The sequence below is a fragment of the Centroberyx gerrardi genome, chromosome 20 (assembly GCF_048128805.1).
Source record: "Centroberyx gerrardi isolate f3 chromosome 20, fCenGer3.hap1.cur.20231027, whole genome shotgun sequence".
Classification (NCBI taxonomy): domain Eukaryota; kingdom Metazoa; phylum Chordata; class Actinopteri; order Beryciformes; family Berycidae; genus Centroberyx; species Centroberyx gerrardi.
This window is the reverse complement of record NC_136016.1, coordinates 16274489-16396384: the sequence shown is the minus strand read 5'-3', so window position 1 is coordinate 16396384 and position 121896 is coordinate 16274489. Positions and strand designations below refer to the sequence as shown.

The following is a 121896-nucleotide window of genomic DNA, read 5'->3' as shown; positions in this document are numbered from 1 at the left end:
GGTCTATTTAGATCCAAGACCAAGTATTGACCTCAATGTACAACCTCTTGGGTATGTTGTTAGGATTTATGAACTCATTTATGACACAAAGTAAGTAGGATATGAATTCTTCATAGTCATGCAGAAAATCTTGAGAGCATGCGATGAAATGTCTCCCATCCAGAGTCTCCAGTAGATCTTGCCAGTGACAGTACAGTGGGACCGGCACACTTTATTCTTGCAGTGTGGATCCTGGCAGCTCATTGGTCAGTGTGTGCCAGCGCTCCACCTTCTTGCCCTTGTTCTTCAGACAGTCTATCCAGTGTTGGAGAGTCTCTCCCTGTGAGTGGCACCCTAAGGACACGCCCCCTGGAAGAAATCGAGGGTTTAGAGCAAAAGGGGCGCAAGTGACATTTTCCTAATTTTGTAGCAGAGCAAAGACGAAACATAACATAGGAACTATTCATACTTTTACAGAGATTAAGATTCAGAAAATGCATATTCTATAAAAACATATTAGGGGCAGTTACGCCCTTTTTGCACCAAAATTAATCAAGGTTTTTCACTTGAGTCTTTTGGATTTTCCCCTTTATTATAATTTTGTTTATGATTACAAATGTGCTCTTCTGACCATCACATAGAGCTCAACAAGAGCTTTCCATTGATATATATAATACTCATTTTCTCAGCCAAAATGTCACTGAGGCCCATTTTGCACAAAATGCTTGAAATTACACACAATATTGTTGCTTTTGGATGACAGCAGATAAAATCTTCATTTTGCTTAAAATATCTTTCACAAAATTTCTGGTAGTTCTGGTTATGATGGGTTCCCAAGTACTGGGTGCGATGTTAATGGGCGGCCATTACATTAACCAACCAGTTAAACAGTGATTCCTCAACTGTCTCTGAGAGAAGTACGAGGCCATGACGGGTCACAAGCTAGGAATAATTAGCTGTCAGTGTTTGCGGCGTCAGCTCACCTATGAAGTCGTTGGACTTGCCCAGGTCGTAGTCCCACACTGTGACCTCCAAGGTCTTGGTGGATAACTCTGAGAAGGAAATCTCATAGAAGAACTCCTGGGTGAAAAAATTAAAAAAAGGGGAAGGGGGAGGGGCAGTAGGAGGGGGCAAAGGTCAGCAGCTCACACCTGATATATTGGTTATTCTTCTATACTCCAAAAGCCTTCGTCTAAATGTCTAAAACACTGACTAATGAGGAAGCAGATAACAATATTGTGCAAATTATAATTGGCTGTCTTAGAGGAGCGCTGCTGAAACGACGTATACAGTATAACGTCTCTGCGGACTGCCTATAGCTCTAAATGAGCTGTCTCTTTACATACCACCGTAGCAAATGGTTCTAACTCCCATAGGCCTTTGCACACACAAAAACACACACAAACATGGATGTCTACCTCATTAAACTCCGGGTTGAGAGTCTTTTTTATGACCGCTGTTTTGTGCTTGGATTTCTTCTGCAGGTCTGGCTTCAGGTACCTGTGACAGAGGAATGTGATACTGTCATGTATGAGTCACAGCAGAAAAGTCTGTTCATTATCATTCCCGAGGCATGGTGCTGCTGAAAGGAGTATTTTTTGCTCCAAAGGTAACTGCAAATACCAGTGATGTCTATGTGAAGTTCACAGTAAGTGTATATGCGTATAGGAAATCGTTATTTGCACTTTGGAATTAATGAACATGGTGGATAAATGTGTTGGACATTTTTCTTTGTCATGTTAAATTCTCACGCTGTATTACACGGCCATATCACTGTCTAATAGAGCAGATTAGATGGGCTTGTGTCAGACATGATGCAAGACTAATCCTACGCTAATTGCCAAGTCACCGAGGAAAAAAAATCCAGGTTTAATCTATTGTTTGTGAAACTGACCTTTTGTCAATGCGGAGATTGATCGCTGCTTTCCTCAGCAACGCAGCAGAGACTGAAAAAAAAAAAGCCTAGCATCCCTCCCTTCCTGAGCTGTCGTTAAATTCTCCAGATATTTTTAATGCAGCCGGGGAGAGCATAGCGAATCTCTTTTCACATTTGCTTTCCACCCACCACCCACAGCTTGGAGAGCGTATGTTCCCACACGCTCTCAGACACAACACAGTGTTTGGGAAGAAGCTACCGCCAAAGGGCAAAGATAGAAGCTCGCATGTAAAATGAAACAAGGTGCATGATATATTGTGGTGGATGTGTCTGAGGGAGAATGATAGGGAGAGATGTAGGCAGAGTGACTATAAAGAAATAAGGGGGGGGGGGGAGTTGAATCGGGGAGAGACGAGCATGGTGGCACGCCGATCTGTATGCCGCGCTTGTTCCCTAACCTTAGGGTGATATTGTTGCTGCTTTGGCATATTTTATCCGAGGATGTGTCGCACGTGTGTGTGTGTGGGGGGATGGGGTGGAGACAGTGAGATGTTGGAGGCCACAGTGTTTTACTCATTCCAGGAACGACCTCAAGGTCGCCACCAGCATCCGCTACAGCACAAGAGGAGGGGAGGAGGGGGGCGATTTTCTCCTCATTTGTCCAATTTCTGTCAGTGTGCATCATTCAACCTATAGGAGCCTTTGCTGCCCTCCCTGGCACACTGCAAGAAAAATTTCCGTCTTAACAAATCGTATTTTTCTTAAAACAAGAGAAAAATTCTGCCAACGGGGTGAGATAACTCCACTTGTTTCCAATGCAAATCAACTTGTTTCAAGAATTTTGTAGAAACAAGTGTCATTTTCTTGATAATATTTAATATATTCTGACTTGTTTTAAGATACTGACACTCATTTCTAGAAAATTCCTGAAACAAGTGAAACTGCATTGGAAACAAGTGGAGTTATCTCACCCCATTGGCAGAATTTTTCTCTTGTTTTAAGAAAAATACGATTTGAGGGCAGAATATGAGACTAAACGACTCGTTAAGATGGATGTTTGTTGCAGTACACAGACATAAATGACACCGACACACACACACACACACACAGACACTACAGTGAGTTATGAAACTCCAGCAGACCTCTACAACACTAACGATAGCACTTGACACACTTGTGGTATCCACTGTTTTTCTTCATCCTGCGTCTTTACACCTCTCTGCCTCCACGGCGAGCGATAACATTACATCATGTCACTAAGATGCCTTTCAATCTATTAGGCTTTGAAGGCTGTCAATACAGACAGACCGTTGTAATTATCTTGACGAATGAGTAACACATTTCACACCGGCTTACAACCACTTGTGTGCGCCGCCCTCGTTTATCACCATTACACTGTGCAGGGTTAACTCAAACCATCCATCACTCATAACCCTGGCGACAGTAGGTGATGCATGGGGTCAATATGAGCCAACGGCTAGCTAACACCACACATGGTATTAAGGTAGAGAGGGAGATTGGGGTTGGATAGGTCATGTTGAATTGGTTTTGAAATGAATGGGGGTCTTGAAATATCACTCCATCAGTCAGTAACATACAGTACAGTCCTATATTTTTGAGCAAAATTCATATGAAGTAAAAGTGTCTGAAAATGTATTTTTATCAGCTAGACCTTTGCATACAAATTCCACAGCTTCTATTCAATGATTTGTTGTCGTTCCTCACGTTTTGACGTAGGGGTCGGAGTAGCCGTTGACATCCATGGCTGCCAGGTGGGCGCAGCGCTTGACGCCGACACACAGCCCGCCGCCGGCCCTCTCCTTGGCCTCGCCCTTCACGTCGCCTTCACTGGCCGGGGGGAGGTACTGCAGGCAGAGCAACAAGCGACCCCTCTCCTCCAGACTCCTCTGCTGCTCGGTCTCCCACTGAGGAGAGAGGGTGTTCAACAAAGACAGAGAGCAAAGTTTAGAAAGCAGGAGAGAAAAGAAAAAGGTGGGTGTGCTGCTTTTGCAACTGTTACGTAAGTGATTTTAGGTCCAGGGTTAGAGGGATATTTCATATATTGAAGTTGCATTCAATCATTTCGGAGTGCTGCGTCTGCCGCTGCTGACCTGCCGATGGAACAGGTTGCACAACTGTTCAAGTGCAGTTGTTTTGTAAAGCCGCGGTGAAAACACAGCCTGTAATGAGAGCACTGATTGATCGCCGCTTCCTCAAGCAGCACAGCAGAGGCTAAAATGCACTGAGTGTCCCTCGCTGCGCTGTCGCTCAGCTCTCAACTTATTTACAAGCAGACACAGAGAGCGCAGTGATTCTCATCTCACATGTGCTCTTCACCCACCAGCCACAGCTCAGAGACAGTATGTTCCCAAACCCAATTATCACTTCAGCATCTGAAGCAATTGATATACAGGACTGTGTGTGTCCTATGGCATAGACCTGTCAGAGGCGCACACTAAAATTTCAGGCTTTAAGGCATATTAATACGCTACGTCGCTCCTGGCCTGCATATTTTGGCATGGACAACATCAAACTGTGATCAAAGCATTTGACAACAAGCGTAGCAACAAAGTAGATTAAAAGTGACAGATGAAAGAAAGCGAGGAAGAAGCAACAGTGGGTAAGGAGGGGAAGATGATGTTCTCACAGGACGATGACTCACTCTCATGGCCAACAGCATACATGTATGATATTTATAGGAAGGACGCACTTCTGCTATTCCAAGATTTTCGTCACTGCAGGTGCACACTTCTCCAAGAATGTCTGCAGTTATCTTTGCAGTTTGAGGATGGAAAAGCAGTGGCACAAATGGAACATCTTGTGGGCACAAATTATCCGTTAAATATATTATAACGCCTTCCACCTGGGTCTGATTGCTGCCACTTTCATGCATAAAGGATACCGTGCCTTCCCTCTTCTATTTTCACTAAATGTCTCTCATCTCCTTTATATCTCTCCATCTCTCATTAAGTCTTATCTTCAGGCAAGTGGCGGACAAAGGCAAGGCGATCAATATGCCACACGCCCCACACCTCTCCATCCTCCTCCCTCCTGTCTCTAATTGTCTCAGCAGCTTGCCCCCTTCCGATTCCAGCTCTCCCTTCTCTCTCTCTCTCTCTCTCTCTCGTTCCCCCCCCCCTCTCTCTCTCTCTCTTTGGAAGCCTTCATTAATGCCAACAGCCAGTATACCATCTGCTGTGAATGAGTATGCGACTTTAAAACTCAGACAAAAGCAATTAGGGGGGATCATTTGCACCAGGTATTTGGTAATAAAACAGCTAAGACCTCCATAAATCGATAGAAAGCAGCTCATTATGTGGCTTGTAGATAAACAGGCATTAATGGGCAGCCAGCAACAACCCGCTGACAAACAGGCAGACGAACAGAAAAGACAGGCAGCAGCAAGGCAATCCATCGACACATCAAACAACCTGAAAAATGGTGAGGCACATAGAGGCAGATGTTTTTCTCCAATTATCTTAATGGAGTTAAAGGACTGAAGGGAATTTGGCCAATTGGTCATCTTACCCAATATGTGAGAGAGGACCGGCGCTGAAATCATCTCTGTGAGTCTGCTAGATTACGCCGTGTGGTGTGCATGCTAATGCTTTAGCATACAGTGTGTTCAGTAAATGTAGGCGACTAGCGTTATCTTAAAAGTGAGAAAATGAGAACTTGTAGCTGCTCTAAGGCTGGATGGTTAGTTAATTTTAATGCTTGTTTAGGGGATTGGTAAAATAGACACACAATTTGCCAAAAAAAAAGCACTTTTTGGAACTACTTTCAATGGCAGACGATCTCTCTTTGAGTGTAACTTGTTTTGTTCACACAGGAAGAGAGCAAAGTTAGCCAGACAGCTAAAGTTTTTGCGCTGTTGATTTCCTAATGGACTACACTAATGATGAAGATTGAGATTTTGTTTTCAGAAAATATTAATCTACAGACCATAGCATGAAAACCAATGCCAACTTTGGATAACTACAAGGTCTATCTTGATACTTTTAGGATAATGCATGCACACCAGACAGAGCTATCTGCCGGAGACAGAGAGATGATTTTGGTGCCAATCCTCTCATCACATATTGGGTAAGCAAACTCCCAAAAGGTCTGTGTAGTCCTTGAAAATGGGCTGAAAGGTGGATTGTTTGGCAGACATAAAGGAGACAGACAGGTGGATGGTTGTCACCTCTCTCAGGTAGCAGGAGATCCCTCTCAGCGCTGCACTCATCGCTGAGGGTGAAGGCAGCTAGAGAGATGGAAAGAAGAAAGAAGAAGAGAAAGATATACAGTAAGTAAGAAATCGAGATTGAGGGAAAAGAGAGGGCAAGTAGGTTAGAGGAGCAAAGCATGAAGACAAAGGGAGAAATGGAGATTCCACTTGGAAAATTACAGGCCCGGCGCAGCGTCTGGGCTGCCGGATGACAAAGGGGGTTTAGCGTTTGATCGCCAAGTGGCCGCTCATCTCAGAAGGCCAATCCAATACCAGCAGCCCTTTCCCCACTCTTGCTTATAAAGAACAAAAACCCAGCACGCTCCCCCCCCCCCCGGCTCTCTACCACTTTTATTTTTTAATCCATTTGTTTCTCATCTCTCTGACTTGCTCCCTCTCTATTGACGTTCCCCTTTCTTCCCCCCCTTTCCCCCCCCTTCCTTCTATTCTCACAATCTCTATGTAGCCTTTTCCCTCATGTGACCTGACACTGACATTTAGACTGCACAATAACAGCTATTTGTGTCCTATATGAATAGATATTAGACCGTCTGCTGTCCTCTGTTTACCTAATAATCGCGTTTGTGAGCCCCGAATAAATCTCAATTAAAGAGGGATCTTGGGTGAGCTGAGGTATGTTGGGAATTTCTGTCCGGATGGCTTTAGTAAGCATTTGTTCAGTAAATCCTCTTTTATTTGCGATGCCGAGGAAGAGAAGAGGCGGCGCACACATTGGTGTTTTTATTATGAGATCAGCTTGCATGGTTGTCATAGGACTGGGTTGGTGTGTTTTATAAATATTGACACCTTCCTAACTTTTTTCAATCTCTACCTTTCTTCCTCGCCTCACTCCTTCACTCTATCTCCTTAGCTCCCCTCCCTCTCTCTTCCACGGCGCTTTTTCATTTTTTCCCCACATCCCTTTTTCATTTTTACTACTAATTTTGTCATTTCTGCTTCATTAGACAGCATATAAATGAGGGCAAAAGGGATAATGGGGGAGACAAGATGAGGTTGAGCCAGCCTTGAACCCATAACATATTGAACTTGTTTTACCATCCAGTGAATCCAGACATCCTCAAAGCATCCTCATTTCTTTCTCTCTCTCACACACACACACACACACACACACACACACACTCTCCTTCCTTCATTGTTTTTGCCCAACTTTCAAATTCTTCCTTTATTACCCCAATTATGTCTCAGTCTGGCTTTCCTTGGTTCATTTTGTTTACCCCCCTCCTCCTGGTTGTCTACACGCTCCATCTCCCCAACTCTCTCTCCAACTTTTCTTCACATCTCTCTCTCTCTCTCTCTCTCTCTCTCTCTCTCTCTCTCTCCCTCTCTCTCACAGGAGGTGGGTGCTCCAGACAGATGTTAAAGTGTTTGGTCTGGTCAGGCTTCACGCGGCGCAGGGCCACCCGCGACTCCCCGATGAACTCATTATGCGTCAACTTGTCCTCGTCACACACAGACACCCTGGGAGGGAGACAGAAGGGAGAGATGAGAGAGAGACAGAGACAGAGAGAGAGAGAGACGGGGAGAGAGGGAAACATGAATAAAAATGAGAGTTGGAGAGTTAGACAGAGAGATAGATCAGTTGTAGCAACAGAGGAAGATCAATTAAGAAGTGAAGACAGTAAGAAAATTATACGCAGAGGGATATAGATGTTTATGTGTGTTTGTGTGTATGTGTGTGGAGGGCGCAATTAGTCAACCTACACTGCATTTCATGACTGACTTAATCATTAATGTTGATGCAACATTGTAATCAAGGAAGTGTGAAATTGTTGATACAAACATGACCTGAATTAAAGAGCACACAGCATATTCCAGCCAGTAATTCTTCTATATATGCAACATCCACACACATAGTGCGCACATAATTACCATTTTGGAACCTCTGGGGGTTTAGACAGTGTGAAAGTGCATCATGCAAGGCTAAGTTGATCCATATTTATGGGCCTGGCAAACTTTTTCACCTGCCGTAGCGTTGCCATAAATGCGTGAGTGAGTGGGAGACGGAGAAAGGATTGAGGGACATGGAGAGAAGCTGTGTATGTGAAGTAAAAAAGCGAGCGTATGTGAAGCGAGGCATGGAAAGACGAGGGTCAGAGGGAGAGCACGGGTGTGAGAGGGATAATAACTGAAGGATTTATTTAAATCTGTATGAGTGTGTGTGTGTGTGTGTTTGTGTGTGAAGGTTCGTTTATGCCTGTGAATATGCATGTGTACGCGATAACTCAGAAGAAGCAGTATGCAATATAGGCTGACTGCAATTCAACAGAGCGATTGCGCTTTTCTCTGCTTTATCTAAATGTGAGCGGAAGACATTAAGGGGAGTGAGAAGAAGAAAATTAAGAAAGCAATCTAACGGGAGGAATCGAGACAGAACGTGCTGTCTCTCGCTCCACTCTTTTATTTCACTCTATAACTTTAATGCATAGCTTAGGGAAGGAAACGTTCCGGCTGCCTGATGTCTTAAGCTTGCTGTAATGAAAACTCAGTATTGTAGACGTGTGGAAGCTGCCTGGGGAAACCAGATAGCTGTTGACATCCCCAGAGGTAATTTCCAGTCTGTTGGCTTATTAGGCAAAAGAAGCCGTGACGCCATTCTTGCTCTTGTTGAGATTGAACAGCGGAGAAAAGAAAGAAGACGGAAAGAAAGAAAACAGAGAGGCAGAAAGGAAGGATGGGGCAGGAAGCGCAAAAGAACAAGATCGGAGGATATGAGAAGAGAAATAGAAGAGATGGGAGAGAGAAGAAGAAGTCAATCGGCCTTGGAGCCAAGAGGGAAAAGGATGTAGGATGGATGGTTGTGTGTAAAGGACGGTTGTAATCAAAAGGGCTTGAGAGTGAAGTGGCGAGTGCAATAGGCCAAAGAGTCAAGTGTGAAGGAAGAAGCATATGGAGCCATAAGCGGAGCGACCGCGGGGGCAGGGGGGGCGACCGCCCCAGGGCCCACGCTCAGTAGGGGCCCCCCTCATACCTCTATGCCACTGATTCTCAACCTTTTTCATATCAAGGACCCTAATTTAGTCCACATTAGAGCCACGGACCCCATTTGTTGAGATTTTGTCTCTCGGACCCAAATCTGAGAATATTTTTATTGTTTATTTTATTTTGTCCAGAATCCCATGACTATCTGTATTGTAGGTAGAGAAATAACAGAGAAACTATGATCAAAACAGTCATATTTCTACATTCTACATCAGTTTACTGTGGACCCCCTGGAACCCCCTCAAGGACCCCTGGTGGTCCCCGGACCCCACGTTGAGAACCACTGCTCTATGCGACCTCATTCCTAAATGACATCGATTCTGCCATGTTCATTAGGGACACCCGTTGCATAAAATCAAGCGCTCCTAACAAGTGGCAACACTGCGTCCCACCACGTGACGAAATGCGCACATGCAGAGCGGCAGAAACCGGCAGGAAGGAAAACAACAGTTGTTCAAAGCTTGTGTTCTAAATAAGAGAAGAGAGATATAAGTTGATTGTTTTTATGATAAGTGTTGGATTCATCAAGCATTTGAATTAAGCTATTTTGTCTGTTAAAAAAAAAGCGCATATCTTTGACAGGCCGACAGCGCGTGTTTTGAACTCAGTTCAATGCATTGTCGGTTATCAATTAAACTGCCTAATTCCACTACTTAAATACCACAAGGTAATGATGCTACCTACCGTTAACGTTTGTAGGGCAGCAGATTACTAGTTATCTACTATTAGTGATGCGCGGGTCAGGTTTTTTTCAACCCGCGACCGCCCGATCTGACACACGTATCCGCCCGAGCCATTTTCATACACATAAAACAACCCAAAACCGATCCGCAACCCGAAAAAAAGATTCAGGAAGCCAGGTCAATTTCCAAAGACTCGTAATTAAGGCTATACTTAATGCTGCACTGTGCAGTCAGTGTGCGCAGAATGTAATGTATGGATGGCAGGATAAACCAGCTGGAGATTGGAGAAGTTTAATACCGTTAATTCAATTTAAATTTCATTGGAATTGAATCTATACGTTGTGTGTGTACTCTGTGTGAAGCCCATTTGACCCGCAAAGTTGATGTGACAGTCCCTTTACAGTCAATATCATATTTTTTGTTGTTTCTGTCTGTATCAGGCAAAAAGAGTGCAGTAAAAATGTGTAATAAAAATGGTTTTGCTTAAGAATCGTGAGAGACAATCGTGATCTCAATTCTAAGCAAGAAAATCAAGATTGTCATTTTATCCAGAATCGTGCAGCCCTAGTATAGTGTTGTAGACCGCTGTCTCTATTTTATGTTTATGTTATTCCCGTGTAAGAAGGACATGGTACTGAGACACCTGGCCTGTCGGCGTTCAGCACCACCGCCGATAGAATTTTAAAATGACTTTATCAGAAGGGCCCCTCGAGAATGCTCCGCCCCCTCTGTGCTGAGAGTCTAGCTCCGCCCCTGTATGGAGCCATTATAATACGAGCAGCAGGGAATACATACGATCGTTTCCCCATTACTGTGACAGCTGACGTTTCCCACAACGCATCTCACAGTGTCACTAAAGCCGTGCGATGAATTTAATCCATGTGCTGGGCGAGTGTCACACGCTGAAATGTCCAATCAGTGAAATACACCCCATCAGTCAAGGAGACACGTAAATAAAAGTGTGTGTGCTGATATTGTATGCGGGTCACGGATCCATACCAAGGCCTTTCTATTACTGCGGGGTGCGCTGATGAACCCACTTAACAGGAAGCGTCAGAGCGGTGGGTATTAGTAAAGAAATCTGTGCAGTAATTGTCTGTAATGAATAATAATTTCTATTATAGCTTCTGGTCCTTCTTGTACACAATCTGCTTAGCCAAGTACTCAGCTACAGGCAGCTGCCTAGCGGTAAATGAAAATGTGGGTAACCATGCCTTCCATGACAATTACTCACTCAAAAACGCAATATGTCTTGTGGCTGCATTGCATCGTGGTCTATCGAGGCTTCTGTCGGTGGAGAAATTGCTCTCTCTGCCTCTTCTATGATTAATTTCTCCCTGTATGATTGTTGAAAGTCAGTGCAAAATGTAGTCCAGAAAGAAAGTCTTTGATTCTGAGAGGCTGAGATCAAAACCTGATGCTTATCATTGATGTTTTAGATAGCTGGAAAATGTTATCAAACTGCACTGTAGCTGCGTAATCTTCGTGTGACGTCAAATCGTCTACGTTTCTAACAGTGTTAAAGTTTAGGGTGGATTCCTCCTTTAATTTGTGTTTTTCCCCTTAAAAGACCCCCATCATATAACTTAACATCACTTTGATAGGCCTACTACTTACTTTTATATCATAAAGATTAATGTCAGCCTAAAAAGGTTGAGTAAACAAATCTGGGTTTATGTGGCCTCCATTACTTCCCTGGTTAGGGTTACTTGGACGGAGATGAGAAGACGTTTCCTTTTAGATGCCGGTGCATTTATTGCAGCGCCTCAGCAAAGATGACACTTTTTCTCTCTCCTTTCTGATCACAAAGCATCTCCGTTGAATTAACGCAGTCTCGCAGGCCGGCGGTAGGCCAGTTTCCCTAATTTCCCCCGAGAGATCGACGGTCCGTCCTATTTAAATCCCGCTCTCCCACGCGTTCCACGGCAAAGTTTTAGTCACAGGCAACGACAATTCACAGCTTTCTTCACCTCTGGAGGGGGTCAAAGAAATTAAACACCCCCCGGTGCTTACTCTGACCTCAATCTGTCACTGCAGCTTGGAGAGAGAGGCACAGACTGAGACAGAGAGAAAGAAAGTGAGAGAGAGAGAGAGAGAAAGAAAGAAAGGAAGGAAGGAAGGGATGGCGCTGAAGGAGCGGGAGAGCAAAAAAACCCAAAAAGATCTGGAAAGGAGTGGGACGGGGACGAGCGAGATCAGAGATGAAGGCGTGAGAGAGGACAGGAGAGATGTGAGGACAGGGAGGAGTGAAGGTGAGGTGACAGAGGGGCGATCAAAGGATCAATGGAGACGGAGGGAGAGAGGGGGAACGCATTGAAACAGGGGGAGGCAGCGGGTAAGACTGATAGATGAAGACAGAGGGTTGAGGAGGAGAGGAAGATAGGGATTGAGTGGATAAAGGCTGATAAACAAAAGGCAGAGAGCGAGAGAGAGAGAGACCCAGTGATTGAGATAGAGGATAAGCAATCCTTTGTAAGCAAAAGCTCCATCCGTGATGAGCAAGACAAAAACACACACACAGAGAGCCAGGAGGACAGAAATAGCGAGACAGCCTGTACAGCAAACATTTACCGGAGTGTTTTGCGGTACATGTCTTCCTCGGTGATGCCGCAGTAGGTGAGCGTCTCGTTCCACACAGGGTTTAGGGTGTTACGGACAATCTTGGTCTTCAGTTTGTTGGCCTGTGCATCACAGCAGAGAGAGCGGATTAAAAAAAAAAAGACAATAAGGCATCTCAAAGATTCTCCTCTAAACTGTTAACAGTAGGCAACCTCTTCATAAAAATAGCCTAAGTAATTCCTGCCTTCTTTTTGTCATTACAGTTATGTGTGTGTGTGTGTGTGTGTGTGTATGTGTTGCACCAGTGTAGTTGTCTTTTCATAAGGCAACAGTAAAATTAGAGTAAGGATTAACTGTGAGGTCTGAACTCCTGGTCACCAGCCAGCCGCAGGCGTTCTGTGATAGTAGGAAAACACAGTGACAAAGCCATGTTCTAATAATAAAATCAGACCTTGCAGGCTCCTGGGAGCAGGTGCAGCTTGACATAAGGATCGGCCAAGCCGTTGAAATCCATCGGCTTCAGACCCTTAGAGAGAGAGAGAGAGAGAGAGAGAGAGAGAGACAGAAGGTATAGAGGAGGAGAGGGATCGTATAGAGAATATTGTGTAATCTGCCAACACCGGTAATGAATTGTTAAAGGATTATGCAGGTCAGCAAGTGAGAGGTTTGTTTTAGAATTGAATCAAAAGAGCAGAGGTGGAGGGAGGTGTGAAGCCTGGAGAGCCTTAATTTGACAGGTTGCTATATGAAACCACTAGTGAGCCACATAGAGCAGGAGCCTGGCTACCTGCTTTGAAACAATGGCTGGTAATGAGGATGAAAACTTAAACTTGTACTACAGAACACTAAGAGGAAGATGGAGTATTAACCAGAAAGGACTGAATCCTTGTTTACAACAGAACTCTAATATGTAGCATGAGAAAGAGAGGAACTCTGTCAGCGGAAGTGAAATTTAGGCTTGATGGGGACTTCCATTGCTCTAAAGCACATAAACTGCCTGCGGCGGATCTGGCAGAGTTTTTAGAAGACAGTATTTACCTTGGCTCTCAGGACTGTGCAGTGCAAGGAGCTGGTCGCTCTCTCATACAGCAGGTCAAACTCTAACGTCCCCAGGGAGGCTGGAAGGCAGTTAATAAAATGTCAAACACATATTTGTGCCATCTCAGTAACTTCTGTTTTTCACAGTCTTCCCCGGTGGTGTGGTGGTATCTGAACAGCAGTGTTTTAATGGCACCCCTGCCCTGACACACACACACACACACACACACACCACCCTCCCACATAAGCACACCCCAACACAAACACAATCACAGCATTCAACACAAATACTATGAAACATTATTTTTCTTTTGCAATACAAATAATACAAATAGAAAAAAAAACCTTCTATCTCTCCTTAGGTCTTATTGCATTTCTTCTCCTAGCACTTACATGATGGTTATATGGCCACAAGAGTATTGTAAAGGCATTAAGGCTCTGACCTTTGCACTACTTAAGCTTATTCTACTATTACATTCATTACACTCATTGTAAGTCCCTCTGGGTAAGAGTATCAGCTAAACACCTAAAATGAAATTTACGAAATTAAATGTGAAACCTGGCCCTAACAATGATTATTGCCTGCAGTAGAGATGGAAAATGATGGCGGAAAGAAATCCTTGGTGAGCTATTAGGAGAAAAAAAGTCTCTTGAAAAAACTTTTGGCCATTGTTACTGGGAATAGACTATTACCCATAAAACGATGTATTGTGTGTAATAGCCAGTCTGTATTAGGCCCTTGGCTGGGTGGCTACTTGACAGGGCTGCTGCATGATGTAGAGCAGTGGTTCTTCAAAGTGGGGTCCGGGGACCACCAGGAGTCCATGAGGGGGTTCCAGGGGGTCCCCAGCAAATTGATGAATTGTTAAACTTCACCATTTACAAGAAGTTAACACAGTTAGAGACTGTAGAAGAATGGCTATTCTGATCATAGTTTCACTGTTATCTCTCTACCTAGAATACAGATAGTCATGGAATTCTGGGCAAGAGAGACAAAATCTCATCAAATGGGGGTCCGTGGCCCTAAAGTGTATTACATTTGGGGACCTTGAATCACTGATGTAGAGGGTCAAATGCTGATTGCAGGGAGGGAGAGGCTGAACACAATGTGCTTAGCGTCGAAATCCATCCATGCTGCTGTGTTTTGATCATAAACCCCAGCAGATGTATATATTAGCTGTCACTGGTCATTTTTAGGTGGGTATATGCAAGATTCCTAGAGACACAGGTGGGTTTACACAGCCTACCGGCATCTTCGCTCTTCCCTAACCCTCTAACCTGTCCCTCACCTCAGTTTATTCATCTCATTACCGCAGCGGTTTTGGTTTGATTTGACCCTTCTCTCCCTACATCCATCTCAGAGTAGAGCTCCTCTCCTCCTCAGCACCAGGGCTTTAGTGAAACCAGGCCATTACTTGCGTCAGCTCCCGCGTCTTTCCCCCTGACTCACTGTTATCATCGCTGTCACAGCTGTCGATCTCAATGGAGGTGTCCATGCTGCTCATGGCCGACAGCGTGCCCCCTCCGCCCGCCGCCCCTGGTAGCAGCGGCGATAACAGGCCGCCGCCCCCCCCTCCTCCTCCTCCTCCTCCGCCTGCAGCCCCTCCTGGTTGGCTCGCGCTGCCGGGGCTGAGCAAAGTGGGAACCCCCGCCAGATTGGGCGAGAGCGGCTCAGAGATGGAGGAAGTGGGCGAGAGGCGAGGGAAGTAGGCGGAGATTTGACGGATGGGGCGGATGGGGCCAGGACAGACGTCGATGGCCATGTGCTCCTGGATGGAGATGCCCAGGCGCTTTCCCTTTCGCACAGTCATAGGGCTGGAGAGAGGAGGAGGGAAAGAGAGAGAGAGAGAGTGAGAGAGCAGACATTTGGAAGTTGTCTGCACAAAGCCATTACTTTCTCTTAATATCATAACTGTTAAGGTACAGTGGATTTTGGATTATGTTTAGCCTACAGCAAGTAAGAAGGTATTGATCCAGGGATATGAGTTGTTCTTCTCAATTTCTACTTTGCAATAACAAAGTGAGTCAAGCGAAACAAGGTGAGCAAGGTGGTCCGTGAGAAATAGGAACTTTCCCCCTGGCTGGCCGGCTCGCAGATCTCATCATGCCTAATGGAAGTTAAAGTCAAGAAAATGGACTTGTGATGGTGCTTTAATCGTAAGCTGCACTCACGCAAAAAAAAATCCTTCCACATAATTAAATCGCTTTAAAAACAGAAATTACTCAGAGAAGAAAAAAAATACAGCACAGGATGTTCAAAAATTAGCATTTCAATGGAATACATTTGAATAAAGTCATGGCTATCAGAGAAGCTAATTACTTACTCTGGACAATGGGGGTCTCCCCCGAATCCTAATCATCCTCGATTAAATTGCTGTGTGCGTGAGCCGCTGAGGCATACATGTTATCTTAATGCTTTTGACAATCCACCGTGGACAGACAGGTAATTATGGGATAGAGTCTTTATAGGGGTGGACAGTGCTTAACTGTACTACTGATGGAGAGAACAGTCTAGATGATTATGCTAGCTGTGGTAGCAGCGAGTGCAGTTGACCACAGGGTTGATGTGTCTACTCTTCCCAAAATAAAAAGAGGGGGGTGGATCAAAAACATCTCTCAGCTTTGTTTTCTAAAGACAGCGGGCCTTGAGGGGGCGTGCTGTCCTCGATACTGAGCAAACCCTAAGCTTCCCAAAAAACGCAGCCAGAGTGCCAACAGCTCTCCCTGCATTGATCTAGTGAAACTGAGAAGTTCAATCTTGGGCTAATGTTTGCACAGTAAATACCTCTGTTTTGTTCTTAAATGACAAAACAGATACAATAAGATTGAAGATCTGTAAAGTTCAGAAACATAATATCGAAATGAAAAGAATCTCTGGACACTGATAGGGATGTTTAATATGGATGCATTTTTTTTTAGGTCATCCTCTGTCCTAACTAATGACTGTATATGGGTTGTCAAAAATGAAACTTTTTCCCCGATTTGCCACTTTTGGGAAACTAAGTGTGTTTGCGGGGTCGAGGAACTAAACAGATTAATTTCAGACACTTCAAACAGTCACCAGGACAGTCAGTGTGATTCATGATGTCCTGGCCGAAAGCGGCTCTGAAGTTGTTGCCTCTGACCGTTGACTTTCAACAGACTTATAAGCCACGAGGGTCATTTGTCATGTAGGGTCCAATCTCTCTGCTGCGAGCGGAGCAGTGGGCGACGGACTGCACAGTTCATCCAGCTTTTCCTTGGCTAGAGATTAAACAAACTTCTCAAACACACAGCAGCCAGGCTAGCTCCTCCACTCAATTGACTGAAACGACGTTGACGGACTATTGGCTCTGGATCAAAAAAAACATGATGATCACCTTGGCTCCAACAACAAACAGCGGCCATTTTGGGGCCACTCAGCCACTCAGAACAAACAGCAGAGTTAATGACTGTCTTTTGAAGCCCTGAACAAGTGGCCAGAGTTCATCAGCGCTCAATTAAGAAGCCCGGCAAATTGGGAGATAAGTCTTGGATTCCTGCACCTGAGGACAAGAGGCTGCGATTCTCCCAGAGCAACACGGTCCATGCTAATGCAAGGGGACTGGATGTAGTGATAGACCGAGCCAGCTCTAATCACAGTCACATCATATGAGCTCAGCACAACAACAAACCACCTTGCTGGAACAGATTGAGGCCAACCACTGAAGCGATGAAAGAATCCAAGTCTAGGAGGGATTATTATGAGACAGTGAAAACAAGCCAAGTTAATGAAACCAGCAAAGATAATGATTATGATGAAAGCAGATAACATGGATGAGTGATAATGATGATTATCCCTATGAGTAATATAGTAAATACCTTGCAGCATGTCAAATAGAGTTGCTGAACATAAGCATTATAGGGGCATGAACACACATACATACACTGTCAAATGCATGCACACACACACACACATACACACACCTACACACTCCCACCGCCACACACAAGCAAACATACATGCTAGAACATTTTGCACACTTGCATTAATTAATTCAATTACACATGACTGTGTAAACACACACACACACACACACGCACACACACTGTGCAGCTGTTGCAGGCCTGGGAGATGGTGGCTGTTGATATAATTTGCGTAGTCAGTCGTCCTCCAGTCCTGGCAGATCTGGCCGTAAGCTGGAGCAGCCTGGGCAGCCTGAGCAGCAGCCGCACCGCCGGCAGGCCGCGCGGCTTACAGCTCCGGGAAACCAGAAGCCGCGGGGACTTTCTGATTGACGGCTCTCATGCTGCCAGCTGGAATCTCGCTTCATCTCGGCTTTTCATCATTATCTTATTGCTGCGACGTGTTGTAATGCACACTCGTGAAAAAAGCCTTTGGCGTTCAGAAGTATAGACACGTTTGATCCCCCCCCCCCCCCCCCCCTCAGAGACAACAGGTTTTTGACGTGTAAAACCTCTGCTACATTATGTCCCTGTGACTCCCAGCCTTGGAGGAATAAACACATGGCTAAACATACTTTACATAATTCCTGCAAGCCCAAGAAAATGTCACAATTTGTACACAGCTAGATCGCCCGGCGGCTATTAGTTATGCAACCTCATATGTCATGCATTGAACCCTTCATGTGGTTACATAGGTTCCCGGCTGCGGAGAGGAGGAACAAAGCTTGACAGAACCTGGCTGTCAGGAATATCTTTGAGAAGTGTGCAACATGCGTCCTCCCTTCCTCCTCTTTTAGCTCCTTCACTTTAAATTAGAGTCATATCGTAGGCACGGTCTCTCCCTCACTACCCCCCCCCCCCCCCCCCCCCCCCCCCCCCCCCCCCACACACACACACACACACACACACCCCTCCCCCTATACCTTCTCATCCTCATCCCTACCTCCGCTGTCTATCCTTTATAATGCCAGCTCTTCTCCTCTTCCCTCTTTATCTCTCTCATTATCTTTCCGTCAGTCTTTCTCGCACACTTTTGTTCCACCTGTAGGTACGTGAGGAATTCTCTCTCTCTCTCTCTCTCTCTGCCTGTCTGTCCCCCCCCCCATCTCTCTCTCTCTCCCTGCTGATTTATTTTCTCTTCTTCTTCTATTGTGTGTCCTACATACAACGGGCCCCTGCGGCGGTCTCCGTTCACCTTTAAATAACAAGCTGCTGGTTGACAGACAGATGGTATAGTACAGTGCGGCACACTGTAGCTACTCATTAGAGGCTGATAGTCGGCACATCAGTTCAAACCAACCACTGTGACAGGGAGCACTTGTCAATTAGAGTCAAGTTATTTTCAGGCAGCTACGGATGAGTAAACTTCACTGTGTGTGTGTGTGTGTGTGTGTGAAGGAAGTATGTGAGGCAGGTAAAAAGAAAAAACTCGGACTGACACAAGTTGCACCTGTCTGTCTCTCTCTCTCTCTCTCTCTGTGTGTGTGTGTGTGTGTGTGCAAGACACAGATCAAATGTGTTATTCTCTCTCTCAATTTGTCTCTGCATGTTTCACTTCAATTCAGCGCCCCATTGCGTTACTTTTTATTTTATAATGCAGTGCCAAGTGAAAGATACATGAACTGAACAGACTCGAGCTCTGCCAGCTAACTGTGTCTTGCACCTACAGATAGTGATGGAGCGAGAGAGAAAAATAAAAAAAAGAGGTGTGAAACATAAAGATGGAGTGCATGCAGACAGATGATGTCTTTAGATTTGAGAAAAAAATAAAAAATTAAACATAGATGACTAATAAACACGTCCGATCCTGACATCAAGCCCCTCCACATTCCAGCATTCATGAATATAAAAAAAAAATATTGACTTACCTCAATGTTAGCGCGAGTGTGAAACTCCTCATAAAAAAAAGGGGGATTCCGGTGCGGAGAGAAAAAGGAGACTAACAGGTGGTGAGGAGAGGAGAGGGAGCGAGGCAGCGGGAGAGAGAGAGAGAGAGAGAGAGAGAGAGAGAGAGAGAGAGAAACAAGCAAGAGCTACAGAAACAGGCAGAGAGAGAGAGAGAGAGAGAGAGAGCAGGAATGAGCGAGCTCTTGTGGTACATGTATGATTAAAAATTAAATGCATGAATAGTTCAAGTTGAGATGAAAATGAGGAGAGGGGAAAGAGGAGAGAGCGGCATGCTGGAGAAGGAGGAGGGGGATGGAGTGAGAGAGAGAGAGAGAGAGAGACAGCAGGGAGTTATTCCTTGACAGTCTGTTGTGTGTGTGACTGTGTCTTGCCTCGCTCCCTCCTGCCATCATTCCCTCCCATCCCACCATCCCCCCCCCTCCCCTCATCCCTTGTTCAATGCAGAGTAACAATTTTCCAGGATTTCTAGGAACAAAAATCTGTTTCTCTCTTTTTGTTTATGTCTCTGTCTCTCTGTCGGGCTTACTGCCAAAGGAATAAGTCTCTCTCTCTGTTTCTCTCTCTCTCTCTCTCAGTCTCCTCAGTCTCAGTCTCTCCATATAATTAAGCTAATGGCTCTTGAGGCAGTGATAGACAAGGGGAAACATGCTATTTCCCCCTCTCGTCTACTATTGAAGGGACAAAATTGGTGTTCTCTCTGTCTCTCTCTATTTGTCTTTATCTCTGTCTTCTCTCTCTCTCTCTCTCTCTCTCTCCCTCTTTTTGTTTTTGGTCCATCTCTGAAACTCTCAGTCTATCAAAGAGAAGAGCCAAGAAGCTGTCACAGAGGACAGTGTGTTGGAGAGACTTGCCAGTGCTTTTTCATTATCTTCAAAAAATTGCTTGATGTCTTTGTTCAGGGGGGTTCTTCATGTCTGTCTCTCTTTCTTATCTCATGCCCCCACTCCAATTCTCTCTCCCTCTCTCTCTCTCTGTCACATACAGACAGACACACACACAGACACACACACACACACACACACACACACACACACACACACACACGCACGGACACACACACATACAGATTCAGGTTCTGGTTCTATCAATTTTATGCCAAGGCAACGACATGCATAAATGCATAAACACAGAAATATGCAAACGCATGAACTGTACAGGAACACACACACACACACACGCATCCAGAGAAGGACGCCTCCCGCTCCCTCACACAATGGCTCATCATGCCACACATACACATACACACACACGCACGCACACTAAAATTCATACCTCTCTCTCTGCCAACTCTGTCAAAAGAACGTTCAATCATTGCATCACCTTTTTTTGTTCTAATCCACTTCTCTCCCCATTCCCCGCTCCTCATCCTATCTCCCTAAGCCTGTCCTCTCTCCCTTTACATCCTCCAATGTTTATGAAAAGTGAAAAAATCCCCTCATTATAAATGCATGGAGGCAACTATTGTCGTGAAAAGTAATTACCTCCCCTCTCCACACCAATTATGTCAAGGGACGGATGCTAGTGCCTCGTAGAAAACGGCTGACCACAACAGAAACCTCAATGGACCCCCTAAGAACAAATCATTACCACACAAGCAAGCCAGTTGGCATTGTTACACACACACAGACCAATTGACAAGAAATGTCGTGTTAGAAACTGACAAGAGCGGCGCCTGTAACCAGCACATATTTTCAAACCACGACAATTGCAGTTCCACCAATGGCGAAACACTGCCGAACAAAAGCAAGCAGAATAAAAGAAAAAAGAAAAAATAATGGATTCTGAGGACTTGAAGGTCCTCGTTCCTGTGAATGCGAGGTCATGGTGTACCGTCTGGAAAGAGAAGGGTTAGTGCTTCTCACACAGCACTCTGCTACACTGCATCCTGGGTATTATCGTCCAGTTGTGATGAGCTACCCTGATGCACCGTGTGATTCACTGGCCCATAAACTTGTGAAATGGAAATGCTAGCACCATAAATGTGTCTGTTAGTTACAGATGAGAAAGAGCCGGATATCAACATTGAAATAAGAAACACCACAGCTGCTGTGACAGCAGGAGTGCAATGGAGCGAGTGTTACAGATAAGAGAGGAAACAGGGAAAAAAAATAACATTGATGAAAGTTGTAGGAGGATATGAAGGGAAAGAAAGAGAAGAGAAGACATCCTGCTGTTCGCTCGTTCAGTGGACAATGCTGAGAAATACTTCGTACGACACTGCTGCACCGTCCACTACTGCAGAAGTCAATAACATGCTTCAGAAAAGGTGACTGCCCACTTTCCCCTTAAAAAGAAGGGCAAATTTTGAGAGAATGTCAGCAGCAGATTATTCTGTTCAACTGACTTCACTAAGGTGAAATTACCACTCAACCAAATAATTCACACAATTTTCATGGCTTAAGACAGTCCAATCAACAATCAATATTTGTAAAGATGATCTCTACCAAAAGAACTGCTGCATTTACAATGAAATCCTCACAGCTTAGGGAACTGTCTTCATTGCAGAGTAAGTTTGTTCCTATAATCCAACAATACGTAACAACCATAAAGATCCAGAGAAAGCACACGCTTGAGGCAGACGTATCTGTGATTTTATTATTTCATAAGGCCAGTGTGAAATAATAAATGGAGAAAACAAAGGCGAAACATAGTTTTTGCATCAAGCAAGTGCTTTCTCTAAACTTTAACATGCCAAATGAGCTTCATGTTACGGCACTGCGTATAGTATGTGTACCTACTGACTGGAAATCATCCTGTGTACTGTCCCAGTTACCTTTCCCATTTCTCCAGCTCATCCCCTATGGAGGTTTACATCACAGAATAAATACTGGACAAACATTTGCCTGTTGGCTCTGACTGTAGGAGACAGTGTTGGACGTCCACTAGTTCAGATGAAAATTGTGGAATAAAGGTAACATCTTTCAAGGCAAAATTCAGTGCTGCTCTATTGAAAGCTGTTTTTAAAGGAGATTTTCAGAAAGGAAATGAGTCTTGCAGTGATCAACAGACTGAAGAGACGTTCGACAATGCTGCCATTCACACAGTGGCCTTGGTTGCCATATGGAGACGAGTCGCTGGAACAGTCACTGAGGGCAGAACAAGTTTATGTGAGTACACTGCAGCCTCTGTCATGTGCAGATGAGTGTGCAGCAGCGTATGATCCAGGCAGCCTAATATGTGGCTCCATGCAAGAGGCATGTTTGTGTGTGTGTGTGTGTGTGTGTGTGTGTGTGTGTGTGTGTGTGTGTGTGTCAGCAGCCTCCTCCAGTTTATATGCTCATGCAGCTATAACTCTGTGTGGAATAGAGCAAAAACATTATACAATGATGTGTATAGTGTGTGTGTGTGTGAGTGTAAAGAAAGTGAACCATTAGTTAAGTATTTTGTTGCCTTTCTCATGCAGGCCCCCCTCTTTTTAGTAGATAAAGCGCCATCCTGCAAAACATTATTTTCCTGCAGACCTGTAATATACACAAGCCCTTCGGCTAAAACAGATGAAACATAAACTTTGGGGAAAGTGGGAGGGAGGGAGGGGGGAAAAAGAATAAAAGCAGGGAATGAAAATAACTTCACAGGTTGTTTCTCCTGGCTAATTTTCTTATGGAACTAAATGGGGAAATCAGTGAGGAGAAACAACCATTAAAGGATAGTGCTGGTGTTATTACCCGTCTACTGTGGCCAGCAATTTCTTCTCATCTACCTCAAATGACTGAAGTTCTAACCATTACCTAGTCAGACTTAAATTTAAATGATCTGTTATTATGACAAGGATGTGTTCTTGTATCAAATACTCCTTAGATATCGTCTTAGCAATCAGATTTTGGATGCGCCACCAAAAATACTGATATGAGGTCAGTTTTTAGTTTTATTTCTGTTAAGCAGATGCCAGTAGATGCTGATCCTAAGTCAGATTTAACCACAGGATTCCTCCCCATCCTCATGTGAATCAATTCTTCTGTAAATTGAGTTTTGTATTTATGCCATACCAACACAGACAAAAACAGCCGACACTTGACTGTGTTTTAAATGCATTTTTGAAGGCTGCCAGGCGACCCAATTCACTGACAAATACATCGTCTGAAATGGTTAAAAGCAAATATTCATGCAACACTTCTCGTGAACCTGATGAGAGAAGTAAAAAATAACGACGGCAGCGTGCTCTCACAATATCATTATCCCCAGCACTTTACCATGACTGCATACATTTTTATCATGTGTGGCCCCAAGCTGCATTCCCTGGTAGCGCCAGTGTCACGGTCTGTTCAAATCGAATTTAATCATGGTGGCTATAGCAAAAGCGTTATAAAATGATCATTTATTTTGCATATAAATTCTCACCCACATTCTCACTGGCCACAAATGTGATGACAGCATTACACATGCATGCACTTTCAAAATACTAGCTGTTATGGAGCTGTTATCTCAGTCATGTCGAAATATGTGTCAAAAATAATTTAAAGTGTAATGTTCCCCTCGCTCAAAAATGGGAACATAGGGCTTGTTTGATGTTTGTTCTCTTCCTTCCCTTATCCCTTATTCCCTAAACTCTTATTCCCTTTCCTCTCCTTCACTCCTCGTCCTTGTCTGCCTGACATTCTTGCCCCGGCCATGTTTTCAATCGATCTGATCCTATGGTTGGTGACAAATTAAATGCAGGCTCAAACGAGGGTCGATCAATAGACTAGTATGTTGCCGGTGAATTTCAATTATGTTTTTTGCGGGTTGAAACATGATACAGAAAAACTCCATACTTAGCCGCTCATATGTCTGCTGCAGGTGGCATGATGATTCAAAGTTGGTTTGATAACTCAGACCTTTGTGTACTGATCATTTATCCATCAGCCCCCCCCCCGCCAATCCTCCCTCCACCCCCCCCTCCCACCCCCCCTCTCCACCCCTCCCCTCCCACCCCCAGGTGATGTGCAGCCAAGCACATTCAAAAACTGAATTCTATTACAGATACATTGATATGCAAAGAGGCTTGAAAGGGCATTTGAAAAAAAGATATTGAGTCTAGTGATGTTGGGTTTGCAGTCTTCATGAAGTCACTGTATATTAAGAGTGTTTGGCTACACATAAAATATCAACATTTTATTCAATATCATATTTTGTTCTGCTGTGGCTGAAAATCCTCTCAGACTGAGGCAGTCTGTACTTCAAGCTCACAATCGTTGCACCATTTCACATCAAAAGTAATGTGAGAAAGGGGAGAAAAAACATCAAACAATGCGTTGCAGGCCAAATACCTATGGAGATTATTAGAGCTCTTGAGAAGAAGTTGTAGAGGTTTTATGAAATTTTCAAGGTAGTGGAAAATACATCATGGTTGACCTCATGGGGGCTAATTACAAAGCAGCACTTCATGTTAACTTTCACATGCCAGGTTGGAAGGCTCTGGTTCAAAGTGGATGACAGATACAAGGGTTTAAGGAAAACAAATCATAGTTCCTCCATAAACCAACAGTGGCTGTTATTTGACCACGCAATAGTAAAAAAAATACCAATTTATCGCTGAATTTATGCGTAAGAACAATTGTACTGTGTGAGAGCTGATGAAGTGAATTTGATAAGAAAACGTCAGCTGGGTGCTAATCTTAGACATGGGAGGGAATGGGACGCTGTATAACACGCGTGAAATGAGGCCCTAATTGTGTAAAACTTGATTAATAAACATCCATGAAGTGTTATCCTGACATCACCCTTCCTACGTCTCTCCCTTAATTGATTGCTTCATCGCATTACGCAGGCTTGGAGCTGAAATCAACAAGTCTGTGGAAGTGTTTGAAAGTGCGGCGTTGATGAATTATGAATGTGAGAGAGAGGGAGACAGAAACAGAGAGAGAGAGAATGGAAAGAGAGATAAACAGATAAACTTTCCTGGAACCGAGAATTATCATTATCATTTTTATGGAATTTAAATTGCCTTTGTTTTTGTTTTTACCTGAAATCTCTGAAAGGCTGATGAAAAATAAGTATGCACAAGAGGCCCTCACCAGAAAACAGAATAAGTCAAATAATCAAATCAACTATAAAACACATCACTGGGGAGATTGAGGTTATTCCAGCTCTGTTGAGCTATTGATTTTACATATCAGGGCCACTCCGAACTCAGAGACTCCATTTTCTCTGTTACATTGGCCTCTGGTTTGAAAATTCATTGGGGATTAGGATTTGGGGGAAAACCAATCACAGAGTGCCGTGCCTTTATGGAAGACAGCCTAGTAGTTTAATGTGTTAGGTAGTTTACTGTCAGGCAGTATGAAGATAATAACACAAAGTATAATACCACAAGAGAACATAAATATACTGAATTTCTATCGCAAAAAATGTATCTCTTCCAAACAACACCGGCCAGCCCTCCTGTTCCCAAATTACCTGTCAAACACAATCAGGATTCCTTTCTATTTACACCTCACCTCATATATTATTAACCAGCCTTTAAATGTTAAACAGCAAATAAGCGTCTAATTTTAGGGTAAGTAAGGAAGACAAAAACGAGAGGAGAAAAGGAAAAAAAAAACATGTTGTCTAGTCCAGACAGGGTTTCCATCCTGGATTTCCAGTCCAAAACAAGCAAATTTAGTCTGTCAGATGATAACCCATAACTGATGCCTATAACATTAACTTCAGGGGTGACCTTTCATTATTCTGCAGTGCTGCACTTCATGGCAAAGTGCGCAGGAGAAATCTCTGTACCGGAGTGTACTAGAGAGGGCAGTAATCCAATAAATTACAATTTATGTCAGAGCTACAAGACAGTTGAAGTTTGTCACAGGACCTCACTGTAGAAGTCCGGAAGCGAGTGTAACTTCCTCGGCGGCTATAGGTGCAACACATAAAACCTCTGGGATCCTTCATTAATTTGACCACAAAAAAAGGTCACTGATTTGCCAGGAAACTAAAGCTCCACAACCGTGAAATCAACTCCCAGAAGTCGTGAAATTCAGTCCCAAGATATGTATGTAGTTTGATTCATACGGCTGGTATTGGGTAATCCATTTTGCTATAATCACTGCTGTGAGGCCAAGTCTCTTGCGCTGAGTTCATATTGCTTGGAAGCTACTGTGAAACCAGGGCAGTGGTGACACATCCACACTTACATCATCAATCTTAAAGGATGCAGGTATGCACACACACACACACACACACACAAAAACACTCATTATTCACTCACTCAGACACTCACTCAGACACTCACTGTTCCCTCTTTCTCTCTCTCTCACATACACACACACGCACGTACACACATGCTGACACCCCCATAAACAGTGTTAATTCTCCACCATATACAGCCCCAATTGTAATTCGCCAGCCAGTTGCTAGGCAACGGTTGGAACTTGTAATACCATTCGGGTATCATGACTGCAGAGGCCCGCCTGGGGTGGGGTGGGTTGGGGGTTTTTGCGGCGGGTCGGGTGAGGAGGCTGGTGGGGGTTTTTGGAGAGGGAGAAGGATGATGACCGGTCCAACTGATGTTCTGATCCGGTCTGTGCAGGAGAGGGAGGGAGACGCACGGACCGATTAGCTCCTGCCCCCACCCAGCCGGCTGTCCCCCCCCCCTTCTCTTTAACCGTCATGGGTCAACCCTGATGCCACTTCTGACAGGGGGAGGTCTAAAGACTCAGAGGTTATGTCTTCAGGGGGCACACATGGTACAGCAGCGGGGGGAGAGACTTCCCTCCTTCCCTTTCCAATAGAACCGTCAACAGCAGCCTCAGATCTAAAGAGTATTATGCTGGAATATGAAATTAGCAACAAAACTTGTCTTTGAAGAGTCTGCAGCGTCTCTGGGAAGTGGAGACGCGGCAGAAAGTGACAGTGTTATTGAAACTTTGTGTGTGTCTGTGTGTGTGAGGGGGTTTGGGGGTGGGTGGGGGAGGGCGGGGGGGGGGAGATAGAATGAAGACAGAAAGTAACAAACTGGCAAAGGAAGGCAAGAAGAAAGAAGGAAAGAAAGAGAGTCAGACAGTCTGTCAGAGCATCCAACAGGAAGAACCCTATACAACAGGGAGTTGGAGTTTGTCACAGAGCTACAGCCCACATCCTCCTTTCAGGCAGTCAAGGCTGCCAGCGCACTCCCCATGTGACACCCACCCTCCACCCCCCCCTCACCCATCATCCCTCGGAGGCAGCCTGGGAGCAAGTTTGTCAAGCTTAGTCAAGCTGATCTTCGCTTTATCGCCAAGCAGAACTAAACTAACCATCGACTGGAGCTCAACCGTGCCAAAGGGGGCAATTTAAAAAAAAACATTATAATCACATGAGGAAAAATGTCTTTGGCTTGATAATTAGTATGGGGATATCTTTGATGCTGTTTGGCTGCTGTGCAACAGCATAGTGGGCTGCTGATGGTGGCTGCATCTTCACTGTCCTATTTGCATCTGTCTCAAACCCAGTTTTCAGAGTAGGAAAACAATTCATATACAACAGTTTCAGGGTGATGGGTCTTTCTTGAGGAGAGTCGGGCAGTTAACTGTTTTCTGTCAATACAAAATGATCCATAACCACTGTAACATTTTCAGCCACAGCAAAATGAAACCAGTGTGTGATGTGTGTGATTGAATGGCAAGATGAAATCTAAGTGTTGTGTACAGCTAATCAATGGCCCTGTATTGGAACCTGGATTGAGAGATTTCTCTGCCTCGGTGTATAGACATTATTGACACCTCTCTCTTTCCATCTTTCTCTCTCTCTCTCTCTCTCTCTCTCTCTCTCTCTCACACACACACACACACACACACAGCCTAATGCAGCAGGGTCCCTCAGCTACAACAATGGCGATTGAGTGACGGTGTGTGAAACTGTAGGCACCACCACCCAGGCATTTCTACGCACGCACCATTTACTCTTATTTCATCATCATCATCCTTTATGGCTCCTGACAACTCATGTGACAAATAGCCTCGGGGCCGTCTCTCTCCGGATACCTCAGCTCCCTCCACAATCTCCACGTTCCCTTTGATGATAATCGTCTGGTAGTGAAGACCGGCCGTGCGCATCGTGTGGATCACAGTAAGCCTGGCATCGGGATTCACCGGCATCACGCATCAATCATCAAGTCTGTTTCCATTTCAAAGCCACTGTTGGGTGTGGTACAGCGAAACCATGCCACCATGTGGAGGGAGAAGCTTCAGAGCGCATCAGATTGATGAGCAGATAATAGGTTTTGCAAGTGGAGAGAAATCTAAACCACCAGTCTATGTGTAGAGCTGGATTCGTACAGGGACTGAAAACTTGATTTTAATGTAATGCAATATGACACCTTATTGATCCCTGTAGGAAACCTCTCTTTTCACTTGCCTGCCTCCACAGCAGATACACAGCAGATTCATAGCAGCGCCTCTGGAGCGTCTTGCTCAAGGACATTTCAGCAGGATGGATGCTTGCTGACACAGGAGCTTGAAGCCGAGTCCTCCGGGTGAAGGATGATGGCCTTCCTGCCCAGTTCTCCACCCTACTGACCAAACTCAACATGATCCAGACCGTGTTTGACCGTGTTTCCATGTTAACCCTGCAAAGAAAAGATCAGATCTGGATCACATGGGAATAAGAATCAGACTGATCTCTTCCTGTGTAAATCTGTTTGCAGAAACGTTTGCACATCTGTTATTGATGCATCTGTTGCTATTATTCAACCTAGCTGCACTTTGCACTCTGACCAGCTGCACCACTCACTCCCCCCCCTCATTATTGTTACCAACTATGACAATGCTGCCACACTGAAGCAACTATTTGGCTTTGAATGTATACTTGTAGTGTGTTTATGTTTAATCTATGTCAAACAGTACATCTAGTCTGCACTATATGCGAGGTCAGTAGCGGTAAATAAAAAGGAGGGTAAACTATGACCTTCAGTCAGTGATTCCAAGGCAACAACATAAACAAAAACGATTATATTTTCAGAAAAGCCCCATCTTTATGTAACTTACATCATTTTGATAAGACTAACTATAATGTACTCTACAAATGTATCTCATAAAGATTAATGTCAACCTAAAAAGCTGGGTCAACTCTGTTTACTCGGTTTACCTCTGTGAGGTCCTGCAATGTTTTGTGCTACACTTAGTCTTTCAGTCCTTTATTGTTTAGCTGTCATGTAATGAGTCAGCACCAATTAACCAGGTCAAATTCCCTCTGCACCCTCTGCACTTCTGATTCTGACCCAATCTACATTAGAGCAATGTCTGGGATGATAGGGGCAAGACCCACCTTTTATGCCTGTATCATTTAGGGCTGGACGACAATTCAATATTATCGTTTATCGTCTTTCAGTGGGATTATATTGTAATGATATGGTGATTTTGGGATATTGAGATGCAGAATTCTGCTGTCTAAACTGATGAGAACAAGCAAATTTTATTTAGAAACTCAGACAAAATGAAGTATGGTAGGAATATTATGTGAAAATTTCAGTTTAGTTTGACATCACACCAAACATTACCATTCGGTTCAATATGATGAACATTAATTTGATTATTTAACGTGATTTCGCTTATGTGAGCCATATCGTCATATATATCGATATCGGAAAAAAATCCTTATGATTATCGTGATATTGATTTCAACCATATCGTCCAGCCCTAGTATCATTCATTGGTAATTAATAATTAAATAATTAATTAAATAATAAAGATGTTATAAACAAACTATCACACAATAGTAGTCTGGCAGGAGAGGCACTACACTGGAATATTTACATGTTATCCATTCTCCTCTGTACAATAGAAGCACACAGAAAAGCAGAGTAAAACAGATGGAAATGTGTGGTGCAGCTGTGTGAAACAAAAGGCAGAGTGGCTGAAAAGCGTCAATGATTATCCTGGACTGGAGGACAGATTTACCATTTGGTTGGTAATGTGTCCATCTTGGCAGCTGAAGTGCAGGTTTCTAAATTTGGTTTGCTGCTGCTGCGCCTATTTTGGCTCGCGCATTTCCGAAGCGCCCAGCCTGTCTGCCTGGGTTCATGCAGCAGCCTAACTTAGTGAATGAACGGTGTTTCTCGGCCTGTCTGAGCCGGACTGAGCTAGCACTTACGTCGATTATCCAGCAGTAAGAGTAAGCGGCGGCTTTGCACCGCTTCAGTTTGCAGCCCCGGTGTCAACTTGCTCGTGTGACCGCCTGCGGAAGCCTGACTTCGGGGAGAGACGCGTTGCAATGAACCGGTGAGGCTGCATCTGGGTTAACAACACATGCAAGATCGCATATATTCCTTACTGACAGTTAACCCTACTGGGCGAAACCATGCTTAGATAGTGGTGGAGAGATAGTGGAGAGTGGTTTTATGTTTGAAAAATTTACTTTCACGTCTGATCGATGTTTGAATTCACATGAATAATCTCCCTAATGCAAAAATGTATTTCACATATAGTTATGTTTTGAGGTTTGAGATGTTTTAAAATCTGCCCAAAAGGCCAAAAACAGGCTGCTTGCACATGTAGATGAAATTCATCCGGAATATAGGCTGCAGCCTGTTTCAAAAGTAGATATAGATTTTCATATACATTATTAATACACACTGTATTATTAAATATTTTCCTGTGTCCAGGTATAGCCTACTTTACCCAGTATTTTGAGTGGACAAAATGTACTTTTGATGTATTTGCAGTGCAGATGTTATCAGAAGCACTCATACATTGTCCAAGCAAATGTCATCTTCATTTACAAATGCATTTTGGTTCATTTTAGAATATTTTGAAACATATCTAAATATATTCTGAAGTGAAATATATTTTTTGCAGCATAGGTCAATAGGCCATGCATTTGCAATAATAACAAAAGATCTATCCATCTTGCTTCATTGCAAAACACACCAGACTGATATGGGATGAATGTTTAACTGAGTACCAGGAGCCTTTATGTCTTTTCTCCCAGCAGCTTTGCTACAGTAGAAGACTATAAGGCAGCCATGTTGCTGAGTGGGGTGGGCGACGCTCTGGGCTACAGGAACCAGCTGTGGGAGTACAACGAGTCGGGACCGGTCATTCACCAGGTCAGAGAAGGAACACCTGCTACTACTGCTACAAGGGTTGACTAGTCCAGTGGTGTTCCAAAGTGGGGTCCGGGGGCCTCCAGGAGTCCTTCAGTGGGTTTCAGGGGGCCCAGCAAAATGAGTAATAGTTTAACTTCACTATTATTGCATTCAAGGATTTATAAGGATGACTGTTTTGATCATAGATTTCATTGCAAACTTTATGCAATTCTACACTAAATCATAACTGACTTCTTCTGTATGGTTCCTCAGGACCAAATCTCAGGACCAAATCTTATCAAACATTGTCTAATGCGTATCTATGGACATGAAAAGTTTTGGGAGCCTCAGACATAACCTCTCTGAACAAGTGTTTATTACAAGTCAAGTTGGTGGGTTTGTGGTTCATGTACATTATTATTAAAAGCTGAATCTATAGCAGTGTGACTCATCGGCCTTTCCATTACGGCAGGAGCTGAAGGAGCTCGGCGGGCTGAAGAACATCAAGGCCCAGCTCCCCGACTGGCCGGTGAGCGATGACACAGTTCTGCATCTGGCAACGGCCGAGGGACTGGCAACTGGTGAGGTCGAAATCACATTGTACCAATTTGTTCTCTCCATTCTGTTTTAATTGACATCGATCCGGCGGTTGATTGGATTGATTTGATACTCGATGCCGTTGTGATGAGGCCTCATCGTGACACAAACCCAGCCCTCCCTCCTCAAGAGCCCAAAGTAAAGGTTAAGTACAATTTCCACTGTCTTGCCTTTATCTACTGATTTATTTCAGACTTGAATGCGAGGTATAAGGGTAAAGGAAGATGGTAGAAATTCAACTTGACCTTTACTGTGACAGGGCAAAACAACCGCTCTTGTTAACAGGTCTGTTAGGTGTTTAAAAGTGTTAGGGGTCTACAGCAGGAACAAGCTGACTTTGCGTCTTCTTCCTCATAGGGAAGACAGGGGAGGAGCTGCTGCATGAGGTGGCTGCTCGCTACGTTGAGGGGATGAAAGACATGGAAGGGAGGAAACCGGGGCCTTCAAGCATGCTGGGTGAGAGAGAGAGAGAGAGAGAGAGAGAGAGAGAGAGAGAGAGACAACATTCACTATTGATGCTTTCAATCTTAATTCCTTCCTTCTTCACTCATATCGCCTGCATGAGTGGAGAAGCGGAGGCCCTACATGCTCTGCCTCGTCCCGTCAGGAGTGTCCCAGCTGAGGCCGGGGCAGGAGGGGGGGTACAGAGTGCCCTATAACCCCGAGGGGACGGGCTGCGGAGCGGCCATGAGGTCCATGTGCATTGGCCTGAGGTAAAACAAACACACTGTAACTCAGCCTAATCCTTATGTAGTCTTTTTTTTGATATTCTATATTTTGTCTGAGCGCTCCATGGGTCAAATTATTAATTCCTAATAACACCGACCTTGCAATATGGCTTCCATAAGCAAATACAAGGCATCTATTTATCCTCTCCTTTGAGTAATCATTTAGTTGTACTTAAGCCTCTGGGTAGTTTTTAGTATAATTGTATACAAGCAATAACTGAAGCTTTGGGATTAATAGAGTGAAGTAATTAAGTTGCACAATGATTTCTGCCAATTGAGGCAGGGAAAATATATTCAAATAACAAATTGTTTTTTAAATAATCCAAGAGGCCAAAGCATTTCCCTAAAATATTAGGACCTGTTCTCATACATGGCCGGAAATCTTGGGGCTGAGGTAGTATCAGATAATTGCATTTTTTATTTTTGTTTGGTTTGTGACATTCCTGAAGTTTGCAGTAATCTTATAAAGAGTGACTCCGGGGCAGGCGGAATAAAATGCAATTTTGAGATGCAAAAAAAAATGAATTTTGTGTGTGCGTCTGACAGTGAAGTAGAATTATGATGTAATTAGGTGGGTTCATAAGGGGCCAAAAAGTGCAGAGTAAGTTGGTTCGGGGACCCAGTGCTGCACAGAAGACACAGAACATTTTATATTTAGATTTATGATTTAGGTTCTTAACTGATGCTCTTATCCAAAATGACTTATAATAAGTGCAACTCTGGAATAAGCATAAATTCTCTGATCACCAAGCAGACAATAATAAAGGGTTCAAGGGTTAAAACAACAAGCAGTACAATAAAACATATTATGTGGAGTCTATAAAGTAATGAAAAGAAGTATTGTGCACACAGTTGCCCAGTTTCAAACAGAATATTACTCTATACTTGAAGACATTTCTCATCTTATGTGATAGAACTCATTAAGTTTTCTATGGAGGGAACTTCAACAAAAATATCCTCCATTTACCTGGGGCAATATAGCAGATTGTGACTTTCATATCTTGGCTCCAACAGGTATCCAAAGCCTGACCAGCTGCTGTCGTTGGTGGCGGTTGCCGTGGAGACAGGCAGGATGACCCACCCTCACCCCACTGGTTTCCTAGGAGCCGTAGCATCGGCTCTTTTCACCGCGTATGCCGTCCAGCGCCGGCCAATCACCACCTGGGGTTTGGGCCTGATCAACGAGGCCTGTCCAATCGCCAAGAACTTTGTCGAGGGTCGAGGCTTCGCCATCGAGGAGACGGACAGAGACTGGGGTTACTTCAGTGACAAGTGGCAGTGGTATGAGCAGCAGGAATCATGACATGACCATAGGCAGGGTCAGCTTCGTAGGTCAGGCTGTCGTGTTGTATTCAAATCCAAGGCTCCAACAACACTAATCTATTAGCTTACGTCAATTCTAAGGTCAACAGATAATGGCATGAAATTTGTACTAAAATGTCATTGTTCAAATTCAGTTCAATAACGTGACCTTATAAAGCACGCACCTCATTTTGATTCCAAACCATTGCTCATGAAGACGTAGGATTGACACACGAATCGATTACACACTTGGGTTTGACTACTTAAAGTCATGAGGTAACAGCATGTTGATGGCGTCGCTTCTGTAATTTCCGATTCATTTCCGGTTGCAAAAGGATTTTAGGGCGGGACATAATTCCTTCTCCCTGTGTTTCAAGGTACCTGAATCTGAGGGGCATCTCTAACGGGGTGGGGCCTGCGGTTTGGCCCGCCTCCTACGGGCCGGCGGAGAGAGACGAGGCCTATAAGAGCTTCAGCCTGTCCGGCTGGGCGGGACGAAGCGGCCACGATGCTCCAATGATCGCCCTCGACGCCTTGCTGGGGGCGGGGTCAGACTGGGAGGAGCTTATGAGCAGGGCGGGCTTCCATGGAGGTCAGAGTTCAGAGTAGAAAATATATTTTTTCATTTGTGGCTTAAACTTAACGCCTCCCTCTTCTAGTCAGGTGTAGGGATTTGCAAAAGTCCATTTTTTTCAAGCTCAGCTAGTCAGTGGGTTGTCAGAACTATTAGAGAGTCGTTAGTCGACTAGTCGGTCTCAAGAGAGGCCTATTTTTAAATTAGGCTGCACTGTGGATAGGCTTAAGAATAAGTTTCTTAGCTATATTAATAATGACAAAGCATGAACTGTGTGTTTGATGCTGAAGGCTTATCAGTTTCTTAATTAAGAAAAAGGGCAAAGAGAAATGTAAAACATCTTTCTGGTCTATTTCTTCCTTTGTGTTGAACACGGACCTGCAGCCTTGGTCTAGTTTACGATATCTAAGTGACAATGGACATATTTAGATGTATGATGACATTTTAATGGGGCATATTTAAGACAGCTTTCCACATCCTTTATAAAATTGGTGTGATTAGGCAACTTTGACACCATCACAAAAAAAAGATTGGCTATAGCAACTATTCTGGCCCATCCCTAGTCAGGAGTTTTACTTTTTCCTGAAGACTCAGAACACTTTGCCCTCTGACATTTAGCTATATGGAATGTTATTCTGAACTAAAACTGGTCTCCATCTGCCATCATCTTGGCGACCGAAGCAGCCTCGCACAGGCTGCACAGATGACGTGTATAGAAAACTTTTCTTTCATACAGCTACTATTCAGCAAACAGTCTGAGGCTGAGGTAAATCTGAAAAAGAAAATCTGCTCAATAACCTTGGGAATTCAATCATCCCGTTAGCATTGTGAATTTGAGTCCGTTTTTATAGAGCTAAGATGAGCCATTCAGTGCGACCGTGTCCAAGCCTCACAGCTGTCCGTGACTTTTCAAGCTATAATGACAGAACTATGAATCTGTCCGGTTCAGCGGTCACACTGCGGAGGCGGCAGAGTGGACCGGTGGTTAGTGAACAACCTACAACCTACAACTGGTGATTCTATTTAATGTGTCCATTAACAGCCTTACATCCTGCTGAAGTGTCCTTGAGCAAGACACTGAACCCCTACCTGCTCACTCATTATCAGTCATCCTACATAAGAGCAGCAGCTTCATGACTTAAGAAACATTCTAGCTTCTTGGGAGACATCTGGATTCCTCTCAATAAAAATTTAGCAGAGTCTAGAGCTGAACAATTAATCGTAAAAACCCCCCTCAAAATCGCAATATGAACTTCTGCAATTTCCAAATCGCAGAGTGCTGCAATTAATTGCTTAAGAGAGAGGGGCGTCCAAAATGGATTTCTGAACAAGGTGTTTTAGAGCTGCAGGTAATCTTTGGTTCATGAATTAAGTACAATATTGGTGAAAACCTTTTATCATACTCAAACTTGGACATCTATTTTTCACTTTTCTTTAAACAATTTATGACAAAAAAATTCTGTCAAATAATCGCAATTAGATTTTTTGTCAACATCTTTCAGCCCTAGTTTAGACTAGGCTTGACTTGGTACAGTAATGATGGTTAAAAGGTATGTTAACAGTAATGGTGCGACATGTGAATTCACTGACTCAAAAGATGGCTGCAAAATATCCAATTCGATTAAAACCATGACGTTGAGAAAATCTGCTTCACCGCAGGACTCCCACACCTCCCGTTCATGCTTTTCTCTCCCTGGCTGTGCCTCCCTCTCCCCAGGCGACAGCGACAGCACAGCCGTGATCGCCTGCTGCTGCTGGGGTCTCCTCTACGGCACCCGGGGCGTCCCAGAGGGCAACTACGCCAACCTGGAGTACCGGGAGCGACTGGAGCGCAGCGCCGAGCAGCTCTACGCCCTGTCACACTGAAGAGAGGCGTCACAGTCTGCTGCGTCGCCAGAGTGTCCCAACGTGTCGCATGACGCCGTCGTACTGAGCGGGAAACTAGGCCACACACTCTGACACATTGACATAAAAGTAGTTGGTGCATTCAGTAGTACATTGATCTAGAGTGCTGTCATGGAGTCACAGAGAAAGTGTGGTGTCATCCAAGCCTGAGGGGGACCAGAGTGTCCCACTAACCTAGAGAACAGTCATTTCCACTGCCACAACAAGGACTGTGTGCCTCATGATTTTGGGAGTAAGCTGGTGTGATAAGAGGGGTCCCCCTAGTGACCATTCTGCCTTGTACTACTGAGCAGAATGAATCCTAGCTAATGAGAATGTAAAGCAGGTACAAAAAGCACCCTAGGGTATAATTATTCAATTTTTGTCAGCCTGATTTATTAGCAAATGTTTAGTGAGCTTCAAATGAAATGCAGCAGATGAAACAGAAATGTTTTCGTCTCATTAATGTTGTTTACCGTTATTATTTCACACAGTGCAGAGGAAAAATGTAACTATTCTGGAAAAAAAGCGGAATTAATGATATAATAAATCAAACAAGCAAAGCTCTGTAGTTAAGTTGAAAACTTTATTTTTTGGTCATTGTTGTTTTTAATAATTTTTTTGTGTTTTCCATTTTTTATTATTTATATTTCCCTACAGGAGAGAAGAAGGGCAAAGGGGTGGTTTTTAACTACCGGGTCAAGTTTAAAAAAAAAAAAAAAAATAGATATATATATTTTACTAAAAATTCCCTCTCCACTTCAATTCCCTCCTTTCATGCTGTATATTCTGTATTCCTTGGGGACACATGCTCTGAATTCGCGAGAATCCCGCGACAGTTTGTATTTCCCATTTGTTTCACGGTACTTAAAAAAAACCCCACAAGGCTAGAAACACAATGTTGGAAGTGTGTTTGCTCCTTTTATTCATCCACGTATTTTCCTCTCCGAATGGTCCGCCCAGCATGATGCCTTATGTCTCTAAAAAGGGAGGGAGTTGGAGCAGAGAGCAGGATGGCAGCCAGGATTGGACGCTGCTGCTGCTGCTGTCTGCCGCCTTCATCATAAACACCGTGAGTCTCGCGGTCTTCCTCGTTTGGGGCTGAAACCGAGGTTGAACTGATGAAGAGGTTTACAGCAGAAGAATAAGGTGCCGTGTGACTTGTTGTCCTCTTCTCTCCCCTGTACTATCCTGTCAGTCTTTGTTTGTGTGAGTCATGTCCAGTCTGGGCCTCACGTCCAGCAGGCTGTGGGGATGTTGGGGCTCATTCGCAGGGGCGGGTTGAGGTGGGTGGGGGCCAGGTGGCTTCAGTTTCCAGGAGGATGGAAGGGAGAAGGGTGTGTTTGTACCTGCATCGCTGTGGGAGGTAAACAGGGGAAAAAAACAAAAAAACAATATAAATTCAACTGAGAAACCATTTACTGCGATCCAACTTAGCTGTCGAAAGACCAAATACTGTTCTTATTTGAGGATATACAGGCAGTAGGGTGGCCTAGTGGTTAACAAGACTGTTCTGCAACTGAAAGGTCACAGGTCTAATAAGTACAACAGCCTGCGAGTGATGACCATCTACCATGTGTCCTGCTGGAAATGTTTTTGAGTAAGAAACCCCTACCTGCTCACTCTGGATAAGACAGTGAGCTAAATGACTAAAATATCAATGTAAAAAGAACTTCAGAATCATCTTTATCGGCCAAATACGTACGATATGCGGCCTGTTCTCCAACATTTAAGGCCCCGTACCTTGTGGATGTCCTATGTAGAAGTGTGCTCCTTGCTGGGGTCCGTGCTGCGGGTGCTGGGGCACGGAGCCGGGACCCTGCTGGGGAGGAGGCTGCAACATCACTAACTGGGGCTGACCGTGGCTCCCCGAGTGGTGGGGACCCGACATCGCCCCCTGCACATGGGCCTGAGCAGCCGGGAGACGGACAGACCACATCAAGATCAGAAAAATGGTTCCAATTAAAGCAACGCTGATCAAAAAAATATACAGTTTTTGCACTAGGGATGCACTGATGAGGTTTTCTGGGACCAATTTTTGTAACAATGTGATTGGCTGATCACCGATTGCCAATTGAAATGGATCGGTGACGTTTTACCCAGACTTCCTAACAACAGCGCATCAAGTAAAAGTGCACAGCAAGCATAAACAGTAACATTTCATTGTTCTTATGGCTGCATGACATTTCTGGCCTAACCACATGTAAATAAACCATAGTTTTTATCCAAAAAGTTACTGCGTGTACTGTGTGTGCTTGGTGACTCACCTCTTGACAAAGTTTTAAAATTTTCATTAAGGCAGCACTTATAGCAGCATCTACATTTAACTGTTTCTAATCATACAAGCTATGATATTCATAACACCACATCAGAAATGAGTAGTCGGTGCTTATTAAGAGTTGGAAATAGCAAATTAACAAAATAATCAAACACTTTAAAAGTGCTCTGCTCAGAAAGGAACAAAATTAAATGATAAAATCTCTCTCTGTGCTATGCTTCTGGCAATTCTGTAAAAACAGCAAGGTCACTTAAGAGAACAGATGGGCCCGTTCTCTATTAAAAAACAAAAACACACCAAAAAAGAATCCTGCATTCAATTATTGTCAAATGGCTCATGAGCTTAAATAACGAAGGTAGGCCTATAATGTGATTGTGCAGTCGAAACGGTGATGACAGCCAATCACAGATTACACATTTAGAATGTGTATCAGCCAACTATGATCGGTGCATCCCTATTTAGCACAATTACAGAACCTTCTGTCATACTAAATAACATTTTTATACAACATTTTGTGTGTTTTAGGCCTACAAATCCTATCAGAAGTCATTTTTTCTGTGATGCACGAGAAGGAACAGCGACCAAACAGCATCACTAGTAACCTCTATACGAAAGAGAGGAAGCATGCTGGATCCGTACCTGCGCTAACTGTCCCAGGGGGTATGTGTGTGGGATGCCCTGGTGGCTGTGGATGCTGTAGCCCTGAATGGGGTAGGAGCCCTGTGGAGACGTGTGGCCCGGCGGCATGTTGGGAGGGGTGGGCGCCGACAGGGGACCTGAGTGGTACAGGGACTGAGGCTGGGGGCCCGACTGGGCATTCTGAGGAGGAGACATCACGCCGTCAGATGGACTGGATTAGAAAACAGTATCCTGGTATCATTTGGGAGATCCAAGGGGTCTTACCTGTCCGGGGCTAGGGGCGGCGTGCTGAGGTGGGGGCTGGTTGCCTGTGGGGGTGCTGGAGGGCTGCGGCTGATGCACTGCACCCGAGTGGTGGGTGAACGACTGGGGAGCTTCAGAGAGCAAAGATAAACAGTGTCATTATGACTTTTTTAGTAGGCCACATTCAATTAAGTCTCCTGACAGCTATATGTATGAATATTTTACTGTCAGTATATCATGAGACCATTTTTGATCATGCAATTTCTAAAATGCCTCTTGACTAAATGACTGGAATCAAAGGTATTGATATGCAAAACAGAACTAAAAAGTCTTTCATCCCCCTAATCATATCCTTCATATCCTAAACCCCTAATCATATCCTTCATATCCTAAACTTACTTAATAACCCACTCCGGCTGGTCTGGAATATCGCTCTGGCTGAATGCCACTTCCATATACCATATCATACTTGCATATTATACAGTGTATTGCATGTTCACGATGTCCATTGTCTGTCATTGTACAGTTGGCTAAAACAACGCTGTCAGCATCATGTGAACTAGTCATTACAAGTGTCTTCTCATTCATTGCCCTGTGTGTTTGGTGTTACCCACCGTAGATGCCCTGCTGTGGGCCCTGAGGTCCGTCTCCCTGTGCAGGGAACTGGGGGCCTCCTGGGGGTCCCAGGGCCTGAGGGTGGGGACCCCCGCCTTGACCTATCATCCTGGCTCCACCCTGCAGCATGGAGTACATAGGCTGGAGAGGGAGAGAGAGAGCAAAAAATCAAGTAATTTTCAATATCACATTATTTTCCTAAATGCGGGGGCGAGATACAGGAGCTTCATTACCTCAAGGGGCTCTTATTAGCCTCCTCTCTTCTTCACTTTGGCACTCGGTTGAATAATGAGCTCTCAAAGTTAAAGACTCACCCCTTCTCTCTCTATTTACACCATCATTATAATCCCTCCATTCTGACCTTTAGTTTTGACCTTACATGATTCCCTCCCTGTGGAAATAACGGGGCTCACTTTCCTGTGCAGAGATTGTTGCACAGTTAATGTATTGGAGTGAAATCCAGCCAGTGAATTAGAAGGTTAGAATTTGACTCGCATTTAAACAAGCTTCCAGAGCAAATGCTGGTATACATGCGTTTTAGAATTCAGGAATATGTGGGTTTAAAGCAACCCATTTTCAACCTGGGTGTTATTTTCCTAGTTTTTTGCCATCATGAAAATTGATTGTGTCCCCACAGTCCTACCGGTCCAGGGTAGGGCGCCATGGCCTGGATGACCTGCTGCTGGCCGTACTGCTGCGGGTTGTACTGCAGGTAGGACTGAGGGTAGGGTGAGGCCACCAGCGGGGCCCCAGCCGCTGACGCCGCAGCTTGCAGCATGGGGGGTGCCGAGGTACCGTGGTCAGAGCGCTGTGCCACTACTGGGCCTGGGGAGGGACAGAAATATGAAGACAACAGAACCCCACAGGCCAAAACAACATCTGATTGCATCGTAAACTTTTCCAAAACATTACAGATACAGTGTGAAGCAGTTTTTCAGACATCACTGCGCTGTTGTGTTGCCAGTTATTGTAACCTTGTACAGTCTGATATGCTGGCTGGCATTTATGGAACCTTTAAGAATAGGATCACTGATGTAGGAATTCCCCCAGTCATCTCAGTAATAATGACATGAAAGTCATAACCTGCTCCAGACTCAGCACTATGCCTGAAAACCTTAATAAAGCCTCTGTGAGCTTCTATGAGAAGTGTGTTTGAGGGTACTTTCAAGGCCACCTATCCATTTTCAAAAACCTTTAAGGCCTTATTTTATTTTTCTCAAGTCCACAAACTTTCAAAGATTTTCAAGGCCCGGGGGAACTCTTCACACAGCACTGGAGAGAGGGACAGCACCCTTACCTTTGCCCCTGTATTTTCCCTGGTTGACTGTAGACATGGCGTACTGGTACATTGGGGGCTGGTGAGACACAGTGAACAGGAAGAAGTCAACACAAAAAACAGCAGCATGGAACAAATTCAGCAAAACTGGATGCTTTCTCATGGGGGCTTGAAATTAAAATTTGATGTCTATTAATTCTAGCCACTAGCCACTTGTGTTCAGTCAGATTTTGCAATTCTTAAAACTACTTTGGTAGCAAAGAAAACAAATTAGCTGTTGAAACCATGAAAACAGTCACAGCTGCAGAGCTAGGGTTTGTTGTACTTCCAAACATTTCCTATACCAAAAGCGCTTAAATGAGTATTTGAAACAGAAACAGAGCTGCCTATGTAAAAGGTATTTTGTACGTGTACCTGCACAGGGTGGATCTGTGAGACATAGGAGAGGTAGGGGGTATTGTAGAGTGGTCCCTGCCCCCCTGGGTGCTGAAGGACGACTGGGCTTGGAGGAGTGGGCCGCGGTGGGGTGGGCGCAGTGTTGGGCTTCGACTGTGGGACAAAACAACCAGAGCTAAATACATCTGCATCTCACTGAACTAACAGGGTTTCTACACATTTTCCATTTATATTTTCTTGACTGCATTTGAAGATTTTGGCCTGCTTTTAACATGATGTATGCTGATAATGGCTGGGCAATATGACTGTCAACTAGGCCAGATGACTTTATAACCGAAGACTATTCTTCACAACAACAAAAAAGTCAAATGACAGTTGGTCTACATCTACAAAATATGTGTAGTAATGACTATTGGGACCGGACATCAATATTTTCAATACTTTTCCACGCTTTTGTGAAACTTTTCATGATCTTGAAACGACCAAATTCCATCTTTATAAATTTCCAGGCCTGACAGACATACCGCATACGTCAACTGTCCTCTAAATACTACACTGCCTTTAACCAAGATAATGAAGTTTGAGCAACTTTTTTTACATTGCAAGGTTTTGACAGGAATCTGTTGGCTTACCATTGGTTGAGGTTTGACAGGGTTGAACTCTTTAGCGTTGGGGTTTAGCGTTGACTTCTTCACTTGGCTAGGAGAAAAGAAAAAAATTGTGCTCAAACTAAAATATTGATATCACATCAGAATGCCGGAAGTAATTTAGCTATCTAATCTGTTTACTATGACAAATCTCTAGTCCCCTATTCATGACTTACTCAGCCACACCCTCTGTCCTCTCTGTTGTGTCTGACCTGCCCTCCTCGCTTCCTGGTGTCCTGGCTGGCTGTGGGACGGCTGGCGACTGCCTGTCTGAAATGGGTCCCGTGGTGGCGGTTGTTGTGGCGCTAGGTGCAGCGGCGGCGTCCTTGGTTGGGTCCTCAGCAGGTGCCGGTGAGGGCTGAGGCTGGGGCTGCGAAGGGCTGGGAGCTGGGGGCTGGGGTTTAGCTTCTGAGGCTGGGTGAGCATCTGATGGGGAGGGTTTGGCTGGGCCGGGCTGAGCTATCTCACTCGAGGCAGGAGGGGTCGCTGCTGCTGGGGAGCTGGGAGAACTAGAGTTGCCGCCACTAGACTGGAGCTGGGGGAGCAAGAGGGATGGGGGGACAGAGAAAAGGGGAGGGATGGAGGTTAAGCGAGTGGATAAATATACTTCCAGGGCAGCAGACTAACATTTTCCACTGGTGACACACAAGTCAAGGTCTGAATCTGGCCTTTTTCTGCTTTGGATTTGTAGGCCAATACATCAGTTAACTGCAATTTTAACTCTAGTTGCCAAATACTAACTTCAATGCCTGATAGGGATGCACTGATACACAGATATAAGGGCAGACTATCGGCCAATATCAGCTTTAAAAAGCAATATCTGCATTGGTCCGAGATTTTTACTGCCGATGTTTGGCTGATTGTGGAATTGGCATTTTTGTGACCATTTTTACTAGGTATCACTTAATACACGTCTGTAAAGCTTAACCTGTTTTGCACCTGCATTTGTACTAAGATTCTTACATAAATGCATATCTGTATCGACAGACATGGGTGGGAAAATATTGGATATCGGTCTAAAAAAAAAAAAGAAAAAAAAAAACCCAAAATGTATCCGTGCATCCCTAATGTGTGATTTGTCCAACTTACATTCATCACAGTTTACATAGAACGTTATCATCTACTGAGAGAGACCAATTAGATTTAGGTGAGAGCAAAGTGAAAGCAGTTCTGAATAAGGATAGCCTATGTTCTTCAATAGCTTTAGAAAACACAAAATATTACTCAAGTAATTTTTTGGCTAAGTAACATTATGAGTCAACATTTCAGAGACTTGGCTGGGTTTTGGATTTGTATTCTGCATACCATTTAGCTATGCTGTACTCTAACTTGCGGGACTTGCAGAAAGAGTGAGAATATTTTCAATAGCATATTTTCAATAGCATACTGTCCTAGCTGACGAATGAGTAAGTCAACCGAATATATACCAAAAAAAAAAAAAATCACTTCAGTGTTCATATGAAGAAACATGTGGCAGTGTAACACCAGTGGTTTCTGAGGACACTGCCCTTTGGATTGGTTACAGATTTCCTTTTTCACGCTTCATGGAGAGGCTGGTGAACTCTTACCCTGAATTCCTTGCCAAATTTACGCAGCTCCTCAATCTGCGACCTTTGCTGAACCGAGGGAGCTGGAGGAAGGGAGAGGAACCGAAGGTGAAAATACCAAACAAATGTGAAAAGATTAAAATAAAACCACCAACAGCAGTGAAATGCATTTTTGGGCCTTGATATAGTTTGAGAGCAGAAGTACTCTAAAGTTTTATAATCTTAATTACTACAACACAGAGACAACTACTGTCAGTGCATGCACAAACAAACACGCAAGGCATGCAACTTTTCAGTCATCTGGGCGCCGTGGCTAGTGGATTTCACCAGCCAACTAAATCATCAAAAAGCCAAAGTGGCTTATGTGTCTAGTTCAGTTGAAAGTCAACTGAAAGTCACAGCAAAAATTTTCCAGCAATTGACTGGTACCAATTTCAAATCCTGCACACACACACCTTTACTACTCTTGCCGTCCTCTGTGCTGCTGGGGCTCTCGGCTGAGCGCTCTTTTGCAGCTGTGCTAAGGATCTCGTTCACTGTGAAGAAGAGACAGACAAACAGAAGTAATTAGTTTCTCTGTAAATGCAGAGAATGCTTCATTGGATTCCAACTTCAACACCTGTCACTTTCTCCTATGAGATGACCCTCTCATTACGGCAGACGGAGCTCACTTCATTACAGATTAAAAATGGTTTTGACTTTGATTTGACTGGAGGTCTAACTAAAACAGGAACAGGAGGCGAAGGTTGGGACATTACCATCTACAGGGAAGAGAGGGGCGGGGCCAGACGTCTTCTGGGCGGGCATGGAGACAGACGATGTGTCCAAATAAGGCGTGTCCTGGGAGGGGCCTGATTTAGGAGAGCGAGTGGCTGGAAGAGGATGAGGGAAAAACAGAGGTTAGGTTTTAAGCGAAGTTCATTAATAATAAAAAGGTGTGCATTTTAGAAAAGTAATTGGCAAGATGTGACAGCAGACTGTGTACCTGTTGACTGAGTGTGTGAGTTTGGAGTGCGGACTGTTCTACTCGACTGTGGAGGTCTTTGGGCTTTGGGAGATGTTCTGGCTGACACTGAAAGGGACAAAAAGAAGTTGTCTTATCCTCTTTCCAATACATGTTTCACGAGCAACATGCCAATATGTTGGTAAAACACATCTTTGAGACAAGTTCACACATTCCACTCACCTCCATTGACAGGCCTGCCAGCATCTGACAGCGAGTGTGGGAGTGAGTGGGAGTGGGGGACAGTGTGTCCGTGTGGGGCGGGGGGGCTGGCTGGGGACGGGGCAGCTGAAGCCGAGGCTGCGGTGGCCGGTCCCCCAGAGGAGGCAGGGGTGTAGGGGCTTGCAGGGCCGGAGCCGGGGCCTGGGCTGGGGCTTCCCTGGGGGTGGTGGGGAGCGTAGGCCCCGCCTCGGCCAGACAGGGGGCTGTTTCGCTCCGCGGGGGAGACACCAGGTTGGGGGCCGGCAGCAGAGGGCAAGGGGGGTCTGGGGGAGGAAGAAGAGGATGGAGGGGTGGAGCGGTAACCTCCACTTAGGCGGTTGTGAGGTGGAGGCCCACCGGGGCCTCTCTCGGCTCGCTCTCGTTCCCGGTTCATCTCTCTCTGACGCTGGGGTAACGGAATGTACTTGCCATCCCTGACAAAGAAAGAAGGATAATATATCACATACTGGGGGCAAAACATAGGCCATGGACCAGAAATTGTCCCGCCAAATTTGACTGTAGTATACAAATCTGATGGAATAATAAGGATTGCGGTCACAAGAATCCGAGAAATTTTCTGTGCCGCTCACCTTCTTAATGACTTTTTCTAGACTGTTCCTTGATGGCATCTACCTGCCCAACAAACCCCCTAAGCACCACCCCTCTCACCTGCTGCTGGCTCCAGGACTGTCTCGGCCTCTCTCACGCTCCCTGTCGCGGGGGCTCTCGCGGCCCCTCTCACGATCACCACCGTCCCGCACCACGGCACTGTACTTTTCCTCCTCGCTCTTGCCCTCCTCATTTTCCAGGCTGACACGGTGGCGATACTGGGGGCTGGACTCAATCTCACTGGCCAGGCGAGCGGCGCGTGCCTCCCTCTGCCGGTAGCCCTCTGAGCTCCCCCTCTCCAGCGGCACACTGGGGGGAGAGAGAGAGAGAAAATGGGGGTGGGGGTAGAATAAGGAGAAGATGCAAAAAAATTATATAAAATCTAATATGGATATCTCTGAAGTTGTGCTAAGTAGTGAAATCAGCTGGAGTATTTGGTTGGGGTGAAAACCTGCATACTCTTGGCCCTCAATGGCACATGACTGGACATCACTGCCATCTAGGGTGCATAAAATGCACACAAGAGTTGATTCTCACTTGTAATTTCCCCCATAGTAAATGGAGAAATAACCAGAGGGAATTTTAGCCTAAAATGTAACATATTTATCTTGATGCAAGGTGGCAGTGAAGTTAGGATTTTAAGCCAATATACTCCCTTCAAGTCTTATTAGTCGCATTACTTTTTGACACCGTGACATTGCCTGTTTGATTACCTTGGACACCAAACAAATAAGAGAAGCACCAGCTTCTATTTTTCTCTCAGACTTGAGTTGTTTTTTTGACTTGATAAACAAGTAGAATCCACAATAAGATGTGACAAAAATGCAGAAAATGAAACAGGGGGGAATACTTTTTGATGTTACTCTAGGTCATTACTTGTGTCATTTCCTTTCCAGCACGGCCTTTTTGGCACATCTTTATAATAACTGAATAATAATTCCGCAGGTCACTGAATCCATATGAGAACTTACGTGTACATGGAGAGGCTGGCGTCGTATGTTGACGTGACTCCGTATTTCACTTCATTGTAACGGAACATCTCGTTGGCATCCCAGCCATTGGACTAAGGAGAAAAGAAAAAAAAATAGACCACAGTTTTGAGTTTCACTGGATGCATTCATCAAGGTTCAGGGCATGATAATAATCAGTAATTTGAAATAACGCTCAAATAGTGGATCATATCTACGGAAGCTGTGATTTCCTATGTCATTTATCTCAATTTGACAGTCCACTTGTTTCAAAAGACTGAGGCTAAGATAAATGAGGGAGTGCATGTGTTTGCGATTATTTCTGAATGAGGGTGTAAATGAATATACCATTTCTGAGGCCAAGAGGTATTTTACATAATTTGTCTGTTGGTTGGTGTTTGTATGTGTGTAAGAGAGATGGAGAGACTCACTGCATCATTCTCCAGGTCATAACTCTCTCCATTACTGTCTCCTCCCTCCCATCTCTGCAACACCTTCTCCTTGTGTTCTCCATTGACGCGGGTGGAGCTGATGGCTGTGTCCGTGAAGGTGTCTAGACACAACAGAGACACAATATCAGTCAGAACCTGACGCTTCCTGTGGCAAGACTTGTCTGCAGGGTGCATTTAGTTCTGATTGAAAGCGTTAAATTACGTAATGCTATGCTCTCGTTTGCTCTTTTTACAATCTTGGAGAAATGCAAAATTTGAGCTTTTGGCTTTTATAAAATGATTTTCCTCCATGAGATCAGGAGGAAAATTCAAGCCCGTTAATCAGGGAGAGACACTTAACTCCTCTTTAACTGTGCACTATCAAAATGTATCATGTGTTACAGGAAATAGAAAACCATTTTCTACAAATCAAGTCTGTTCTTTATTGAGCAGTGTTCAATTAATAAAAAGAAGTACACGTTTATTGTAAACATTTAATTTTACGATGAATCTTCCCACCTTTTTTTTTTTTTTTGAGAATTGTCACATAACTCCCAGAATCCTATTCTCCTATTCAATAACAACTACATGTTATCACCACAAATGCATCGTGGGACTGTGCAGAATCAGTACTTGTTAATTTTTTATTCTCCCTCAACCTCAGTATGTGTGTGGGTGCGTACCTCTGGTGGCGTAGTTGAGGTCAACGTCTTTACAGATCATGGTGACCAGATCTGAGGGGCTGAAGATCATGGTGTCTGTGATCTCCTCCCTCCGGGGCGGGACTGACGTCGAGCCCTCCTCCTCGCTGCGCTTGTGGACCGCGTCCACCGCCAACTCACACTGAAGACAAAACACCAGCAGCGAGGATTGTGTGAACTTGAAGAGCAGGCATTACAGCAAGAATGGATGACTACTCGTTTTTAAATAACCAATGAAGAGGCCATATGTTTCTTTGACTGGAGTTTACCATCACAGTGACAGGATGACTACCAGTGCTTTGTAAAATGATAGAGGGGTGCGTGTGCCTGTGTGGTCAAGATGTGTTTCTTACCCGAGAGCTGAGAGTCTTGAATATGCCCTCATACACACTGCCATTCTTCACTTTAATGTCACAGGTGGAACCCTACGAGACAGATGAAGACTTTCTTTAAAAACCTTGTCAAACAAGGAACCAGGAACCAGGAAAACACATTCTTACTTACAGTAATATACATGTAAAAGTATCTGTGGATTGCCCTGGACAACCACAGTCTTTTAGTGACAGTGAGTGCCTCAATAGGACAACTGGAGATTAGGTGCCCTGCTCAAAAGCACATGGCCAGCACAGGAGTAGCTAAGGCAGGAGATGTACTCTTTCCCTCTCCATGAACAACACCAACACTTCCCTTGCCAGATTTTCCCAGTCAGTCAACCCGGCAACCTTCAGATCACAAGCCAGTTGCTGTAACCCTCAGGCTATCACTGCCTGGGACAGACAGGACGGATCATGATGGAAAACGGACGTTTTAGAATGAATTTGTATCTTGGTGGTGGTGGTGCTTGTCTAAGAGCAGGGCAGGGTGACGTTGTGATCCATTAAGTCTCTGGCGTAATGAGCGCTAAATCATCATGCTGTGAGAAAGACAACGATAACAAACCACATGACTCACCACGACAGCTGTGAGGAAATGGAGCATTCTGGCATTGTTGTAAACGCCCTCAAACACCTACAGATGGGAAAAAGTGACACCAATCAGATAAAATAGGCATAAAGCAACCACCAAGATGGAGTACGTCACAAGACATCATGTGAAACCATCTCATAGCTTTTGATACTGAAATAAGCAACATTGTTGACGGGGCTAAACACTGTCATAATATGCCGTTAACCATTTAATGACATTAGAAAATCCACTCCAAGTGCCAGGGCAAACTAAGTTGAGGATATAATGGTTTCAAATAATGCATACAGTATGTTGTGTGCTGGTTTGCTCTCTAACTTTTCTAGATCATAATACTCACAGGAGATGACTGGAATGGTGGCTTCACAGAAGTTCGATTCCTGAATAACAAGACAGACAGCACAGTTAGAACAAGTTTGCCTGCTTAGAAACAAAATCAAGTACAACTTGTTCACAATGCACGTTAAGACAGCACTGGTCACAGTCCATATTTCTGATGTGCCTATACTACATGTGGCTAGTTAGCAAGATAGCTTGCTCATTGAGGCCTGACTGGCTGGTTAATCAATATTCCTACTGCAATTAAAGTTTCCCTCAAGGACCCCACCTGCCATATAGGCTACACCTTTACCATTATATAGCTGCTGATAAACAGTTGATAAACTGATCCCAGAAGAATGTCTACTGATAACTTTTTGAAAAGGCATATTTTAAACACAAATAAATAAAATAAATACATGAAAAAATATATATCAACGGACAAAGAATGTTTCAATTACAGGCAAAAGATTTTAGAGTGTACAACATGGCGATATTTTAGATGGAAATGGGGTAACGTGGTAACTTTACATTTGAATGCTCCATCATCATAGCTTCATTGTAAGGACAGAGTGCAATCTAGGTAAAGCATGCCCTCCAAGAACAGCTGATGCAAAACACACATGGAGTGGCATCACTGCTACTCACAAACACTGGGGCAAAACAAAGACTGGGAAACAGAGCTGAGTCCCACAGTAACACACAGTCGTCTCGGAGCTAAAGACCACATTTGACCTTGTGCTTGCCATAAAATCTCAACGATATTTTAAATATTATGATTAATGTGTAGCTAGGTTTTGTTCGCTGAAAAAAAGTGCTGTGTAAAATTAATTATTCTGTCAGTAATAAATACGTTTTAGCTGACTGGTCAGATAAACTTTCTATCTCCTACATTCTGGCATTTGATTTGCTCCTTGGCGCTTTCACAAAACCTGCGTGCCCGCCTTTTCAATGTCACCCATTTGTCATAAAATCTCGTCAGTTTTGATTTGACCACTTTGATTGGTTTGGAAGCACTGTCAATCTCACGTGAACTAATTTCATAGGACCAGAAGAAGAATCCCTATTTCTGAGACACGCCTACTGGAACACAACGCTTTAACCGGTAGGCCTCGAAGTCACAGGAAAATCCCCGGACTGTCCTGAGAGGGAACCCCCAGCCTGCTCACCTCCCCGCCGGTGTTCTGTTGCTGCTGTTGATCCCGCTGGCCGTGGAAGACATACTGGCGGGGCCCGAGGTTCCGTTAGACGTTTTCCGCCCGCCTGAGCCGGGCTGTTGTTGTTGTTTCAACATTACCAAGCACAAGGCTTTCACAATATCAAGTGTAGCTAACTTATAAACACCGATACCTCCCGATGTAAAGTTGCTTAGACGGAAGCTAACTTTAGCACTGAAACACACAAGTCCACTGTCCTAATGAGCGCAGAGCCGGTGTAACCTCAATAAGACCGGCTATCGTAGCTAATCTTGCTAGGCGAATACCCGTCGCTTGTGGCCTTGCTTGCAAACTAGAAGCAGACGAAATGCAATGACAAGACACCGCACTGTTCAAATCAAATGTAGCTAATATCCAATTTTCCCGACTGTCTACTTTGCAAGCACAGCGATTGTGTCAAAGCAAATGGCTATTAAAATGACACGAAACCGCTTAGCAAAGGCTGGCTAGCGTTAGCTTTGATCCTCAAGCTCACTTCAGGCGCTTTCCCTCCGGATTACTTTCTTCTTTCCTTCGCCTGGAGTTATCTCCGGTACCGCTGACCCTTCGAATAAAAGTTAAGGTCTTCGCGTAATTGTCAGTTGCTACTGAAAGGTATATTCTTTAGTTTTCTAATTGAAAACCTGCGGTCGGTCACCACCTCTTGGTAGGTTCACTCGATCCGCGCGCGACTGACTGGAAACCGGCTGGAAAGGGGGGGGGGGGGGCGTTGACGTGCGCGTGCGCTATTGACCTACTAGTGAGCGCGCGCACGTGGAATTTTTATGTCCACATTGGTAAATATTGATCCCAGTTTATCTATGAAATAAACAGGGGGGCAAGCTTTGTACTGTACACGTGGCAGTCACCACACAAAACAGCACGCGATGGTATTTTGTTTCCAAAACATCAGTGACTCCAGAGCACCTTGAGTTATTAAATTCCACCTTCCAGGTTCATATGTTACATTAGTTTATTGCGTAAACTTGTGATTTTTTTTTTCATTCAACAAATTCAGTGTCAAAAAAAGTGTCAGGATGACTAGACAAACCGGCTTGAAACATGAACTTTATCAGTGCGTGTATACACCGTTTATTACGGCTTTAAGCTGACAGCAATGGCGGCCTCCATGAAGAACGTTTGTGTGCTTGTAGGCGTTTTGTAATTTTTCCAAGGATCTTTGGCGCTTGCGTGAATCTGGATTTCTTCTGTTAGCGACTTGGGAATTGAACAAAAGACCTTCTTAGTCTGTATTTTGTCAGAGAAACTGGTAAGTAACGTTAATACTTGAGGTAACTTAGTGGAGATGGATTGACTACACTGATGTTAGGTGCTATACATGTGTATTACTGTTTTTCTGTTCCCATTTAAAGTTATGTGGGAAAGCCATCCCACAACACTTCCACAGTCATTTAATATGTGTATGTTGTGGTTACTGTAGACCCACAGTGTTTACCTAAACAGCTATGGTGAGTTTGTTGCATTGCTGACATGTCCACACTTCTGATTTTCTATCCCTCTTTCTGACAGATGTGAATCTCACATGTTGGCAAAGAAAGTGCCCCCGCTGCAGAAAGTCCTGCTGAGGGTTTCCAGGTCTGCCAGTCACCTAGCCAGACAGAAGTATGATGTCATTGTGGTGGGTGGGGGCCATGCGGGGACGGAGGCGGCGGCGGCAGCAGCCAGGGTGGGAGCCGAGACCCTCCTTGTCACCCAGAAAATACACACCATTGGTAAGAGAACAGGCTTTTTTCAATCCTCTGAAATTCACAGTGTGGGTCCAAACTGCCTGCTCTGACCACACACCCTCTCCTTCTTCCCCTCCTCTTCCCCCAGGCGCTCTGTCCTGTAACCCCTCTTTGGGAGGGGTAGGGAAGGGCCAGCTTGTGAAGGAGGTGGATGCTCTGGACGGGCTGTGCGGGCGGGCGGGGGACTGGGCCGGGATCCACTTCTCCATCCTGAATCGTAGTAAAGGCCCCGCCGTGTGGGGCCCACGGGCCCAGCTGGACCGCCAGCGCTACCGCCACTTCATCCAGGTATCACACGCACAGATGTGGAAAGAGATGATGCATTATTAGAGGAGAAATTTGTCTGTCCAGGAAGAAGAAAAGGTGTAGATCTTGATTGGCTGTAGTTTTCTCCCGGTCTCCATCTTATTATCCGTCTGTCTGTCTGTCTGTTTGTCTGTCTGTGTGTCTGTCTGTTTGTCTGTCTGTGTGTCTGTCAGTCGGAGCTCCTGTCCACCCCCAGGCTGACGGTGTTGGAGGGCTCTGTGGAGGAGCTGCTGGTAACAGAAACAAACCCAGAGGAGCCGGGACGCCACAGAGTCACTGGGATACGTTTGGGTACGGAGCACAAGAGGACTGTCTGTGCATTTTAAACTTAGCAATACCATTAAGATTAGGGGTTGAAATTAGAACTAGCAACCATCCAAATGCTAGTAAATCATGGCTCTATTCAAACATTATTTTGGCTTCTGGTTATCTTAATTGGCTGGTGATATATTGAATCTACTATCCACTGTGATCAGTCAATGGAAAAGATTTTTATGACAAAGATCATCTTTGTTTATTGCTATGCAAAGGAACAAAGATGGTCATACCCTCTCACTGACAACCACTCTCATTGTGTCTTTGATTTAATTTTCTGCATTGAGTACTTCTTATTTTTTGTCAATTTCCATCAATGGATTTTGTTTTTGTTGACTTTTGTTGTCAATTATTTTGCGTTATCCAATTCAGTTGCATTTTTGTTTATCATCTTGAGCTTTTTTTAATTATTTGGCTTGTTTGCCTAATTTGAGGTGAGATGTTTATAAGTATTTTTTTTAGCTTGTGTACAATCTGCATTTCCCTTTCTTTTTAAAATGCATTTTATATGTGCAAATATAAACTCTAAACTCTTATTAGTAAGATGGCTTTGAAAATGTTAAGATTGTTTGACCATCTGACACTGGTCTCCTGCTGTCTAGCCTGTATGTAAAATGTACTTCAATGTTTCTAATTACTATTTGAGTATTTGTAAGTATAGAAGAAATCATCTGTTAACAAATGTATGTTTCCCTGCTTCTGTCTTCATGTCCCCAGCAAATGGAAGTCACCCTATCTCAGCCAGCTCAGTGGTTCTCACCACTGGTACCTTCCTGTCCGGCTCCCTCTTCATGGGCCAGACCACGTCCCCGGGGGGCAGGATTGGAGACGCTCCGTCGAGTGCTGGGCTGTCCCATACGCTGAGGGAGAGGCTGGGGCTGAGGGTGGGCAGGCTGAAGACCGGTACCCCTCCCAGGATCCTGAAGGACTCAGTAGATCTTTCCCTGGCTCACCTTCACGCTCCTGACAAACAGCCCACACCGTTCAGCTTCCTCAATACACACACACGCTGCAAGGTAAGGGTCATGAGGAAAACTACATCACACGGGGACAATAAGGAACTGTGTAAACCCTCTTGCGTGTTTCACCAGTAGATTATAGATCTATAGAACTGTCTATGAAAATTGAGTTTCTCTGATAGTTTCAAGTCAAACTTGTCTGTACATGTTATTCAAAAGCATTCCCTAATTTAATACACTTTGAGCTAATGCTATCAGAATCTGTCAAAGTGCTGTCACATGTAGTATCCTGAATTTCCCCAAGGGGATTAATAAAGTGCTATCTTATGTTTAATGAGTTTATTTCCAAAATGCTGTATATATTATTACATTATATACATTTGGGAGGAGAAAAAAACCTCATTATGTGAAGTTCATCATTCAATATTTCAAAAATGTAATAGATCTAATCTGTAAAAGTGTAATTGTTTTATCAACAAGGGACTTTTTACCTACTATCCTTTTAAAAAGTACTGTCATAATTTTGAATGTTGTTCTATTAATTATCTTGTAAGAGTAGGTGTCATTTTTTTAAATGATGAGTTTTTAATTTTGTAATGAAACTCTTCATATGTAGCCTGAAGAGCAGCTGCCTTGCTACCTGACCTACACCACTCCTGGTGTAGAGAGAGTGGTGAAGGAGAGTCTTCATCTCAACTGTCACATACAGCAAGACACCAAGGGCCCCAGGTACACACACACACACACACACACACACACACACACACACACACACACACACACACACACACATACACACTTGATGTAGAGATTAGACATTCAGGGGCGAATTCACAAAAGGATTGCGCGGCTTTTGCTGACGCTAAACCTGTGCAAATAAGACAAAAAGAAACCGTCTAATTCACAAAGCACTCGCAAAGGGTGAAATGCCCCGCTATTTGCGCTGCCACGCAAATAGCGTCTCGGTGCTCCTGTGCTATTTGCACGTATTTAAATGAGGTAATATGCATACATTTGGCGCAAAATTGCCCCCTTTCTATGCAAATGAGCCTCATTGCAAAAACAGTCCAATTCACAAAGCTCGGCGCTAATTGCCACACGCAGTTAGAGTGAAATTATTAGCGTCTTCAGAGAGTTGGTGGTAACTGAAGCATTTATAAGGGGTGTCACGCCCAGACTTTATCACTTGTTGATTTAACTGAGAATTGAATTGAATTGACCTTGCAAATGTCTCTGCAACAATTCCACCTTTGTGTTACCTAAAAAATAAAATTGTCTGTAAATACAGTCTGTAAATAATATTTTGACATTATTATTATTATTACTATAGAACTTTAACACAGATTGCTTCACCAACAAAAGCAAATAAATCAGTACAACCAAACAATCAATACAACTCAATTTCATTTTCACTTATCTCACTAGTCAGCACAGTGGGCTTTATTTTGGCCTAAAGATCCAGCACCATGGACAGCCCCGCCCAAACTCATTTACAGTATTACCTCCGCCAAGGAGGTTATGTTTTCGGTGCCGTTTGTTTGTGTGTGTGTTTGTCTGTCTGTCAGCAGGATTACGGAAAAACTACTGGCCCGATTTTCATGAAACTTCGTGGAAGGGTGTAGCATGGGCCAAGGAAGAACCCATTACATTTTGGAGCGGATCTGTATATTGGTTGCGCTTGCACATTTGCATATCATAGAAGACTGGATTGGCCTTGGCGGAGGTCTGCGCTCGCGAGTGCCCTTCTAGTTTATTTTGGGATGCAGTGAGATGCAATGACAAACAAAGGATGCAGTGACATGATGCAATTGTGTCATGAAAAATAAATGAATACTTTTTCCTTTGTTCTCCGCTTCAAATCATGCCATCTTCTTTTGCAGTCTGAAGGTGCGTTTGGAAACACCAACAGCACTGACAGACTGGGATATTAAATCCCAAATATGGTTTCTCGCAGTCCCGATTAAATCTCTTGCCTGAAGTTTTGAGGAATGCCTCTGCACCTTGTCCGTCAGGACTTGCAGCTCGCGGTCTAAAAATTTCATTTTTCTCTTTCTCTTTGCCATTGTCCTGCCTACTGTGTTCTTCGCGCAAAGGCAACGTTTATACTTTGCCACATTGGTAATTGCAATCAGACGCAAAACAGGGGCAAATTGCAATCAGACGCAAAACAGGGGCAAATTGCGCTCAGCTGCAACAGGTTATGGGCGTGTTTGCGCTGGCATATCATTAGCGCAATATCTTTTGTGAATCGGTCCTTGAGACGGAGCAAATAGCGGGTGCAAATGATGCGCAATTCATGGTGCTATTAGCGGCCGCAATCCATTCTTTGTGAATTCGCCCCTCAGTGTATTCAGTGTTTGCTCTGAAACTCAACAGAACAGCTCTTTTTCATTTTTCATTTCATTTTTTCTTTTTCATTTCATTTCAGATATTGCCCTTCCATTGAGTCGCGAGTGCTTCGTTTTCCCGGGCGAAGCCACCAGGTGTGGCTGGAGCCAGAGGGGGTGACCTCTGACCTTTTGTATCCTCAGGGTCTGACCATGACCATGCCCCCTGACACGCAGCTCCGCCTCCTTAGAGAAATCCCCCCGCTGCACAGGGCTGAAATCCACACGCCTGGTACACTATCTGAGTCTGTTGGCCAGAGAAAGCCTATCATTTACAGCTTTCAGTCCTTTTTATGCACGCTTTTTATGGATCTGATAGAAGTGTGTTGCAGCGCGTCAACGTTTCTCCTCTTTTGGGTTTTCCAGGTTATGGCGTGCAGTATGACTTTGTGTGCCCCACCCAGCTGAGCCCGGCCCTGCAGGTGAAAAACACCCAAGGTCTCTTTCTAGCTGGACAGATCAATGGAACAACAGGCTATGAGGAGGCGGCTGCACAGGTAGCTGCTGTTAGTAATACTTGGGATGTGGAGGGATGAACTCTACTCATCTCAACTGTTAGTCGGTGTACTAATGCAGGTGGACACATGATGATAGAGTCCTGTTGCTGTGATTGTTTAGAGTTGTTAGTTTCTATTACTGTATGTCTCTCTTGCAGGCCCAGGCAAACATATTAAGTGTTCAATGCTGAAATACTTGTTTTGATTTTTCTACACCATTACTTTGAAAAAGGACTTTTGAATTTTATTTTCAAGCAAAATTAGCAATTTTAAGAGATGGTTATTTTATTGTGAAACCTGTTCACATTAAGGCAAATGTTGGTCTTTGGTGACATTGCCAGCGATTGTAAATTTTGTTCAGTCTTCACTTCACTGGTATTTTATTCATTTCATTAAATTTAAATTTCATTAATTTTGTTTAGTTTTAGCCAATATACATAATTCTTGACATTTTAATCTACATTTGTACATCCATGTATTTATTCTAGTCATTTGAGTATTGTGATGCTTTTCAGTGCCAAATAATTTAATTTTAAAGCAGGTTATAACAGTGTCGATTTTTCCAAACAAAAATTAGCCAGTAATTTCCAATACAAAATCATAACAATAGCAGAATTGCACCGTGATCATATTGTATCCTGTGTGAATTACACTGAAAAAGCCACCATCTGCACAAAAAACCTTCAGATAAGGAAATTGCAGTGCAGAATTAGATGCACAAGGGAGATATGGTTGATTTTGTAGGTTTCTATGTGCCGTTCCGTCACACCTTAGGTCTGATGATGTGGACAATATGAAAACGTTTGAATTCCCATGTGACAGCCTAAACAAAATCTCCTCTGTCTCTGCAGGGTTTGTGGGCGGGGGTAAACGCCGGTCGCTCGGCCCTCTCCAAGCCTCCAGTGTCTCTGTCTCGGACAGAGAGCTACATCGGAGTTCTCATTGACGACCTGGTGGGTCGAGGGGTTACGGAGCCCTACCGCATGTTCACCAGCCGGGCCGAGTTCCGAACCTCGCTGAGGCCGGACAACGCCGACCTCCGCCTCACGCTGAAAGGTAGCCATAGCATTTCCTGGCCTTGGAGTGTAGGTGTGTGTGCAGAGGGTATTCAGTACAGATTAATATGTCTGTCCTTTTTCTTGCATATTCATGTAGACATAGAAGTCATTCATATGCTACAGAGTGTCTCGCAGGTCCTTAAAAAGTCTGAAATAATCCAAATTTAAGGTCTTAACAAGCATTAAAATGTCTTAAATACAGTTATTAGACAGTTATTAGGAGTCTTATTTTTTCCACCATGCAGGGAGGTTTCGTTGTGCTGCATGTTCACTTTTAGATTAAAACAGAACAGGGTTATTTGTATGCATCATATCTGCTTTACTATGGACTTCATGTCCTTAATCAATTAATTTCCTGTTGTCCTTTTTCTTATATTGCCAATTTATAGTTTCAGAACTTTCATTAGCTATGTTTAATCAGAAATAGTCTGTTTTTGCCAGTTTTGTTTCTTTATTTTATTTTTTTTTCTAAGTGGTCATAAAATCAATTCCAGGTAGCATTAATAAGGTCTTAAAAAGTCTTAAATTTGGCTTTCTGAAACTTGCAGACACCCTGATGCTAACATGAGAAATTCACAATAATGTTGAGATGCCAGTGGAAAATAGATGCAGCTCCAGGCCCCATCATTTTCACAGACCGGTGTCAAAACGTTTGTAAAGCCCAGTAACAGTTCATTATTCATGTACATTAGTTTCCCTCATCTCATAGACTTTGTCCTCTGTCAGGGTTTGAGGAGGTGGGATGTGTGTCCTCCTCGCGCTACCAGGAGGCAGTGAGAGTGCGGGACAGTCTGCAGGACGCACTGACGGCCCTGCAGTCTCTGGCTCTGTCCTCTAGCTCCTGGAAAAAAAAGTTGGGCAACATTGGCATAAGTGAGACCAAGAGCAGCAGCCTGAAGTGAGTGACAGATATTCAAAGGTGGAAGTAACTGATTACATTTACTCCCGTTACAGTAATTGAGTAGCTTTTTTGTGTACTTTAACTTTTTGGAGTATTTTTTAAAGTCAGTAATTTTTTAACATTTTAAATCACATCCAGAGTACAGATTTTGTGGCTCTCTGAGCAACAGAAACTGGACCAACGTAAATTGAGAGGAGTAATCTGGCTTTACTTTGTGCACTTTAGTTTGTAATTTCAAATTTTTCCAATTAATAGAATCTAGTTTGAATTCTGTCCACTCGTCCTTTTAGAATTGCATGTAAAAGATCACAGTTAACATTGTTCTCTTTTCTAAAAAGTAACTCACTCTAACTTTTACTCTGAGGACATTTTAAATGAGCTACTATTTAAATTTACTTGAGTAGATTTTTACACCAGTGCTTTTACTTCTACTTAAGTAAAATGCAAAGTAACAGTATTTCTACTTGAGTTGGAAATTTTAGTACTCTTTCCACCACTGCAAATATTTTAGACTAAAGTTGGAATAATGTACCATTGCTTTCTTCTTTTTCAGTGGTATGGATCTGTTGCAGTACAACAACGTGTCCTTTGAAATGCTGGCATCTGTCTTCCCAGAATGCCTTTCACCTTACATGGAATTCTCTCAAAGACTCAAGATAGAGGGTAAAGATCGCATTTTGACATTTTGAGGCAATGGGGAAGGGGAATTTTGCCTTTACCAGCTGTAGGGATTAACACCTGCAACAAAATCATTGTGGATTACACAATTAAATTGACGGTGACAAAAGAATTATATAAAAATCTGTCATAATTGTTGGCACAATCATCCTTCTGCGTTGCCTCAAAATGTTGCTCCTGTACTGTGGCCTTTTACACTACCACAGCATAGTTCATGCTTTCTCTAAAAACATATGACCGACATCCTCCTTTCTGTCATTTAGCTGTATACAGGCCGCACTGTGACCTACAGAGGAAAGAGATGGAGAGAATTCGGAGGGAGGAGAGCCTGTCTCTCCCACAGGACATGGACTATCTCTCTCTGCCAGTGTCTCTGTCTATGGAAGTCCGAGAGATTCTGGACAGAGTGCGACCCAGCACCGTGAGTCTACCATACAGGATATACTTCTGTCAAAGAGCTGTGAATGATCTGAGAGACTGGTTCATATTATACTAACTTAATTTCATTCTCAGTCAAAGCACCTGTCAGCACCCAGGCTGGAGTTCGCACAGATTTCTTTATAGTTCAGTAATTGAATTTTTTTTTAAATATAAATGTTGATATTCCCTTTATCATTTTTTTAGAATGTAATTTCAAAGGCTGCTTATATCCTTTTACATTTTAAAATTACACCCTTTGTTCAGTTTTACCACTGTAGATTGATCATTTATTGTTTAAACCTTTGAGGCTAATATTACTACTTAATAAGTATTGGTGTGCACAGTCTTTGTCGGGGCAAGCAATTCACTGACTAGTGGTAAAATTAAGTCTTTCCCAAATATTCTTCTAATATTTGGCGGTTTTCCATATTTTAAAGACCTGGAAATGGTGAAAATAACTTCCTCTACCTGCCAGTCATGCATAGAAACCTATATTTCAGTTCACTCTTTCATTTTTTCCTTTTTGAGGTGACTGAATTGAATTAACCTCTGCGCTGGTACATACAAAGAGAATGAGAATGCAAGTAATTTCATGGTTTATCTTCCAGCTTGGCGCTGCTACACGTTTACAAGGGATAACGCCTGCTGCAATTGTCCATCTCCTCAACTACGTCCGTCAAACAGGCCAGAAGGAGAAACGAGCGCACAGAAACCAACTGGGCCAAAAGGAGGAGAGGGAGAGGGAAGAGGAGCAGTGTGCAACAAATGTATCATTACCTCAGTGAAATTATGACTCTTTAAAATGGTTTGTAAAAATGTCTGTATTCCTGAAAATGTACAAAAAAATAAATTAAGGTATTTTAGGAAAATATGTACATACAACATTTTTACATAACTATCAACAGTGCGGATAAACATCATAAACAAAATAAAAGCAAATAACTTTAACTAACTGTAGAAATCAATCATTGCTATACAACTATTTCCTCCAATATACAAGTCCTCAAACTTCAAGAAACACTTCCCAAAAATCTACAAACAGCTCCCCTGTTGCCCAACCAACTACCTGGTGAGGAATTCTAATCCTGTTAGCATCATTACTGTGAGCAGCATGGCACTCCATGTGACCCTGCCAGTGTCACCCCCATTACTAGCAGTCTGCCCGTCCAGCTCAGCAGCTCCTCTAGTGAAGAAACCAAAGGGAAACTTCCAGTCAGGCTGAGGCAAGCCCCTGGGGGGTTCTGGGTAAACTGTAATGTCAACAAACTTCACCTCAGTGGTGAGAGCGAGAGAGGACAAGACGGGACACTGAAAAAGAGACAAGAGGAGAATTGTTAGGACAAAGGCATTTCCCTGAGGGATATCAACATGTGTTACACCAGAAGGAAGGAACAGCTGATGTTTTCCTCAGAATAAGAGAACATGTGCTCATACCTTGATCTTGTGACAGTGGAAAAGGTATTTGGCCCCCAGGATGTAGTTCTGGGGCAGGTCCAGCAGACCCTGCCGAGCCCACAGCACTTGGACGGAGAGGGAGCGGGGCAGGACGCAGCCCGACTCACATGTTTCCTTAGAGAGGGACAAAAAGAGGAGAGAGACATGGTTATAGATTAAAACCTCTGGTATTTTAATACAGTTACAAGATGTGCTCAAAATGAAGTAAATGCCAGGATAAAGTCCAGCCCCAGGAAAGGGGACTTTTGGCATTACACTGTTTGTTTCCTATGAAATAATTAACCCAATTATTCCTGAGAGGACAGGACAAATTGTAATAGTGCTAACATAAAAAGGGTTTCCACTCCGGTCCTGAGATTCAATAACTTTTCCATTACTGAGGAGAAATATTTACAAAAACAATTTTCATTTTCTTCCTGGCCCATTTTGTGTTATCTTTCAGCTAAGAAAAGATCAGTAGAGTTGCATAGTCTCTGTTCCAGTATGGGGCCAAACGGGGCTATGAAGGACTTGCACATTATTCAAGTCTTGTGCTCTTCAAGTCTACAACTTCTTACCAATGCTGCCCTGCTGTACAAAGGCAAACAGCAGTAACTACTTTTTGTGTTTTAAAAGGACAGAGGTCATGACCAGTCTGTACCTGCCAGCTGACAGAGCACTCCTGGGTGATGACTCTCGTCCAGTCCGGTTGGGAGCCGGAGTTCATGGCTATCAGGTCAGGAGTGGCCAATCCCTGCAAGATCCCATAGAGCTCGGACCGCAGCTCAGAACAGTCAGTAGATGGAGAACTGGAGCGCACATGGAGAGGAATAGAAAGAAATGAAACAGAGACAGGGAATCAAATTTACTATTGCTTTTTCTTACATTTTTCTTTAATTTGGTTAGGTGAACATAAATGCTCTTTATCAGCAACCGTCTCCTACACAACACACACTGTTTTCAGCCCCAACAGCATTTACAACTAAAATTAACTGACAGGACTGTTGATAGAGTGAATGCTAGATACTGTAACCTCACCTGAATGTGCAGCCAGTGATAGTGTTGTGTGTGAAGAGGATGGGTGCTCTTGTTTTGGGGTTAGAGGAACACTCCCCAACCTGTAACACCCCCAGAACAGTCAGCTGACTCACTGTCAAGGAACCACAACACAAAAATGACTGATAGCTAGCTGGTTGAATTTAAATATAACTGTGTTTTTGTAAGAAGATCATATGATGTCAGAGGTAAGGATACAGGCTTCACTTCTCCATCAAAGCGACCAATGACAGGAGATCCCACTTTAAGCCCGACTGCAGGGATTGGTCCTCCTTCAGTAGGGCTGGGCGTGGCTAACTGCAAGAGAGAAATGACATTGGCTAAACTCAAAGACAGTCTTTGAATCCAATAAAACAACACAAATTTGAATAGTTCATAACATATTTGACAAGCTACCTGGAACTCTACAGAGTGCTTCTGCAACAGCGTCTGACTTGGATCCACGTCAGCTAAGACCACGTTCACTGTTGCATACGTGAGTTCCCCTCTACCTGTGTATCCTATGACGAACTCCACCTGCGGGAGCATTAGGGAGAAAGTGAGTTTTATGTTTCATATATGAACACAAATGCATGTGATGTAAAGCACAATTGAAGGAAGCAATCATTACGAAGCTCTTCTACTAACTTTTTCCACCACATTGACACAGGAGTTGTTTTGTTGACTTGGTGCGGGCCAGTCAGACAGTGGAGTAACTGGGATCTGAAACAAGAGTTAGTCCAGCTAATGTGATGCTTATTTTGGAGGACAAATGGCGTGTCTTTAAGTGACATTACATATTAGTTGAACAGCTTTATTTTTTGTGCACATACCTTTACAGGCATTCATGACTGGTCAACCTCTGGAGAGCTGTGGTTACAACCACTGATTTACCTTCATTTTGAAAATCTAGTCTAAATGACCAATATGCAAGAAGAGGCCATACTTTACAGTGTGTGTTTATCATGTGTTTTCCAATGGCTTTGAGCATGACTCAGCCAATCAGAACCGAGATCAGGAACAGTAGTTTTATAACCAGATTTAAAACAACTACAAACTACAAGTAATGTAGATATAGAGAATAGTATTTAATTCTCAGATCTGTGCTTTACAAGAAGTACTTATGTCTGTTGAACTGGCGAAAGAAAAGCCCCAATGCCGGTAGTGAGAGTGGATCCACATGGCAGCTTATGTTGGAGACTGACAGTTCATGAACTTCTATGGAGGCGTGCGTGATGAAAAATGAAAGAGTTCTACTAATGTGAAGTATGGCTTTAAGATGCATGTACAATACAATGACTCTTACCAGCAAATCTGTCACTTCTGCTGTCTCTGCTACTGGGATCTGTCATGAAAATATTGATGTTAGCAAGTCCATCTGCTGTGAGATTCTCAGCAGTTATTATGTGCGTGAGAGTTTTTAGTGTTTAGTGTAAGTGGACAGGCTGACCTTGATCAGACTTAGGTCAGAGTAGTAGGAGCGGGCGCTGAGATTTGGGTCTGTGGTGCAGGACTGTGGAGTTAGGGTACGGGTACAAGACGAAGACACAGACCTCAGGAACTCTGGAAGCAGAGGGAAACAGAAGACATTTAGAAAAGAGGCATGGTTGTGATAAACAACGGCAGAGATCCTTGAGGGGGATCCAGGGGTCTTCCAGCAAAATGTGGAGTGGTGTAATCAGGACAGTGAGAGAAAGACTGCTTTCTCTCCCCACTGTTATCTCCCCACCGACAGTATGAACAGTTGTCCAGTTCTTTATGAAATCATATCCAACAACAATACTCAGATGGGGGGTCCCTAAGACTCTGTGGTTACCACTCTGTGAGAGGCCTTGACATGAAAACGTTTGGGAACTGCTATAAAGTGATACTGTATTTTGTATGTGGTCTAAGCTTACTGGCAGGGTTGCGGTTGACACAGAATGCAGTGGCTGCCCCTGGAGAAGGCTGACGAAGGAGACCCCGCACAGACGATTTGGAGAAATAGGTCAGGATGACATCATCAGCCTACAACAGTCAAATAAAGAGCATTACATTAATTTCACTGATTGTTATGAATATTGTTCCGATATCAGTCGAACCTTAATCACAACAAACAATACAAAAAAATACTTCAGATACATTACTATGAACAGAAAACCTTAACCCCACATATCTGTTACCCTGTAGAAGTCTCTGGTGTGGAGGCTCGTGGTCGCAGATCCTGGAGGTGAGAAGTGGTAGGAGTCTCCTAAAGCTGGATACTGAGGTAGAGCTGGGAGAGTCCGGGATGCTGTAGCATTATCTGTAGGGACAGGGGTTGGGAAGAAGGCAGATCTTTAACTGTATTAGTAGTAGCTATTAATGTGTCTCTCATTAATATTCTGCTGTTAAATTAGTTATGACACAGTCAAATACTACAAATGCTAAAAAATTTTAAATATTGTTCTCAACTGTAGTATGTGACCTGCATTGTGATTTAATTTGGTCCAATTTGAGATTTATTGGGCTTGATTTCCTGAAAGATCCCTTCCAGTAGACTGGGAAGATATATATCAGAAGTAGTTAGGAGGGAAATAATGAAATGTGACTATAGAGAGCAGCTCACTGGGGATACACAATGTAGCTCTGATGGTTGTAATCACAATTAATTTGACAATAATACACTTACAGGAAATTCTACACTGTGTGTTATCTTTAACAAGAGAGAGTGGGGTCTACAGATGGTGACACGGTGTTACTTGTCTGGATAGAGGTCAGCTTCTCAGCTGGCCTCTCTTGTCCCACTGCTGTTTCTCTTATTTTTGTGTAAGTCTTTCTCTGTGGGCTAGTGCCTCAATTTATTCAGTCAGTTTGAGCTTGAGAGATGGAGATTTACCTTCGGGCCGGACACAGAACAAGGAGTCGGTGACAGTGACAAGAGACGGATCCACATTGGCTCTGAACATCAGCCACTTCTCGATGCAAACCCCTGATCTGTAAAATAGAGTTCCAGCTCTTTTCAATGCTAAAAGACATGCACTTCACGTGATATAACTTTACAGCATTAACGGCTACTTACATGGCTTTCTCTGGACATCCAGTGAAGACGGTCCTCAAGTCAGCAACACCACAATCAGCTATGTCACAACAGCAGCCAATGTCACAGAAATCTGGGGTCAAATCACAGAGACACACTGGAAAACAACAGAGAAATACAGAGTCGTGTTAGTCAGGACAACTGAAGCTTTGATTACAGAAAGTTCTGGGATTCACAGGTTAAGCAAGAGCACATAAGAGGGCAGGTTAGTCACTCAGCTCATTGACAAGACATTATGCTGTACCATCTGGGATCACTACAGGAGTGGCAGTAGTTGGGGAGGGAGCTTCGGTGGTCACCGCCACAGTAGGAGCTTCAGACAAGGTCGGGCTAGCTGTGGAGTCAGGCTCAGGAGTGGCCACTTCAGAGGTACCGATGCTGGCTGTGGAGTCAGGCTCAGGAGTGGCTACTTCAGAGGTACCGATGCTGGCTGTGGAGTCAGGCTCAGGAGTGGCCACTTCAGAGGTACCGATGCTAGTAGAGTCCTCCTGTTTCTCAGATGTAGCCCCTGGAGCAGGGGTTGTAGGGCTGAAAGGTTCTCCATTTGTCGGGCTGGTGTTGATGGTTAGAGGGGATTGTGAAGTGACCCCTGCTTCTGTGGCTGCGTGAGCCAAACGTCCACATAAGACAATAAGTATCTGAATTGAATGGCACAAATGGTGGGAGTTCATCCCGTCAAAACTGACACATGTGCAGTGAACAGCACACTTACCACTAAGCTGCGGATTCTAGCTAGCGTTAGCTTAGCTAGCTAACGTTAACATATTGAGCTGGAATTATTTTCTACAGAACATTCCTACCTCGCTTCTGAACTTCTGAAGCATACATATAAAGACATATAAAGAGATAAACAGTGTCTAAATAATTTAAGCTATTTAGAAAATGCTTTCCAATAAACGTCAATATATTGTGGACATTGTGGAGGGTAAGCTTCCCGTTGCCAAGGAAGTTGTCACTTTGACTTCCGTTTCTACGGTATTTATTACCGTAAAGCCTAGAGAAGAAATTTGTTTCTTTGAACTTCTGTCCTTTCAAATCCAAACTGAACCCAGCGGAATGTTGTAATGACAGAAAGAAAGACAACGTGTATCTGCTAAATTCGTGCTTTTGTTTCTGATGTTATTTTTTTATATAGAGAAAACAATTACTTTAATGCAAACGTAACCGCATTATTCCACTAGAGGCAGTGCCACGGCAAGCCATGCGTCCGTTTAATACATCCATGTCCAGCACCAACCCGGCGCATGGTGCATCACTGAAAGGGTTTTTAAGCCCTCAACGATGTCTTACGGTGAAAAAAACCCGTTGTCTCACGGAAAAGGAGCGGCGCCAGCGGTAACGCTTCCCCAAAACCAGCTGACCAAAACTGGCCTTTCCTTGGTTTTTATAGCCAATGCGACAGCGAATGCAATGACTAACCCGATTTTCCTTAGGCATTGGGGGGGACACATCTTATATCAACTAAACAAAGCAATAGATTGTGTTAAAAAATCATCTTGCAGCCCCCAGTTACTTAACATAAGCAGTTACAAGACATGCACATTTTTGTAACTTTTGAGGGCTTGGGTACAAGATTGTATAGGCTACTTATAAGTGCAGTTACAGATCTACATTTCCCATGAAATGGCCTCTCCACTTGTTCCAGACTTCCATGTTCTTTGCATGGAAAGTTCCCGCTTCGTATTTGGAATAAGTTGTGCCTTTATTCGTATCAAAAGAATGCTGGGTAGTGTATGGTGAACATCAATATGTTTAAATTGTATTGATATTCCACTGAAATTAGGCGGAAGAATATCACTTCAGTCTATAAACGAATTCAGAATGGGAATTGTACTGTTCATAGTTTGGTAAAATCAGAGGAAAATCAGCAAAACTCAGACTCTGGGTAGGAGTGTCCAATGGTCGATTTATTGCACATGCATGAAACAGTGAAGAGAGCAAGAGGATCTCACAAAGTAGACTGCTGCTCTTCTGAGGTGGAGCAGCCAGTTTATACAGTAACAAACAAGAGCACCGCCTGACCATCTGAGACCACTCGACCTTGCAAAGTGATAATTTCTTAGCAGCTTCAGAACAAAGACAGACTGTGAGGAATCGGGAGTAACACGTCTGGTCATATTTTAACAAACTTGTTGTTAAAGATTGTTAGTTTTGATAGATTCAGGTTCAGGTTCAGGTTCAGGTTACTTTATTTGTACCCGTAGGTAGATTTGGTGATGGTGAGTCTCATGAGCAGCCTCAGCGCCTGAACGGGTCAGCTAGGGTCAGGTTAGTTCAGAGGGGTCTTTAAAGTAAGGGCTTGTGCAAGCAGTCAGGTGTTGCTCAGAGGTAAATTCTCAGGTCTTGTTAAAACTCATAGGTTTGGTCATCTCCTAAGATGAGGTAGATTTATCTAATTCATTGGTTTCATAATAATTAGTCTTTAGCTCATTCTTATTTGATCACGTAGGTAAAACAGATATGATTTAAAGTTATGGTTTATTAGGTTCTGTCTATTTTCTATAATGAACCAGTGGTTACACACAGGTTATTCAGATTTACTCCTCCTCAGTACTGTCTAGGAACATAGACTGTAGTCCAGGAAGGACTGAACCAGAGCCGGGCGGCAATGACGTGGACTTCCATTCCCTATTGCCCTCCACTGACTGGCTGAACAACTTGAAACTCCACCCACCTCAATATAAGTCAATGGGTTCAAGGCAAGGTCCATCCATAAAGTCAATAATTATTTTATACAAGAAGTTCTACAAGTTATAATCGCAGTAGCGTGAATTTCAGTGTGTTACATCTGCATAATCCTGTCCTTGGCCAGCAGTATGAACCACAGTGCCTGGCTACCTGTGGGTGTGATTTATGGCCATATAAGGCAATGTGGGCTGGGTTCTCCTGCAGTTACGGCCTTCACCGTTCACCCCAAGTCCACCTGCTCCACCCTTTAAAGCTGCATTCCATTGAACTCGGAACTCGGAGAAAAACAACTTCCAATTTCCAACAGGGAAAAGTGCAAAGGAACGGTCGTTCAAGTTGGAGTTCCCAGTCGGAAAGTCGGACAAAATTATTTCCGCCCGAGTTGTCCAACATAAACACAGCTGACATCACAGCATCAACTTGTACTTAATAAAACTTGATTTTACTTGATATGTAGTTTTTGTGTTATGAAAACGTGTTGTAACAACTTTGTAGTTTCCATTTGTAACGTAATTCAGTTGACTTGCGCTTCGTTAATAGATAGAAGTCTTTGCTGTATGAACTCGCCTGCTAACGTAACTAGAGCTGTCAGATAGCTGCCGTTAACGTTAATGGGCAAAGGCTGTTGCGTCCATGTTTTCCCGAGAAGACGCACTGGAACGCATACTTCCAATGGAATGCACCATAACTCTACCACGCAAACAAACTCTGGCTCCAAAAATACAAAATGTTGGTGAAAAATGAGCATGCCCAAACGTCCTCAGCTAACACTCAGCTGCTGAAGAAACGTCTTTATATATTTTAAAAGTCTTTGACATTGACATTCAGGTGACCTTGTGGAGAACGTTATTCCCAAATTGTCTTGGAAAGAACAAACTTACACTTTGAGAAAGGCTGTGTGCTTTATGATATGCAGGTGTTCATTTCCCCAGCTAATTCAGCTATAGACTGCAGTGCTGTTTGGACATGATGTGTCATTCTTGCAATGAACCTTGTGGCTTCCCACTTGTTCCCGTTGGCAGGTAAACTCCTTCTGGATAAATAAAGGTAAAAAAAACAACAACAACAACAACAACAACATGGGAAACAAGTTGTGCCCTTCAGCCTCCCAAGAAATGGCTTGTTAGCATCCTTAGCAATCATCATCACAATCAAAGGCTACTACTAGCCAGAAGCTATGAAGCTATTTAAATGTATCCTTTATTTATATGGCTGTTTCTCATTGACATTTTCAAGAAGGACTTGTATAAAAATAAAAACATTTATTACACAATGAAGAGCACACATATCTTACAAATTGAATAATGATACCACAAAGACAAACAGGGCAATACAAGAATCAATTAAAGTGAAAAAAGATCAAATGTACATGAAAACATATTTGGAGTCGTAGCTTTTGTTACTAATGTAATCTAATGTTACTGTAGTCTGTGTTCTGCATTAACTTTGTGTGTGTGTGTGTGTGTGTGTGTGTGTGTGTGTGTTGGTCCTCAGGTCTGGGACTATTGTTTGGATAGCAAGGTGTGTGAAGTGTGGTGGCATGGTGCGTACCACACCACTCTACATGAAGTTTCTCAAAGCACGTCTGTTTTTTTTAACAGAGCAGTTGGTCCAGTGCCAGCTCTGCTTTTACTGCTTAGCACTGACTTTCCTTATCCAGTTTACTTTATTTCTTTGTATGTCAATGGCAAACTCAGTCCTGATGCTGACTGTAAACAAATGCTCCTCTACAGATCCACACATACTACCAGTTGGGTAAGAAACTGAGTCATGGCAGCTGGGAGCCGAGCTGACTTGTTTACGTTCATCAACAGCAACAGCATGATGGTAAGCATGAAGGCACTGGGGATTGTTTAGACCTACACTACCAGTCAAAAGTTTCGAGACACCCCACTGAATGTACTGTGTTTTCGGTTTTCTTAAAGCCATTTTGATCTAAAGGCTTATGCTTAAATGCTTGAAATTTGTTTCTTAGACAAATATAAATAGTGAAGTTGATGCCTATGTGTGAATTTCTTTCCAAAGTCTTTGCCTTTCCATCAAGGCAAAGGGTGGCTACTGTAAAGAATCTAAAATATAAGATAGTTTTATTTCATGTCTTTACTATTATTCTAAAATGTGGAAAATAGTAAAAATAAAGAAAAATGTGGTGTTTCAAAACTTTTGACTGGTAGTGTATCTATTTATACTAAGTTATGTACCATCTAACACACAATATTAGTGTATATTTAGTAAATTGCAAATGTATACAAGTCAAAATTAAAAAATAACCCACTGGCTCTCCTTTATTCCTCCATTCGTCCATCCAAAACTCTCTTCAAAACTCTATTTGTCCACTTCTCACCTTCCTCCCCCCCTCCTCCCGTCTGTGCCCCCTCTCCCTCTGCCTCTGTCAGACTGAGTCAACGCCCCGGGGTTCATCCTCGGCCGCGTTCAGTTCATCCGTCTGTCTGGCGAGGAAGTGGTCTGGTCTGAGAGTTGCAGTGTCAGGAACCTCCGTCTCCTTCTGCAGAGGGACACAGTATCTAACATGACATTGTTTTCAAAGGCAACATATCGTTATGGTTTACTCCACTGAAAAGAATGTTGTTTTTCACTTAAACTAAATAGAAGATAAACCATGAATTGTTTACCTCAATGAAGCAAAACTACAATATTCTATTCTTACTGAACTTTGCAGCAACATTTTATATAACTGGAATTTACATGAATTCCAGTAAGTACAACTATGCAAAAATAATCATTTTACATGTAAAGAGTTCAGTGTTTGCATGCTCTACTTAAATTACACAAATTAATTTCTATCCACCAAACAGTCATATGTCTGCTCACATAAAATATTTCCACATTGCAAGCATACAACTGAAATAACAAACATAAAGGTCCTTTACAGCCATTGGCTGATGACCAGATGACTTTAAAACTTTGGGTCCAAAGTTGGATTTCTGCAGGAGAGTGTCTGCCAATTTCCTGTCTCTCAGCATTGTGTAAAAGATTTAGTGGTCAAATCAGTTTTTATTTGTAAGGAATATTGGCAAAAATTCAAGCCTCTTATTGTGGCCCTACTTTTCTTTCCTTTGGCAAAACAATCACAGCAGCAAGAAACTTTCAGCTTTCAGGGAAAAAAAGTAAATAAATGTTTACTTTGTGCCCAGTTACAAAATCAAATTTAATGCTCAACCCAACTCTCTTTTACAGTATGTGTAGCAGTCTCCACCTTCAAAAATCAAATTGTAATGGTGGTTGGTTTGCCTGTGTGTGGTGTGCAGAGCTCTTTTAAGACCCTCCCTAGTCCCTTCCTCGAATTACAGATTCAGCAGTAAGATAGTATTGTTGGAAGCAAAAGTGGAATTCAGACGTAACTGGGAGAGTTACATAAGGGCACTTTAGTATAGGAGGTCTGCCTGTGCAACTTCCACTGACGGCAGACAGATAACACATTCATGCAAGCACTCAGGACACAGACAGCCAGGTTTGTAAAGATAGAGGGAGGGCAGAAGAGACGTGTTTTAGAGTGAATCAAGCACTTAAGCTTCAACTGGGAGTTCAGCAGGGATTCTCTTTGGGAGAACTTGGTGAGAGATTCTTTCTGTAAATCTCTTTGAGAAGGGGATGCAGAGTTTGGAGAGGAAATAGAGAGTCAAAGGCTGAAAAAACCCCAAGGAATCCAGAGGAGCTCCAAGACAGATCCAAAAGACTTTTTGCTATTTGCAAAAGGACGACAGATAAAGAGATCTACGGAAAGATAATGAAAAAGTGGATGTTTACACAGTGGGTGTAGACCTGAAAGGGGTGGGAAGGACGAGGTTTGCGTGAGGTTTGAAGTGAAGGTGTGAGAGAGCAAATCGCACATTTGACAAAAGGACCAAAGCCAACGGAGACAAGAGCAGCTGAGGACGGGACTACAGCCGCTCCACGGACAACTTTTGATCTCTGGCTCCCGATTTCCTCAAGTCGGCTCGTGACAGCGTCAGTCATGTCAGGGGAGGAGGTGTTGTCCTACACCGAGTCCATTCAGAGGGCCAGCGACTCCATCTATCGCTTCCCTCTGATCCCCATCAGAGGGGTGCCTCTCATGAACCACATCGCCAACAGCTGGGACTCCATCTGGGCCTTCCGTCCCGACCCCACTGACCTCCTCATCGCCACCTACCCCAAAGCAGGTACCAAGACTTTTACTCAATTTATATGTATTTCTCTATCTGTTGTAGACTAGATCCATATAAAAGGACATTTTTGTTTTCCTATTTCTGTTAAATTCACACAATGTGAGAAGGTGTGATGCTAGGATTGGAATTGGTTGTTTTGGGGGTGAAGGTGCAAGATGGGACGCCTTCCCAAGCTGGTGGGATTCAGTACATGGAAAGTAGCCCATTCATTCCAGTTCAGTGTTTTTCTGTGTTTTGGTCATACCTAAGGAACCACATGGACCCAGGAGATAGTAGACCTGCTTCTTCACAACGGAGATGCTGAGATTTGCAAGCGAGCGCCCACGACCGTCCGCAATCCCTTCCTGGAGATCGTCTCCCCAGCGCCCATCCCTTCAGGTGTGTATTTCTGTCTATATGTTTATGTGTGTACTTGCTTTTGATTATGTACAACAGTCTATGAGGGTGATAGATCTGACTTTATTGGAGTTAATACTTGAGTTGAGCTGTTCCCACTGCACCCCCAATCCACTCACTACCTTCCCTGCAGGATATCCAGTTCAAATGCACTGTCTGTCTGCTGTGTTTTGCTGAAACTTCAAAGATTTTATTTTCTGCCTCTCAACCCAAATGCATCCTCCAGCTCGGTCTGACCGTGCCGTGTCAGAACTCACAAATCCAATTCCTGCAGGAATGTTTTCATAACAGCCCATTTCCTCTGCCTTAATCAGGGTCAATGAGCTATTAACCCATAAACATTTCCCTCGGTGCCAAAGCCAGTGTCAAATTAATGAAGCTTAAGTGCCAGGGAGAAATTGCCTCGACTGAAATTTCCACCCCTGGAGTACAAATCCAAACCAAAACAGTTATTAGCTGGAGTGGTCACATGAACCTTCGTACTTGTATATAATGTTTTTTTCTTACCTCACAGTCATTGTCATTTCTTCTTTCTCATTATGTTTGAACAAAAAAGGATCAGGATAGACAGACAGGCAGAGAGATAGATAGACAGACAGGCAGACAGGCAGATCCATAGATAGATACATAGAGAGATACATACACATACATAGATGAATAGATCTGCTCCAGAGTGCTCAAGCACAGCACAGAGTAGGTATTTCATGTATTTATGGCAACAGAGTCTCCAGTTCCTGGAGTTAAAAGAAAAATAAATAAATCACAGTCTTCCTGTCACAGTGTGTGAAAATTCAGTCAGTGCTCTTGAAACATTTCATCCCATATGAAACAAGGGGGTGAATATTTAATCTAGCTTGAAACTACATTCTTCTGTTATTTCAGATTTTAAACTCACATTTCAAGAATTTCCTTTCCACTTTAATAGACAATCCTTGGCATAAATCTCAGATCAAAAAAATCCTAAATTAAATCCTTTTGTAGTACGAGGTAATGTGAAACATGTCAAGGTGGGTGAGTACTTTCTTGAGCGACCGACTACTGTATATTGGTTTCAACTAGATATCCTCCTCTGTCAGTTTGGTGAGATCACAGACATTTAAGGTTCAACTTAAGAATCTCTTTATACTCTCAATTATTTTTATTCTATCATTATGTTTTAAATTCAATTAATTTCCTACCAATACAGTTACATCAGGCCAAGAATCTGGCTTACTACCAATAATGCTGCTGCTAATAATGTCCTGATTAAAAGATAAATATAATGCTAAAGTACCAATGATCGGCTATTGATTCTGACATTTTATTTGATGACATGAAATACACATTAATCAGCTGACAGCTCCCTACATTTCATTACATTACATTACAGTACCATCACCAGACCCAGAATATCTTACTTTGAGACACCTGATGAGTCCTAAATGCATCCTTTTGCATCTCAGTGTATCAGAATGGGATTATAACATTATAACTTTGAATTAGTATAACACCCAAAAAACATTGCTCTTCCACCACCATTCCTCAAGCCAATGAGTTAAATGGGAATACAACATTGGCAAAATGACTGTGTGGTGTGTATAATTTGAAGAATGGCGGTGGGAGAGCAGTGACATTTGGCTCAGGTCTGGACCTCAGAAACTGAATTGTGTTTCAGCCCTTTCAATATGTCATAACCTTTTCCCCCCAAATGTGTATTTCAGGTCTTGATCTTCTGAAGCAAATGGATCCCCCAAGAGTGATCAAGACACATCTTCCTTTTCAGCTGGTGCCACCTGGATTTTGGGAAAACAAATGCAAGGTAAGACTTCATGTCTGAGGGATTCAACTGTAGAAGTGAGTATGCAGTCTCACAGTGAATTTTACTGCTTTGGAATGAACAGTAAACGCACTTTAACAGGGTGAAAGGTTTACGATACAATGCCGACAACAACTGCGCCTCATCAAATGACCCATTCTTTGTATTATTGTTGTAAATCCCTCCTTTGTTCGCTCCTCCCAATCATGTGTCAAGGCTATCTATGTAGCACGCAATGCGAAGGACAACATGGTGAGCTACTACCACTTTGACCGTATGAACATGACCCAGCCTGAGCCGGGGCCCTGGGACGGCTACATACACAAGTTCATGCGAGGAGAGTGTAAGTACAATCAATACACATTCCTAAGTATCATCTTACCTCTAGTGGAACAGGTTATTATTGTTCGCACAAAGGCACAATGCTCCCAAACACAGATCAAATTTTGGTAATTCTCAGGCTGTGGTCAGGACATTTATCTGCTCCACCAGCCATTTTGTCAGGTAACCAACCGCTGCCTTCAGGTTCTTGTCTATTCTAAAAAAATCATATTTGACTGTTAAACTAGCGAAAGGTGACTTTCCACGAGTCACTGTGGCCGGTGGATGAACAAGTTCTATTCCTGCCCTCACTGTCTTTCCCCATAAGATACTTAATGTGACCTCTATGGCCATGACAAGATTAGTTTATAATCCTGCTATATAAAGTGTGCCCAGCAGCAGCACCCTGCAAGGCTGCAGAGTGCAGTGGATAACACACTGAAGTGGAGGAGAGGATGTTCCTTTGGATCTGCACTAGACACAGTGTGATTTCAACTTGTACTTACAACTTGTTAGAACTTTTATGGCCATTCTGGTGCCAGTTGCAGATAGTAAACTCTTTCCAGTTTATTGAGGACTATCAAACTCTTAATATTTAACTAAACTAACCAGCCACTCATGCAATCATTCTTGTTGATCAGTTAATTATTTTATGGCAAATCCATGCTGATAGTCACACTTGACACAAACTGTTTGCTGGAATGAGGATGTTGTTTCCATGATAGAGTTTGAATGTTGTTTCTGCAGTGGCCTGGGGCTCCTGGTATGACCATGTGAAGGGTTACTGGGAGGAGAGAGAGAAGAAGAACATCCTTTACCTCTTCTATGAAGACATGAAGGAGGTGAGAATGTTTCTTAACATATGGGCCCTATCCTATCTCTCTCTCTCTCATGCACACTCTCACACACTGACGTTTCCTCAGAATCCTCGGCGAGAAGTGGAGCGCATCATGCGCTACCTGGACTTGTCCATCTCTGATGATGTCCTCAGCCGCATTGTGGAGCTCACATCCTTCAAGAGCATGAAGGAGAACCCGATGGCCAACTACACCTTCATCCCTGCGCCTGTCTTTGACCATTCCATCTCTCCCTTCATGAGAAAAGGTGCATCCATCTGCTGTTATGCTTTCAGTCTTGCCCAAAAGCAATCCCATAAACACTTCTGACAAGTGTGGATAAAAATAATTAATAAAGAGCAAGACAGGGGTTACTCCAAAACCAGTGTCCCATGTTCCAAAACCAGATGTATGATATTCTTCACATTGTACAATCTCATGGCGCCCCCTAGCAGTTTCTAGATGAACTGCCTCTGCTTGCTAAGGCTTTTTATAGACTGAGGACTGTGTGTTCTCCAACTGATTTTTTAAAGGGAAAATAATAAAAGTACTGTTATTCACTTCTATACACATTACACTATACACACGTTGTATATCTAACACTGTTTTATTCTCTTCTTTTCTCTTCACATTCAGGTGAAGTAGGTGATTGGACCAATCATTTCACCCCTGACCAATCAAAGATATTTGATGAAGATTATGAAAAGCAAATGAAGGCAGCCAACATACCATTCAGGACCCGAATCTAACTGGGTCTTTGGGTTTTACAAATTGGTGCAACTCTGCAAACCAAAGACCAACAAGCTGACACTGCAGCACAGCACTCAGGAGGCAGAAACACTGTTTGAAAAATCAGAGATTCAACACTGGCCAAAAAAACTATTCAACTCACTCGTCAAGACTGGATGTAAAACACTGTAATCACTGCAGCTTTTTTTGTGTAGATATACAGAGCAAGTCATCCAATTTAATGTTTTTTAATGATCAATAAAGATGTGCTACACAATACAAATACAACAGTTTGTAATTATCACTTTATTATAACTTATCAGGTAAACGAGATATAAGACCAAAAGTGTTGTGAGTGGACATGTCCATTTATGTCATGGGACGTCCAACAGAGTCCGCTGACTGCATGGAGCCTATAGAGAGCACTGGCAGCTGGCAGGCATGTGGCTTTTCTGCCCATATGAAGTCATTTTGCAACCCTACACCACACTGTACAGCGCTCAGCGAAAAGCAGTGAGGCTGCACGAGACACAAGAAACAAAGACTAGAATAAGAGAAATGAGCTGGAAAGTCAATCATATGAAAATGGACAGGGGACACAAAAACACAACAGTTGAGAATATCCAAGTTTAACAAAAAATCACTTTTAATACATACTTTATTTCTTAGAATAAAATCTTAAATATTTGAATATTTTATTGGCAGGGATACTTCCCTCCACTTCAATTTAATCTCTATCCTTATACAGAGGTTATTTTTATGGAGATTTTGTGATGTGTTTTATTGTTTTTTGTAGGGTTTTCCTGTGTTTTTTTCCTCTCTCTTCTATTGGTTGGCTCACTAGAGCTCCCCTCTTTGGTTGTGATCTTCCTCTTTTTCTTCTCCACCGCCTCCTTCTCTCCACCTCTTAAGATCCTCCTCTTCTACATCTCTATTTCAATTGTGAAACTAGAGAATAGAAAAGAAGAAAGGATAAAATGAGAGTGGGAAATGATTTTGGGCAAAGTTAATTTCTGTCAAAGCTGGAAACAAAAGCATACTATGCTATGCTTCTATTTACATGGAACAACACAAACATTCTTTAACACTGATGAGAACAGCAGCTAATACGCCATTCATTCACCTGCTGCAGTACCTCACTGATACGGACTGAAGCCCGTATGACAGTGGAAATGACAAGAAACAGAGAGCTCAAAGGAAGAGCTAACATACATAGGGAGTCTCCCCATACAGTGCAACAGGAGCTCTGCCACAACCAGGTCAAATTTCCAGTCATTTTTATCACTTAAAAAGGAGACCATGACATAATTTGTGGCGCTCCCACACCACCATGTCATTAAATACTGGGGAGAGCCCAGAGTTCCACATATTTCAACAGGAGTTTGATATGTCGCTCCGGAGACATACGCAGCTAACATACACACAGCGATACCCACAGATAGCCGCTGGCAGTGTGGCCCGTATAATACCTTGCTTTAGTTACAGGCTAATGGTGGGAGGTTGACTGAATTAGGCTGGAAATGAATAAAAACAGGTGAGTTAATAATGGAAGTAAGGTTATATGAAGGGAGTAATGAGAGAGATCAGGCAAATGAAGACAGGCAAGACCGAAATTAGATTAGATAGATAGATAGATAGATGGATAGATAGATAGAAAGATGGACAGATAAATAGAGAGATAGATAGATAGATAGATAGATAGATAGATAGATAGATAGATAGATAGATAGATAGATAGATAGATAGCAATATCAGGAGGATGTCATAAAATGGCATAAATGATAAAAGATGAAGAGGGATTAAATTATGAATCAATTATGAATAAAGAGATTACACTCAGTTAAATTATTAATCAATTTATAATCAATGAGCAAACTTAAAACGATATTAAAGATTTTTGAAAAAAATCTCAAATCAAGAGGAATAAGAACGGTCATGCCTTTGTTTTTTCCGCCTGTGTGTTTTGTGAACGTGTGTGAGTGTGAGTGTATGTAAATGCGAGTCTACTTACCCTCAACGTAGTTACGGGCGACAAACTTCAGCACCTCGTCAATCAGGATGACGGGGAAGGAAAGCTTCAGGACCATCATCCACTGTTCCACTGACAGGTGAGTCAGCTTGAAGATCATCTGAGGAGCAGAAGAGTGAGGAGTCAGTACTGCTGAGAAACTACAGCGGAAAGCCACTACACACACACACTACTCATGTCACAGATGTTTGGGCACAAGCAGGACAGCAGAGTGCTGGTGGCTGACTTACGGGCAGTGGGTCAACATAGATGATCAGGAAGTGGAGGGACATGGAGAGGGTCATGGCGGCGATCAGCCAGAAGTTGCTCCATGGGGGCATGCGGATCAGAGACTGGTTCTCAGACAAGCTTGAGAGGGGAGAAAGTGAGAAAAATGTCAGTGTTGTCTGAAGTAATCACAGGAGTCTTCTGTATTGTCAGTAGCAGAAGCCTGGTGTATTTTTAATTTACAATTTTGTATATAATGTACACTACCAGTCAAAAGTTTGGACACACCATATTTTTCTTTATTTTTACTATTTTCCGCATTTTAGAATAATAGTAAAGACATGAAATAACACAAATGGAATTATGTAGCGACCAAAAACGTGTTAAACAAATCAAAACTATCTTATATTTTAGATAGTAGCCACCCTTTGCCTTGATGGAAAGGCAAAGGGTGGCTTTGAGATAATGAAAAACATGGTACATTCAATCAGGTGTGTCCAGACTTTTGACTGGTAGTGTAAGTAACCCAAGATTAATTGGGATTAAGAAATTACTACATAGAAAATCATATTCCAGCACGTTTGAATTGGTACCTGTTGAGGGCATTGCACATCTCAATGGTGACCAGCACAGACAGGGCCATGGTCATGGGGGGGGCAGCCTCAAAGATCTCGCATTCAACGCCGACGAAGTCCTCGTTCTCTTCGTGGCACTGCATGAAGTGGGACTGTACAGAAGGAGAGATGGGGTTAATGTGTGTCTGTGTGTGTGAGACAGAGAGAGAGAGATAGAGAGAGAGAGAGAGAGAGAGAGAGAGAGAGAGAGAGAGAGAGAGAGAGAGAGAGAGAAATACTTACCAGCTGGTAGTAGGTGACTCCGGGACCAGTGTGATCGTAGATGAACCACCAGGCAGCAGCACCAACGGTAGCGGCACCGACGTATCCTATCAAGGAAAGAAAACAGTGGCTAGGTAAGGCTGGTCACTCACTGTGTTGCTCCCCTACAACTACCCTAACAGACAGGAAATTTAAACAAAATACAAAGAAAATATCCGTAGTCCTACTTACCACCAATAGCCATGTATCTGAAGAACAGCCAGCCGGAGATGAGGGCCTCCTTGGGGGAACGGGGGGCCTTGCCCATGATGTCCAGGTCAGGGGGGTTGAAGCCCAGGGCGGTGGCGGGCAGACCGTCAGTCACCAGGTTGACCCACAGCAGCTGGACGGGGATCAGAGCCTCGGGCAGACCCAGGGCAGCGGTCAGGAAGATACTGAGAGAGGGAAAAAAGGAAAGAAGGAACAGAGGTGGAGGAGAAAGGGAAGCCAGAGATTAGAGAGACAGACAAAGCCAAGGCAAAGGAAAGTCACGCATAAAGAAAGATAGCAGACTTAGGTGTGGATCAGAGGAACCATTCCACTATTTATCATTCAGACCCTCATGACCGTTCGCTTGGAGTGCTGGGACCACTCACCAGACGACCTCACCAACGTTGGAGGAGATGAGGTAGCGGATGAACTGCTTCATGTTGTTGTAGATAGCTCTGCCCTCCTCAACAGCAGCCACAATGGAAGAGAAGTTGTCGTCAGCCAGGACCATCTCAGAGGCAGACTTGGCAACGGCGGTGCCAGAGCCCATGGCGATGCCAATCTCGGCCTTCTTCAGGGCGGGGGCATCGTTCACTCCATCACCAGTCTGGGTTGGGAGGAGAGGAGGCGCAGGTTCAACACAAACTTCTCTAACTACACACTTGCACAGCTAACAGTTAAGCGAAGAAACACTATACTGGGCATTAAAGCAGTGATGGGATTATTGAAAAAGACTTCAAAAAGACAGAGCAATGTACAAGTAACACGTCTATGCCAAGTTTACATTTTATCACATGCTGTTGAGTTCTCCTCACCATGGCAGTAATGTCATCAAGACCCTGCAGGAACTCAACAATCTTGGACTTGTGGGATGGCTCCACACGGGCGAAGCAGCAAGCCCTGCGCACAGCCTCGGGCTGCTCGTGACTGGGCAGATCGTCGAATTCACGTCCGGTGTAGGCCCTGCCAGTAACATCCTCATCCTCAGCGAAGATGCCAATACGACGGCAGATAGCAATAGCAGTTCCCTTGTTGTCACCTGAAGTAGGGACAATCAGCCATTTAGTGCGTAGCCAGTGAGATGAAAATTTCTCAGGTATAAAACAAAAATCACACACTACAAGGGCAAAGACTAGAGGAGCAGATGCAATTGCTATAAATGTAGATTGAAAAGGTTGTAATGAACATTTAAAACAAAATATTTTCTTTTAGTTTCTTTAGTTTCTCAGATAGATTACCTACATCAAACATCTAGGCAATACACATCAGCCAGATATAACAAATGGTGTCCCAAAAGGTACAAAAAGGACACTAACCAGTGATCATGATGACACGGATTCCAGCAGCTCTGCACAGCTCAATGGAGCCAGTAACCTCCTTACGAGGGGGATCCAGCATACCAACGCAGCCAACAAAGGTCAGGTCAGTCTGGGGAGAGAGAGTGGGGTGAGGATGGGCTCATGGAAACCTTATCTTGTTTTACCTTTAGCCACAAGTCTATGCATATAGCTTGCATTCAATTTCCCATCAATTTCATGATATCTTTAGTTCTCACCTCGTAGTCAGCGAACTTGGTAGAGTCCTCAAGGTTCATCTCCTCAACCTTCAGGGGGGTGTCACGGGTGGCCAGGGCCAGGCAACGCAGGGTGTCACGGCCGGTACCCCAGTCCTTGATCACAGCCATGATCTTGTCCTTAATGGAGTTGGTCAGGGGCACGCGGGTGGTGCCAACACGAACGTATGCGCACCTATCAATCACACCCTCAGGGGCACCCTGTGGGACAAACGGTTGAAGAAATTAATGGTTTGAAGTTGCAACTGAATGATATGCACTTTATTGCGGCACAGCCAAACTGCATGTATCTGGCCAAAGGTTTTGGGGAGAAGGAGAGAGGGAACTAACCTTCACAAACATCTTGGCGCCACCATCACCCTTAGCGGGGGTGCAGAACACAGACATGGACTTCCTATCACGGGAGAACTCCAGGGTGAAGTTCTTCTTCATCAGCTGCTTGACAACCTATTGGAAGACACAGAGATCAGAGGGTTAATGATCAGAAAGATAGACAGTCAACCTGGCCACATGTTGGAGTCTCTTAACTTGTACTTCTATGCCCAAAAAAGCTGGTTTGATATTATGAATGGTGATACCATTTCAAGTATCTAATAGTATCTAAATGCTAAGCTTGTTATGTCTTTGTGCAAGTGATTTTCTACAAGAGTAGGGTGGTGTTTGGGAACTTTCATACAGTAGTATATTTCTGAATATGTAATTCTGAGCCGTTCAATTGGAAGTTTTCAATGGCTCACAATGAGATGCATTAAAGGTTACAGTTTAAGGATACATAAGGGTGTGTTAGTTGTATAGGTGTAGCAGGACATAATGAGAATTATATAAATTATGTAGCAGATGGTAAGAAGAAACTTACTCCGCAGCAAGCGTTGGCTCTCTCAATCTTGGTCAGATTCTTCACGTTGGTGTTGAACACGTTCATCTTCTCAACCAGGCAGCTCAGGGCGGTCTCAGTAGCCTCACCGACCTTCTCATAGATCTTCTTGGTCTGGAGAAAGGGAAGACAGAGTTAAATGGTGAAAGGTCAAGAGGCTGAGCTCTAGCAAATACACTGTACGTTAAGAATGAGACAATGGATGTCACTGTTCAGAAAGTAATTTCAAAACAATGACTTTACCTCGTTGTAGTCCAGAGAGGAGTCGTTACACAGGGCGCAGATGGTAGACAACTCAACAAGGCCGTCGTATGCGCTGCAGTTGGTCTTGGCACCTCCCTGGGAACTGAAAGATGGAGAGGGAATGACAAATGAATGAAAGATGGAGAGTGCACTTCAATGTATGACTGAGATTGGCTTTGAATGATAATACATGGCATTAAAAGCAAACTTACACCTCGCCCTCAGGGGTGTACTTGGAGCCAGAGATGTCGAAAGCATCAAGGTCAACATGGTCGCCATCAACGTTCTTGATGATGAACATCTGTGGAGCAACAAATAAAGAATTTTTCCATTGTGTCATAAGTACAGATCTTTACATCTGTAGACAAATGAACTGGCCACACATATATGATGAGCGAGGATATACATTTGCCTGTATGATGCAACAACATATTGTGTTTTCTTTTTGTGTAAAATGTAAATGTTGCATACTGGGTACCCACCTTGGTCACACACATCTGGTTGGTGGTGAGGGTGCCAGTCTTGTCGGAGCAGATGACAGAGGTGCAGCCCAGGGTCTCCACGGAGGGCAGGCTTCTGACAATGGCGTTCTTCTTGGCCATACGGCGGGTGCCCAGGGCCAGGCAGGTGGTGATGACAGCGGGCAGACCTGAGAGACATTGGTGAAAACTGTGAGTGTGATGAACCAGCAATGGAGGAAAAAATTGAGAAGGCACACACATTCAGAAACATGTTGTTCCTCAACTGTCCTAAACTATCTACCCATCCACTATCTCTCTGATGTCTTGCTCCCCCTCACCCTCAGGGATGGCGGCCACAGCCAGGGCGACAGCAATCTTAAAGTAGTAGACGGCACCACGGATCCATGAGCCTCCGTGGACGGGGTCGTTGAAGTGGCCAATGTTGATGGCCCAGACGGCAATGCAGATCAGGGTGATAACCTTGGACAGCTGCTCGCCGAACTCGTCCAGCTTGGCCTGCAGAGGGGTCTTCTCCTGCTCGGTGGCGGCCATCTGGTCACGGATCTTGCCAATCTCAGTGGCGACTCCGGTAGCCACAGCCACACCAATGGCCTTGCCAGCAGCGATGTTGGTGCCCTATGGAAGAGAGAGGAAGAGCAGGCTAAGAAAACAGGTAATGGTAGACTTCAGGAAGGGTGGAGCAATGTGAGGAAACTAGCGATGAAACAGGGCAAGAACTGCAACAATGAAGACAGAAGAAAATATCGGTGGTAGGGCACTTACAGAGAAAAGCATGTTCTTCTTGTCCTGGTTGACAGCTCTGGGGTCGAGGACAGCCTCAGTGTGCTTGATCACACTGACGGACTCACCTGAGAGGGAAAACAGAAAATTATCTCAAATGTGGCGATGGACAGGGGACGGAAACACACCGATCGGCAGACTTAAAACAGTTCAGCTTTCTAGTAACCTCACCAGTAAGGATGGACTGGTCAACACGGAGGGTGGTGGACTTGATGGAAACAATCCTGATGTCAGCGGGGACTTTGTCACCAACTGTGGGAATCACAGAAAGACAGAGATGCCATCATTAAAATAAATTCATAAATAAAAAAAATGCATAATAAAATACATAAACATTATTGAACATAAACATAAAACCAGCATAGCTACTGTGACTACTTATATTTGAGGGCTTATTTCTTCCTAAATTTGAATTTCTGTTGCACCTCCATGACACCTAAGTGATTGTAATAGCTGCAAATAGTAAAATTCTTGTCACCTATCTCTGAAAACACAAATATCAAATATCAAATATCAAATATCCAGAATAATAGTAGAAAGTATTCCCAATGTTTGAGTCAAATGCTCAGAGGACTAGTTAACTTCCTGTAGTTAATCCATAGATTCCAGAGTGGGGCAGAGCCTCAACTGGCACATGCTTGGCCCAATCAGAATGAATCAAAGGGGAGGGGGGAGGGGCTGGGGGTGCTGGGAAATGAGAACAGCCAGCCTGAGGGGCAACAGGTGTACATTGATAAATGAACAGGACTGGGCAATGGGAGAGAGGGGAAGAAGAGGTGTGGCAGGTGCTAGCGGGGGTATTTATACTCATGATTTTGTTTTCCTTCGCTCAGCATGTTTTCACAGCAGTGCTACTCCACTCTCCCTCCCTCTTGCTGCTTTAAAAAGACAGGAGGCTTCCCCGTCGGCCTTCTGCATGCACATACTCCCTGAATTTCCAGAGGATTTGTCAATTTCTCACTGATACCCAACGCTCCTTTATTTCTCCCTCAATAGAAGTAACACTCAAGATGCCAGCTATATCTTTTCATAACTACATTGTTGAAGACAGTATTTGACACAGCTGATTCTTTTGCTACCAATAGGCATATCATTCATCTGCCCTGACTGAACATTTACACATCAGACTGAGTGATTGGGTTCCACCTTTAAGAAATAACCACTACAAATAGAGAAAACCAGTGGACAGTCTTGACATTTCTTACCGGACACCTCCACAATATCTCCGGGGACAATTTCTCTGGCCTTGATCATCTGCACACTCTTTCTGTCAGAACGGTAAACCTTGCCCATCTCAGGCTCGTACTCCTTGAGAGCCTCAATGGCATCCTCAGCATTACGCTCCTGTGGCACACACACAAAGACACAACTACGGTTATTACACAAGTCTAAACCAACAGGGACTCTACATAGAGAGGGTACATACTGCGTGCCAATTGTGTTTTTAATGAGAAAGATAGGGAAGAAGCAATTGAATTCAATACTTGGCAGGGACAGTACAACACAGCACATTCAAACACAGTGATAAAGGGGATGTTCCCTCACTGGCTAAAGCCTGATAGCAATGCCAAGTGCTTAATGGCATGAATGTGGAAGGGCATGACACACATAATCTGAGTCATCCAAAGCCTGCAGTCAAAACAGATACCCAGACAAAACATAAACTAGAGATAGGGACTACAAAGATTAAATTAAGATACAGGCGGCCAAATTATTCAAAAATGATCACTAACAAAACAGTCAGTAATTGTATGGTAGTGTAATGGTAATTAACTGTTTAATTAACAATATATCCTATTGAAAATTCACATAATATTCCTATAATAGTTCTATAGGGCCATACAGTGTGTCTGTGGTACTCAATAATGACTTTATGGTACATACTTTATGGTATTTTCTTATCTCATCAGCAATAACTATAATATGCATATAACATCCTAATAATATCCTATAAGGGCTGATAATTCTGCTGTTATATTTGCATAAAATGTACTGTATTTGCTGTATTATCAATCAAATGAATGAAGAACTGTGTTCAATGGAAGATTTGTTAAATTTTACAACAGCCACAAAGTAGCTGACACTGCCTATTTTGAGCTCAAGCTCTAAAAGTGATAGTGTTCCCATTGACAGCAACAGCTTCTGGGTGGAAAACATGGCAGTAACTCTAACCCCTGTTCTGTTCTGTCACCACTGTAATGGATATGTCCCATTGCTCAACAACATGCTGGGCCTCATCACTGACCTGCCACACTCCAACAACGGCGTTAGCGATGAGGATAAGCAGAATGACGAAGGGTTCCACAAAGGCGGTGACGGTCTCCTCGCCTTCCTCAAACCAGGCCAGCACCTGGGGTCAGAGCGGTAAACAGCAATTTAGTGTTAGCATTAGCATGAATGAGTTCCCACTGCTTGTGAAGACAACAGTCAACCCTAACATGACTGCTGCAAAGGTCCGCTGTGTAATAATTATTGTATTTATGTATGTATATTTTGTATGTATTTCTTACATTGTTAATCGACTATTAACATGGTCTAAATATTTACATCGTGCCGTAATGAAAGGACTCCCTCCAGCCTCAAAACCTCACATAAAATGTGATGAAATAATGGTAAAAGGGTCAATATCTGAGGTTTCTGGAGGCTGTCATGAAGAGGCAAGGTTATGAAAGGGCATTTATAGTTTTGGGCGCTTGCAGGTACGTGCACTTTTGTCCGTGCTAAACCACTACAAACAATTTTCACACAGCGTTCGGATATTATCAAATACTGTGAACAAAACAAAAAAAAATAAAAAAATCACTGTTTTTAGATTTGTGGTAATGTTATGGGCTAGATTATGAAGGTCTTTTTCTATTATAAAGTATCAGTTCTCTGCAATGTGTTTTTCTCATGCTGTTGTCCAGTGTTAACCTCTGATCAGCTATTCTGATAACTGATATGATAATATTTCTGTACGTCATAGTGTGATTACATAATCCCTATTAATTTGATCTCAGTGTCCCATAACTCTGTGCTGCTATCCACTTCAACCCTCTCTACCTCTTTCTGTGGAAGCTCCTCGTTCCTTCCTTCAGTCCTGACCTTTCCCGAAGGATTCAGTTTCTCTCCTCGGCTTGAGGCTTTCTTAAAATAAACCCTTACCCCCTCAGCCCCCCTATACTTCCCTGACCCCCGTCTCTCACTCGCTCCTCAATATTCGCCTTCTAAGGCCATCATGACAGCTGCCCGAAGGGGTGGAAAGCTAGGGATAGGAATTAATACACCACCTACAAGCCCTCTCAATCTACCTCCCCCCTCCCAAGTTCTCCTCCTCAAAAATACAGAGGGGTGGGGGGGGCAAGAAGTTGTTTGACAAAGTGACAAGACAGCCATGATCAACTACAGCCACCCATTAGATGAATTTGTGTGTTGGGTTACAGCATGCTGGCTTTTAAAGTTAAAGTCAATTGCAATGAATAGCCTGTTTCAAGATGGCGCTCAAGAATGTCAGAGAGGTCAGAGAGGATTATTGCAAAAAAAAGTGCTTTGTGCACTTAGAAAACAAAATCATTGTCAGGCTCCACACCTTACTCCGAAGAGCTTGTTCTGGTAAATAAGAATTGTAAAAGGAGGGCGGAAGTTGTTTCTTCATTCGGTATTGTAAAAAATTTTTAAAAAAAGTCAAGTGAAATAGGAATGTCACTATAATGACAAAGTTACTGGAGAACTGGTTCCACATGAGGGTGTCTCGTGGATGCCAAGGGATTTGTTACAACAAATCCTACTACTATTACTTAAGTTTAAAATGATCATGACAGGAATAACCACAGAAATGTAGAAACCACTGTCATGATAAAAAAAAAAATACTAGCATTTGTTAACTCACAAAAGAGATGCAGGCAGCCAGCAGCAGAATCCTGACAAGCAAGTCCTCGAACTGCTCAGCAATCAGCTCCCAGATGCTCTTACCTGGGCGAGAGAGGGAGACACAGAGAAAGAAAGTTAATACATTTAGGTCAATGGATAACAATAAGAAAATATGAATGTGTTCACTGAAATTTGCAAGTGAAGGTATATTGATGTGCCAGGGGAAATTCCTACAGTGCATATGTATCTGTCTCAATGATCTCTGTTGCCAAAGATGAGTAAAGGATCACAATATAATATACATTACTTATTATCAACTGTCTCTGTGACAAGAGGAATAGTTGATGTCCAATTACAAGTAGGATTATGCTAGACCATGGGGATTATGCAATACTGAGCCAGACATTTCACAATTAAAATGTTGCATGCATGTTTTTATTACCTCCCTAATTAGATTTATTGGCTGTGGACAAGGGCCAGTTTAGAGTGGTTGATGATGGCTATCCCATCTGCTTCATATATTTGTAAAGCAGGTATCCTGGACCTCTATCAACAACCTTCTGTTCGAATTCTTGGATGCATTTTGTTATTGTGGCTGGATAAACACTTACCCTCCTCAGCAGGCAACTCTGGGGTTGGACACAAAGGTGGAGGGTGGAGGGTGGAGGTGGAGGGTGGGAGAGGGGGGGCAGAGAGATGGGAAAAAAAGATGGTTAGCAAAAAGGATCAATGTTCAGCATGACACAAAAAGAAACATTTTCAAATCAAACTAGATTTTGGGAGAAAACATAGTTGTTCCATTCCCTTAAATTGTTTCTAACTTCAACCCCTTAATATCAGATGATAAATCTGACCACCAGATTATTGGTTACACAAGGTCCATATCTTCCACATTCTCAAACTTTCCTGTGTGCTTAATATTTGATGACTTAAAGCCATACAGCTAGAAACATGAAATTAAAAAAGCCACTGTATTGTATTCAGACTTATCTGAAGTATTAATTGCCATTACCATGTTGCAGACCTTTGATTTCTCACCTGACTAGGCCAAATGAAAATTCCTCTAAAATGGCTGGTCACTCTACAAATACCTACACACAGAAGTACTGATCCCTCTATCTTTACAACAAAATAACATGTTAGTATTTATAACATGAGTATGGCCAATGGTAGTTGACTAAATTGTTCCATGCCCACAAAAATGCCAGTGAGGCAGTGAGAACAGTGTGAAAATAACAAAAATGGTGCAGCTTTTGAGCTATTGCACCATATTACAATGCCTTTGGTATCTAATTTACCATTCCACTAGCTATTGATTAGCAACTGTATTCCAGATCATTTAGCCATAAGCCATCTAAGGACCTCCCCTTTTTACCCAGCCTAAAATTACCCACCTCTCCTGTTAACGCCCGCCCCATATATCACCCAGGAAGCTTCTTGAGCCATCACCTGTCTCTCTCGCTCTCCAGCCATCTTCTTTTGCTATCTTTAAATAGCTCTTCAAAGCCCTCAAAGTCTCTGCTTCTCAATGTCTCTGCATTTCTACCAGCTGTTGCAACTCCTCTCTAAAAAAGCATCCAATGCAAAATCTCAACCCGTGTGGTTGTATCTCTGAAAACTCCAATGCTGTTGACTTCTAAAATCAGGCAGGATAACACTCAGCCATTTCAGATACTATCTCAGCACCAAGCATTCAACTTTATGCAAGATTATGAATGCAAACAAAGTTGTTTCTAGTCAGTCTAGTTACCAAACAGTTACTATGTCTCTTTCTTCCTTCAGATGGCCTCCCACCCCATCCCTCATGCCCAAACTCTCACCATTGTAGCCATGCTTGGCCAGGCTCTTCTTGAATTGGTCGGGAGTGAAGCCAGTGTTCTCGTTCACCCCGAAGTAAGCCAGGCATTCTGCCGGGACCTTCGTGTGTGCGTTCTCCATCCTTTCTGGATAGGCAAGGGAGTGGGTGTCTAACCGCGTCTATCCGTGCTCTTTTACTTCTTTGTTGATGTCTGCAGTTTTCACCTTTGGTCCACCACCCTTTCCTTAAAGTGTGGCACCCTCCAATTCAGGAGTGCTGGACTGACAGAAAGAGCGAATAAGCTCACACACTCTCAGGGTTTTATATCACCAAGGGACACGCGATTGGTGGACACCCCGCCGACACACGCCTCCAAATTCCAGCATGGGAGACATGGGGGGTGAGGGTGGGGCTCGAGGTGGAGCAATGGGGAGGTGAGACGGTGGACTTGGACAGGAACTGTGGACAACGCTTGGATTTGGGAAGGAGGTGATGCGGGGCAGTTGGTGGTGCAAGGAGTGGGGGGGGTTGGGGGGAGCACGGGAAGGAGGGGGGTGTACCGTGGATGAAAATGAGATCTGTTTTTGGAACATGCATGGTCAGTGGAATAAGGAGAAGGGAGAAGGTGAGAGAGCGAGACAGAAGATCGTCCAGAGGGGAGGAGGGGGGGACATTGAGTGACGGCTCAACTGGTTTCTGCTGAGGAAGGGGGCCGAGCCAGAGAGAGAGCGAGAGAACTACAGATAGAGTGAAAGAATGAAGAAGGGAGAGGGAGAGGTGGTAGAAGGTTAATTTCGTACAAGCACAAGTTGGGCGCAGTTCCATGGATAGTCTGGGTTAACCAAGGTGGCACACTTAGGCATGACGTTCATAAGCACACGCAACCAGTTCTGGGACCGTTGTGCAGCAGAATTGCATAATCTAATATCATCAACACTCATGCATGTGTACATTTAACTTAAGTTTTGCAGAACCAATGAATGCTCAGGCCTTTCCAAAGAGCAACATGGACACAAAAACGGTTGGGGAACCCAGTTAAATTAACTGAAAATAGTTGAGGAGATAGAGGTCGACAGAGATAGACTGGGGGAAGAGAAGAGCAATGAAAGAATAAAGAAGAAAGTGAGTGTGTTGAGAGGAATGATTGCGGGGCGACAGGAATGCCAAGAGGAGAGCCGGCGTGTCATACTATCGCACCACAGAGGAGAAACCCCGGCTGCAGATACAGGAGGATCAAGTTTTATTCCTCTTTTTTTTTTACGAGGAAGGGAAGGCAGTTGGGAGATATGGCATGGCTTAAGTCGACGTGCGACAGATGATCCGGCCACAGTCTGCCATTCAGCGAGGCACAATGGCCTCTTGTGGTGGATCCAGAGCATTGATTCAGTTATTGGCAAAGTGAAGATACACGATTTAACTAAGTGAATGAAGAGCAGAGATGGAATTGAATATCACTGCCACTTTTACGCCAATACATGATTATGGCTCTGTTTTAAATGTACATGTTTCCACCCATTATTTTTGTGCCTTAGATACTGTGTATCACAGAGCGTCAAGGTTTATTACTGACTGGAAAGCCCTCCTTTATTCTACCTTCTATATTCATTGATTGGCTTCACCTGTCCACTCATAGTCTTATTCATTTGTACAATTTATCTATAAGGTTATTCAGGATCCTTATTATTTGTGCTTTTATCTATAGAAAACCTGGTGGAAATTACAGTCTGCTGTCACCGGAATTGCTTTTGCTATCTGTTCCTAAGGTTCGAACTGGATTACACAAAAGAACTTTGATGTACTTGCTCAGTATAAAGATGATTCTATTACAAGTACTATTAATACTAATAAAATAGTTAATAATAGTAATAGTTAGTTATAAAAAAAAAAGTCCATTATTTCACGATTAAAAGCCTGATATTTTGGCCAATGTTCTTAGATGACCAAAGCAAAATGGTTTTACTTTTGAAAAGGTTTTGACATAGAACATGTTTTATTTTCCATTTGATGCATGTCAACTGTAAGTAGGAATGTAGTAGAGAAGTTTTGATTATTGCAAAACCCCTTGGAACAATATTATGACAAGTCAACAAATAAGGTACACAACTTTCTCTGTCAACTCTTCTGGCACAGGATTTCACAATATCATGAAGCTAGCTATGGTTTTATTAGCTCACTGACAACAACACACCAATAAGTAGTCTTACACAATGTAGAACTCAGAGCCTGTTGATTTACTACTTGTTTTAACAGCAGTAAACAGGCTGCCCTCAACCTGCCGGGTGGTGCAGAATCCTCTGTGGACAGGAATTCAAGTTGCTGTTGCTAATCAATAAGCTGACAGGTGTTGCTCAAAGCACCTGTGGTCACTGTTCACCACTTCCGACAACAAGCCAACACGAGAAGTGTTTGCTGGTATCTATTTATTGCATTATGTTGTTACACAGTGTCACAGTGCTTTGAAGAATTATTGGGATATTTGACGAAAATGACTAAAAAGGTTCTTGAAGGTAAACACAAATAATAAAACAATTTATTTTATTTTTTTGTTTGCAATAACTTTTATTCTCAAAATGCATTTATTGGCATATTTAGTGCACAACTGATTCAAATCCTTGCAAATTTGTTTTTGGACAAATTCCACATTGAAAAATGATAACTGCTTCGAGAATGATCCATCTGGATCATCACCCATGACATATTGTTCACTGATTTTACTGTTTCCTATTTTATTGAATGCATCTCAATGCAATCTCAATTTCAATACATCTCTTATGGATTTTTATTATTTTTCACTCAGTGTGGACAGCAAGTATAGACTGGATACATGGTAACCAAATGCAAGATATAGATGCTGTGACGTAATAGATCGGCTTAATGCTATCACCCTGTTGTCATGTGCATGGATACATATGTTGACAGTTGCAAATTTCCCCTAGAGGTCAACAGATAAACAGCCAGAGGGAGCTTTGCCCAGCTCATGTGTCTTTGTGAAAGGTGGTAATACAGTTAATATTCAAAGCTAATTTGACTCTCAGTACCTTGACTCATCATTTATTAAATCATGTAGTCAACATTAAATAAGGATAAAAGACCAATCTATGGCGGGAAGTCCATAGAGATGTATTCAAAAGCAAGAGGCTGCAGCTCAGACTTGACAGAACATCACCAAGGAATAGTTTCAGTCATGATCTATCGAAGAGTCACGCAGCATTTATATAGCATGTAAAAGTAATTTGAACAATTGCCAGTAAAAAAGATGCATAATTGTGCATAATAACAATTAGCAACTTAACCACTTGCACCCTGAGTTTCCCCTTAAATTAGAATATCACCCCTGAAGCAGATTCATTATCTTGCTCAAGAACACTTCAGTAGGGCGGCTGCTTGCAGTCGTGAAGGCTTGAACCCAGGTTGTCCAGTTGAAGGACAGTCTCTATAATCACTGGGTTCAGTGACCCAAACAAATGAAGATTAATGTTTGGTGGTAAAAGACCAATTCCTTGAAGGTGCAAACACACATTGAAATTCTTGATAAGCACTAAAGTTGTTGTCTCTGTTTCCTTTCCTGGAAGAACTCTGATTATAGGAACCAAGGAACTAGGACAGTTGAGTTTTCCCTCTGATTTTCTAATTGTCTTGAACAGCTCATTAGGACACCTATAGTGAAATCATGATTTTGACCAGGTTTAGCCTCAAACAAGCTGTCTCATGAAATTCTAAAGGATCAGTATTAAAATCCTGCGTTGTTTTTCTCAACAAATTCCTCATTATACCCTGATATAGCTGATCAACTTCATCAATATACCTTAATACAGCTGATCAACTTTCTCAACAAAGCCTAATATAGTTGATTAAATTTGTATGTTGGTACTGTTGGTAAATAGAAGAGACAGGATGTACTTTGATTTGTTGAGCTTGTCCAACATTATGCTATTTATCTGAACCTCAGACATTCACAGGAACCACAATACACTATATACATGGCTACGTGAAAAGAAAATGCATTGTATGCATTATATTTATCTATAAGAACATGAGCTACCTCCACTTCAGAGGACCTCAGATTAGGAAAGCTCCTCTGCCCCTCTACATTGCATTACTAAAATGGGAAGTTTTTCTGCAGTGCAGGCCTTGAAGTATCCAATCAGCTGCTGGTGTGGGTGACCTACTGACCTAACCCCCTCGCCTGTTGGTGAGGGGAAATACAATCCCCAAAAGGTACAGTAGATCATCCTGTAGTGAGCTGCATCCAAAAAGAGGAGAAAATATTTATGTGCTATTCATGTTTTGAGTGGTAGCAGGGATGTGCACAAAAAAACATCAGACCCTGAAAAATCCCATCCTTCTATTAAGTTATGACCAAAGCTGTACAGTGAGTGCAAGCATGTATTCATAGAAATCTATATTTGTTGCAAAGGAGTATTTATTAGCATTTGAGTTAATATTTAATTTGATTTAGAATATAATATGACCCCTTAGATCACACTGGCACTTCAAAAGGTATGAGAATGATTAGTGTGATTACCAGTGTGCAAGTTCAGGTAAGCCCACTGTATTCTCTGTGTAAAAGTACACACTACATATAGCAAGGTATCTACAATCCATCAAAATGAGCATGTTATGCTGAACTCTACATACACTTCATAGAATGTTGTTGCTTAACTTCTATCAGTTACAGGGACTAACAGCTTTATATTCATTTAATTTTTGTTCCCAGACATTTAAATGAAACATTCTGCACTTATTTTGCTCGGCCACTGCCCCCACCCCTCTCTCTTTCACCCACCCTCTTTCTCCGGCCCTCAGCTGTTGTACAGCCGTTCTGACCTCTGAGATTTGGGGGCTGTGAAAGGGGTCGGCCTGTCAGTGTCTCCCTCAGGGCAGAGCAGTGACATTTAACTCAATATCCCAGAAGGATAGGGTTTCTCCCTTGCTCCCCTCCATTTTCCCTCTCTGTCTATCGGTGAAGTGTCAGTAGCCTCTGCGTGCAGCCTGCGTACAGACTACTACGGTGTAACCCAGGCGGGCCGGGACACCCGTCAGCCCCAGCCCCCACCCTCTCGCCGCCACTCTGAGAGTGGTGCTAACGTGCCACACCCTCGTGCCAGGCTGCGGGACCACCATGTGCCGCCTTAAGCCGTCAAACCCTCCCCCCTGCATGTCTTGAACCCTATACGTGTTCCCAGTTCTGTACAAGTGATAAGTACTGAGGTGGCGCAGCTGTACGCACAGCTAACTTATGCAACTAAGTCTGTTCCTGCTGACTTGCGCGACACAAGCAAAGTGAGAGGGACAGGGCGACACAGTGGATATTCATCACTCAGAATAGAGGGGCCAGGAAATACTGACATATTTCTCCAAGGAAATCCTTGAAGAAGGTCACTGTCAAACCCAATACATGCTGTGGGGTTTGCAGACTTTATGCTGTCCAGCTGAAAACTATCAGCATGCAATCATGAAAGTGTGGGGATATGCTGAACTGGAGGAACCTCCACTTAGTTGGTCATTTCTAGGTATTCATTAAAAAAACAAGCTCTCACTGATCCAGCCTTATTACAACCCAGGCTGCTTTGCCAGCCAGCCAATGAAATTCCTATTCCTCAGTAACACAGATAGTAACATCCATTGAAAACCAATGGCTACAAAACTTGCTTACAACATTGTTCAACCCAAAGGGCTTGAAGGCCTCTGCCAGGAATGCAGCAGTATCATCTTTATTATAGATCCGTTTGCATCCAAAGGCATTGGGTTTCCTGGGATTTACAACCTTTAAGCACACGCAACATAAATAAATGTTCCAAAAATTCCACTAATCAACAACCAAATATTTATTAACGAAGAACCTCGGTGGTATTGACAGTGATGCAGTAATTAGTAGCGGCCAGTAAAGGCAATGGATAAAGAAGCTATAGTGTTGGTGTTAGCAGCGTACTTGTTACAGCATTAGCTAATAGTAATAATAGAAGTAGCAGCTGAGTCTATGAATCCAGAATTACTCGCGAGATATAAATAGACCAGGTGACACTATGCAGCTGGGCATAGCACCACGACAGCTTTGTGGCTTTTTTATTTCAGAATGTTGGACCTTTAGTTCAGGCTCGTAAGTCTTACTTTCATCTATAGGTGAGAGAAAGTAAGATAGGTGGATGTTTTAGGACACATTTGACTCCACCATGTCATCGATATCCATGTGTTACAGTGGGTTGAAGAGTTCTTCGTTGTTCACACCATTCCATCCACTTAGGGCTATCCTACATACAAGCCACAGGGGAGCCAACAGGAAAATGAGCCTTGTAGTTGATCAAAAGTTTCTTTCATTTTACAGACAATGTGTCATTGACTTGGCTGGCTCTGCATTTTTAGAGGCCTGTATTGTTAATAACTGGTGAAGACTTTTCAGCACTTTCAATCCCAAAGTTTTAAGGCAACACTGAGATTTTTGAGAATCAGGCAGCAGCCTCCTGTTAGCTTTACTGGCTCAGATTAGTTATTACTACTATACAATGAAGCTCCGTTGGTGCAAAAGGCCACAAAGTAAGTTTCCTAATAGACAGGTTAGAGTCTTGCTTCGGAGAAAGTTCTGACTGAACTGTCCCAGGTCAGAGGCACGCTATGTGACTTCGAGAGGTATTCCCCATTAATTAAGAATAAGGCTTTTGCTGTGGAATGGATACAGCACTCTACATGAGGCTGTGTTTACATAATCAGTGATCCTATATTGTACTTTGCAGGTATTTATTCATAATGAACTAATTCAATGCAGGGAAGCCAAATTAGCCATCATGATGTCAAACAGGCCAATGCAACTAGAGAATCGTCAAGCTCTTGTGGATAAACAAAACTGCAATTTAGATTACAGGGTCAACCTTAAAAATCAAGTTGTGGACATGTTCACATAAACAAAATCCTTCTTGGTTTCATAATGGCAGCCAGAAACTAAACATAGTTTAGTTTTTCAGGCAAGCACCCTATAGTTTGTAAGCCTATATGAACCAGGATGTGTTTGGCATTATTTGAATAATGAACTCTTGGAAAATACTCCATCTTCATTACCTTGCCTATTTTTTGCATATTCTCAATTAACCCAGACACTCTTTTTGGGTTGATTGCTAAGAATGATGGAAATGTTGCAAACAAAAAAACTGAACTGGGCCTCAAAATCTATGAGCACAATTTTGATTTTCACTCTTGTTATGAGGTAACAGCGACAAATCATGTAACAGTATTGAATGCAATAAGTCCTCACCTCAGGAATAAGGTTGGATTCGAGTCCTGAAGATTCACTGATCTACAGAACATTTAGAAACGCAATCTAGTAGAAGTAAAAATAATTTTTAGACCATATAGCCAATGACAAATTATGAGAACTGACAAAGATTGTATGACACAAAGTCTTTGACTCTATCATGTCCTGCTTTTAGTGTACAGAGGATTCTACTCCCGAAGGGGAACAGCCAAGGCTGGGCACAGCTCTTGACACCCAATGGCCGACAGACACAAGAGCAGTTTAGCACTGAAATGAGAGAGCATGCTTTCTCCTTAAGAGGGGCATTGCACAGTCATGGCCTACTTACTCTGACCTCTTAAACCTCCTTCAGTCTTACCAGATCACTTTATGTATAAAATATGACTGGGGTTTCAGACGGTTAGATTTTCTACTCATTTATGTGGCGTTAGGAAATTAGTGGGTAACAATTTCTAATGTAGTTTAATGGAACAGTACATTTATCTTGCAATACAAACTGATATGCAATACATATCTCACAGCAAATGAGTTTCTTTTCATCTAAACTTAAGCATTTCCCTTCACCTTTCACCCTATTGGACTTTCTAAACTGTATAATTATTTCTATCAAATGAAAGTTAAAAGTGCCAGAAATTATAGAAAATTAAACCAAGTACGCAATCAAAAATGAAAACAAGTTACACACTTTCAATGTGTTTTTGTTCAGAGAACAAATTAAGCCCTTTTGATCCAAACTTAACTCCCACAGCAATACCCTTCACCTTTCACCGTACTGGGCTTGTGAAAGGAAGGCAAAATGATGGACAGAGCGTCTTGAAGGAAGGGTGTTGATGACAGGAAGATGAATGAATGAAAACAGAGCCTGAGAGATGCCTTAGGAGGGAATGGGATCTTTTCTTGATAAATATAGAAGGAAGAACATGAAAGAGAGATCCAAAGTTTTCAAGAGTTTCCGCATAGCAACCGAGGATCAATATTTCTCAGTGACAGAAGCTGACACCAACTTGTCAGTTAACCGATTTTTAGAAAATCTGTTGCAGACTATTGCAAGAGTAGACCAGCTTATATAATAATTGGTTTTCAGTTATAGTATATCTCTTGTGATCCGTTAGACCTCCATAGGGAATGGTAACCAATATTTATCATAGTACTACTACTTTTCTCTCATAAACATGTTCAACTCCAGGAGTCAAAGGAGCTCAACACCACCCCTCTGTGGATAACAGCTGAACACTTCCACACTTACATAAAAATGAATGACGGCAACGATTACTATAACCAAAGGTCAGTTTACATTCTGATTTAGAATGCATAATGTTGTGCGGAAACGGAAAGCTGAATATCAAATATGTGAATTATCTATGAATATCTTTGAATTGGTACACATTCAGAAAAGTTCAGTTCAGGTTAAAACGCATTTCCTTCATTGAATGCTGTTGCACATTAAAAAACATGTTAGAATATATTTTTAAAAAAATAATCTTTTGGAGTTTTAATTAAGACATACAGTAGTATTATGGGCAGGTATTGCAGTTAGTGAGGACAACTAGAGGCAACTGTACTGTGAGGGGCTGCTGTTACCAACTGTAAGACCAGCTATTTGCATGAAGATTAATTAGATTCTCATGTCTGCATATAAGATATTGGGTTACGAATAAAAAAAAATGATCAGAGGACTGTTTAGCTCAGATTCTCGCTTTATTGGTCAACTTGATGAAAGACTACAAAACGAATTCACAAAAAATCTCTTTCAAGTAATCAAATCTGTACAAACCTAAACTGCGTGGGGTTTTTACAGCTCTGGCTCGTATGAATCTGTGAAAAGAGTCATCTGTATGCATGCGTGTGTGTGGGTAGGCATGTGCTTCCTCCCGTGAGACAAGGTGACAGACCTTACCCTTCCTGTTCAGGGACACTCAGACATCTTACTTGAGCAGGATGGGCAAGACACCGCACGCACGTGCACACACACACACACACGCACACGTGTGTTTGAGATTTTACAGTACAGAGGACAGGGAAAACAAAATACCCCCCTCTCCACAAAATACACACACCACCTGCTGGCAGGAGTTTGCTGCTAAATTAATCAGGTCAGCAATTGCCCGCTGTCTCCCAAACTCTGCATTTTCAGTCACAATTACTGTACAGACAGACACTGTGGTTTCGACCTTTCAACGGGGCAAAGTGGTAAGAGAGAGGGGATAGTATAAATCTCTAATACTCTCGCACAAAATGTACACGCGCACACATGGTTTTAATGCTCGCTCGCAGACAGACACACGTGTGTTTCTCTTCTGCGCACGCACTCATTCAGACAATTCATAACATTAAATGTTTTAAGAAGTACAGATAAAAAAGGAAAAAAGCCCTGGGTATAGGTTTGATTTCTGGCTGTTTGGTGAAAGAAAGGAGAAGAGAGGTAGAGAGGGCAGGAGGGATGGGGCGGAGGTGGAGGCCGAGGGCGAGCTACGGGTGTCATTTCTTGGCTTTCCTGGGGGGAGTGACTGGGCGACCGGAGCCCATGCCGCCTCCTCCACCATAGAACAGCTTCTTGTCTGCCGGTTTGAGAATCTAAAAATGGGGAATAAAGAAAAAAATAGACATGAGCAAATAGCAACAGTGGTTTGCGCTCTCCTTAATTGTTTAAATATTGTAGTTTATCATTTGAAAAAGGCTGTTTAATCAATCAGGATGTTTTTGAGGGATCGGCAAGTCTTTTGTTTACCTGGAAGGAGCACATGAGGGTCTCGTCTACGCTCATCATGGCTCCGGCGTTGTCAAACTCGCCGCAGTAGTTTGGGGCTGAGAACAGTGTCACCAGCTGCCTCTTTGCAAAGAACTCATAGCCATCCTCTACCACCTGACAGATAGAGACACAACAGGTTCACTTACTGTTTACAAGGAATCAGGGTAACTTCCTCCATTTGCTTTTCAACTACTACACAATGGAATCAGGCACAAAAACAGAACCACACACTTCCCGTAATACATGACATGATGAACACTATATTTAATGAGGACTTGGGAGGCAAGAAAATACATCATAATGGCATTTCTATCATTCCAGCTGCCTACCTGGTTATCAGTAAGACCGGGCTGAAATCCAATACTGCGCTGAAGTGGTTAATGGATATTCAGTTGGTCCATCTGCGCTACAGGCACTATTTCAATACTTCAGAGGTGCCGCCTGACTTTTCTTCAAATATTCGTTACCAGCTGGACACGGTTTGTTTGGCAATAGTGCTAACCTTGCCTTCACTTCACAAGGCCATGGCCAAGTCCTCCTTTGAACAGGAGGAGGAAAGATGCACATTACAAGAACACTATAGGGAAAAATAATCATAAAACCACAACAAAAAGAACCTGACCTACTGACCATCCACCCTTTTTAACATACCTAAAAAGGCAACATCACCCTGGCTGTAATCTCAATAAAACTGCTCAAAGTAGATGGAGGCACTCTCTTCTCTTTCCATAGTAACATTTAACCCCGAGTTCAACACCTACGTCTTTCCATTTTAACATGCTGTGCTGAAGCACACTGGGCTCCATTTTTTTGCCTACTTTTCATTTTATTCACCTTTTATTTATCTGGTCTACCTTGCATTCCCACTGTAACCCGCCCAAACACCTTTCCCCCTTAGGATGACTCTCTTGTACTGACCTGGTGGGCCCGACAAATGAGGTCCATGTCGTGTTTGTGGAGGAACTTGGTGACCACGTCGGCGCCAAAGGTGAAGGAGACGCCACGGTCGTTCTCACCCCAGCCCAGCACATCCTTGTCCGGGTCGGCCCACAGCAGGTCGCACAGCAGGCCCTGGTCGGGCACATCAGTGGGGCGCATCACCCTCCGCACCTGCTCCATAGACTGGAGGTCTGGGGACAGGCCTGGGGAAGAGGACAGGGAGTATGGACACATTTACATAACAGGAGGCATGATATGTTGTTGATAAAAAGAAGCTGGTCTTTGAGCTTTCCAATGTTGTTGCTAAGGAACACTTAAGTTGTTATGGTCTTAAACTTACAGTTGGAATTAAAGTAGAAACCCCCGAACTGAGCTATACCTATTACTCCTATTGTTCAACAGTCCAATCCATATATGTGAAAATGAAGAACTCTCTCTCAAATCAGCGAACTAAAGCTTGAAACTGGGATGTCATTAACATGTACAATCAGAAGCTGCTCCACAGAGAGTGAACAAGGGGTTATTAATTTTGTACACCTAGATGTTTGACTTCTATATCAAAGTTGCCTTTATTGTACACTAGTGTTATCAGTTCTGACCTAGAAAATGACACCTTTACCAGAGAACTAGAACCTGTGTTCTTATCAAGATTAAACATCAAACAGCAAATCTATAGAAAATAAATTAGGAAAAATTAAATTAATTCACAGGTTCAAGTGTTAGTTGGTTTTCTTGCTTTGGAAGAGACTTGTTCATGTTTACGAATAATAAGACTATCCGAGACAATAGGAATAATCCTAAATTTAGAGCTCTCCACTTTGTCCAACTATAAGGCTATTCTTCACCTGGTTATTGTGGCCACAGTACATTCTGTCCTAAAGCTTATTGCCAGGGGGACAAAGTCCATATTTTCAAGTAATGGAAATATTTTTTTTTTTTACAGCTGGCCTTAAATTCATTTTCACTATCTATCCAAGCAAATGTCGTTTCCCACTCCCATATACACATTTGGAAACCACTTCTGTTTTTTGACACCAGGGAGGGGGTTATCAGAGGAGGCTGTTGACTCTACAGGTCTGCACCACTGACTTATCAGCAGCAGCAAACACTGGAAAATAGGGATGTCAAGAGCCGATCAAGGCATTTTGATTGATCTGTATAGGCTACATGCTGCCCGATTAAATCTCAATCCATTTATTTATTTGATTTATCTCCCCTGCTCCATTTATGCCAACTGTGGTAAAAAACCCTAACCCTAACCCGTGAAAAGGAGTTATCCACCACCACATATGGGAGTAAGGCGCATGGTATGTCAGGAGGCGCTTTTTGTATGTTAAGCCCCTTTCAGACAGAGAATTTAAATCTACTTAAAAAGGAAATCAAGTTCCCATAGAGTCCTGCAGGTCTTTGACCACAATGTTGACAGTAACAACAACGCAGAGGTGAGTTAGCGTGTTTGCTCTGGATCAGAGCCAAATGAACTGTTTGATGGGAATACCTCCATGGCAACAGAAGATCTTCTCATCGACGATGGCTGCAACAGGCAAGCAGTTGAAGCAGTCTGTGAAGGTCTTCCACAGCTTTATGTTGTACCGCCTCTTACCTGTGGGAGGCAAACACAGTTGCTTGGTCACAATCTTATCTGGAGGGCTATAAAATCTTGTCCCAGCAGCTGCCACTATTGCATCACATCAGATATACTTTACATTTTACATAATCCTGGCTCTGTAAATAGCTGAGAAAGGCATGTGATTAATCACTGCCCAGACTGCTCGATCATGCTCCTTAGCCTGAAGCATGGTGTGCTGATTACTGTCTATTGTTTGTCTATATTATGGCATTTGTTAATACTAAAAACCCATTTTTCCCATTGGGCCTAAAACAGCTGAAATTCAGATTTGTGGTTTATTACAAATTCTTTGCATTGCCTGGTTTTGTATACTAAACTATATACTTATTTGATGATGCTAATGAAATCTAAATTAACTGGCATCACTAATAGCTGATGCATGCAGGGAGTATTAACACTGTTATGCTGGTTAATGTTGGTAAATTAAGCTGTACTGTAAAGTTTTAACATTTGAAAGACCTTCACAAACACCAGGACAGGTCCCTCTGAGTGTGTATTTACGCCCCAAACAAAACCTTATTAAAACTGCGGTGAATGTGGATGCTCCCGTTGGTATGAACAATGTATGTCTGTGTCTGTATGCATGCCATGTGACTCACACTCATCGTAGAAGCCATATATTCTGTTTATGGAGGCGCACTCATGGTTTCCCCTCAGCAGGAAGAAGTTCTCTGGGTATTTGACCTTGTAAGCCAGCAACAGACAGATAGTCTCCAGGGACTGCTTCCCTCTGTCCACGTAGTCTCCCAGGAACAGGTAGTTGCTCTCTGGGGGGAAGCCCCCATACTCAAACAGCCTCAGCAGATCATAGTACTGACCATGGACGTCACCTGGTGGGAGAGACAGTATTGGTGAGAGTGGAAGACTGCGAGGTGCTATACTGCCATGTTGGTTGAAGGTGTGACTGTCATGCTGTGTTTATGTACACAACAAAGGGTAACTTGGATGGAGGTAGAACACTTGGCACCGTACAAGTCAACAGCAACAAGAATTCAACCATGCCTGTTTTTAATGGGCGCTTGTTAGCTTTGGTGCTGCTTGACTTGAGGTTTTTGTGGCGATGAGACAACTAAGCAAGCGTACAAAGTGCTAGCTTGCATTTAATGTGAAGATGCCAGTGAGTTGCATTGCAATGCAAACTTGGCCAGTCAATCCATAAATTTGCCAACTGTTCCTTTAAATCAGCATTCCCCATTAAGTGGAATCAGCAGTATGACACAGGGGGCCACCTCCAGGGAGAGTTAAAGAGCAAAACAATACTGTACTCGCACGCCAATGTTATCAGAGTTTAGCCTCCCAATTTTGTAATTATTAATCAAGGTCACTGCCACGCATTGTATTCTGTATCCAAGGATATCACTCCCGTTTTTCTTTCTTTTTTAAATTAGTCATCATTTGAGTCTCCCTTGACATTAAGTGATAAGAATGCGTACCATAATATGGATTGTGGTCTTCTCATAACAGACCAGTACTCTAACCTACAACAGGCATCTAAGAATATTGTTGAATGCAACAGAATTCCCTCGACCCTAAAGACCACAACTAAACCTCACCACAAATCTTGAGCGGCGCCTCAAGCTCAAGCAGGATTGGCTGGCTAAGGAATATCTCCCGGGACTTGAGGCAAAGACCGCGGATCTCATTCTCTGTCAGCTGAACATTTTTGCCAGGTCTGGAGCCTTTCACTGAGAAGGAAAAAAATGGGGCAAGAGTGAAAAATAGTATATTGACAACAATGGATCATCAATAACATTGTATACTATTCATGACATTGTTTCCCATTAAGCTATTCATAGGAAGTAGACAATACAAAATAATAATTATCTAAGGAGCATACTGTTTGGGGTTTAATTGTGAATGAAAATAGGTCAAATGAGAGAGACTGCATCATGTTAAGCCTTTAATATAAGCATGGACAATCTAAACCAATCCCAGTTAGAGAACATCATGGGCCATTTAACAAAACACAAGTATTATTATCTTTTTTGAAAATAACAATGTCTATGTTGATACCTAACACTGTTTCAGTCAAGGGAATGGATTATTTATCGGGCAAACTATTGCACCATAACAACATACTGGTATTTCAGGTGGTGTTACAAAGGCGAGTGGGAACGTTATTCAGGAAGGTTAACAAACGTTAGCTGCTAAAAGGATGAACTGAACAGCTGGGTATCTGGCACTAGAGAGGATGCTAGTGACCAAACATAACTGAGAGTCAATAGACTGTATTATTCAAACTGAGCGCTTTGGATCTCGGTTAGCACTGACCAAGAATTGAGATGAACGTAGCTACCGTTAGCTAGGTAGCTAACGTTATCCAGGTTGTATTAGCCAAGTGAGCTAAAATGGCTACCTCCGGGAATAAATATCAAGCAAAATAGTGAATCTTACCTTCCAGAAGACGCTGTATAATGGAGTCAATGTTCAATTTATCGGCTTCAGCCATAGTATTCCTGTATTTAGGCTGGTTTCAAATAATCCCTTCGATTTCAAAACGTAACGCGCTAGCTAACTAGCTACCGAGTTAGCTAAACTAGTTTAATCGGCTACCGTTAGCCAGCTAGCTAACCTTGGGCGGAATTAGCAACCTCAGAAATTGAGGTTGGGTATTGAATTGTTAAAGATGTGATGAAATATATTTTTTAAAAACCCGCATCAGTCAACTATCCTCGTCTAGACGTTCGAATTCACTTCCAATATTTTATTTTCTCGTGACTCTAACGTTGTTCCTTCCACTGGTTAGCACCCAGCCCTCGACAAAAGTAGCTTGGACGCGTTAGCTCAAAGCGAGGTTGAGCGGAAGTGGAAAACAGTTCTCGCGTTGCCATTGGTCACTTTTGGCGTTTGGCGGCGCCTGTGACCGAATGTTCTCGCGGATTGGCTAACTGGAACGTCTGTCACCATTTTACTTATCGTAAACAAGATTGGAAAATGGATAATAATTCTCTGAAACAATGCACGTTTGTCGAAGTAATATGGAATAATTTATCTAGCAATGCAAGTTATTGTGCGTTTGTCCACATTTAGCTAAATATTTGTATTTCTGTTGCGTTGTATTTGTGGCGCAGTAAATCGACACCCACGGAAGTGACCAAAGATGGGAAAAATTCATTTTTGGCATGACGCAATGTCCAAGCGACCAACATGCACCGAGCGATTCATTCTGAAGTTGAGAAAAGGCTTGACTTACTATAGAATAAACATGGCTCTAACTCGGGTTGGCGGTACCCCATCTCATATACGCAAGTAATATTGTTTACATTACACGACTATACGGCCATGAAGCTGCTCCATAAAGATATTGAAAAAGATAATGCCGGGTGAGTGGCTAACGTTAGCTAGCAAGCTAATCAGTGTTTGCACGTTATTTTTGCAGCTCACTGGCAACCTAGCCGTGATACGTGTCCATATGTGTTTTTAAGTTTCTGTTTATCAGCGGAGACGTGGGGAATGGGTGTTCATAACGTACCATATGGACTTTATAACGCACCATATGGACGTTGAGACCTGTCCGGTACCTCACAAGTTATTAAGATTGCATCGTTAAAGTCACCATATACAGCCAATATTTTATCTTTCCTGAATATTGGATCAACATTCCTTCTAGTGGCCGATGTGTGATAACGGGTCCGATCCCTAACACAGGAAATGAAAGATGACTAAGTGTAAATTATACCTTTTGGACTTTTCAGACAGTTGTAATAATGACTGGGCGTAAATGCAGACGCCCCAGTGAGTAAACAAAACAAAGCACACTGGATTGTGTCATGGCTAGTGTTCCCTCCATGATTGCTGCACACATGCATGGATGCTTCTGGATCATTGCACCGTCCGCTTCGTTTCCCTCAACAATAGCTTGATGCCTCCAGTAAAGAACACAAGTGATATCCACACTCAAAATCTCATATTGTAACCAGTAACTGTCTTGCTAGTAACATGACTGACACCGACTCAGAGGCTGACTTGCAGATTGTACACACCTTTCTAGACAGGTGACTCTGATGCCGGAGGAGGCGGAGGACATGTGGCACACCTACAACCTGCTGCAAGTGGGAGACAGCCTGAGAGCCTCCACCATCAGGTAACCTCTATCACCATCACACTGTAAAGGTGACTGAAACAGGTGTGTAACAGATGGCAAACCCCCTGAAATGTACCCAACTTCTGACAGTTTCCAAACCAGTGAGAGACATTTGGTCTTTTTGATCATTTGGTCTTTTTTATCATGTCAGATTTGGGAGGCCGGCATCTTTCTGCACCTCTTTCAGTGATCAGTGCCTTGTTCTTCTATTCGTTGATAATTGTTTACATCTGTAAGTGTGTAATCGTACATATAGGCTAGGTGTAGTGTCAATATCCAGTTTTTCTTTATAGTATTAAAATCATCCTGCGATTTGTGAAATGATTGTGCTTGTTTTTTCAGTTTTCCAGCTTGCTCTCTCACTCCCCCGCCTTTTTTCTCTCTGTGTCTGTGTTTCGCTGTGTGTCTTGGTCTCAAATACGCACACAAAGTCACCACAACTTGCCCCCTGGTCCCACAGGAAGGTGCAGACAGAGTCCTCCACTGGCAGTGTGGGCAGCTCCAGGGTGCGGACTACTCTGACGTTAAGTGTGGAGACCATCGACTTCGACTCCCAGGCCTGTCAGCTGAGGGTTAAGGGCACCAACCTCGAGGAGAACCAGTATGTCAAGGTCTGAGAATGTTGCAGAATTATTACATTTACAGCAGTTTTACAGCAGAGTAGAGTGATACAACGAGGGAAGACCGATTTGATATTAAGATTATAGTAATAGTTATATAGATTACGGTGAATTTGATTGTGGCTGAGAAGTTGTCAGTTCTACTTGCCATTTCAATATAGTTGCCCATCTTTTTTCAGTCAGTTTCTTCTGTTCTAAAAACTACTAATCTCACAATAATCATAATGAATTATTTTGATATTAATATATAAACATATATGCTAATATATGCAGAATAACATGTTAAATCTATTTGATGTCCATCACATTGAAATGCAGGGTAATACGATAACACTCTAATTTTCAAATATTTCCTAATTTGTTTCACATCTCATTTGGTGAGAGATTTTAATTAGCATTTGCTTTTTAGCATTAATTTAGTAAACACAATTGTGCATCACGGTAACTCTATATCATTATTTCTTCACAATATGATTGTATTGAAAGACGATAAACGATAATATTGCATTATTAACTCCTGTTATTAGTGGTAAGTGATTGTGTTGTGTTCTTTGCTCCTCAGATGGGGGCCTACCACACCATTGAGCTTGAGCTCAACAGGAAGTTCACTCTTGCTAAAAAGATCTGGGACAGCGTTGTGCTCGATAGGATCGGTAAGCCGGTGTTACTGTTTGTTAGAGTGCAATCACACCCACAGTTTGTTTTCTTTGGTCCGAACCAGCTAAGCATGATGGACTTGTCTGCCATCTTTGCTGTAATTTACCTTCTCTAGTGTTAATACCAGTTAAGAACACATGAAGAAATAGGCGAGGCTTTCCAAGCATGAGTAACTGCATGCTATCAGTTGTCAACATCCGTCTCCTTATACCCATAAAACTGCACATTGTGGGGTTGTTTTCTGTAGTTGATTCGGGTTATGTTCTCACTCCTAACGAACCGCGCCACAGCTTAGAAGAGGAGCATTTTCAGGCATTCTCACCCAAGTTTAAATGCCATCTTGCTCTCCTGCCCAAACAAACCAAACTAAAGAAACAAACACGTAGTGTTCAAATAAACATGCCTTTTGATTTGGATGACTTTTTGTCAAATTCCACATAGACTGTCCCCTGGCCAATCCTCCTGAGTTTGCACTCTGACAAAACACAGACCATTGCTTCCTTCTGTCAAACAAGTAATTGTGAAGTCAGCAAATATGGTTAAAAGGACACAGAGTCCACATGTAAAACATTACCTTCAGATGTTGAAGGGTTGAGATATTGAGTGTATAGAGAGTGACGAGAATCCACGGTGGCAAACAAGGCTATTTTTCCCCAATTTCTTGCAAAATTGTGGGTGATCTTACTATGAAATATGCATATTTTTATTTACCTAGCAGCTTGCCAAACCAGCCAGCTAACAAACTAATTTGCTAACAGTAATTCTCCAAGACTATATAACACATTTATTAGGTAACTTTTCGTGAAGTACACAGCAGCTCAGTTGATCCCTGTATCCTCCTCCACTCCACCATCCAGAACAGGCGTGTGATGCCGCTCAGAAGGCCGACGTGGCAGCGGTGGTGATGCAAGAGGGCCTGGCCAACCTGGTGCTGGTGACACCTGCCATGACCCTGCTGCGTGCAAAAGTGGAGGTCACTATTCCCCGCAAGAGGAGGGGCAGCTGCACTCAGCACGAGAAGGTAGGTCACCCTCAATAACTGGCAAAGAACTTGGAGAATCAATGGTGGAAATGTATCGCGGGTTATAAGTGTGATAACTGCCACAGATGATTGAAAGTTGAAGATGGATAGCTGAATGGATGCAGGGATAGATTGATGTTTTTCATTGAGTAAAGTGACCAAGTCTGTGTACCTGGATGGCCCAGTCTCTTAGCATTGAGGATTGGGTGTATTTGTTGTGTAGCGGTTGTTTTACATCATACTGTTTCTGTAAATGTCTGTCTGTCTCTCTGTGTACAGGCACTGGAGAGGTTCTACGAGGCAGTGATGCAGGGGATTCTCCGCCACATCAATTTCGATGGTGGGACTGCTATGTAGATATACAGACATACACACACACACACATGTACTGTATATTCCTGTTACGTTTCACACATGCATGCACACTTGAACACACACACACCTCTCCACTTTATTTGTTGTTTTTGATTGTTGTTGTTGCCGTTCTATCCTTTTGCTTTGCTGTGAGCCTGTCATCTATTATGTCTATACATCTGTTTGTATGTGCTCTGTTGTTTTATTATTTTTATTGCCATATCGTCTTTGCTTGTTTTCTATATTCTTAATTTCTGCTTGTTTCTGTATTCTTCTCAATTCCTGCTTGAAGTTTATAGTAACAATTCTGTGTGAATTGCACTTTAGACAAATTTGATTTTGCCTTCCCCCCCCAGTGGTGAAGTGTATGCTGGTGGCCAGTCCAGGGTTTGTAAAGGACCAGTTCATCACATACCTATTTAAGGAGGCAGTCCGACAGGACAACAAGGTCCTACTGGAGAACAGACCCAAATTCATGCTGGTCCACTCTTCTTCAGGTCATAAGTACTCCCTCAAAGGTAGGAGCTGATGGATTCTGAGAACAAAAAAATGATATCTTTCCCTTCTGCAGGGCAAAAACTTACTGAAATGCTTGGTGTTTTGCAGAAATTCTTTCTGATCCCACTGTCACAAGTAGGCTTTCTGACACCAAGGTGATTATTCTCATCCTATCCTATTCTTTGTCAGTTTGTTTTGAAATTTGACAATATGGACTATATCAGTGTGTTAAATGCTAACGTGTATGTGTAACTTTTAGGCAGCAGGAGAGGTGAAAGCCCTGGAGGATTTCTACAAGATGCTCCAGCATGAGCCTGACAGAGCCTTCTATGGGTGAGAGATGGACTACAACAGTAAACTGTCTATGACCCACAGAGTCCTCATCCTCGTTACCGCTGCTAATCAATAACCTTTGTATCTTTGTCTCATTATAGACTGGCTCATGTGGAGAAAGCTGCTGACGCCCTGGCCATTGACATCCTGTTGATAAGTGATAAGCTGTTCAGGTATGTACTGAGAATATGATTTGGTTATCTATTTCAAATCCAGAGAACAATGAGAATCTTTCGGTAATCTTTAGCTATCATAAGAAACCCAGTGTTTGCCACGGTTACCTCATCTCATTTTGCCATACTAATGTTTCTACCTGTTCCTGCAACACTATTGGTGTTACAGCTATTAATCAGCGAGCTCAAATCAACCACTGGACAGATGTGAATGCACAGTTAGGGATAACATTCAAATTGTTAAAAAGGTCTGTGTGCTTTTTTTCTGTGTGTGTGTGTGTGTGTGTGTGTGTGTGTGTGTGTGTGTGTGTGTGTGTGTGTGTGTGTGTGTGTGTGTGTGTGTGTGTGTGTGTGTGTGTGTGTGTGTGTGTGTGTGTGTGTGCCTGCCTCCAGACACCAGGATGTGGCCACCAGGAGTCGGTATGTGCGGTTGGTGGACAGCGTGAGGGACAATGGCGGCACTGTCAGGTACGAGTTATCACTGAAAACACACAGTGGCCACGTAAACATACACATCTCACAAAAGTCAAAACATCCTTATTCAACCATCCAAATCATCGCAAATCTCTCTCTCTCTCTCTCTCTCTCTCTCTCTCTCTCTCTCTCTCTCTCTCTCTCTCTCTCTCTCTCTCTCTCTCTCTCTCTCTCTCTCTCTCTCTCTCTCTCTCTCTCTCTCTCTCTCTCTGTTTATTTACAGAATATTCTCGAGCCTTCACGTGTCTGGTGAACGTAAGTACAGTGGACTATTTTGATGAATACTATGTTGAAAAGTTAGTTTAGGTTTTCATAAAAGCTTTGCATTGTGCCCAACAACGCCTCTTAGCTGTTCTAAAATCACTGTAAAGCCTCTAGTGGCTTTTTGCATAATAAGTATTTGTCTGTGTAGGGTTTTGTCACATCTGTCTAACATGTAATGTTCATGGTATGGGTAAAATAATGAAAACGCCAACATATGCTGTAAGTTCTTACCACTGTAAATGCTAGATGACACTCACAGTCTATGCATTTTTGCACCTAGAAATAAAATCAGTCTATATGTTGCTGAGATGTCCAGGCTCTCTGCTACCAAGTATTGATGTATCTTTGACCGTCTATCTCCTCAGAGCTGACTCAGCTGAGCGGAGTGGCAGCCATCTTGCGGTTTCCCATCGCTGACCTATCAGAGCCTGAGGACGACAGCAGCTCAGACGAAGACTAATCCACGGAAACGGACCAGAGCGCTCTTATTGGCAGAAAAGAGAGGAACGCTGTCCAGTGTTGCAGATAGCAATAGAACGCATAGACTCAAAAACACAACACTACTGTGTCAGGGTCTATGTATTCAACTTCTGCAACACCCTGACCTCTCTCAAAGCTAACTGATTTACACACCTGTCCTCTTCAAGGGCCCATAATCACTCTGTCATCATGTTCACACAATTTGATGCTTTTTGGGTGTGCGTGTTGAAGGTTGCAGTATCTTTTAAAGGTGCAGGTTACGCTAATGCTCGAAAGATCTCCAGTTCATAAGAATGCCAATACAAAGGAATGTAATTTTTGTTGCCAAGTCTACATGAAAACACAGATTAAATTGTGAGTGACATACAAGCAATGCTAATAGAGCAATGTGGAAAACATTGATTCTTGGATTTTCTTTTCAAGTGTATATATATCTCTTTCTTGCAATTAAACAGTGAAAGCATACATGCTGTCTTGGTGTTATTTCACTTTTCACTATTTTACATGAGGCATGTCCATCACACACAAATGCAATATAAACTGAGACAAGATATAAAAATATACAATTTATTGCATAATATAATTTTCCATGAAAAACAACTATTTTGGTTATAGGCATTAAAAGCTACTGCATTTGATAAACTAAGAATCAAGTATGCTCAGGATTTTGAATTCAGTACAGTGACATTTGTGTTCCACAGTTATAACACTGTAACTCCCTTTCATTCTTCCCTGGAGAAATGTCAAATTAGGAATCGATCCCTCATGAAGGGTTAATCATAATGAATACAATCTCAGTGCCAGCAGCTAAGACTAAAGTGCATTTCAAAACACAGCTTGCCTCTCCTCCTTACTTTACTCCTCCGTCTCACCTCATTAAATCCTAAATCTTGATTCTATCAGGGATCAACGTGGCCTTCGAAGTGTGTGTGTGTGTGTGTGAGATGTTGGCTTCACTCCCCGGGACACTGGTAGGTTTTAATCCAGGCTAAATCCTCCAGTGTGCCCCAGTGCAGGTAGATGATAGAGCAAATGACCATGACATGCATTATCTGGTGGCTGTTCCCCCAGTTGTCAAACAGGCCCGGGCTGAAGCGCTCGGGGATCTGGATGATGTTGACCAGCCCCCCCGCCACAGCCAGCGAGTCCATGATGAAGAAGAGGCGCAGCGAGTTCGGGCTGCCCACCCCGCTGCCGTACACCCGGAACAGGAAGAGGCTGAAGCGGAACAAGGCCTGCCAGAAGAACGCCTGCAAGCGCAGGACGTTGGTGCGGGCCGTGGTGGCGCAGTAGATGCCGTAGGCCGACAGCAGGATGTAGGCCAGCAAGGCCATCTGTTGCATGGTGGGGTAGCACAGAAGGGTGATGTGGATGATGGGTAACGCCCCTGGTGGTAAGTGGGAAGATGGGACGATGAATGAATGGCAATAACACTGCACCTACAGTATATCAGACCGTATTGCCTGTTTATAGGTTTTTATTAGTAATCAATTTAGAAATTTAGAAATGGTAGGGACTAGAGCCAATATGCATCAAGCATCTTTGATTCTGTGGCCAGTTTGCCTCATAAGTTATAGTGAGGAGTAGGGATGGGACGATACGCTTATCTCACAATACGATTCGCGATATGGCGTTCACGATTCAATACAACCACGATACGATAAATAAAAGCTCAATCACAGCAGCAAAGTATGACTCTGCAGAATTGCACAAATGCACAAATCTTTCTAGCAATGTCACTGGCTTGCTAGAATGTAAACAATTTAAAGATGTCATTACAAATAATATAATTTCGATGGAGAGCTTGTGAAATTGTGAATAGAATAAAATGTAGCTAATCTCACGATTCATTTTTCTGCCCCAAGATACGTATTGTCACATTTTTGTATCGCGATATTGAATTTCAATATCGTCCCATCCCTAGTGAGGAGTCTATGTTTGTGTAAGTAACAGAGTGATAATTGTGGTCGTCTTCACCCAGCGTCAAGGACCTACCCAGGGTGTTAACCAGGCAGACCCCGAACATGTCCAGGGAGAGCAGGGTGTCGTAGACGTGCTCTCCGCCCACATGGTTCATGAAGACGTGGTAAAGGACTGAGCCCACGGTGGGGGAGAGGCAGGCCAGGTAGTGGACCACACAGATCCAAATGCTCTCCACCTCCGCCCATGGGATACTGAAAGGCAGCAGCACCAGGAAAAGGAAGAATGGGATGCCTGGAGCGACAGGAGGTGAGGCGAGGAAAGGGGGAAAGAGGACAGAGCAGTGGAGATGAGATGAGAGAATAGGGAGGAAAAGAATGGAAATAGATGAATGAAAATTCTGATTTTAAATCTGTGCAGGGAGTGAGTGTCCTTCAGAAAGCCTACTAATCATGAATCATCGCCATATTTTGACCATGTTAGTGTTATAATAGACAAAACTGACCTACTGGCTTTAAACTGCTCTCCTCTTCTGTTCCTCTAACCAAAGCTTTTCTTGAACATGTCCAAAAGGTCTGTATAGGTTTGTAATATTGATACCTGTATTGTAGGTGAATGTCAGTTTTGCTCATGGTGATATTTTAAGTCCAACTTCCTAATCAGAGCAGGAACCACAAAAAAAAAAAAACACCTTTTGCAGAACAATATGAGGAATTTAGGCATTTGAGAATTGGTTCCTCTATTTGTTTGCACCAGGAACATTTGGCCGTTACTCTATAAGTGCACTGAAACCTAGTGAGCAACTCTCTAATGCTAATACCCTTCAGTTCCCTTCAGTAAGAGTGTTAGTCTTAATGAACTTATAGGATAGTGAAGGAGGAAGCACAGCACAGAGAAGATGCCATTGGAAGTTCAAGGGTGTGCACTGTAGGCTTTAGCTCATGCACAGTTAGCGTTCTGTAATTGCTCACGTTTGCACAACTTTGGCTGAATTAGAGGCAGTGTGCAAGTCTTTCACTAACTGCACCAATTTTTTAAATTTCAACACATTTCTGCAGCTGTTTCTCATCTGTGCAATTTCACATTTGTCTCTGAGACCCTTTGCTCAAGATATATGAGCAATGTGTTTATTGTTTATGCTGCACAAAGTGTCAGTCACCTGCACACCCTTGTAAGACCCAGTTAACAGTGGGATATTTCCAGGACAGGGATTCCCAAGACAGATTACAGCTAATACCCCGTATCTTTAGTCTCTTTACACAGCCTTGTCCACCGTGCTTGTAACTGGCCATAAGTGAGAGCAGTGACCTTCTGTGACCTGTTTTGCATGCACACCCCCTTTATGGGTGAAGTGGGATGCTTGGTGATTTCAGAGAATTTGGTGTCATTTTAATCTTTTCAGTTTTCAGTTTTCCCCTGCTTTTTCTACGTTAAGTGACATCTGAAATGATAATGAAAAAGGCTTTTGAAACTGCAAAGAAATATATTGAAATGGCTAATTTAGTTGCATTCATTAACATCATTTCTCTGATATTTTCACATTTAGTCCAAACTGATAGTGGATATTCAAAGCAAAGAATAGCATTTTAAGTACAGGCAATGCAAAGTTAATTTCTGTACTTACCATGGGTGTAAATGTTCCCCAGCTCATTGTGCATATAGAAGAGGCTTCTCATGCACTCGTGAGCAGAGGACACTGGCCGGTAGCCGGTGAGGACATATCTGTTGAACTGAAGGTGTGGGGGGGTCTTTGTAAAGTCCAACAGCCGCGGTCCTTTGCAAAACACCATAACGACTTCCTGCAGCCAACGTCCCCCAAAGCTTACATCAGCTGACTCCTCACTATTTACATCCTAAATGAGACCCCACTTAGGACTTTCAGGCACGGTCATGATAAAGACTAGCAGGAGATTCTGGCCCTTGAAACCCATCATTAGACAGGTACGATTCCAAGCAGGCAACCTGTTGAGCTGGCCAAGTGGCATGCTTACAGTAGGACCAATCAGCAAACGGCTGTTATTCCTAGGGATAAAGCTGGGGTAATCCTCACAAAAAGCCATGTGCATTGCTGCAGCTGCTCCTTCGCTGTCATGGCTAGTAACGGACACACACCTCAGCTTCACAGTGTACATACATATCTGTTTCCCTGATGCAGTTATTCTAGGTTGCACGCTTGTTCCTATTCCCCGAGCTCTTCTGCAACTGCGGTGTAGTCAGGATAATCTGGGGATTACAACACCTAAATTGGTATATGGGAATACAGCACTTGAGATAAATCATGAAGTGGTGAAGTGTAATACCTAAAGCCCATCTGTGGTCCTGCTTCTGTTTCCATTACTGACATTGATTCATTGTCATTGATAATTCAGGCATGTCATGTAAAAATAAATATAGAAACGCACATACAGATAAATAAAGCAGCATTTTCCTCTGGTTAAGTTTCTGGATGGTTTTAATCAATCAAAAAAACTGTCCAAAAATTGACAGGTGCTTGCCACAGGTAGTAAAAAACCCTTTCCCATGCAAAATAAATTAGACTGAATTTAAGTTTACAGAATTATGTTAAGTTGACAACATGCAGGCAAAACTGACAAAACATTGAACAAATGCAGCAGACAAACTCTCAAGCAGTTCTTTGCATGAATAATGACCAATAAGTGCAGGACAGAGAGATAAGCAAGAAATACATCAAATGCATAAAAAAAAATACATAATACACTAAAACAAAATGTTAACAACAAAAAAATATCAAGTGTTGTTTTAGCTCTAGAAATACTTAACGAGGAAAGACAAAAATATAATTGTCAGGAATATTACACAGAGAGGAGAAAATCAAAATAATACAAAACTAGGAAACAATCAAAAATAATATACAACAGCAAAAACAAAAGAATAATGTTTGCATGTCAACCTGTGTGAAAAAAGAAGTAGTACAGAGGTGAGTGGGATGACAAGTCAACACACTTAAAATAATAAGTAATAAGTCTGAGCTACACTGTTCTTACCTTGGTATCCACCGTTCCCAAAGAAGCCATTCAAATCATATTTGCTGTCCTTTCCTCCTGAAAAGAGATAGAAGAATGTAACGTAATAAAGAAGAATCAGTTGTAATAAAATATTATAAAACAAGTATTTTTTTTCATGTATGAGACCAACAGTATGATGCAACAGTATTGATACTTACAGTTTTTAAATTATTTACTTCTATACTGGTATGTGGTACATGCATTGATTACATAATACAAAGCAAGCTTATAGCCTCTGCTGCATATACTAAATAAATTGGTTGGCAAACAAACTCAAAGCTAAATTTAATCTGTGTGCAAGTTAGTTTTTGGTGTAGCAAGGCATACATGTAAATAGATACCAATAAGGTATTTAAAGCTAGCAAGCCTGCAAAGTTGTTCAGTCAGAATTTTCATCTAATTGAGGATACTGTGCTTCCCACAGTACAACATGGTGGAAATGTTGCCTAAATGTTCGTCCATCATCCTGCCAGGGAAGCCAATCTATTTTCAGACTTTGCAACCATTCCGGATATACTAAGTCAACCTCTCATCTTCTGCTACTCTACTCTGCTTCTACTCTAGCCAACCTCCCTTCCACCCCCCCACTCTGCTGGGCTCTGGATCCATCTAGCAGTGTTTTTACCTCTCCATGACTTGCCCTGTGGGTGAAAGTGCAGCTTGAGATGCTGCTGAATGTGTATCTGGCGTGGCGGTTGCTGCGGCAGCGGGGGCGGGGCTTGTGTTTGGGCGGCGGGCTCGGATGCGAGGGAGAGGCTGGCGGTGCCCACAGGGTCGGGCAGGTCATCGGCACCTGCTACCGGCGCCACATCAGACGGGAAGGAGGAGACTACAGGCACGTAGGAGGGGGCAGGGGGGTAGGCCAGGGAGGGGCTGGGGGTGGGAGCTGCAGGGAACGCAACAACTGAAGGGAGGGAGGAAAGGATAAGGGGAATACAGAGGCAGATAGGCAGGCAGGATGGAGGAAGAAGAGGGGGATAGGAGTGTGAGCTTTGCTTAATCAACATGTACCAAGCTTTGCCCAATTCTAATGAATAGAACAGAAACTGAGGAGACAGTAAAGGCCACATGACATCCACAAGGCACAAGGATTGGCATTAGAATACAAGACAATATTTGCGAATATGTAACACTATGTCCAATTCATGCCATGCCTAATATCACAGGTAAACTGGTGTATGTCTCTGGAGTGGATTTATAGTAGGTGTAAATGGTGGAAAGGGTTGTGGGATGGGTATGTTTACATTCAATTTTCTGACTTGACTGTAAACTCAGAATCCAGTATTATCTTTATTGTATAAACACTATGCATATAATTAAAATGTTGGGATGGAACGAGTGTCCCTGTTACCTTCAGGCTGGACATGTCCATTTATGTAAGCTCCATTTTCTGAAAGTGACAAACACAGTGCAACATTAACTGAATGCACAGGAGAAAGCAGATGAGGACCATGCACAGGCAGACATTCATACCGTATCTATCAATAGACGTCCCCTCGCCTCCGACTGCCATAGCTGGAGTTGGTACCTCTCCCTTCACTAAGAGATCAGGGGGAAAAGATCAAATAAGAAGGAGAGATAGAGGTGTGGGTTTGTGCAGTGAATCATTCAAAAGGAAACCTCTACTCCTGATGGGACACACACCGTAGGAGTTTCCAGCCGTCTCTGGCTCAAGAGGCAGGGGCTCATAAGGCAAACCGGCCGTTTCTGTTTAAAGCAGAAAAGAGAGGGAAATTTGCAATTGTATGCTTTAAACCAGACAGATCAGATAACTCAACAGTGATAAGGACACAGTACCATATTCTCCAGCTGGTCTGCTTTCAGGTACAGATTCAAGGGGCTGCGACTCATAAGGTCCCTGGATATCTGTTGAGAGATTGAAGTAAAATGATGAAGTAAACACCAGAACCATTTTAAAAAGATAGGGAAAACTGGGTGGAGGAGGTAATGGCACATCTTAAATATACAATCCAAGGCTCCACTCGAAAGTTCATAAAGGTCTGGCAACCATTTCTATCCTATTTTGAGCTAGAATTTCCCTCTGTTAACACTACATAATCAATAGCTTTTACCCTCTCTATCTTCCCTTTTTTTTTTTTTTTTTCCTCCTGTTAGGGAAATGAACACAGGTGTTTTTGTATGGATGGGTATAGGTACAAGGGTGTTTGTGTGAGTAAATTGTAAATTGTCTAATGTTAATTGATGGTTACTTGTGTTTAATTGTTGCATAACAGCTGTAAAACTTCATAAAAATATTTGAATAATAATAAAAACGTAGGGAAAAAAGAATGATTGGTCTGAAACGGAAAGTGACAGCAAAGGTGACAGCAAAAGAACAAACATATGACAAGATGTACCATATTTTCCGGCAGATTTTGCCTCACTCCCAAGGCCAAGCAGTTGTGGTGCATAGGGAACTTCTCCACCACCTTAGCGATTGGCAACCACACAGAGATGAAAAGTTAAACACAAAGAATAAACAAATGACATTTAGAAGGCAGTTACCACGTTTGCTAAATCTCACCGTATTTGCCTGTTAACTTTCCATTATGTCCAAGCCCAAGAGGCTGAGGCTCATATGGTAACCCAGCCAGACCTGGGAAAAAATAACAAATGCGTACAGTGAGCACACTCACACATATGTCAGTATTCCACTACCTATTTAGACTATGCCTGCACAAATGTATATGTATGAATACACCTAAATATGTATGTAGCGTGCCTACAAAAGCAGACGGCTCAGTATGTGGTCCCATGGATCAGACACAAACACAAATAATACATTCATCTGGAAATATGTTTTTTTTTTCCTCTTTGAGCACAAGAGTAATATTCTGCCAATATATCCAGCAAAGTAAATACACAATAGTGGAGTGTACAGTGAGTGTACCGAATTCCTAAATGCTACTTTGTGTGTGTATGCGCTTGTCTCTGCTATTGCAGTACAAAGAAATTATTGTGCCGACTTTTGCAGAAGTAGTCTGTGTTGGTAATTGTAGCTCCCGGTTTCATAACCTACTCCTGTAACAACACCACTATACTGTCTTTCTGTCTGATTTATTGTTGTTATTCTTAACTTCATTTACACCATTGTGTGTTGTATTGCCCACTTCATTATACCTTTGACTCAATGCATTTATTTATTTATTCATTTCAGAACCACACATGCATCGTCACATCCTCTGCATTCATCTGTCTCCAATTTTTCCATTGTGTGAGGAGCTGAAGTTCCCTGGTGTGATACAGTATCTTCCTGTGAGAAGCTAGGTGTCACTGGTGTAAGCTTCAGCCAGGTCAGTTAGTAGGTTTCTCTCACAGACTGTACTGTCTCACTGGCAAACACCTTTCATACATTTTGAACTAATTTTGTTGGACAAGAAAACATGCAAAATGTCAAGAGGGTGAATATTTCTTAGGGCTAGGCTTAGTACATGTAAGTAAGTACATGATGAAATTAAAGAAAACATTAAGAAAGACTATATATAAAGATTTTTTTTTTTTTACCGTATTTGCCAGCAGATTTGCCTTCAGGGCCAAGTCCGACAGGCTGAGCTTCATAAGGCAATCCTCCATAACCTGTGGGAGAGACGGTAGAGGAAGAGAAAGAATGAGTGGTTAGGGGAAGAAGCTGAATGAGAACTGGATTTTATGTGGCACAGAACAGAGTATTCACCATATTTGCCTGCTGATTTTCCGTCACTGCCAAGACCAAGTTGCCCACCATTGGAGACCTCGCCATATCCTGAGAGGCATAGAAAGTGTGAAAAAAACAGTGCAGACAAAATTACCAGCCCCAGGAAAAACTGCACCAAAACAGTATGTGGTTTGTGCGTAGGGCTAATAATTTTCTATCTCCTTCATGAACAGTTTAGGTGTTAGAATTGCTCTGATCGCTGCCTGTTTCGAAACGGCCATGACCATTTTTCCAAAACACTGACCATATTTTCCAGGTGCAGGATCCCCTCCCATGCCAGCACCAAGACCACCTGCGAGTACATTGAATTAATATCATCTACTGTTAGCTACAAGACCTGTGTAGCTCAGCACCCATACTGAAAATATAAGCACTCATGGTACTGTACGGTGCTGATTTCCAAACGGAAAGCGCTACTTGAATTTATGATCAATACCATTGAGGGGCACACAGGTATACATCTAAGGAGATGACTAGGAGACAAGTGATACACTCACCATACATTCCAGATAATTTGCCGTCACCTCCAGGCCCATAGGGGCTTCCACCGTATCCTGGGTACAAATGAGACCAACAGTTCAGAAGCAGAGTAAAAAACACCACATACTGGACACATACATGCAACGATACATATCACAGGGTATGCATGCACACAAACATTCATTCTTCTAACGCTACAATCACATACAAACAGATACTTTGGTGCATGCATTCAACACACATGGATAAAAAATGAATGGACATGCATTTTTGACCAAGATCCACACAAAGAGACTGAACAGCAGGCATGACAATAAATGATGGACATACCGTACTTCCCTGCACCATTAGATCCCCTGTTGAGGGGTTTACCAGCAAACGGCAATCCCCCAATGCCTGAATCAGAGCAAGAGAATATATGAGGACAAGCAAGGCAGCAGGAAAGCAAAGAATAATGTAACTGTATAACTGTTGACTTCCTTTGATGAGTTTAATAATTATGTGAAAGTTCTGTGCATCAAGTTGTTTCTCCTTTTCCTCTTCCAAGATGCATTTTGGTGGATTGATAGAATCTGGCTTAAAGGGACTCACCGTACTTGGTTTGAGATTTATCTGCTCCCATTCCAAGGGTCTGACCACCGAAAGGCAAGCTGCCCATTCCTGTAACATTGGAAAATTCCAGCATGTTAGACAATAACGTACCTACCAAATCACATCAAAAATAGCAGTTACTTGAGATAAAGTTATACCTACCACCATACATGCTGCCTAATTTTCCATTGGGACCTAAACCAGCTGGTTGAGGCTCAAACTGACTGGTTCCTGCATGAGAATACAGGAAATTATTTTGTATCATCTCTACTGGCTCTTACAGCTAGAGATGGAAATGCTATTAGATTGCAAGTAGTTTTCAGACCAGGTCATTGAAGAATTGACCCAAGAATTTGATCTATTTTGACATAGTAGGTGACAACAAAATAAATACCCCATGCTAGTGCTTAAAATCCTCAAGTTCATGCATGCTTAAACCCTATTTTTATATGTTGGTATTCTTACCATCTAGTCCAGCAGGAACGATTGGGGCTCCGTTGTAAGGAAGCTGTCTGGCTTCACCTGTAGAATCAACAGCAAGCGGCGTGATGATGGATTATTATTATTACAAGATTATCTAGTTTATATATAGTTTATTGCAGATCCACTTCATAAGATTAGTTCACCTCTGACCCTAACTGACCAATCGCTGCTGCATGAAGTAAAGTGCTAGTTTTCGACATACAAAGTCTCACCATATTTGCCATTTGTCGACTCACTTCCATATCCACCAGCACCAAGCTCACCTGCAAAACATTAGCCAAAGGATGCGATTACTAAAATGACATACAGTGTGTGGTGATGGTGTCAGTACTGAGCATAGCTAGCTGAATGTTAGATTTGTCTTCAAGAGAGTCCTCACTCCCCACTCGTATGATACCTGATTTGCCATCAACAGCAGGCACACCTTGGCCAAGATCTGGAAAAGAAGAGAGAAATGTTGGCTTTTGCTGTAATTCACAGGCAAACAGGCATTCTACAAACAGGTATTCTAGCCATTTACTCATTGAGGATCAACCTAAATTAAATTCCTCTCTTATATGAAAAAGTATAGTACATAATGCTACTTACTTGCATAGTCAGGCTGTATACCAGCACCATAGCCATTTCCATAACCTGCATAAAAAGTCAGCATAAACAATCTCAATCCACAGATCTTATACTAGGACATCAGAAAAAACCTATGACCTGCAATAATCTCACAGGTTTAATTAAAATGTTTATAGCTTACCGTTTGAAGGTAGGCCTCCATTTCCATTTCCATATCCAGCGCCAAGGTAGGCACCTTGTCCATAACCTGAAGCCATACAGGAAACATTAACACAACATTTGCACAAAAGCAGGATTACTGCAAAATGATAATCATTCCATCCATGCAGAATGGCAACCAGACAGTGTTATGTAACATTGGCCCTATGCCCTTAATTATTTGTGCACTAAAAGTCTAGCGTTAGACAAATTATAATTTTAGAGAACCTCCAATTGAACTCAATTTAGATTACCTTTATTCTCTAAATTTCCACTTAATGTTAGCTAACCCACACACAGACCTTAGAGAACAAGCCATTCATTTATTCCTTTTTTGCTTTCATGTGTCACCACCTGAGAAGGTCCAGTTACATGAAAATGGGTTCCTGTAGCAAGCTAATTAGTCCTAGGCTAGTTAGCTAGCTTAGGACTGAATGTAGCACAATGTTAAGCAAACCAACTTGACTGACTATTTTTCACAATAACTCAGAAAGCTAAAAAGAG

At 43.0% G+C, this 121896-nt stretch overlaps 10 protein-coding genes across 15 annotated transcripts; 4 read left to right on the top strand and 6 right to left on the bottom strand.

Annotated features, from left to right (window-relative positions):
• Positions 1-211: 211 nt before the first annotated feature.
• LOC139928954 (double C2-like domain-containing protein alpha) lies at positions 212-19238 on the bottom strand. Its single transcript, XM_078290811.1, has 11 exons — positions 19138-19238; positions 14796-15160; positions 13346-13425; positions 12759-12833; positions 12320-12429; positions 7418-7544; positions 6042-6101; positions 3581-3780; positions 1398-1479; positions 963-1059; positions 212-348 (listed from the first exon to the last, which is right to left on the bottom strand). Exons 1-11 carry the CDS (start codon positions 19167-19169, stop codon positions 212-214), a joined length of 1365 nt encoding a protein of 454 aa, XP_078146937.1. The 5' UTR covers positions 19170-19238.
• An 11844-nt stretch (positions 19239-31082) lies between these two features.
• On the top strand, positions 31083-36212 carry adprh (ADP-ribosylarginine hydrolase). Its single transcript, XM_071895966.2, has 7 exons — positions 31083-31166; positions 31618-31726; positions 32100-32198; positions 32350-32455; positions 33485-33751; positions 34150-34364; positions 36064-36212. Exons 1-7 carry the CDS (start codon positions 31083-31085, stop codon positions 36210-36212), a joined length of 1029 nt encoding a protein of 342 aa, XP_071752067.2.
• A 617-nt stretch (positions 36213-36829) lies between these two features.
• LOC139909025 (ataxin-2-like protein) lies at positions 36830-50933 on the bottom strand. Of its 2 annotated transcripts, none has more exons than XM_078290807.1 (23): positions 50235-50933; positions 49088-49127; positions 48736-48792; positions 48138-48209; positions 47767-47926; positions 47084-47205; positions 46656-46747; positions 45745-45993; positions 45058-45509; positions 44857-44943; positions 44630-44743; positions 44327-44407; positions 43893-43954; positions 42501-42859; positions 42310-42376; positions 41696-41830; positions 41303-41360; positions 40649-40830; positions 40005-40146; positions 39412-39521; positions 39148-39327; positions 37974-38139; positions 36830-37587 (listed from the first exon to the last, which is right to left on the bottom strand). In XM_078290807.1, the coding sequence occupies exons 1-23, from the start codon at positions 50357-50359 to the stop codon at positions 37538-37540; spliced, it is 3162 nt and encodes a 1053-aa protein (XP_078146933.1). In that variant the 5' UTR covers positions 50360-50933; the 3' UTR covers positions 36830-37537. The 2 variants fall into 2 exon arrangements, with proteins under 2 accessions (XP_078146933.1, XP_078146934.1); XM_078290808.1 differs by having other exon boundaries at positions 42537-42859.
• Positions 50934-51294: 361 nt separating this feature from the next.
• mto1 (mitochondrial tRNA translation optimization 1) lies at positions 51295-60472 on the top strand. Its single transcript, XM_071895933.2, has 13 exons — positions 51295-51531; positions 51792-51994; positions 52098-52297; positions 52489-52606; positions 53348-53646; positions 54206-54318; positions 56018-56208; positions 56343-56473; positions 57325-57529; positions 58258-58429; positions 58986-59095; positions 59374-59531; positions 60139-60472. Exons 2-13 carry the CDS (start codon positions 51805-51807, stop codon positions 60313-60315), a joined length of 2064 nt encoding a protein of 687 aa, XP_071752034.2. The 5' UTR covers positions 51295-51531; positions 51792-51804; the 3' UTR covers positions 60316-60472.
• LOC139909027 (tectonic-3-like) lies at positions 60444-65966 on the bottom strand. 2 transcript variants are annotated; one of them, XM_071895935.2, is made up of 14 exons: positions 65302-65964; positions 65040-65154; positions 64857-64954; positions 64162-64283; positions 63898-64006; positions 63450-63562; positions 63306-63344; positions 62648-62722; positions 62417-62536; positions 62219-62317; positions 62003-62106; positions 61626-61773; positions 60965-61099; positions 60444-60838 (listed from the first exon to the last, which is right to left on the bottom strand). In XM_071895935.2, the coding sequence occupies exons 1-14, from the start codon at positions 65726-65728 to the stop codon at positions 60593-60595; spliced, it is 1950 nt and encodes a 649-aa protein (XP_071752036.2). In that variant the 5' UTR covers positions 65729-65964; the 3' UTR covers positions 60444-60592. The 2 variants fall into 2 exon arrangements, with proteins under 2 accessions (XP_071752036.2, XP_071752035.2); XM_071895934.2 differs by having other exon boundaries at positions 62219-62536; positions 65302-65966.
• A 5184-nt stretch (positions 65967-71150) lies between these two features.
• sult1st6 (sulfotransferase family 1, cytosolic sulfotransferase 6) lies at positions 71151-76269 on the top strand. Of its 2 annotated transcripts, XM_071895959.2 has the most exons (7): positions 71158-71908; positions 72164-72292; positions 74011-74108; positions 74322-74448; positions 75174-75268; positions 75350-75530; positions 75899-76265. In XM_071895959.2, exons 1-7 carry the CDS (start codon positions 71722-71724, stop codon positions 76009-76011), a joined length of 930 nt encoding a protein of 309 aa, XP_071752060.1. In that variant the 5' UTR covers positions 71158-71721; the 3' UTR covers positions 76012-76265. The 2 variants fall into 2 exon arrangements, with proteins under 2 accessions (XP_078146939.1, XP_071752060.1); XM_078290813.1 differs by having other exon boundaries at positions 71151-71908; positions 75174-75530; positions 75899-76269.
• Positions 76270-76615: 346 nt separating this feature from the next.
• Positions 76616-89187, bottom strand: atp2a1l (ATPase sarcoplasmic/endoplasmic reticulum Ca2+ transporting 1, like). The gene is made up of 23 exons (XM_071895958.2): positions 88934-89187; positions 87725-87742; positions 87133-87215; positions 85510-85614; positions 84470-84608; positions 83436-83516; positions 83247-83332; positions 82802-83099; positions 82485-82651; positions 82215-82303; positions 82003-82105; positions 81742-81873; positions 81216-81332; positions 80868-81086; positions 80629-80740; positions 80128-80351; positions 79699-79919; positions 79295-79497; positions 79085-79170; positions 78821-78954; positions 78251-78368; positions 78003-78120; positions 76616-76939 (listed from the first exon to the last, which is right to left on the bottom strand). The coding sequence occupies exons 1-23, from the start codon at positions 89049-89051 to the stop codon at positions 76923-76925; spliced, it is 2988 nt and encodes a 995-aa protein (XP_071752059.2). The 5' UTR covers positions 89052-89187; the 3' UTR covers positions 76616-76922.
• An 8649-nt stretch (positions 89188-97836) lies between these two features.
• Positions 97837-104253, bottom strand: ppp1cab (protein phosphatase 1, catalytic subunit, alpha isozyme b). Its single transcript, XM_071895937.2, has 7 exons — positions 103870-104253; positions 103029-103160; positions 102075-102305; positions 101344-101448; positions 99825-100048; positions 98886-99020; positions 97837-98731 (listed from the first exon to the last, which is right to left on the bottom strand). Exons 1-7 carry the CDS (start codon positions 103922-103924, stop codon positions 98636-98638), a joined length of 978 nt encoding a protein of 325 aa, XP_071752038.1. The 5' UTR covers positions 103925-104253; the 3' UTR covers positions 97837-98635.
• Positions 104254-104425: 172 nt separating this feature from the next.
• On the top strand, positions 104426-110898 carry pelo (pelota mRNA surveillance and ribosome rescue factor). The gene is made up of 13 exons (XM_071895942.2): positions 104426-104798; positions 105467-105559; positions 106020-106170; positions 106742-106832; positions 107694-107857; positions 108137-108197; positions 108568-108729; positions 108818-108864; positions 108969-109042; positions 109144-109215; positions 109609-109683; positions 109913-109944; positions 110319-110898. Exons 1-13 carry the CDS (start codon positions 104758-104760, stop codon positions 110411-110413), a joined length of 1158 nt encoding a protein of 385 aa, XP_071752043.1. The 5' UTR covers positions 104426-104757; the 3' UTR covers positions 110414-110898.
• Positions 110899-111044: 146 nt separating this feature from the next.
• LOC139909041 (progestin and adipoQ receptor family member 4-like) lies at positions 111045-114227 on the bottom strand. Of its 3 annotated transcripts, none has more exons than XM_071895962.2 (3): positions 113978-114227; positions 112429-112647; positions 111045-111820 (listed from the first exon to the last, which is right to left on the bottom strand). In XM_071895962.2, exons 1-3 carry the CDS (start codon positions 114141-114143, stop codon positions 111387-111389), a joined length of 819 nt encoding a protein of 272 aa, XP_071752063.1. In that variant the 5' UTR covers positions 114144-114227; the 3' UTR covers positions 111045-111386. The 3 variants fall into 3 exon arrangements, with proteins under 3 accessions (XP_071752063.1, XP_071752064.1, XP_071752065.1); XM_071895963.2 differs by having other exon boundaries at positions 112429-112534; positions 113979-114227; XM_071895964.2 differs by lacking the exon at positions 112429-112647.
• Positions 114228-121896: the final 7669 nt, after the last annotated feature.

Coding starts and splice junctions, on each gene's coding strand:
- ppp1cab (XM_071895937.2), bottom strand. CDS start 103,924: ATGGCTGAAGCCGATAAATTGAACATTGACTCCATTATACAGCGTCTT. Junction 100,049..101,343: donor GATCTTCTGTTGCCATGGAG/GTATTCCCATCA, acceptor CCTCTTCCCCAG/GCCTGTCCCCAGACCTCCAG. Junction 99,021..99,824: donor TCATTTGTCGGGCCCACCAG/GTCAGTACAAGA, acceptor TCTATCTGTCAG/GTGGTAGAGGATGGCTATGA.
- sult1st6 (XM_078290813.1), top strand. CDS start 71,722: ATGTCAGGGGAGGAGGTGTTGTCCTACACCGAGTCCATTCAGAGGGCC. Junction 72,293..74,010: donor CCCAGCGCCCATCCCTTCAG/GTGTGTATTTCT, acceptor TGTGTATTTCAG/GTCTTGATCTTCTGAAGCAA. Junction 75,531..75,898: donor CTCTCCCTTCATGAGAAAAG/GTGCATCCATCT, acceptor CTTCACATTCAG/GTGAAGTAGGTGATTGGACC.
- LOC139909041 (XM_071895962.2), bottom strand. CDS start 114,143: ATGGTGTTTTGCAAAGGACCGCGGCTGTTGGACTTTACAAAGACCCCC. Junction 112,648..113,977: donor GGGGAACATTTACACCCATG/GTAAGTACAGAA, acceptor CTGTCGCTCCAG/GCATCCCATTCTTCCTTTTC. Junction 111,821..112,428: donor CTGCCTGGTTAACACCCTGG/GTAGGTCCTTGA, acceptor ACTTACCACCAG/GGGCGTTACCCATCATCCAC.
- pelo (XM_071895942.2), top strand. CDS start 104,758: ATGAAGCTGCTCCATAAAGATATTGAAAAAGATAATGCCGG. Junction 108,198..108,567: donor CCGCCACATCAATTTCGATG/GTGGGACTGCTA, acceptor TTCCCCCCCCAG/TGGTGAAGTGTATGCTGGTG. Junction 109,043..109,143: donor CCTGACAGAGCCTTCTATGG/GTGAGAGATGGA, acceptor GTCTCATTATAG/ACTGGCTCATGTGGAGAAAG.
- LOC139909025 (XM_078290807.1), bottom strand. CDS start 50,359: ATGTTGAAACAACAACAACAGCCCGGCTCAGGCGGGCGGAAAACGTCT. Junction 47,927..48,137: donor TCAAGACTCTCAGCTCTCGG/GTAAGAAACACA, acceptor TTTTGTCTTCAG/TGTGAGTTGGCGGTGGACGC. Junction 38,140..39,147: donor CCCTGGGACAGTTAGCGCAG/GTACGGATCCAG, acceptor CCGGCTGCTCAG/GCCCATGTGCAGGGGGCGAT.
- LOC139928954 (XM_078290811.1), bottom strand. CDS start 19,169: ATGAGGAGTTTCACACTCGCGCTAACATTGAG. Junction 12,834..13,345: donor GCACAGTCCTGAGAGCCAAG/GTAAATACTGTC, acceptor TCTCTCTCTAAG/GGTCTGAAGCCGATGGATTT. Junction 7,545..12,319: donor ATGTACCGCAAAACACTCCG/GTAAATGTTTGC, acceptor TCTCCCTCCCAG/GGTGTCTGTGTGTGACGAGG.
- LOC139909027 (XM_071895934.2), bottom strand. CDS start 65,728: ATGAACTCCCACCATTTGTGCCATTCAATTCAGATACTTATTGTCTTA. Junction 64,955..65,039: donor GGATGTCCAGAGAAAGCCAT/GTAAGTAGCCGT, acceptor TCTATTTTACAG/ATCAGGGGTTTGCATCGAGA. Junction 62,107..62,218: donor TTGATGGAGAAGTGAAGCCT/GTATCCTTACCT, acceptor ACAGTGAGTCAG/CTGACTGTTCTGGGGGTGTT.
- adprh (XM_071895966.2), top strand. CDS start 31,083: ATGTTGCTGAGTGGGGTGGGCGACGCTCTGGGCTACAGGAACCAGCTG. Junction 31,167..31,617: donor CGGGACCGGTCATTCACCAG/GTCAGAGAAGGA, acceptor CCATTACGGCAG/GAGCTGAAGGAGCTCGGCGG. Junction 33,752..34,149: donor TTCAGTGACAAGTGGCAGTG/GTATGAGCAGCA, acceptor CTGTGTTTCAAG/GTACCTGAATCTGAGGGGCA.
- atp2a1l (XM_071895958.2), bottom strand. CDS start 89,051: ATGGAGAACGCACACACGAAGGTCCCGGCAGAATGCCTGGCTTACTTC. Junction 81,874..82,002: donor CCTCTCTGGACTACAACGAG/GTAAAGTCATTG, acceptor CCCTTTCTCCAG/ACCAAGAAGATCTATGAGAA. Junction 79,920..80,127: donor TTGATGACATTACTGCCATG/GTGAGGAGAACT, acceptor CTCCCAACCCAG/ACTGGTGATGGAGTGAACGA.
- mto1 (XM_071895933.2), top strand. CDS start 51,805: ATGTTGGCAAAGAAAGTGCCCCCGCTGCAGAAAGTCCTGCTGAGGGTT. Junction 52,298..52,488: donor GCTACCGCCACTTCATCCAG/GTATCACACGCA, acceptor TGTGTCTGTCAG/TCGGAGCTCCTGTCCACCCC. Junction 52,607..53,347: donor AGTCACTGGGATACGTTTGG/GTACGGAGCACA, acceptor TCATGTCCCCAG/CAAATGGAAGTCACCCTATC.